General features: G+C 45.7%; 3 protein-coding genes across 3 annotated transcripts; all 3 read right to left on the bottom strand.

Moving 5' to 3' along the window:
- Nucleotides 1–7111: 7111 nt before the first annotated feature.
- Nucleotides 7112–67070, bottom strand: LOC146202796 (sushi, von Willebrand factor type A, EGF and pentraxin domain-containing protein 1-like). Its single transcript, XM_084602087.1, has 14 exons — nucleotides 66979–67070; nucleotides 64704–64907; nucleotides 61708–61881; nucleotides 53740–53943; nucleotides 50984–51157; nucleotides 48905–49108; nucleotides 47943–48116; nucleotides 44310–44483; nucleotides 35758–35961; nucleotides 33788–33961; nucleotides 29643–29816; nucleotides 26124–26321; nucleotides 25035–25278; nucleotides 7112–7294 (listed from the first exon to the last, which is right to left on the bottom strand). The coding sequence occupies exons 2-13, from the start codon at nucleotides 64885–64887 to the stop codon at nucleotides 25070–25072; spliced, it is 2247 nt and encodes a 748-aa protein (XP_084458213.1). The 5' UTR covers nucleotides 64888–64907; nucleotides 66979–67070; the 3' UTR covers nucleotides 7112–7294; nucleotides 25035–25069.
- A 1863-nt stretch (nucleotides 67071–68933) lies between these two features.
- Nucleotides 68934–90092, bottom strand: LOC146202795 (E-selectin-like). The gene is made up of 7 exons (XM_084602075.1): nucleotides 89909–90092; nucleotides 85807–85980; nucleotides 81917–82090; nucleotides 78152–78355; nucleotides 73674–73847; nucleotides 69132–69305; nucleotides 68934–68947 (listed from the first exon to the last, which is right to left on the bottom strand). The coding sequence occupies exons 1-7, from the start codon at nucleotides 90090–90092 to the stop codon at nucleotides 68934–68936; spliced, it is 1098 nt and encodes a 365-aa protein (XP_084458201.1).
- A 9289-nt stretch (nucleotides 90093–99381) lies between these two features.
- On the bottom strand, nucleotides 99382–118909 carry LOC146202794 (E-selectin-like). The gene is made up of 4 exons (XM_084602067.1): nucleotides 118762–118909; nucleotides 114972–115145; nucleotides 112086–112259; nucleotides 99382–99593 (listed from the first exon to the last, which is right to left on the bottom strand). The coding sequence occupies exons 1-4, from the start codon at nucleotides 118907–118909 to the stop codon at nucleotides 99382–99384; spliced, it is 708 nt and encodes a 235-aa protein (XP_084458193.1).
- Between the last annotated feature and the right edge of the window lie 2987 nt (nucleotides 118910–121896).

Below are 121896 nucleotides of genomic sequence, written 5' to 3'. Positions count from 1 at the left end.
AATCTGCGAGTGCTTGCCAAATGCACACCATCCCAATCTTATTCTTCTTGTTATTTCGTTTTCATGGTCCGGATCTGCGGTTACTACCTGTCCTAAGCAGACATATTCGCCTACTACTTCCAGTATTTCGCTACCTAATGTAAACTGCTGTTCCTTCCCGAGGCTGTTGAACATTACCTTAGTCTTCTGCATATTGATTTTCAAGCCTACCTTTCTACTTTTTCTGTCTAGGTCGTCAATCATTATTTGCAGTTCATCCCCCGAGTTGCTTAGCAAGGCAATGTCATCAGCAAATCGCAGATTACTGAGGTATTTTTCATCTACCCTTATCCCTACCAGCTCCCATTCCAAGTCTCTGAATACTTCCTCTAAACAAGCTGTGAATAGTACTGGGAAGATTGTGTCTCCTTGCCTAACACCTTTCTTTATGGGAATTTTGTTACTTTCTTTATGCAGAATTATGGTTGCTGTGCAGCCACTATATATATCTTCCAGCACTTTCACGTACGGGTCTTCTACCCCCTTATTTCGCAATGCCTGCATCACCGCCGAGGTTTCAACTGAGTCAAATGCTTTTTCGTAATCAATGAATGCTATGTATAAGGGCTGGTTATATTCCGAGCATTTTTCTGTCACCTGATTTATGGTATGGATATGATCGATAGTACCGAAACCCTGCTTGATCCTTTGCTTGATTGCAGTCTAAGGTTGTCCTGATTCTATTAGCAATTACCTTAGTAAATACCTTGTACGTAACAGACAGTAAGCTGATTGGTCTATAATTTTTAAGGTCCTTAGAGTCCCCTTTCTTGTGAATGAGGATAATGTTTGCATTCTTCCATGGTTCGGGTACCGTCGATGATACCAGGCACTGCGTATACAGGGTGGCCAGTTTTTCTAGCACGATATCCCCCCCGTCCTTCAGCAAATCTGTAGTTATCTGATCCTCTCCAGCTGATGTCCCCCTTTTCATAGTTTCTAGTGCTTTCTTGACCTCGTCCTTCGTCACTGGTGGAACGTCTGACTTTTTCCCTACCGCCAATCTCATTACGGTCCTGACTACTTTGGCTACTGTAGAGATCTGTATAGAACTCCTCGGCTACTTTCACTATCTTGTGCATATTAGTGATGACGTTGCCAGCCTTGTCCCTTATCGCATACATCTGGTTTTTGCCTATGCCCAATTTCTTCTTTACCGCTTTAAGGCTTCCCCCGTTCTTTACAGCATGCTCAATTTTCTCCATGTTATACTTGCTTATATCGGCCACCTTGCGCTTATTGATTAGCTTTGATATCTCGGCCAATTCGATCTGGTCTGTTGGATTGGAAGCTTTCATACTCTGGTGTTTCTTAATCAAATCTTTCGTCTCCTTAGACAGCTTGCCGGTATCCTCTCTAACTATCCTACCGCCTACTTCTACCGCGCACTCAGTAATGATATCTCTGAAATTATTGTTCCTTGCCTCTATGGTAATGTCGCCATCCTCAGTTAGAGCTGAATACCTATTCTGTAGCGAGACCCTGAACTCTTCTGCCCTCCTCCTCACCGCTAATTCGTTGATGGATTTCTTTCTTACTAATCTATTGCGTTCCTTCTTCAGATTTAGGCTAATTCGGGACCTAACCATCCTGTGGTCACTGCATTGCACTTTCCCGATTACCTCTACATCCTACAATATGGATCGAGTATCAACTGTCGTCGAGCTCGAGGAGGCTGCCGCTGGAAATAAAGATCCCGGGGGAGCTGGGCTCTTAACCCGCTCTTTGGAGGGGGGGGGGGAGGCTCCTTGAACGGGAGTGTCTGAATTGCCAGGAGACCTGGGAGTCATAGGGGGCAGTCTCAAGTAAGGCTGGAAACTCAGTGTGGTTAGAGGTCTCAGGTTGTTTTTGGTTCTGTGAGTCAACTGTGGTCGCGCGTGGGAGATGCTTTTTAGATTTTTGGGGTGACGGGGGAGGCTTCGCAGAAGAGGGAGGGGGCTCGGGTCTTTGAGGAAATGGGCGCGACTTCTTGTAACTGGGGGTGAGGGGTCCAAGAGAGGGGACGCGCCAGGTTTGCTTGAAGGAAGGTTATCAGATGGGTCCTATGGAGGAGGCATGAGGGGCGAGCCGATTGCGAGAGTCTCCGGGGACTTGGCGAGGGGGGTGATATCCTTGGAGGTGGAAGACTTAGCGAGAGGAACACTCAAGCCGAGCTACACATAAACTCTTCTTCCAATGGGAGGAGGTGGCCGCGCCGGCGATGCCTTCCAACTTTGGCCACTAGGGGCGCTGCTCATTGTAAAGGTGCCGTCGATGCCGTCGGCCGCCGGTGCGCCCTTGATTTGCCGTAGTTGCGCTGGCCATCCCTTGAGTGGTTCGAAGCGCTTTGGACGCGACTACGCTGTTCTTTTGTTTTAGTTTCTGTTTTTCTGTCGTTCTGTTTTTACCATTTGTATGAGGGAAATAAATTTGCAACGACTAATGATGGTAAAAATAAAGCACCAGGGCTGGGAAAAGACATTTCGTGCCCCTCTATCGGAGTGGCTACCGTTTGAATCAGGACAAGGTGTCTATGTTTGTTGTGCCATCGGACCCTGTGCAGCTTGCGGAGTGGAAGCGGCTGATTTAAATACCGAACCGCAAGTTGACTCTAACGTGTATGTATTGTCGGCGAAAAACATTTTGAGGAGAGCTACATCAGGAGAACGTTCAAAGTAACCGCTTCAACATTTCCGTCTTTACATATCACCACTCTGGGCGGGGATATAAATATCGAAAATGAGACCACGTCCGAGTGAGCTGGTGTGAGGGCAACCCCTACCCGCATCCTCCTAACCTCCTCTGCACGGGTGAGACCGCGGGGGAGGGACACCGCACACGGAGGGATAACAGCACGTATGCGGTGCCGGAGGTGTTCCTTTCTTGATAAAAGGAAGGTAGCGTCGTCCACATTAAGGAGCCGATCACAGAACGTGGGTGCTTATCCCTCGTGTGGGCCATTACAAAGTTTCGCCCTTACTTGTTTTGCCGCCCGTACTCCGTCATCACCGACCACCATGCCTTATGCTGGCTTTCTACGCTGAAGGACCCTACGGTCGCCTGGGTCGTTGGGCCCTCCGCCTTCAGGAATACACTTTTTCTGTCGTCCACAAGTCTGGCCGGCTGCACGCTGACGCCGATTGCCTGTCCTGCAACCCGGTAGATCCCCCACCTGCGAGCGAGTGCGACGATGACACATATGTGTTGGCCATCTCTGACCTTTCAAACATTCGCCATGAGCAGCGCTTAGATCCCAAGCTTTGCAGCATTATCAATCGCCTCAGCACTGATCACCTTGATGCTACCCGTGCTCCACAACGGCACCTTATACCGACGGAATATGCGACCAGATGGCGTCGAGCTTCTGCTCGTAGTCCCCGAACACCTGCGTACCACCGTTCTTCAACAGCTGCACGACGCACCTACAGCGGGTCATCTTGGCGTATCTCGTACGTACGACAGCGTCCGCCGCCGCTTCTTTTGGCCAGGCCTCTATCGCTCTGTTCGTCGTTACGTGGCTTCTTGTGACCGGTGTTAGCGACGGAAGAAGCCCTCGGCTATGCCTGCTGGATCTATGTAGCCGATCGACATCCCAGTAGACCTGTTTTCCCGAGTTGGCCTTGACCTCCTCGGGCCTTTCTCACTTTCTGCGTCGGGGAGTAAATGGATTGCGGTGGCCACGGATTATACTACGCGCTACGCTGTCACCCGAGCGATACCCACCAGCTGTGCAACTGACGCGGCTGCGTTTCTTCTCCACGACATCATCCTGCTCCATGGTGCTCCACGCCAGCTGCTCACTGACCGTGGCCGTTACTTTCTTGCTCGAGTAGTCAACAACATTCTTCGGTATACTGCTCCATTAGGCACTATTTTACCACCGCTTACCGTCCACAAACGAACGGCCTCACCGAACGCCTCAACCGCGCGCTCACGGACATGCTGTCAATGTATATGTCTCGGATGATCACCGTGCCTGGGATATTAATTTGCCGTTTGTAACATTCGCGTACAATTCCTTTCGTCACGACACAATGGGCTACCCACCGTTTTATCTTCTATACGGCCGCGACCCTCCCCTTCCTTTTGACAGCGTATTGCCTCCCATCGCTAACGCCATGGGCAGGACATGTTGTTCGAAGAGAGGATAACCGATGGTCGCTGAGGGTAACAAACTGGATTCCAAGGGAAGGAAAGCGTAGCAGGGGGCGGCAGAAAGTTAGGTGGGCGGATGAGATTAAGAAGTTCGCAGGGGTCAAGTGGATGCAGCTAGCACAGAACCGGGTTAAGTGGAGAAATATGGGAGAGGCCTTTGCCCTGCAGTGGGTATAATCAGGCTGATGATGATAATGATGCTAACGCCAGTTGCTACGTTCGTGACGCCATCTCCCGAGCTGACGCCCTCCCAAAATTCTCAAATACAGCGCTATGATTCTCGCCACCGGGATGTCCACTACTTTCCGGGCTCTCTCGTCTTGCCCTGGACTCCCACTCGTAAAGTTGGGCTGTGTGAGAAGCTCTTGCCACGCTACGCAGGACCCTACCGTGTTTTACGGCCAGTCACTCCTGTGACATACGAGGTCGCCCCTGCACATCCGCCGCGACAGTCCTCTATGCCACGCACCGAGATTGTTCATGTCGCCAGAATGAAGCCGTACTACCCCTGTAGAAGTTCGTCTTAGTGCGCTCCGGGACTGTGCTTTTCGTGGAGGGGGGGGGGGGGGGGGTAATGTGACATATATGCCCTGCATCGCTAGACGTTAAAGAAGACAACGATCAGCAACAGTGACACAGAATACGACAAAGTGGTAGCAACGTTTAGTGCTAGAAGAAGGTTGACGCTGCTGTGCTTCTGTGCTTTGTGTGCTTTGTCATCCTGCTCTAACCTTCGTGCACTAACCTTGCCACGTATCAATATACGTTGCCACGTTCAGTTGAGAGCACGTTCGAAAAACGATGTAGTGAAGAGATTGTATTGATACTTGGACCGCGGGAACGGCCTTCGTCTGAAGAAAAAAAAAGAAAATTTCGAACGTATATATATGCGATATTTGAAGTTTTTATAGATCCGATTAAGTATAGATGAATTAAAGCACGTTGAAAAGCGAAGCATTAGTCCTAAATTTGTATTCGTCACTGCAAGTTCTTATGCACCCTTTCTGTTTATAGTAGGACAGCATATCTAGCTATCAAGGTTACGCGCATGACAATGTAACATGCCCCTACAGCTGAACTCGGTGGAGGGTAAGTAGGCATGGCAACGCAGCAAGTAACGTAAAATTTAGCAATGGCCTTGAAGGATATGGACAGCAATGCATGGTATAACATTGCATTGAGGTCCCTCCTAAAAAAAATTAGAAGAGTTCAACGCTACTGAACCGTATATTGAGCGAAAGCATAGCTGCGGGTGACCGAGCATTCTTCTAATTCTTCTTCTTCTCCAGCCCACACATAAAGCCCCGCTTTAACCAAGCCGCATGAATGTGCCTTAGAGGCCTAGAAGGGTAACGAAATGCCAAGGTCCTGGCAGGCTGATTCTAACATAAGCGTCCCATGTGAAACGAGAGACCCAAGTTGGCAGCCCCTGCCAGCCCACATATAAAGCCCCTCTTTAACCAAGCCGTATGAACGTGCCTTATTGGACTGTATAGGAGTAACGTGAATGCCAGAATCCTGGCAGGTTGATTCTGACATAACCGTCCCATGTGAAACGAGACCCAAGTTGGCAGCTCCTGCCAGCTTGGGGTCGCCTACGGGGGCCGTATAAAGGTCAAAGGTGGTCACCGCCGGGCGATGCTGACGGCTCAAACTGTGAGCAGTATTTCTTTTGCAATAAAACCAGCACGCGTGGCATTCGCAGCAGCTGTCCTCTGGCAGGCTGCAGGTGATTGGAGAACTCCCGTCGCGCCAATGAGGCTCGTCGTCGGCGTAGACAAGACCATGTAGCTGTTATTGCCGAGAAACCGGTTGCCGGCTTGAGAACCGAAATGCTGCGGGAGAAGAAAAAGAGTATGGCGCTGGTAACAGAGCATAATTCACCTTGAAGCTTGGGAACTGCTGACTGAGACGAAATTCGGTTTTGAACGGCCGTGCTGGAACCAGAACGAGGAAGCGTATGAAGAGACAGCGCGAAGCAGCCGCCTACTCACGCGGTCTTCAACGACACCGAGACTTAGTATTGCCATTTTTTTCTTTTCATATTCACAACTTGGAGCATCTGAGTCACCGAATGACGAAGAAGTATATGTTGCATTCGCTGCTCTCGACGTAACGGCTGCTCACAATTACGACCCCAAAGTTTCTTGGCGAGCGCACAAGTTTAATTGCAAAATAATACTTGTTTTTTTTTTTTTTTGATCAGTTGACGCCCGCTTTTTCTTTACTCTCAGGGATTCAGACTTGTTAAAAAACGAAATGTGCTAAATTTCACGTATAGCAACGACAAACTTCTCTTCAAAATTACCCATTGCGCCACTTCTGCGCAGTGGACTCCTGAAAATGCGTCTCAATAAATAGTAATATTTTCTTGATTACTTTCTTTAGTTGCATAGTAAACAATGAAATCATAACGACAGTCGCGTTTCCTTCGGCATAATTTTCTCTGGACGTAATTGATGATACAATATAATGACTTCTTGATGATAATAATGCTTGTACTAATTAAAGTTAGTAAATGATAAATTTCATCAGCAGGGTTAAAAGTTCATAACAAAGAAGCAAGCCAAGAGGAAAACTTTAAAATGTTCACTTGCTACGAAATTGAAACAAATAGGCCCCAATAGTCATAGCTTTGAATGCAGATACTGCCGCATTTGGTATTGGCTAGCAAGCGCATAGATCGCATGCGGGTTAGAAGTGAACTGATCAATTGCTATGGAAAAGTGAATAAATTGTTCCATTCTTATCAGTGGCCTCATAATACTTGTAAACTCCTTTTCTACGGAGACATGCATTCGATCTTTACAAGAGCACTCAGACTGGATGCAGTCAAAATGTTCACAGATGCAGAGTTTTATTATTTTCCGTAAAACTGTAGGTATTGTATTAGTTTTACAGATTTGTCTAAAACAAAATGTAACTGAAAATTGTCGTTTAAGCGTTGCGCCCCCGCACAGCGCGCAGTGCCTCCGAACGGAAGAGTCGAAACAAAACGGCGCCGACGTGAGTCCTGTGTCCACCCTTGAAAACTGCAGTGGCCCAACGAGGCACTCTGGTACCGTCGGATTATGTGTCAAAGCGCGAGCGCTGCTGGCAAAGCGGACGAGTGGTCGTCCTCCTGAAAAAATAAAAAAAAAAAGTTTCCATATTTTCCTTTGTATGCCATTACTATTAGTGTACACATCTTTTTCTCAATACACGTGCGGAGCAGCCGTGAAAACTAGGGAACATGTGCAGTTGATCTGTTTATACGCAATTCGATTAGAAGCTTGCACAGATACCGAGGGCGTCTAGCTTGAATGGAGAAGTTGTGATAGCGGCGCAGGCCTTCTGGCAGCCGTATTGTTTGTCTTACTTTTGTTCTCTTTCATCATCATCATCATCATCATCATCATAATCATCATCATCATCACCAGCCTGATTATACCCACTGCAGGGCGAAGGCCTCTCCCATATTTCTCCACTTAACCCGGTTCTGTGCTAGCTGCATCCACTTGACCCCTGCGAACTTCTTAATCTCATCCGCAAACCTAACTTTCTGCCGCCCCCTGCTACGCTTTCCTTCCCTTGGAATCCAGTTTGTTACCCTCAGCGACCATCGGTTATCCTCTCTTCGCACTACATGTCCTGCCCATGTCCATTTCTTCTTAATTTCTACTAGAATGTCGGCAACTTGAGTTATTTCTCTGACCCACTCTGCACGCTTTCTATCTCTTAATGTTACCCCTACCATTTTTCGTTCCATAGCCCTCTGGATTGTCCTCAACTTAAGTAGAACTCTCTTGGTTAGCCTCCACGTTTCAGCCCCATAGGTGAGTACAGGCAAGATGCAACTGTTGTATACTTTCCTCTTGAGCGATACCGATAAGCTGCTAGTCATAATCTGCGAGTGCTTGCCAAATGCGCTCCATCCCAATCGTATTCTTGTTATTTCCTTTTCGTGGTCCGGATATGCGGTTACTACCTGTCCTAAGTAGGCATATTCGCCTACTACTTCCAGTATTTCGCTACCTAATGTAAACTGCTGCTCCTTCCCGAGGCTGTTGAAAATTACCTTAGTCTTCTGCATATTGATTTTCAAGCCTACCTTTTTTCTTTTCCTGTCTAGGTCATCAATCATTATTTGCAGTTCATCCCCCGAGTTGCTTAGCAAGGCAATGTCATCAGCAAATCGCAGATTACTGAGGTATTCTCCGTCTACCCTTATCCCTACCAGCTCCCATTCCAAGTATCTGAATACTTCCTCTAAACAAGCTGTGAATAGTACTGGGGAGATTGTGTCTCCTTGCCTAACACCTTTCTTTATGGGAATTTTGTTACTTTCTTTATGCAGAACTATGGTAGCTGTGCAGCCACTATATATATCTTCTAGCACTTTCACGTACAGCTCGTCTACCCCCTGATTTCGCAATGCCTGCATCACCGCCGAGGTTTCAACTGAGTCAAATGCTTTTTCGTAATCAATGAATGCTATGTACAAGGGCTGGTTATATTCCGAGCATTTTTCTATCACCTGATTGATGGTATTGATATGATCGATAGTAGAGTACCATTTCCGAAACCCTGCTTGATCCTTTGCTTGATTGCAGTCTGAGGTTGTCCTGATTCTATTAGCGATTACCTTAGTAAATACCTTATACGTAACAGATAGTAAGCTGATTGGTCTGTAATTTTTAATGTCCTTAGAGTCCCCTTTCTTGTGAATGAGGATAATGTTTGCATTCTTCCATGGTTCCGGTACCGTCGATGACACCAGGCACTGCGTATACAGGGTGGCCAGTTTTTCTAGCACGATATCCCCCCCGTCCTTCAGAAAATCTGTAGTTATCTGATCCTCTCCAGCTGATTTCCCCCTTTTCATAGTTTCTAGTGCTTTCTTGACCTCGTCCTTCGTCACTGGTGGAACGTCTGACTGTTTTTCCCTACCGCCAATCTCATTACGGTCCTGACTACTTTGGCTACTGTAGAGATCTGTATAGAACTCCTCGGCTACTTTGACTATCTTTTCCATATTAGTGATGACGTTGCCCGCCTTGTCCCTTATTGCATACATCTGGTTTTTGCCTACGCCCAATTTCTTCTTTACCGCTTTAAGGCTTCCCCCGTTCTTTACAGCATGCTCAATTTTCTCCATGTTATACTTGCTTATATCGGCCACCTTGCGCTTATTGATTAGCTTTGATATCTCGGCCAATTCGATCTGGTCTGTTGGATTGGAAGCTTTCATACTCTGGCGTTTCTTAAATCTTTCGTCTCCTTAGACAGCTTGCCGGTATCCTCTCTAACTATCCTACCGCCTACTTCTACCGCGCACTCAGTAATGATATCTCTGAAATTATTGTTCCTTGCCTCTAGGGTAACGTCGCCATCCTCAGTTAGAGCTGAAAACCTATTCTGTAGCGAGATCCTGAACTCTTCTGCCCTCCCCCTCACCGCTAATTCGTTGATGGGTTTCTTTCTGACTAATCTGTTGCGTTCTTTCTTCAGATTTAGGCTAATTCGGGACCTCACCATCCTGTGGTCACTGCATCGCACTTTCCCGATTACCTCTTCATCTTGCATAATGGCGGGGGTTGAACACATTATGTGAAGTCGATTTCATTTTTTGTCTCTCCGTTAGGACTTTTCCATGTCCATTTCCGGTTCTTCCGTTTGCTGAAGAAGGTATTCATGATTCGTAAGTTATTGCGCTCTGCAAACTCAACTAGTAACTCTCCCCTGCTATTCCTAGAACCAATGCCATAGTCACCTACTGCCTTGTCTCATGCCTGTTTTTTCCCTACCTTGGCATTGAAGTCGCCCATTAGCACAGTGTACTGCGTCTTTGCTCTTCGCATGCCGATTCTACATCTTCGTAGAAGCTTTCAACTGCCTGATCATCATAACTACATGTAGGTGCATAGACCTGTACAACCTTCAGTTTATATCGCTTATTAAGCCTAATAACGATGCCTGCCACACTCTCATTAATACTATAGAATTCATCTATATTACCCGCTATATACTTCTTGACAAGGAAACCTGCTCCTAGTTGTCGCCTCTCTGGTAAGCCTCGATAACACAGTACATGCCCATCCTTCAGTACAGTTGTAGGGCTCGTGGCGCGCCGCGTATTCGAAGGCCGCGCCACTTCCCAATGCTCCCTGCGCGCGTGCCTGTTTCCCTCTCCCCGCTCCCGCGGGGATAACCGGTCCCGCGCGAGGGGGCTATAAAAGAAGGCACGCGCCGCCGTCTAACGCTCTCTTGGTCTCTGGCTCCTTGGTCCCTGGCTCTTCGTTCCGGCGCTCTCAACGAGCCGCAGCCACCCGGACGACGACACCGACTTCGACGATCCCCGATCCCTGTGAGATTAAAGATGTTTATCATACGGCCCACTGTGTGTTTGTCGTGCGCATCCCTCGGGCAGAGGAATCGCCCACAACTGGCACCCAACTGGGGCTGAATTAGCACCCATGTGGACGATTTTTCTGCCAACGTGGCAGCGCACGGCAACACGACGGGCCGGTCCTTTGTATGTTAGGCGCGACGCCATTTTGAGTTTAGGGCTATCGTGTGTGCAGATGACACGGAGTGTAGTATAGTAGTGTTTGTACAGTGTTTTATTTTGTTTTGGGTTATGTGCGTGTTTGTTAGTGTCGGGCGGTTTGTGTTTTAATTTTTTTTGTGCATATGTTAGTTTTATGAAGTGTTTAGCCTTTATGACTAGCCTCTTGATGCGGGCTAGGTGGTAGTCGTGCGCGTTTAGGCTCCCGACCGGCCTTAGTTGTTGAGTGCAATGCCTCCGAGAAAAGACGTGCCAGATAGGGCCGCCGCTTCGGACGCCAGTGCGTCCGGAAGTGAGGTAAAGGACGCGGTAGAGTCTGTGCAGGTTACCGATGCGGCCGCCTTGATGAGGCAGATGAACGAGGTGCTGTCGGTGTTCACCCTTCAGCTCGGTTCGGTGGCTAGCGCCAACCAAGCCACAGCTGCGGCGGCAGTCTCGCGTCCGCGGATAAATGTAGAGGTTCCCTCCTTTTCCGGTTACACGGACGTAAAGTCAGTCCACGAGTTCCTGCAAGAACTCGAGGATTATCAGACGGCACTGGGTTCCCAGGACGACGTGGTGCTAGCGCAGGTAATCCCCGTGGCACTTGTTGAGAGCGCGGTGCGGTGGAGACGCTGCCAGCCGGCCTTCCAGTCGATGGCAGACTTCACAGATCGCTTCCGCGCCGAGTTCTTGCCGCCCGATTACGAACGCCGGATGCTTGAGGAGCTAGCGTTGCGCACACAGCACCCAGAGGAGAGCCTCCTCGAGTATGTACGCGCAATGCAGGAGCTCTACAAGAGGGCAGATCCCACGGCAACCGATGTTGAACAGGTCGCGCGCGTGATGAGGCAATGCCATCCGCGCTTCAAGCCGTATTTGCGGGGACGTGGTTTTGTAAACCTCGAGGCCCTAGCACAGGAAGCGGAGGTAGTACAGGCGGATTTACTCGCTGAATTGCGCTACCAGCCACCCCCAGGCCAGCCGAATCGCTAGAGCCGCGATGCGCCTGGGCCGGAGGCCAAGACTCCGTGCTGCGCGCCAGGGGCGCAGACGTAATGACGGTTGGGCAGGAAAGGCCAGCGGAAGGCTCCGATATTCCTCGCGCTCTTGACCCGTACGCGTTCGAGCAGCGGCGTCGAGCTGGGCTTGCCAGCGACGCCCGCATAGGCGCGGAGAGAGGGGAAATACGTCCCCAACCGCTTCGTGGAACGCGGCATCCCCCGACCGCGCGGCAGGTGAACGATCGGCTTTGCTGGAATTGCAACCAGCCGGGCCACGTGGCACGAGAGTGTCAAGCAAGGCGTACGCAGGGAAACGCGGACCACCGGCGGCCACAATTGGTAACACCAGCCTGTCGCCGTCGGCGGGAGAATTTCGTGGTAACCACGGCGGAAAATGGGAAATGTACTCCCACGCCGCGTCACCGGGCGACCGCCCCGGGGGCGCAGAGGCTTTTGTCCCCCTTGCCTGTAGAGCGCAAGGAATGTTGTCGCGCTCGAGCCCTTTTATGCTAGTGCGGTTGGTCAAAGCTACCCGGCACTCGTTGACACGGGCTCAACTCTGTCATTGGTCGGTGATGATGTTTTCGAGGCTTGCCGTAGATGTAACATCCGTGTCAAGCCAACAGAAACCCCTTTGAGCTTAGCAGCAGGGACAACAAAAGCAGAAGGAGCGGTGCGTCTGGTCCTGCGTTTTGACGGCAGGAAGCGGAGGCATCGCTTCGTCTATCTGCCCGGCTTAGCCATACCAGTTATTCTGGGAAGAGATTTTCTTTCGAGCGAAGGCATTGTGCTTGACATGGGGGAGAACGGCTATCGCTACAGCCCCTTCACCCCCCTCATTCCCTTTGTTAGCCCACCCAAACAGGAATGCGTCGCTGAGCGAGCGAGCGTTCACGCTTTTGTGGCAGAGGGCTCCCCCGCGACACTGAATGGTAGCCCATTAGAAGCAATTATCGCGTCCTTCTCGGGAACCGGTAGTCAGTGCCGAAGGCTCGTAGAAACTTTACTCCCGTTTTAACTACAACAACGGTGGCCTCACATGTTGTCCAAGAAGCTGCACGCCATGACCCGTACAATGTTCGTACCAGTTTTTCAAGGGACACCATCAAGAAACACAGACGGCAAGAACAAATTCCACGCATGAAAGACGAATGCCGTTTTTTCCTGTCTTCCGACAGAGTCTCCAGGCCATCAAAGAGACAGCACGGGCGTGAAGGTTGTAGCGATCGCGAAGAACCGCTCGCGCGTAACCTCCTGTATTTGTACCTCATGTAAATGTTTTCCACCACTTCCGAAACACCGCGCGCAGCGGAGGGCGAAGGGAACATGCGCTGGAGTTTTCCGCGTACCGCCAACGCCGCCTAGTGGCCGTCACGCCACTAGGTTGGTAGGACGGTTGAGACTGCCGTGGCTGGAGGAGCTGAAGAGTGGCTAATTTATCGCGAAACCAAATGCATGCTGCTGCGTTTAAAAGCGCCCCGTTACGATAAAAATTGCTCTGTATTCTATTCCATCGCAGTCGTACAAAAACACAGTGGCGGTAGAACTCAGCTGGATGAGTACGGAAGATTGTTGAGCTTCTCATTCGAGCGCTATTTATTACGCTTCAAAGCGTGGCTTCGCCTGCCGCAGCGTACATAGAGAGTTCTGTTTATTCGCTTTTAACATTTGCGCAATCTGATGAGAACCTGTTGCGAAGGGCGCCTTTTAGAGAGGGCGTGAGCTTGAGGTTCACACGCAAGAATCACATCGCGTTGAAGTTGAGCGATGCTCGTTCACTTGAGTGGAACCGATGCGAGATGGACGGCGGCAACTCGAAGTCTACAAAGGGCGAAAGTAAGTGGCATCCCGGCGTGCATATTGCGATCATCCATAGATGAAAAACTAAGAGAGTTAACCACCTAACTAAATACGCAGTATTTTGTCGGAAGTGCGAAAAGCCGGGTAATACCTTAACCGGTATGCTTTCAGACTTCTTGACGTAAACGATCGGCAGTTCATAATCGCACACATCACACCATTAAATGGTTCTGGCTGCACATTTTATTCTGCGCAAGGAAAAAAGCGTAGCAATTTTATTTCAAGTTCGCACTGATCTTTTTTTTTTGTATTAACCATCACCGATACTAACCCTATCTTTCGATGCAGTTCATACTCGGCTCTTAAGATAGAGAGCGCGAGGTTTGACCAATTAGATTTAACCCCACGCTCTCACATTGTAGGGTACCGATAATTTCCGCCCAACATTAAGCAACGGAACAATCGTGTCCACTTAACTATTTACAGTCCTAGCAATGTGAGCCTTTTAGACCGATGCTTCGTAGCGGATCTCGGTGTTATTTGCTTCGAAGAATGAACAAAATACACCTAAACCTATCAATTGCTAGTCGTTCGATTCATAGAGGCAAGTGTCGAAACACGACTCCAGGCCTTTGTTTCTCTACAGGTGCGTTCAACAGTAACGCCTTAAATAACGGTGCATTGCATTTCGCGACACATGAGGCACTTTTTTGGTCGACAAATTTTCTTATTATGAAGCTGTTAAATCATTACTGTTTCTCAAAATGGCAGTAAGTACTGCACGCGTTCACTGCGCTTAAAGCGCGCAGTATTTTCAAATCCTACCGAATGTTAATATAGCAGGGGAGGTCGTTCTATTTTGCTGTGATATATTTACCCTCTACGAGCGATACTTCAACGGAGGGGAATCTTAATGCTAAACGTGCGCACGTAATTCACAGTGCATGGACGCTCCACTTTGCAAGTGCCCCATAGCGAAAAAAAAAAAAAAGAAAGTCAGAACTCGCGAGAACCATTTCAAACCTGCGCGTCGCGACGTTATAGCTTCGATAATGCAGAGGCGGCGCGGCTCGTAGCCAAGTTGGCAGGCAGCTGAGGAGGTCCGGTTGCGCCTTGAAGTTAATCAAAAAGGAAGCTCCAAGTTCTTCAAAACATTAAATCTGCGATAAAAGCATTATGCACGAAATAGAGAGCTCATAATCCGCCGATAGGCGCAGCCACGGCACGCAGAGCGGCGTGATCCGTCCTACTATACGCTTGGTCATTTTGACACCAGGTGGCGTTGGGTGTCTGATTTTAGTAGGGTGCCTGGATGCTCTCTCTCGCCTCCGCATCCAGGCACCCTAGATTTTAGGCGCGCCTCCTGGCCAGCGCCGGGGCCCGATCCTCGAAATTCGCTTTCCACTGGCGGCGCCTTATTGTCTTTCTGATTGGCTCTGAAAAGAGTCACGTGCTTCAAACTTGTGGCGCGAAAACATCAGTTGAGGCAAGCACTTTTTGCAAGTACGTCAAAATGACGTAGCCGTGAAAATTGATTTTAACCGGAGCTATTCTTGTTGCCTGGACGACAAATACGAATGATTTTGGAGTGGAATTAAGCAAAGTTACTGATGGTGGTTTGGAGGACACTTACACTCGATTAATCAATGTGATGAAAATAATGGCATACTGGGAAGGAGCGGATGCTCAAATTTGATTGGCTGGAGCTATGTCACGTGAAACACGTGATACGCAAGCATATTTAGATTACGCCAAATTGACGCGTCATGACGTAACTTATGTGCCGCCATTACCGAAAATGCTGACGTTTGGCCGCCATAATTTCACCGAGTGGCAAGGTACCCGAATTATGCTAATGAGACAATGACGATAGGCAAGCTAATTTATGCTGCCGTTAGCCTACCGTAGTTTCTTATCTTGTTATTAAAAGTAAAAAGATAACTTTATAAACACCTTTATGGCTTTTTAAACGCAATAAAAAGGCAAAATATGGACGTGTATGAAATAAAGGACGCTTGAGACCATCTCTAATGGGGGCAGAAGCGTGCGGCCGCGTGGTAGCGCGAACTGCTTTCTTATCTCAAACCCTTTTCTTCCCATGGTAAGAAATCATTGGTTTGCGCGGTTATGATAACCCAGCAATGGCGGCAGCCAAGGAGGGAGGTACGCTAATGAGTGGTCTTCGTGCCGTTCATCGTCTGCAAGTGGTGATCGAAGATTTGCTGCAGCGGCTTTGGAAGCTCCGAGGCGAGAATCGCCCTACGCTCGGAGTGTTGAACTGTTGAGCTACTGGTGTTGCGGGTGCGATCGCCAGCGGTGAACGCCTCTGATGTTGGATGGCACGAAATGTATTCGTGCGGCCGAGCAACGAGCTCCGGGAATGTGTTGGGCTTCTGGATGGGTGTCGACCAGCAAGGCAACGCAATCAATCTGCTGGAAATGGTGCAGCACGTTGAGCATCACAGAGGAACCTGCAACGGTGACTGTTCATACAGCGTCATTCGCATTCAAGTTGTACGCAGGCGGGAAATGACTGAAGATTAAAGAAATAGTTGCAGGACGCATGCGGCGAATCCGATATTTTTTATCAGCATTTTGCATTGCTTTTAGATGCCTATTTCTACGACGCATAATTTTCTTCACCTTCTCTACACTGCACGAACTGAAAAAAAAAAAAAATGCTGAGTGTGCTCGTAGTTGTCAAGGTTTCTTGGTTAATGGTTTCGACGACCGAGAAAGGAAAAACAAGTGAAATCGCCTGATATAAGTCGTTCCTTAACTGCAAAAAAAAAAAAAAGTTAAACGTCACTCTAAAATTTTCGCCACCAAGCCGTCTTTATCTGTTACGGAAATTGTTCACTTAAGTATAGGTTTTGCACTGATCATTTCTTGCATTCGTAGTTTACACTTTACCGCAGCTTAGCTTGCAGCTTTGATGATTTTGAATGTTCCTGTGCCATGCGTGTTTGAAATTTTATCTGCATATAATTTAGGCACTAAACATTTGCAGGTGATCGTGTGGACCTTGTGCAGCCGTTGCAGCACTTCCGATCTGAGTCATCATGTGATGAGAAATCCTGGGGCCATATACAACATCATTAACCTCTCTGTTAGGCATGTATAATCTGGGAGGCCACGCCTTGTCCCTGGACGGCCACATGAGATGTGAAGTGCTATCCAGTTTGGACAGAAGCTCTTTTGAAGATCGTTACAGCTTGTAGTGTGTGCAGATCACATGACATTGACGCCACCTGCACATGGTAATCGCATCAGGAACATCAACAACGGGAGGACATGCAACATTTATATTAACTCGGACAGGAACAACTTGATCACCTGCACTTGAGATTTGCACTCGCTGTCATGATTTTGATATATGCCGCAAGTGATCAACGTGCACATTCTTACTGCTTCATGTTCGATAGCGTATTGCTGAAAAGCCGTCCAAGTATTAGTTTTTTCTGTGGTTTTGGGATATAACCATCTCTTTCGATGTACATTTTGTTGATAGCATATGCAAGAACCAAGTTCAGCTTTCTTTGGTGGTATAATGTTTTGTCTACCATTTGTAGACATACTGAGTGTATTCTTCTACAAGTGCTGTGGCCCTCGCTAAGAGCTGTCATTCTTTGTTGCATACTTTGCTTTTTTGTGTTCTGCATAAACTAAGTGTGCTTTTTATTAAGCGCTTCATGCCAATGAAACACAGGAAGGTACAAAAACGTTCTCCTTCTACCTCCAGAAGTGCCATTCTGAGTAGTACGTGCGTGCACCAATATTTCACAATTCACTTTGGTGTTTGTGGCAAGCAGGCAGTCTGCGATGTACTACTTCAGTGAGAATATTTGACATACGCGCACCCTGGTGGATGTTTCTGCAGTTGTTTAACATAGCAGAGTCCATTTCGTTACACCTATCTTGTGTGCTACTAGGGCAAGTTACACTTGCCCTAGTACGTGAGGTGCCCACTGTGCTTTTCCACGAACTGCAGAGTGAAGCGAGCTGTGCTTCTTTGTATTTGGTTGCCTTTATACTTGTTTTCTATTGCTTCTTTCATATGCTGAATGTAGATGAACAGCAATCAACTAGTTTTTCCAAGGATAATTTGTGCATCTATTTGGTGGTCATTGTTTTTCATTGTTGTATACACGAAAAATGAGGCCCCCGGCAACTTGTCGACCCATTTTGTCAATTTTAGATTCCACCTTTGCAAAATTTGCCATTTTAACTTTGCACTGCAATTACTGACGATTTTTGGTGATTTTAAGAAAGATCCCAGATAACCTGTTTAACCTCTGCATCATTTGTGTGGCTCGGCTATCAATGAACATTTTTGTATTCTTCAGTTTTTTTACAAAGGCAACTATTGACTTCTCTGTTTTGTTACTAGATGATATTGATGTACATGTGCACCCACTGGCAAAAGTTCTTGAAGGTGGCAAGAATGCATTCATTTTTTGTACGAGACAAATTGCTTGACATTTCATGCTACACTATGTACCCCATAGTCATAATAATGATGCACAAGCGCAGGAATGAAATAAAAACGTTTTGATAAGATTGTCCTTCATAAATTTTTGACTGCAGCTCTACAAAATGCTTCGCTCCTTTTGTGCATTGCAACATATCTTGTTCCATAAAATATCTCCATCCATGATAGCGTTGTGTGTAGACCTCCCATACCCCTATTATGAGACTGCTATCTGGGCCAGTTGCTTCTTGACACATTCTTGCTGCTGCCACATGCCCTCTGGCACTCACATTATTGTTAAAAGAGGGTTGGTAAAGCTCACATTTTCATGCTCTAAGCCACTGGAGCATGGCTTGATCACTCGAGATGTTTATCGAATGATTGCAGCTGTGTATAACTGCTTCATTATTTTGTTTTCTGTTAGTTGCTTTTGTAGCCTTATCTTCATTGTTCTTTGTGAGCTCTAAATCGAGAATTTTAAGGAAGAGGCATAAATTTTATGCCAGTCACTTTCATTTCATTAATGCAGAAGCACTTTCAAGGACACTTTTGTTTCATCATCACTTTTCGACATTTTGTACCGTTGTGCTAGTACTGAGTTGTATAACTATTTGCTCTCATAAGTGACAGCTGCACTAGTTTCACTTACACCTATCCTATTGTCACATTTGTTTTCTACGTTATCTAGTATCCCTATGCTTTCCTATTATATCAACTTCAGCAATCCTCTCAGCATTTAACTCACAGAATGTGTTCCATATTTTGCACGTCTGCTATGTGTACAGCTTAAATTGAACACCGCAATATATTCTTAAGGTTGCATTCAAAATATAACTTCCTGAAGGTACAATCCTATTGAACATAGTATATGTCATACTATCCATAAGTGAGCCATTCTTTTTCATGATGTATTGATCAATTTGTGAACAAAGCGATTTCATTTTATCTTGACCACATTCATCTGTTGTTTCTGTGGTACAGCCTCTGCCACAGCTGCATCTATAACTTGGCTGTTGGCACCATGGTCAAATGTCTTGTGAGCCAGCAGAGCCTAATGTAGCGTAGATGTTCAGCTATTGGCTTCTTGCTTTTTTTTTTTGATGCAGCAACGCTAAAGCCTCTCTTCTGCACAAAAAGCGACGTGAGTGGAAAATCTTGGGCACATTTCAGACAGGCGACATGGCCGAGTACTCAATGTGACGTCTTTGGCTTCACCTTCGAGATGAATGTGTGAGATGATAAACCTTGCAGGATCTTTGGGTAATAAGACAGGCAACCCTTAGGCCATGAAAACGCATCTGTACAGCTTGGTTAGGGTGGGCTTTATAGATATCTAGACAAGTGGTCTTGCATATAATTGGATAACTTACAGGTGTATGCTACTAATATGTATCATAGAATAAAGATAAGTGTTAGCAGTAGCAAAGTCGATTCACGCGAACGAGAGTCTGCATATAGGAGCCATAAAAGCTGTTGTGTCATAGCGGTAAATGCTGAGCTTGCGTGTCCCCACAATTGTTTTTACAGCATGAAGTTTTCAGGTGCTGTGCTGGTTTGCCTGATAGCCGTCACATTGAGTGACTTGCTGAAATAATGCTTAAGGCTTGTCTTCCTGAGACAAACATTTCTGCTTTTTGGTAGACTGCATAAAGGGAACATTCTAGGTGTGGCAGGCATTTATGCATAGATAAAATCATTCTTACACACACTATAACTACCTTTGCCCTGTCCATAACAGAATCAAGGAATACTTGCTCTGTCCCAGGTGCCGACTACCATTTAAATGACGTTGAGTTACATAATCTTTGATACTGGTAATACTGCGGAACGCATAGCATCCCTTGACTGTAGTTGCAGCCTAGTGGTTTGAGCATTTGGGGACCAATCCTCAGTGGTGTTGGGTACTCTTTGGTAAAACAGTGGGTGCTTGCTTTGCTGGTGCTGGGGTTATCTTGGGCCAAACACTTGGAGAATGGGTTTTTGACCCTATCTTGTGTTCCCTTGCTTTGTATAACTAATTTCTCTTCTTTGGTCTCCTAGGCAGTGCCACCTTTCAGATATGGCGATGAGCTGTACAAGTACAACAATACAGTAATTACTTGAATGAGTGACAGCCTTTCATTTTAGGCTGTGTATTGTAGAGTGTGGAGTGTTGTGAAGAAATTTTGTATTTTTTTTTGTATATTGTAATTTTCAGTTTTTCTTATAAGCAAGGCTTCATGTCAGGTGCATGCAAAAAAAATGCCAAAAAGTACCGAAAGCAAATGATACACCAATTGTTAGTCAACGACGAGCTGTTTAAAGCTACAGGGAATGTGTTACATGAGTAGGTCTTTTAAAGTGCGTATGTTTTGCCAAAATAAAGGACAGAAGCTATACTGCAACCTGTTGGAAAAACCATGCATACAAGACACACTAGCTGCAAATCATACGCTCATTTAAACAAGCCATCACGTTTAGTTTTCCAATGATATGCAATCAGAATATCGAAAAAGTAAATTCCATGCTTTATTCCCATATTTATGCCCGTATTCAGGTGAGGTTCATTTGAGCATGTTTTTGAGTCAGAGTGTAGAGAGTGGATGTCAGGCATTTGCACGTTGGACATGATGCATTGCTGGAAGAGCACACAGGGGATGGCAAAGCCAATACAAATCATCCAGTATTATCACCTGGCAATAATGAACCTTTGCCAAAAAATCCTGAGCACTACCCGATTGCATTGCTGTCTCTCCTAAAAATAATGTGCTGCAGGCCACATCAGCCTTGCAATTCATGCCTCTTTTTGTCTAATAGTGTCCCTGTGCATGCTTCTGCTTTTCTTTTTTGTTGCCGTTACTTTTTACTTACGGTGTCCTTAAAGTCACGCTTGTTTTCCCCTTTGGCTCCCTTGCTTCACTCAGAGACAGGTTCGGGCTTTGTGTAGCATGTGTACTGGTTAATGTGTGCATGAATGCTACATTCAATGATAATTGCTTCAAGAAAATGGTTTCCATACTGCATCTAGCTCATTGTAATTAGGCATCATATATCATATTCACTCTTCATGTCTGTTTCCTCACTTCCTGAGCGTCAAATAGTATATGTGAAGGCATTTCTCTCGCCGACCTATTCACCCTTCTCCCTCGGAGGAATCTTGCTGCACTGAAAGAAAGTGCCGGATGCTATTGCAAGTGCAAAACTGGTAAACAGTAGCAAAGGAACTAGGCTGTACCTGACAAATTTTGTGTCATTTGTGACATTGTGGTGTGATGTGTACCTGCATCAGACGAGCAGTGTTGCTACTTTTATAAAATGTGTTTTATGCAACATGCTCAGAAACCAAGGAGAATAATACCGACAGTATTTTTTTATTTTAACGAGGTAAATAATACATCTGCCACAACAGAGTGACACTCAGCATACAGCGTGCTATGTCTACTTAAGGGCACATTAAATGCCATCAGCGTGAAAGCTAACCTGTTGCTGCCAGTGGGCATCTGGCTACACTTTTTATTGAATTTTCATTGCTGCCAGAAAATCTTGCCTGCTTATTTTTGTGACGAAATTCGCAGTAACGTTTCCTGTGCGCCTGCGTGAAAACGTCCCCGTCGCGATGGCTCAATAATTATTATAGACGCTCGGCTCTCTGACCCCGCAGTATGTGCGTAGCCCAGCCACGACGATCGCATTTCGATGGAATTAACACGCTAAAGGTGGTCCGATGTCACGCAGGCTAAGATCGCCAGATATATGGCCTAATCGAGCTCTCCGCTATGCGTGTTTTCACTACGCCGCTCCACCGGGCCGATTTCCGCACGCTACGCCACTGAAGCCGACACGTAGCCGTAGCAGACTTGCTAACATGATGGAAACGGTGGGCTGCCGCAGGCAGTTTCCAACGGCAGTGATACCTTGAGAAGGCCAGCGTTGTCGTCGGACAGGTGTGTCTCTTCTCTAGTGACAACTGCAGCCCGAAAATCTGATGGGCGCTTCCAATTCTCAGTATTCGTAAACAAATTCTATATACACACTAGCTGAGAAGTGAATATGCAAAGCTCAATCCTGATACTCGCCGATTTCTCTGCGCGACTAAGTCCATAAATGAAACTTACGCACAGCTAGCCACATGCACGCATCTCAGGTAATGCATCGCTCACACTTGACGACCGGCTGTTTGTGGGGTTTGCGTCGAGTACCGCCGTTCGCTCAGCCTAGCTGCTGCTGGACGTCCGGCAGCGTGTGTACTAATGCACTGTGGTCGCAACGACCGTAGCTAATAGTACAGTACAGCAGCAACCTATACGTATCTCACTATCTCCTCAGCCTCGCCCTGCCGCGCGACGCGTATATGCAGCGTAAACACGGTTCTCACCGACCCTTCAGCTTCTCGGAATCGCAACGTTGGCATTTTTGTAATCGGCGCCAAGTAGCAGACGACGGCGTTATTTTTTGTAAATTTTTTCCTTGTTTTTTAAATTTCGTCATCAATTTCTGTGTACACGCATTTTAGCATCGCCTTAATTTACACGTCATGGGTACGTCACAACATGGCCGAAAAGGCGAATATCCAGGATCGGGCCCCCGGTTGCAAGGGTGAATAACCCAAAGGACTGCTCATTATCGCCGCGTTTCCCTCTTCCCTCGCCGAGCGCAACAGCGCACCGCTAGGCGTCGCAGAAACGATGCTCATTGGGCAAAAAAGGACAACAGGGAAAGTGCGATGAAATCGGCGGGCACAGACGACAGCCGAGGAGAGACAACAGCGAGCTGCGACAACGAGAAGACGTGAGGTAACCACCTTCGCGCTCTACTTGTTTGTTGTCGCCATCTTGCCCCGTCAACTTTCAGACCCCATCCAAACGGACAGGGTCGTCAGCGAGATCATCGCCAGCTGTTTTGGGAAGACCCAATCAACATCTGATCCCGGCAAAAAGTCATGTTCTGGGTTGGGTCGTATTTCCTATGACCACTTTGTAGTGAAAGCGGCTGTCCATGGTGTGCGATCGCGGGAGCTCGGAGTTTGCGGCCTAGATCTCAGAGGAGGCTCGACGGCCTAGTAAGAACCCGCACACAGTGAAGACGATAAAATGAGGTGTATAAGTGTTTAGGGTAACACTTGAATTAGACCGCCACAAATGAGAGCGTAGGCGGCTGATGATCCCGCTGCATTGTTCGGATACATCCGTTGGACTGGAACGGTTATGTAGGGACTCTTAAGAGCTAAAATTCATATAGCGTGTATATAGCTGTAGAATGCTTATCCCAGCTAAACCGCGCAATCCTCGGAGCCGGAGCTCAAATTTATCACAGAAATGGCATTTCGTCGTAAGCATTTTTTAATACTAAATATTGGTTTGGGGTACTTGCCTGATTCGACAAGAAGCCGGATGTTCCCATCGTATGCGGCAGTGGTGATGCAAGACGAGCCGCTGCCCCAGCGATAGCACCGGCATCGCCGCATACGATGGGAACATGAGACTTCGGGTCAAAGCAGGCAACTACTCCAAACTAATATTCGGTATTGAAAAATACTCACGATAAAATGCCATTCCTGTGAGAAATATGAGCTGCGAGGATTACGCGGTTTAGCTGGGAGAAACATTCTACGGCGCGCCTGTAATTGTCAACGCGCATTAGAATCTCCGGCTTCAAGTGCACTTAACGACAGGGATGTTAGCCGCTGCAAACACAGGCTCTGATCCAGGCAAAACTGCCCGAAGTGGGAAGGAGAGTTAGTTGGTCATTATAAATATCCTGTTCTACCCTGATAAATTTCCACTAGACATCGCAAGCCGGAATCAGTAACCAAGACCGAATTCAGTGGCAGCGTATACTGCTTGTTGCCATACTTTACACGCGATAGCGTTCAGTGCTGATCAACTTTTCCTCCTACGTTCAATGAGTCGGCGGCCTGAGTTGTTCATACTTCATTTTCCTTCAAGAGTGCCAGAGAACACTTTGCGAGGAAATTATATTAACTCTCTAAATTGCTATACTTGATCGTCATGAATATCTTAGACAAATAATACCCTTCAGAGGCATCAGGGACCCCACAGTCGTGCTCGAAAGTTGTTGAGCCCTTTCCACCGATGTTTGCGAGGTCCCACCCATATCGGCGTCATGCGCTTACGTGTATGGTTCGATAAATTGATAATGGTCAGATCGTTTTAGACGTAACACAGCTACAGTGGCCGCTATCATGCAGCGGCGGTGCCCCGGCGTGTCGGGTAATTCCCACGTACGTTGGCAGCCCGGTGGAATTAGGAAATGAGGAGCGGTGGCTTTCGAGCATGTAAAAAGTGACAAGAGGTGCAAGAAGAATGCACAAAGATGCTAAAATTAAAACTATGATTGCAGATAACTCAGCTTCACAACACTCAAATAACTATTCTTGCTGAAGTATACTCGTGAAGTGATTCCCACGCTTACCACACCTGCTATATATAGTGTCTCGGGGCTCCTCTAATAAACTGATAGGGCCACACCTGTCATACGCAAAGCATAAAATTTCGTTTCTGACAAATGAACGAGATGTGTTTTAATTTCGGATTCCTCTACTTCGTCTACAAATTGAAACACAAACATATGGTGTTCTGATGTTCTGGTAGTTTACTCATGGAGACTTAATGCGGCTGTCAGATCGCGGTGCACGAAATTATAAGTGGTAACATTCTTGTTAAACTTCGAATTTAAGTCCCCAATTGGCGGATACCTTTGATTATTTTCCGCATCTTTCTACATTACACAACAATAATCAATACTGAACTGAAGACTTCGTCGTCAGCGTTACCTTCAGTGCATTTTATTCTACAAGTGCTCCGTATTTTCATATAGAGAAACAGTACGCTTCCCCTGTAAACCAAATAGATCTCGTGTTTCTCCCGCCAGACGGAGGCAATCCCAAATTGAAAATAGAAATCACAGATGCTCCAGAACTGACCGCCAACCGTTATTTACGCTAAACGAAACCTAAACAAGGTTCACCTCTAGCGATCTTATTTTCACGATGTTGGAAACGTCAGCACAAAAGGTGGTGCAAAAAGAAATTAAAGAAAACTTAGCAATAAGTGTAGTGTACCGTCAACGCAGAAATTTGTCTCTGCCAAATTTCGGTCATTTATCCTCCACAGGAACGCATATTGGAAGTACTTTTTCGGACCAGCGGTCGCCCAAACAGGCGACCCTTTCGATATGGGGCTGCAACTCCATCCCGTTCTGAATGCAGGAGAGTGTGACGCTGTCGCCCAAGTCGTATGAGTTCTTGCGCCCTTCCACTCTGAGTCCACCCGGTCTAGTGTCAAAGTTCTCGCAGCCTTGAATGCCTGTGGGTGGAACGTCAAAAGTGGGATTAACAACAGACGTTTCAAGAGACTAATTCCCGATTAAGACATTTCCTGTTTATCGTATAAAACTGTAGGAAGCAGTCAAGGGTAAAATTGGAAAAAGTTACTACCATTTCTTAGATGCTGAAAAAGAAGCGAAACATCGAGGTTGCTCCTAAATAAATTTAAATAGGTTAACACATGGTTAAACCAATGGTCGAAAAAAAATTAGCCTCGCAGCCCTGTCCTTCTGGTGTTTCAAGCAGTTTGTACCTTCTTCTGCCTCTCGTGTTTTCTCTTCAGTTGTTGTCGCATGGTTACATATTTAGGATCTATATAGACTCCCCTTCACTGTAATACCTGTTTCGCGTTGTTTCGGCATTCTGCGCTCACACTTACTTCCTTGTCTTCCTCCCTGCCCCTCGCTGATGCAAGCGCCGTAGCATTGCTATGCGAGACGATCACAAAGAGATCTATTTTTGCACTTTGCAGAGCTAAAACTTACGGCTCCGTATACGCTGCACACAATACAGTAATCGAATGGGAACCTATTCTGGGCAGAATAAATCGCGTCGGCTGTAAGGGGCATAATGAAAAAAAAAAAAAAAAGGCATATCCTAAAGCTTGCCCTTGCGAGCAAAAAAAAAAGCAATAAAACGAACACACGTATCACCCGGTTTTAGTGCGTGTGTGCGCGCGCACTTTCGCGCGTTCTCTCTGCTTTTCTTCATGATTTTGTGTACGAGAAATTTAACGTCATTTTTCCAAAAAGCCTTTCTTTCCCATCGATGCCACAGCCCTACTCTCAGTGAGAGTGCGTGAAAAGTTCATTAGAAACGACTTACATTTTATATGCGACGGAATAGCCCAGGAGCCGTCCTCGAGGCAAGTTACTGAGTTCCCATTTCCGACCAAGGTAAGGTCTGGACCATCGCAAAACGCCTGCAAGGTCGTATTCTGGCGTACGTAGCCGGTGTTCGCACTGATGATTAGTCCAACAGGAGCCACGTCGGAGAACTGTTCCAATGAGCAACCGCGGCTCACTGTAACCGAACAAAATTATTCTCGTTACACTATAACTGCACTCTGTCATATAATAAAAGAGGTTCGTTTGGCAGATGTACAGCGCATTGCTATTTGCTAAACATTTTCTTGAAAGGGTGCATTCGCACAAACAGCTCAGCATAATCTATCTAGAAAGCACTTTTAAACGGCGTTGCAAAATATTTAGGCGGTCGTGCTAGGGAGGCCCTAGGTTTCTCCCGTAGTTCTCTTTTCCCATTTTTGTATTTCTTCTTTCAGGGCTTCTCGAGGCACTAGGTCTTAAGAGGAAGGAAACACACTCCGCATATGAAAAGGATGGAAATATGCAGCCATGAGGTATAGGACCTCCTTATGCATTTTGACTCATATTAAAACGTCCTATGTCTCAAAAAGCACTTTTGATTAATTAAATAGTAAATAATAATGAAGCAGTTGATTGATTGATTGATTGATTGATTGATTGATTGATTGATTGAGTTACCTATACGGGACTAGCACGCTGAGTTTTTGGCACGTAGATTCGAGCAAGGGATTGCCAACACGAACGATTTTTGTCGCATAGCAAATGTTGACCGGTTTTTTACGACACTGTCCTAATCAAGCGGGTCTTTTCCTGCCAATTTTACGCAGACGCTGCAGGAGTGATGTTTCTCTGCCTTGCAGCGAACTTCGCCGCTCGCAAGACGCAACTGATCCCGTACTATCATCTGTTATCGCCTTTAAAGCGAGAACTGTCAACCTTTCGAGACAAATTCGTAGCTTTCGTCGTTAACATCCGGTCAGGTAAGCGGTCATGTGATGATAAAAGTCAGCAGTGCTGCTCACGTGACCTGCGCTGATCGCGTGACTGTGCTTCCATTGTGATCGTTGCGGTAATCCAGCTTGGAAGCCATATCTTTAATTTTATCTAGGTTTTAGGCATTAGAAAAAGACAGCAGTCGTCCGGCGACACCTCACTCTGAGCTTCATATACTCAGCAGAGTTTAAACATTCGGAAATATTTCTCTGCAAACCTAGGTGCAGCATAAAAACTGTGTAAGAGCTCATGATATGCGCTAGCTCTTTCTTGTCGTGGAGGGGGTGGCGTTGAGGTGTGCTATATCAAGTGAGATAAATTTCACTATGGGCCAAATATTGCTAACAGGTATTCATATACACAGCGGGGCAAAAAAAAAAAATTATAGAATGCAATCTGCGTCAACCCGACCGAAGGCATGGCGGTCGGCTATGGTAACAGAGATGGTAACAGCGGGCTTACGCACTTAACGACACAGTTCTTTCGGCGTTTTGTTTTTGTAGTTTTACCTTTTATATTTGTATTCTAGTTCTGTTGTGCATACTTTGACTTTGTTATTTGCCCCTCCTCTCTCTACTGCACCAAAATTTTAAGGGTATAATATATAAATTAATAAATGACCAATTTTGTCAGCGATCATGTTCATCCTATCTAGAGTGAATGATGTACTCAAGCTAAAACAATAAAACATTCGCATCTCTAAGACGCCACTATTACTCTAGGCGACGCTTCGTTGCTTCCACCCCCATCCGTCGGTCACAGATACGTCCGAAGCGATGCGCATCAAGTATACAGAGTCGGTGATGGCTTCAGGCCGGACCGCAGTGCAATAGTTGGCTACATGTGGAAGCGTTTCGTCTGCTGCACCGCAAAGCAAATGACCTCACGTTTCGCTGCAAAGCGTGCTCGCTACGTTCGTGTCAGGAGCGCACCACAGCGTCCCTCCGCTGGCGGCTGACGTCCTGGCCCCGGCATTGCTGTGACAGTTCATCTTCGCAATAGCTGCTACCTCTTGACGTACGGCGCCAGAGTAGATTTATTTTAAGCTGAAAGCCTTAATTGGCTCATGCATGTCATGCGCAGATTGCGTCCGCAGGGATCGGCAACAGATAGATACCGAAAATATAACGCTCTTTTGTATCAAAATTGTGGCGCTACCGTTTTTTGTGCAGCGTTCAGGGTGACGTCATACCTTTTGCTTCCCATTTACCATCCATGTTCTGGTCAAGTAGGAAGCTAGTCTGCGACAGGAGCTCGAACCAACGACATATGTGCCCCTAATTTTATGCAATTAATTGTAATAGAGCTGCCCACCACAGAGTGAGACAGACAACCGCGTCTTTCATTTCCTCAAAAACAAAAAAAGTTTGATTTCGAGGAAGGCATAGTTTGCCAAACTCTGTGCCCTAGTATCTGAATGCTAAACCGTGAAACATAATCATGCTAAACAGTGTTTTAGCGCGTCTTAATCGGCTTAAGCGGAGGTAAATCCGGGCTACTTTTCCCGCTTCCGGGCACTCAGCCGCTCCCACTTGTCACACTTGTTCTGGAACCCTTGGGCTGGATGGCCAGTTGATGCGCACAGTTTTTGTCTTGCAATTTTCTTTCAAAATTGTGTACAACTAGTATAATGACATGCGCAGATCAGAAACGACAAGTCTAGTACTTGTCGTCCTTTTGCGTCCTTGTCGGCGTCTAAAACATTGCTACTAATACCAAATTGAAAAATGGAAATTGTAAGCTGTAAGCTGTAGGATTAAATCTCAGGCAGCGACTCTTGGTGTATGAGGGACGCCAAAGTGCAGGGCGCCGGATTCGTTTAGACAAACGTGGCGTCAAATAAATCCTAGATACCGTAAATTTCATTTAGTTCATTTTTTTCACCACCGTAATGAGAGCACAAAAAGAAGACAGCCATGTTAGCATTCATGACAGAAGCCTGCTATTCATATTTACTACAGCTCGTTATGTTGTAACGCCGCACGGTCCCTTTACTGCACACAATACACGTTCGAACTGTTTCCTGCTCAATTCACAGTGGAGCATTATCTTGAAGAATAATTTTCGTATTCAGAGCCGAAGCAAACACCGTCAAAATCGAGTTTTATTTGGATAAAATTTCAGTGCATCAGGTTGTGCAGCTAATTACATACAAAACATATATAACAGCTCGTACAGATCTATACGGGTTATCCGAATATAATAAACCTTCGCATTTTTCTTTGTTCGCTCGTGTGTGGATTGGTTTAGCTCATTTCGATAAAAATAAAGACATCATATGGCTAATCCCTATAGCCCCCCCCCCCCCCCCCCCACACACACACACACACACACACTATTGCTCTTGAATATCAAGAACCGTACACAGGCGCAGAAAACACACCTTTTGAAGGGAGGGCGGGTAAGTGTTGAAAGAATCGTGTTCTCAGGAAAACATATATTCAACTTCCTTCTCTAACGACGCGCTACCAGAAATTGGAACAGAGGTCTCGTGATTCAGCACGGATAAACATGCCACACCGACCTTCGCAGTGCGGACGCTCGCCGGTCCATCGGCCGTCGGCGTCGCAGGTACGGCTATTGTCGCCGACAAGCTTGAAACCAGGGTTGCACAAGTAGTCGGCCTTCGAGCCGACCACAGTCCCTTGAACTGTCACGACGCCGTTAGCGATGAAATTCGGGCGCCCACACTCCACGACTGCGGCAGAGAACGTAGCATGGATCAGAACTAAGGCACCAGGCTAGACGCGATTACATAATCAACATACAAAAAAAATGCATAAAACAATATTATGCTCACACCAGCGCAGAGATAAAGATACGTATAATGTGCCGTACTCATTGTCTACAAATGCGCGCACACATTTTCCTCGCGCATGTCACCTCATGTTGTTCAGGAGAAAATACAGCAAAAATGGCTTCAGATCCAAGCTTGTCTTCTCAAAATCGTGAGAATAAATGGATACAGCATTTCCAAAATAAGGGTAGCGTCCTTTTTTCGAGACGCCATTAGGCTCTGCTGCTTTTCGGACACTCGACACCAGCCCTATCGTGTGGTAAATGTTAGAGCCAGCCAGCATGTCGTCCCACTACATATACATAAAGCATACAGTAGTTTCTATGTTAGGCTTGTGGTGACATGGCCCCTATGATATGCTTCTGGCATAGTCTCCGCTGACGACACTCACAACCTTGAGGGAACATCTTGCAAAGTTTGGTTTAGCTTGTAGGGTGCAAGATCCTGCAGCTGAGAATATAACTATTGGTTTTAGAAGTCGGTGGTTTCCAATCTTCCGAGTGTAGTGTCTACATTTTTGTGCCCTTGCGCCTATTAGTAAACCCGCCTAAGTGACCGGCAGTTACGGAGAAGGCCTTGATAAAAATCAATGGTACTTGTTTCAGTTCTGTCTCTGGCTGGGAAGTTTGGTATGCGGGACAACCAGCGGCGGCATATGCGCCATTATTCCACGTCAAGAGGCTATGTGTCGGCGCCACTGACAGTCTGCACAATCCCTGTTTTCTCTTGGGAATGAAGCAATAGAGGTGATAGAACTTGCGAAAAGTTCTGTCCGCTAAAAGCTTCCGAAACAAGCCTCACACATATAACTTAACAAATTTTACACCCACCACTATCCATCGACTTACCCTGACACTAAGAAGTCTATGAAAAGGAATTTACTGAAATTGGTTTGGCTTATTGTATTTAACGTCCCAAAATGACTCGGGTTTTGAGAGATGCCGTAGTGAAGGGCTGCGGAAATTTTGACCCCTGGAGTTTTTTTAACGTCCACTGATATTGCACAGCAAAAGGGCGCTTTGCTTTTCGTGAAACGCGGCCACCAAGGCTGGGATTCGATCCTACATCCTCGGGCACAGCGATCGCCGCAACCACTGCAGCACCACGGCTGGTCTATCTGTTTAATAAATATAAAAACGCCCACGATCACCAAGAATTCCGTCAGGGCTCTGTGCAACGCAAGAATATTTAAGCTAGCTTCATAACAGAGAACATATCTGCAGCTGGAAATGGTGCTTTGTATGGGTTAAAAAAATATCTTCAGAAACCGCTTTGTGCCGAACAGTGAACAAAGGGAGGAGGAAAGAAAAGGGGCACGAAGGCGATGCTACTCTCAACTAAAAAGTTATATCGGATACAGATACAACGCATTCGAAACGTGAACCAAATTTGGGCAGAAAATGACGTAGACCACAAACACAGGCGCCATCACTGCGCCCGTTTGTTCTTGCATGCTAGATAAGCAAACGTTCTATGCACGTAATGAGCGGTCGGTGCATATCCCTATTTATTATCTTATTAGAGCAGAAGGGGACGGAGTAGATCTAGTGAGCTTATATTCCTTTAATTACACTCTTTCTTTTAACAGGAGCTCCCACCTTTTCAATAAGCCGCAAAGAATTGCTGTCGCGGCGATTTATGCTGAATTGGCTCTTTGATTGGTTGCTTTCGTTGTGTTATACACTCCATCCAGACAGGGATTTTATCTTTTCATTTGAAAGGTGTGTGTGATCTCTGCGGTACGCTATCATGTTGCCACGCCCATCCTAGGAATAGGCTATTGGTGGAACCGTAGTACAGCGGTCGCTTTCTCTCGTTGACTACAGAGATAGCTTGCGCGACGGTAATCATAGCCTTCGCTTTCATCTTTTGGATGTTAAAAAGTTCCACGATACCATGTACGGAGATCAGGGTACTTCGGTTAGGCTTGGAAAATACGTTATCTTTACGAGCAGATCAAAATATAAGGGGATTGTACTTTTTATTATTTGAATATTTATATACCTCTGTATCTTCTCTCTCACGTGTCTGCAAAATGGTATCCGTTCCTGGGGGGATGGACACATCACGTGGATAACGTCAAATCTTGCCATAATGACAATCGAAGCCATACATATGTTTTTACTGGTGAACGTTGTAACTGTAAAAGCGGGATGTCTTCCGCTAAAATCACTTAGAACGCAAGTGCGTCCTTCATTAAAGAACAGAGCGGCTTTCGCAATACGTGCACGGGTAAACGGAGCAGGACGATGGCTTCGCATTCTTCCCTCCTATTATTAAGGGCAGCTGCATGCATGGTAACCTGCGAGCTATCTCTCCGAAAAACTACTTTCTTCGTCGATGCCTCCGCAGGTTAGTGAAGATGTCCGCTTCTTAACTGCGGAAATAAAGGAATATTATGGATGCGAGAGTTGGGCTGTGGAAAAGGCTGACCGCCGAAGAATTGACGCGTTTGAATTGTGGTGCTGGCGAAGACCTGTGAGAGTTCCTTGGACTGCCAGAATATCAAATCAGTCCATATTGTCGACCATAAACCCTGACTGCTCATTGGAGGGTCAAATTCTAAAGTTAAAGCTCAGCTACTTTGTTCATCTGATGAGAAGAGAGGAGTCGCTGGAGAAAGATTTGATGTTGGGAAAAGTTGAGGGTCGCCGGAGAAGGAGTAGGCAGCGAACGCGATGGTTAGATGGCATCCTCGAGGCACTGCAGATGAAGTTATGTGATGTTAGGAAGATAGTGAGAGACCGGAAAGCGTGGCGTGACATGGTCCATAGGGTCACGAAGAGTCGGACACCACTGAACGACTGAACTGAACCGCAGCTAAGGCTCTTTCATATATGTGGGCAAGTGCATGCATGCATTCCGCCATATGATTAAGTTTAAACTGCCTCCTAATCATCCTAGTTTCTGGTAAATGATTGCAGCAAAGCCGCTATGGGAAAAGGTACTTTGTCGTTTGGGGATGCCATTCAGGCTGCCCTTAATCTGTTTCACAGCAGCGATCTTCGAAAATGCTTTGTAACGCCGCTGATGCTGTATCTCCCATGCAGTTCCCTACGTTGACCACCAACCATCAGTTGAGAAACCGTGGATATAAAAAGGGATGATCCCCCAAATGCCATGACCTCTGAAAAAAAAAAAAAAGCGTTGGGGGGGGAGGAAAAGCGCCTTTACATGTGATAATACCATCATACAAAGCTTTGTGAGCGAACAACGTTGACAAAGCAAGGATGATAACATCCTCGAACATCAATTTGGTTCGCTGCTATGGTGTTCAAATTGTTTTGCGCCTTCACAGCAACCGCATGCAACATAACTTCAAAACACTGATTCCACATGTCTAAAGCATACACAACGGCTCCTAGGCTTCGTGAAGTGCGGCCTGAAGATTTGTAACACGTGCAGAAATGTTATGCGGTTTCTGTTATTCTTTCGCGCCATTTCTTTACGTCGCAGCAGATAAGATAACTTGCAGCACTGCGCCGAAGCTCTCTTGGCTGAAAGCCCCCTTGTACTTTGTATTTTGTTATCTTTCTCCACAAAAATGAATACAGTTCTAATGCAGGGCAACAGCAGAAATTAAAAAAAGAAACAATCCTTTACGCCTGCCTGCCTTGGCCTTGCTGAATGTTGCCTTCTCTCATTCTCGTATCGTAACGGGCCTGTTCCCCTTCAATGTTCTGCAAAGCACTATATAATGTATAAAAGGTCTCGCACAAATCTTACATTTAAACGTACACCTTTTTCCTGACAATCGCGTTATTTACCGAGACACATGTAATTTTACTGATAATTTGGCTATTCATAACGGTCTGGCAAGGCGAGGAAGGGGAGTTTCGACCGCTTGGGAGACGATTAGATTGCCCACCGACCTTCGCAGTGTGGAGACTCTCCGGTCCATCGGCCGTCAGCGCCGCATGTGCGTCTCTTGTTGCCAACCAGCTTGAAACCGCGGTCGCACGAGAAGGCGGCCACTGAGCCAATCACCGTTCCGGAATGCCGTACACTGCCGTTAGCGATGTCTTGAAGGGCGCCGCATCGCACAACTGCGGCAAAGAACGTAGGTCGCCTGACGGTTGAGAACTAAAGCAGCATGAGGGGACACAGTTTTACACTTCACTCGAACCCCCCCCCCCCCTCCCGCCACAAATAAACTGAAATGTTACGAACTATTCAATAGTAACGCAGACAAAAATAATATCGCTTATATTAAAAAAAAAATTGGTAGAGGCACTTAAGACTCCTAACATAAGGGAATTCGAAAGCATCGCTCTTTATGCGACCGCTATTCCGCTCCCAATTTTTAGAAATTTATTAAAGTTCTTCCTTTTGTTTTGTCTGGGCGTCGGTTGCACATCACATCAGCCATATGCGGACCGTGTCGCCACAAAGCGACTAAAGTTTCTAACTTTGCACTGCCTGGAAGCAAGGCGTAGTCGAAGTGCATTCGAGGTTTCATCTGCCTTGATTTCACGCAGGGCTTCAGTGTGTCCATACCTGTGGTTATAAGTCAATGCCTAGGCGGAGGCACTTATTTTCTGAGCAGCATTAGACGATTACTACTGGTGTAGCATCAGCACGCATCCCAAACACACGTCAAAGTTATTTGCATCAATTCACGTCCCTAGTTCCCCTTCTATAACACGCCTGAACCAATAACCCTTCCTGGCCAATAAGTGTCGTCCACGCCTGGCGCTCGAAGGGCCAGAGTTCCAACCTCAATACCGGTGAATTTACTTTATTATACTACTACTATTTTCCGGCCGTCCCACTTACAGCCACTTTTTACCGTTAACCGAGTGTCAGCAACAACGCCAGATGAATGTTTGGGTAATTGGCCTAGTATTGCTTCCGCATATGTAATGGAGAACAGCTTGAAGCCTGGTCCCCTTAAACACCGCGCGAATTAAGAGATAAAAATGTTTTACCTGTGAGGAATTAAGCAAAGAGGAGAGTTTGTCTTCTTAGAAAAGGTTTATATTCGAATCTGCTGCTCATGCCATCTTTAAGTCACGTGTCTGACACTCACAGGCTAATACCTAGCGTTGGCATAACAAATGTATTTACAGAACGTTTTGATGAAGCACCGAGAAGAAAGGAGAAAAGAACAGGGACATGCCAACACAATGCTGTCATCAGTAAGGTCATCACTTTTAAAGCCTAAAATTGTATGAATTGAAAGCGCTGAGGAATGGTGCGCTCACACCATCACGATGCCTAACGCAAGCAAATCAGCAGGAAGTCATCGAAATATTTGCCGCATACAACCATGCTAATACAGCAAATACGGGTTTGCGTGGTAAGTTGCAATTTTTTCCCCCCACAATTTTTGCCCCTATGGCACCACGCTTTTCGTCGAAGTTTGCAATAGACCCGTTGATCACACTCTACCGCGTTGGCGTTATATGATTGTAATCTAAGACAGCGCATTGGCAGAAATACTGCGATATTTGTACAAATATACCTTTAATCCCAACTAAACGAAAAGACAGCGTTCCAAAGCGGCGAAGTTCAAAAGCTGCGATTAATGACCGGCACGGGTGGGTCTCCTGCCATCGTATCGCAGCGGGTACTAGCACGGAGCTGCATGATCTAGGTAGTCCCCCAAAGTATACTATATGCATATCTCTTCGGAATAGAAAGGATCAAAGGAATTGAGAAAAAAAAAAATGACTATGACATTATACCAAATGTCAAGTGCACAACATCTGCTTAGACATCAAGGTAAAACTTTTTCTATTGAACGCCGATTATGTAATGCTGAAATCAGAAAGCGTTATACTACACATGCTTACAGAGGTAGTCTTCTAAATGCTGAGCCGCTTTTTTATGCTCTACTTACGTTTGCAGGTCGGGGGCTCGAAGAGCCAAACTCCGGTTTCTTGGCAGATGCTAATGTCGGAGCCGACCAGATCAGTGTTCTCAGGGCAGATGTAACGCACCATTGTGCCACTGCGTTGACGTCCGGCGACAGGCGTCTCATCCACCATCACGATGCCTCCTCTTTCAGTGAACTGCACAAGCATCTCTTCCGGGCACCAGATTTCTGCAGGCCGAATGTAGACCACATCGTTTCACTTTTATATTGGTTAAATCTAATTATATTGCTTAAATTCAAATAAATACAATTCAATAGCCAATCTTCGGCTATGCTTGGAAGCTTTGAATTATGTCCTACTCCACTTTCGGTTTTCTATAGGAGATATGCACTGAGCCCCTGCTACCAGATGGCGCGAGCATCGTCCCACCTCATATGCCATGTCGAAAGTCACCGGTGGCATAGGCTCGCCCAGTGTCAGGTTCGCTGTCAGGTGCCCGCCGTATATTGGAAGTGATCCATAAAGTTCGATCAAGCTGTAAATATTTCCACACCCACTTTTCTTTGTGGAGCCCTTTATGCGCATGGAGAATTAATACAGTTGCTTAATTTGGGTGACAGAAGGTCGAGCAAAAAAAAAAAAATACTGTCACGCGCTCGCAGCATAAACAGCACACACAGAGAGCATGTTTTACAAATTTAGTATCGGCAACGTAGCTCTGCTTGAAATGCACATGACCCATGTAACCTAGGTTCGCAACAACGCGATGTGCAGCGATAACGCTTGATACAGTTGTAACACATCACTTGCAAGTCAAAGGAAGTGACAACATTGGCTAAGCGAACAGACACGTCGCAATTTGCTCACCTCTAAAAACGGCACGCCAGTCGACACCCTCACGTGCGTGTGGCTCTTAGCCTCGCTCGCTTGCCAAAAATAAAACACTTTCATGGCTTAGTACGTTTCAATTTCTTCACCTGTCGCAAAACCTAAGACCGCACTTCACAAGTCAGGCACCGATGTCGGGAAATTGAACGCGAAGCAGTGGTCTTGTAGTACGCGGCGCACCTCGGCGAAGTTAGCGCGGTCGTACGAGCCGATGCCTTCGCTAAGTCAAACATTTTGTCTAGACCGTCGTTTTTCTTGTTCCACGAGGTCCACGGGTGTATCCACTCGCTCGCATGGTTTTCGCTGGCGCACGCAGAAATTTCGTCACGTCAAGACACGAAAGGCGTACCCCACGGAACACAACGAGTTGATTACTGCGGCTCGGTGCGGCGCCCGCACGCACGACCACGCATATGGCGAATGCTGCACCGGCCGCTAGCGCCCCTAGCGGATGACGTCACGTGCATACTTCCTATAGGAATGAGAGCTTTGAGAAGCAACCTTTCAACGATCATAGTGCTCCCGTTATTAAGCATTCTGTGCTTTGCTAATAGGAAGTGGAATGGCATGAAGGTGAAAGGCGCTGGATACAAGTTTTTGTTTACATTGTGCTTCTTGAAGCGGTTGTAACACCAATTTTGGGGATTTAAAAGGATGCATCTATGTATAAGGTCATCCACGGCCACTTATCAACTTCTCCCTTGCGCAAATCTGTCCAAAAGCCAAAGAACGCGTGCGCTGGCCCGTTCAAACTGGAATCTGATCCCGTGACCGCCTTATTGACAACAATTAAAAGCAGTAGGGAGTTTAATTTCGCAAGTGTGATGAAAATGGCGACAAATTGGAACATTTGAACGAACAACTTAAATTTGCGTTACACAGTAACTCGGTTAAATATCCCCGTCGTGCGCTGCACCTACATTTATGTGAACGCGACCCGAATTTCGTTATATCTTTGCAGGGAGGGTGCATTTACAACTTTGAATTTGGCGCCCGTAACATTTGTACCCACCTTCGCAAGAATGTGGTGCCATGTCTTGCAGCTACATTAAAACGTGTTTGTAAACAGCAAGTAAAGATGATGTCGCAACGTTTTACAGCGGGATGAGTGAGTAGCTCTTATTTTCGAATGCCTCTTTGTAAACCGATACCTAATAGTCCTGCTGTTTATTGAAGTGAATGTGTCAATAAGGAAATGTAGATGTTTCATGCCACATTTCATTATCTCAGACATAAAAAAGTACTTCAGAGGACTTTCAAAGTTTCGCGTCCACATATTTGGGCATGGTGTCTTAATGCCGAAATTGTCAAAGTGGCGCATTCTGTCCGTGGCGCTCCGTTATTTTTTGAAAGAGCAGTATGGTAATGCGCTGATTACTTGCAGGTGTTCCAATCGTGCAGGTGTCAAGGTATACTATCCGAGGAAAACATGTATTCTTGCTTAATGATTTGTTGGAAAATACAAAAATGTCTCAATATTTTTATTCATGCACCAGCTTTGAGGCGTCCTGATCACATATGTGGACGCGAATGTTTTTTTAATTTAAACATTTTTGCATAATATTTTATATTTGAATTTTGCCTATTCTACTGATCGTGCATAGTGCAAAAAATATTTAATTTCAGAAAATTTAATTGGCGCCTGAAGGGGATATATAGTGCCATCTAGAGTTTATTTTCTTCCCTTGTCGAGAGAGTGAGAGAGAGAGCAGTTTTAAACAACCCTTATTCGCGGACCGAATCTCTCAGCGTGACGCCTGCGAGGCAAGCTTTCTACTGCTTAAGCTATAAACGCGCCAGCGTTTCGATATTCCCCCATCGCCTGCGGCTAGTGGCGCCGTAGAGTGGCGAAGCGCAACATGCCTGGGGGGAGAGAGGTGACATTCGGTCGAACCGAGTGCTTTCGGCGTGATTATACAGGCTGTTTCATTCATAAATTTCTGCAATTTTTAAAGAAAGTTTTGTGGTTGAGCCCCGGTTAAATCTAGTGTGTGGCTAAAGCTTGTACGCACGGCTACACTTAGTTATGCTCCTTATAGAAGAATCTATAGCCAACTTGGCCTAGTAGTTCTGAACGTTGACCTTTTCTTAGTAGCCTCTGTCCCTGGTAATGTCACTTGTATTTATTTTTTCTTAGAAATCAGCCTACTTCAAGAACACAAAGACAAAGCGAAATTATAATATAGTACTAACAGAGCAAATCCCTTGATCGTTTCGTATTGAAAGACTGTAACAACCGAAGTCGCCCTCTAGTGCCTGGAAAAGCTGCGCGCAACCCCTATGTTAAATAATAAAAAAAAAAAACTGCAGCAGATCTTATTTATGTACAAATCTAAATGACCCCATCCCACTGATGAGTGTTTCCTTTGTCAGCTCGATCCTCATAGGTTCGACTGTTTCGAGCGTGGTTTCATCAATTCCTTCTTCAGAACTGCTTTACGATCGACTACAGCCTACAGCAGATCATACAGCAGATTATAAGTTGTAGGAATAAATATCACATAGCGATGCTTGGAGCATGAGGGACGCCAGCGAGGAGGGATCTGGATTTTTTTCGACATACGTAACGTAGAATAAATTCATGATCCCGTACATTTCATCTAGTTTATTTATTTATTTAATATACTCTAAAGGCCCAGTAGGGCTTTACATAGGGGTGATATAATAATAATAATAATAATAATAATAATAATAATAATAATAATAATAATAATAATAATAATAATAATAATAATAATAATAATAATAATAATAATAATAATAATAATAATAATAATAATAATAATAATAATAATAATAATAATAATAATTTATTTCTCCTTTATTACAAGGAAAGGAAAGCAGCAGCCGCTAAAAAGCTGATTCGAAGAGCAGATCATTATCATTTATCATTAGTTGCAGCTGGTCCCCTGCTACTTAACAAGGCAATGTCATCAGCGAATCGCAGATTACTGAGATATTCTGCATCGACCTTGATGCCTAACTGCTCCATGCCTTTGAATGCACTCTGTAATCAAGATGTAATAGCACTGGGATCGTGCTATTACATCTTTGGGGAGATCGTGTCTCCTTGCCGAACACCTTTCATAATTAGAATTTTATCACACTTTCTTTTACAGAACCATGGTTGCCGTGCAGCCACTGTATATATATATATATATATATATATATATATATATATATATATATAGTGGCTGCACGGCAACCATAGTATATATATATATATATATATATATATATATATATATATATATATACAATGGTTGCCGTGCAGCCACTAAAACATATAAACATAAAAAAAAGACATATAAAAGTACCATCCCCAACGCTTTCCTTGGCCTCGCCGACTGTTGGCTTCTTTCCTTCATGTATTATAACGAGCACCCTCATTTCCCCTAAATTGATCTGCTTGTAGCTTATGGGGGTCTCGGTTCTGGCAGTCTTGAAGCCATAGGTAGCGTAAGAGGGTTCTAGCACAGCTTTCGCCCTCGCTCTTGAACACGTTCTACGTGACGCTGGCGGTAACAAAGGACGTTCTACGTCCGCCGCTATGGCTGAGGGCGGCGCTGGTGAACACTCTCAAGATTAGTATCAGTTCAGTTCAGGCGTTCAGTCGTGTCCGACTCTTCGTGACCCTATGGACCATGTCACGCCACGCTTTCCGGTCTCTCACTATCTTCTTAACATCACATAACTTCATCTGCAGTGCCTCGAGGATGCCATCTAACCATCGCGTTCGCTGCCTACCCCTTCTCCGGCGACCCTCAACCTTTCCCAACATCAAATCTTTCTCCAGCGACTCCTCTCTTCTCATCAGATGACCAAAGTAGCTGAGCTTTAACTTTAGAATTTGACCCTCCAATGAGCAGTCAGGGTTTATGGTCGACAATATCGACTGATTTGATCTTCTGGCAGTACAAGGAACTCTCAAGAGTCTTCGCCAGCACCACAATTCAAACGCGTCAATTCTTCGGCGGTCAGCCTTTTTCACAGTCCAACTCTCGCATCCATACATCACAACTGGAAAGACCATAGCACGAGTTATACGGATCTTGGTTGGCAGACTAATGTCTCTGCTCTTTACTAGGCGGTCAAGGCTAACCATTGCTCTCTTTCCCAGAAGCAGGCGTCTCCTAATTTCATGGCTGCAGTCTCCTTCCGAGGTAATCTTGGAGCCCAAGAACAGAAAATCTGTCACAGCTTCCACTTCTTGTCCATTGATGCTCCAGGACTTGATAGGGCAAGACGCCATGATCTTTGTCTTTTTAATGTTCAGTTTAAGCCCAAACTTCTCACTCTCTTCTTGTATGCGCAACAGAAGTCTCTTGAGTTCCACTTCACTTTCTGCCATTAAAGTGGCATCATCCGCATATCTAAGGTTGTTGATACGTTTTCCAGCAATCTTCACTCCAGCTGAAGACTCGTCCAGACCGGCCTTCCTCATGATGCACTCTGCATATAGGTTAAATAGACAGGGCGACAGTATGCAGCCTTGCCTCACCCCTTTCTCAATCGGAAACCAATCAGTAAGACCATGCCCAGTTCTGACTGTGGCCTCTTGCCCTTCATACAGGTTCCTGAGTAGACAGATGAGGTGAATTGGAACTCCCATCTCTTGGAGAGCTTGCCACAATCTGCTGTGATCTACGCAGTCAAACGCTTTCGCATAATCAATAAAGCAGAAGTAAATGGGTTTCTGGAACTCTCTTGCTTTTTCCATGATCCAGCGAAGGTTGACAATTTGATCTCTAGTTCCTCTGCCCTTGCGAAACCCAGCTTGCACGTCCGGAAGCTCCCGATCCACATACTGCTGCAGCCTACCTTGGAGGATTTTCAACATCACCTTGCTAGCGTGCGAAATAAGCGCGATCGTGCGGTAGTTGGAACAATCTTTGGCACTGCCTTTCTTCGGAATGGGGATGTAAACTGACTTCCTCCAATCCTGTGGCCACTGCAGGGTTGTCCAAATCTTCTGACATAATGTATGCAGAGTGTTAACAGCGTCGTGGTTGATGTTTTGAAGCAACTCAGCTGGAATACCATCAATTCCGCTAGCTTTGTTCTTAGCAAGGCTGGCTAAGGCCCATTCAACTTCACTCTTCAGGATGCCCGGCTCGAGATCAGTAATCACAACTTTCTTATGTTGGGTTTGCACATCCGGGACAGCATACAGACAGCATACAGCATACAGATTAGTATACAGACAGCATAAATACCCAAGCAAGTAGCAGGGGGGACAGCGGTCGATGTAGCTCAGTTGGAAGAGCACCGGACGCGATATTCGGAGGTCGTGGGTTCGGTTCCCACCATCGGCACGTTGTTTTTTCTTCTACTTTGTATTTAATTATCTTTCCCCTAAACAGGTTACCTTACTAATTTCTGTGATTACCTAAGCAAACATAAAAAAAGACATATAAAAGTACCATCCCCAACGCTTTCCTTGGCCTCGCCGACTGTTGGCTTCTTTCCTTCATGTATTATAACGAGCACCCTCATTTCCCCTTAATTGATCTGCTTGTAGCTTATGGGGGTCTCGGTTCTGGCAGTCTTGAAGCCATAGGTAGCGTAAGAGGGTTCTAGCACAGCTTTCGCCCTCGCTCTTGATCACGTTCTACGTGACGCTGGCGGTAACAAAGGAGTTCTACGTCCGCCGCTATGGCTGAGGGTGGCGCTGGTGAACACTCTCAAGATTAGTATACAGATAACATATATACCCAAGCAAGTAGCAGGGGGGACAGCGGCCGATGTAGCTCAGTTGGAAGAGCACCGGACGCGATATTCGGAGGTCGTGGGTTCGGTTCCCACCATCGGCACGTTGTTTTTTCTTCTACTTTGTGTTTAATTATCTTTCCCCTAAACAGATTACATTACTAATTTCTGTGATTATCTAAGCAAACATAAAAAAAAGACATATAAAAGTACCATCCCCAACGCTTTCCTTGGCCTCGCCGACTGTTGGCTTCTTTCCTTTATATATATATATATATATATATATATATATATATATATATAGATATAGTGGCTGCACGGCAACCATAGTTCTGTAAAAGAAAGTGATAAAATTCTTATTATGAAAGGTGTTCGGAAACCATAGTTCTGTAAAAGAAAGTGATAAAATTCTAATTATGAAAGGTGTTCGGCAAGGAGACACGATCTTCCCAGTGCTATTACATCTTGATTACAGAGTGTAATCAAAGGCATAGAGCGGTTAGGCATCAAGGTCGATGCAGAATATCTCAGTAATCTGCGATTCGCTGATGACATTGCCTTGTTAAGTAGCAGGGGACCAGCTGCAACTAATGATAAATGATATAGACAGGAGAAGCAGAAACGTAGGCCTAAAGGTTGATATGCAGAATTGCAAGGTAATGCTGAACAGCCTGAGAAAGGAATAGCGGTTTAAAATAGGTAACGAGGCATTGGAAGTGGTAGGCGAATATGTCTACTTAGGACAGTTCGGGACCGCAGATCCGAACCACGAAAGGGAAATAACTAGGAGAATAAGATTGCTATGGAGCGCATTTGAAAGGTGTTCAAACATTATGACTAGCAGCTTACTGGGATCACTCAAGAGGAAATGTATAGCAGTTGCATACTATACCGGTACTGACCTATGGTGCTGAAACATGGAGGTTAACGAAAAGGGATGGTTCTACTGAAGTTGAGGACAACGCAGAGTGCCATGGAACGGAAAATGGTAGGTGTAACTTTTAGCGATAGGAAGCAGAAGAGTGGGTGAGAGAAATGACTCCAGTTATTGACATTTTAGTCGAAATCAAGGAGAAGAAATGGGCATGGGCAAAACATGTATTTCGTATACAGGATAACCGATGGTCTCTACGAGTAGCCAATTGAATTCTATGGGAAGGTAAGCGTAGCAAGGGGCGGCAGAAAATTAGGTGCCTGGATGAGACTAAGAAATTCGCAGGGGTCAAGTGGATGCAGCTACCACAGGACCGGGTGCATTGGAGGAAAATGGGAGAGGCCTTCGCTCAGCAGACGGTATAGTCCAACTGATGACGATGATGATGATGATTTTACACGTACAGGGTTAGAAATGCAATCATTTATCTTCACTGATTGCAACCGATTAGTCAAGAACACAATGATCTATCTGGTCGTATTATCGTCAAGTTGCAAATTTTTAACTTTAACCAATGAACATTTGTGAGGAACGCGATCAAACGCTTTGGAAAAATCGGCAAAATAGCATCTGTAACGAGGGACATATGTAGCGCGTAGTACAGGTCAGCAATTATTTCAAATAACTGCCTTTGGCATCATCTTTTATAACGGAAACCATGCTAGTTTTCTTGAAGCCGATTATTTGAGTTTAAATGGTTCATAATCTGAGAAAGCAGGATGCGTTCAAATTGTTTGGAGCGCTGACATCGTATAGCACACGGACGCCACTTCGTTTTGCCTCTTAGCTCATTTAGAGAAAAAGAAAGAGACATCATATTGCTAATGCCTATAGCGCTATTGCTGTAGAATATCAAGCACCGTACACAGGCACAGAAAACACACCTCCCGAAGGAAGGGGGGGAAGGGGAGGGGGGAGAAGGTAAGTGTTGCAAGCATCGTGTTTTCAGTAAAAAATATATTCAACTTCTTTCTCAAAAGACGCGCTGCCAGAAAGTGGAACAGAGGTCTCGTGATTCCGCACGAATAAATATGCCACACCGACCTTCGCAGTGCGGACGCTCGCCGGTCCATCGGCCGTCGGTGTCGCAGGTACGGCTATTGTCGCCGACAAGCTTGAAACCAGGGTTGCACAAGTAGTCGGCCTTCGAGCCGAACACAGTCCCTCGAACTCGTACTACGCCATTAGCGATGCAATTCGGGCGCCGACACTCCACGACTGTGGTAGAGAAAATAGCATGAATGAGAACTAAGGCACCAGGCTCGCGCAAGTTCATATTCAACTCTAAAAAAAAAATACTAAAAATGCATAAAAAAAACGAAATCATGTTCACGCCGGCACAGAGATGTAGCTACGTATAATCTGCCGTACACATTGTCTAAGAATGCGCGCACACATTTTCCTCGTGCATTTAACCTCATGTTCAGGAGAAAATAAAGCACACATGGTTTCAGGTCCAACCTGCACTTGATTAAATCGTGAGAATGAATGAATGCAGCATTTCTTAAATAAACGGTAGCGTCCCTTTTCCAGGACGCAATAGGCTCCAACGTTAGCCGGACACCCAACACCAGCCCATTCCTGTGGTAAAGGTTGCAGCTGACCAACATGTCCTCCTTCTCTTTGCTTTGTCAGCAAATTTAAGATGACTTCTAGATTAGGATTGTGTTGACAGGCCCCTAAGATAGGCTACAGGCCTACTCTCTGTTGTCGATACTGAAAGCTTGAGGAAACATGTTGCTAATTTTGGTCTGCATGGTTTGTATAGTGTCAACATCCCGAAGCTAAGAATATAACTGTCGGTTATATAGAATGCGGTAGTATGCTATCTTCCGAGTGTGGTGTCTACCATTTTGTGCTTGTGCGCTTATGAGTAAACCCCCCTACGTGACTGGCAGTTGTGAAGAAGGTCGTGATAAATAACCAATGGTAATTTTTCAGCTCCGTCTCTGGCTGGGAACTTTGTATTCGAGACCACCAGCGGTGGCATACGCGCCATTATCCCCTGACAACAAGCTACGATTCGGTGTCAAGACAATCTGCGCCATCTATGTTTTTTCTTGAGAATCAAGCAATATAGGTAATAGAACTAGCGAGAAATTGAGTCCCTTAAATTTTCCGAAGCAAACCTCAAATATAACTTAACATATATTACACCCGCCACTATCCAGCGGTTCTCTCTGTCGCTAAGAGGACCATGAAAAGCTATTTACTACAATTGGTTTGGTCTATGGTGTTTAAGGTACCAAAGCGTCACAGGCTATGAGAGACGCCGTAGAGAAAGGCTCTGGATTTCCGACCACCTGCTGTTCTTCAACACGCACTGGCATCACACACACACGGATTTCTTGTTTTCGCCTACGTAGAAAACGGCCACCGCGGCCGGGATTCGATTCCGCATCATTGGGCATAGTAATCGAGCGCCGCAACCACTGCACCATGATGGCGGGTCTATCTATTTACTAAAATTAGAAAACGCACACGATCAGCAAGAATTCCATCAGTCCTCTCAGCAACGTAATCATATTTAAGCTAGCTTCATAGCACCAAACATCCGCGAATGAAAATGGTGCTTTGTTTGGGGTAAAAAATACCTTGAGAACCCCTTTGGTACTGAACAACGAACGAAGGGAGGAGGGAAGGAAAGGGGCATGAAGGCGATGCTACTCTGAACTAAAAATTTACATCGGGTACAGATAGAACGCATTCGAAATGTAAACCAAAATTTTACAGGAAATGACCTGAAAAGAAATGGATGCGCCATCACTCCGTGTGTTTGTTCTTGCCAGATAACCTAACGTTTTATGCACGTACTGAGCGGTCGGTGCATATCCCTATTTCACTACGGTCGCTTTCCCTCGTTGGCAACGAGGGAAAGCGCTCGTTTTCATCTTCAATTTCATCTTCTGGATGTTAAAAAGTCCACTACCGTGGGACTATCGTGGGCATGTACAGAGGTGAGGGTACCCTGGTTAGGCTTGGAAAATACGGTACCTTTTCGAGCACATCAAAATATATGGGCATTGTACTTTTTAATATATTAATGCTTTGTCATCATCATCGTCATCATCATGACTGTACTCACTGCAGAACGAAGGCCTCTTCCATATTCCTCCAATTAACCCGGTCCTGTGCTAGCTGCATCCACTTGACCGCTGCGAACTTCTTAACCTCATCCGCCCACCTACATTCCTGCCGCATCCTTCTACGCTCTCCTCCCCTTAGAATCCAATTTGTTACTCTAAGCGACCATTGATTATCCTCTCTTCGCACTACATGTCCTGCCCATGCCCATTTCTTCTCCTTGATTTCCACTAGAATGTCAGTAACTTGAGTTGCTTCCTACCTCTTCACGTTACTATGGTGCCATTTTTCGTTCCGTAGCCCTCTGGGTTGTCCTAAACTTAAGTAGAACTCTCTTGGTTAGCCTCCACGTTTCAGCCCCATAGGTGAGTACAGGTAAGATGCAACTGTTGTATACTTTCCTCTTGAGCGATACCGGTAAGCTGCTAGTCATCATCTGCGAGTGCTTGCCAAATGCGCTCCATCCCATCTTATTCTTCTTGTTATTTCCTTTTCATGGTCCGGATCTGCGGTTACTACCTGTCCTAAGTAGACATATTCACATACTACTTCCAGTGCTTCGCTACCTACCTTAAACCGCTGTTCCTTCCCGAGGCTATTGAACATTACCTTAGTCTTCACCACATTGATTTTCAAGCCTACCTTTCAACTTTTCCATTCTAGGTCCTCAGTCATGTTTTGCATTTGCAGTTCATCCCTTCTTCCCTCTATCTCCTATGTATCTCCTATGCATGTGTGTATCTACCTCCTATGTATCTTCTGTCTGACGTGTCTGCGAAATGATATTCGTATCTAGTGGGGGGGCGGGGGGGGGGGGGATGGACACGTGGATAACGTGAAAACTTACCTTAAGGACAATCGAAGACATACAAAATTTTATTGATAGAAATTGCTACTTTAAAAAGTGGCACATCTTCAAACGTAGCAAAAGAGCATTCAGGAGGTATTTACTCCGCCGAAATCGCTTCAGGAGTACAGTGCCCCCTTCATCAAAGAACAGGACTGGCTTCGCAATACGTCCACGGCAGAACGACGGCTTCGATGTATTTTGTCGCACTATAAAGTGCAGCTAAATGTATACGGTAACCTGTGGTTTGCATCTCTGGAAAAGTATTTCCTTCGTGAATGCCGCCGCTTGTTATTGAGGGGATTCCCTTCTAGACTGCGAGAAGAAGGTGATGTACCTCAGCGAAGGCTCCTTTTTATATGTGGCCAAGTGTATGCATTCATTCCGCCCATAGAATTGAGTATAAACTGCTCCCTAATCGTCATAGTTTCTGCTAAATGATTGCCTACTTGTTGGCCGTCAATAAATATAATTCATAGACAATACCGGCCCCCCAAAATTAACTGCAGGGTAACATTTGCAGTACAGCCAAAAATGCGCACACTCTCAGAGAAAAACTGGATATATGGGTAAAAAAACACCAAATAAATGCGCGCAGCTACTGCAGCGTCAGCAACCGCTGCCGTGTCGGCGCCTAGCCGTCGTGGAGAACTGCAGCGCCATCTCAGTAGCTAGGCGCAAAGTGCGGCCGCTTTCGGAGGCGCAGTTGCAAAACTGAAAATGATCTAAAACGATGGCCCACCCACCTTCACAGCGCGGAGACTCTCCGGTCCACCGGCCGTCGGCGCCGCATGTGCGTCTCTTGTCGCCAACCAGCTTGAAACCGCGGTCGCACGAGAAGACGGCCACCGAGCCAAGCACCGTTCCGGAATGCAGTACACTGCCGTTAGCGATGTCTTGAAAGGCACCGCATCCCACAACTGCGCCAAAGAACGTAGCTCGCCTGACGCCTGAGAACTAAAGCAGCAGGGGGGATACTGTTTGATATTTCACTCGACACCACAGTGCCCCTCCCCCCTTTCCTCCCACCACCAAAAATAAGCAGAAATGTTACAAAATATGGAATGGTAGAGCAGATAAAAACAAGATAAAATGGCCAAAACGGGTTATGCGCAGTGCATCATTTAAGCGCATACTCTTCTAATAAGAAGTTTTGCTGAAGATCGCTTACACTAAAAAACATTCGGTAGAGACACTTGACACTGCTCACACAACACCTTTCGCCGACGTTTGCGATAGAGATCACCCTGTACCGCTTTGGCGTTATGCGACTGCAATCTAAGACAGCGCATCGGCAGAAACGCTTCGATATTCGTGCAAATATTGTTTTAATCTCAACGAGACGAAAAGACAGCATTCAAAAGTTGCGAAGGTCAAAAACTGTTATTAATGACCGGCACGCGTGGGTCTCCTGCCCTCGCATCGTAGCGGTATACGAGCGGGAACCTCTATGATCTAGGCAGTTCCCCTAGGTATACTATATACATATCTCCTCGGAATAGAAAGGATCAAAAGAATTCAGAAGAAAAAAAAAATGATTCTTACAGCATACCATATGCCAAATACACAAAATCTCCTTAGACATCAAGGTCTAACATTTTCTGTAGCAGCGCACATTATATAATGCGAAATTCCGAAAGCGTTATACTACGCATGCTTACAGAGGTAGTCTCCTAAAGGCTGAGCCTCTGTTTTATGCTCTACTTACGTTTGCACGTCGGGGGCTCGAAGAGCCAAACTCCGTTTTCTTGGCAGATGCTTATGTCGAAGCCGACCAGGTGAGTGTTCTGGGGGCAGATGTAACGCACCTTTGTGCCCCTGCGTTGGCGCCCGACGACAGGCGTCTCGCCCACCACCACGATGCCTCCTCTCTCGGTGAAGTGCACAAACATCTCTTCCGGGCACCAAATTTCTGCGAACCGAATGTAGACAAGATCATTTCAGTATTATATAGCTTAAATTGAATGTGAAAATCCTCGCTGCTGCCAATCTTCGACTAAGCTCGGAAGCTTTGTATTATATTTTACTCCCCTTACTGTTTTTTATAGAAACAAGTTGTTTGAGAGGCAATCTTTCAACGCCTTATAGTGTGGCCCATTATTTAGCAATCTGTGCTTTTCATATTGGGCGTGGCATGGCACAAATATGAAAGCCGCTGGAAAAAAAGTTTGTGTTTACTCTGTATTTCTTGAAGCGGTTTTAACAGCAAATTTTGAGGATTTAAAAAGATGTAACTACGTATAAGATCACATACGTCTACCTATATACTTCACCCTTGCGCGAATTTGTCCAAAAGCAACAGAACGCAGGCGCTTGCCAGTGTAAACTGGAATCTTGCTTAAACAATAAACGCGAAAGTGTTTAGACGTAGTCCGTTGCCTCCAGCCAGTGGCGCCGTAGAGCGGCGAAGCGCAACATGCCTGTAGGGGGAAGATAGGTGCGGCATTCGGTCGAACCGAGAGCTATCGGAGTGATTATACAGGCTGTTCCTTCATGACATTCTGCAATTTCTTGGTTGAGCTCGGGTTAACCTAGTGTGTCGCGAAAGCTTGTACGCACGGTTACACTTAGTAAGGCTTTTTATAGAAGAATCTATAGCCAGCTTGGCCTAGTGGTTCAGAACGTTGATCTTTTCTTAGTAGCCTCTGTCCCTGGTAATGTCACTTTTATATCTATTTTTTCTTTAGAAATCAGCCAAATTAAGTAACACAAAAACCAAGTCTAGTTATAATGCAATAGCTGAGCAAATCCGTGCATTGTTTCAGTTTGAAAAACTGTGACAACGGAAGTCGCCCTATAATGCCACGAAAAACTGCGCCCAACGCCTATGTCAAATAAAAAAAAAACTTAGGCAGATTTCACATATGTACGAATCAAAATGAACCAGCCCACTCTTCAGTGTTTCCTTTGTCAGCTTGATCCTCGTAGCTTCGACTGCTTGAAGCCTGCTTTTATTTATTCCTTCCCGAGAACTGCTTTTCGATCGACTTCGTAGAATAAGAAGAGATCGGCGGAGAAACGAGCCAAAATAACGATAATACCTATGGGATAATATTAGCGCCATCGCCAAGGAAGCATGGAAACACATCTGCTACATCTAAATTTAACGCGCTCAGAGGGGTCACTTTCAATTTGCTTTCGTAATTTCTTATTGCTAGCAAAATAACAGGCGCACACAGGAAACGACAAAACTAGTGGCAGTCGTCGTTTTGTGTCCTTCGCTGCGTCGACCATACTGATGCTAACCCCAAATTTAAAAATGCGAATTGTAAGCTATAGAATTTAATCTCACACCAGGATGCTTGGAGCATGAGGGGAACCAGAGAGGAGTGCTCCGGATTAGTTTTAACAAACGCGACGAAGAATAAATTCATGATTCCGTACAATTCATCTACAGGTTTTCCCTCTGAATTTAATCCTAGCGCCAGCGGTAATAATCTGAGCGCCGACTGATATATATATATATATATATATATATATATATATGTGTGTGTGTGTGTGTGTGTGTGTGTGTGTGTGTGTGTGTGTGTGTGTGTGTGTGTGTGTGTGCGTGTGTGTGTGCGTGCGTGTGCTTGTGTGTGTGTGCGTGTGTGTGTGTGTGTGCGTGCGTGTGTGTGTGTGTGTGTCCAGCTCTTAAATTGTTAATGTACGCCTTATTGCTGCCGTTTGCGTTATGTACCTTCGCGCCACATATAAGTTCACTGATAATTTGAATATTCACAATGCTCTGGCAAGTCGAGGAATGGGAGCCTCGCCTGCTCATGCGAGGATTAGATTGCCCACCCACCTTCACAGCGCGGAGATTCACCGGTCCACCGCCCGTCCGCGCCGCATGTGCGTGTCTTGTTGCCAACCAGCTTGAAATCCTTGTCGCACGAGAAGACGGCCACCGAGCCAGACACCTTTCCGTAATGCCGTACACTTCCGTTAGCAATGTCTTGCAGGGCACCGCACTCCACAACTGCGTCAAAGAACATAGCTCGCCTGACGATCGAGAAATAAAACAGCAACGCACGCACACGCACAAACGCGCACGCACAAACGCGCACGCACGCACGCACGCACACACACACACACACACACACACACACACACACACACACACACACACACACACACACACACACACACACACACACACACACACACACACACACACACACACACACACACACACACACACACACACACACACACACACACACACACACACACACACACACACACACACACACACACACACACACACACACACACACACACACACACACACACACACACACACACACACACACACACACACACACACACACACACACACACACACACACACACACACACACACACACACACACACACACACACACACACACACACACACACACACACACACACACACACACACACACACACACACACACACACACACACACACACACACACACACACACACACACACACACACACACACACACACACACACACACACACACACACACACACACACACACACACACACACACACACACACACACACACACACACACACACACACACACACACACACACACACACACACACACACACACACACACACACACACACATGCACACACTAAAACAAAGAAACTTCAGTGGAGACACTTGAGGCTGCCTACTTAAGGAAATGCAAAAGCATTGTTCTTTATGCGGCCGCGATAAATTCATTAACGTTTTCCATTATGATGTGTCGGCGTGTTTGCTGCACGACGCACCGGCGATATGGGGACTGCGTCGCCGCAAAGCGACCAAAGTTTCCATACTTTGCACGGCCTAGTATCAAGGCGTAGTCGAAGTGGATTCGAGGTAGTGCAGAAAGCGGAATTTTAATTTGAACAAAACAAGCGTGCTCTGTGTACATATGTCCGCACCTGTACATACGTGTGGTCATCAGTCAATGCGCAGGCGGCACAACAGCGCATCTAAAAGCCGAACCTCAAAGCCGACACATTTATTTTATTCTATTACTTCTATTTTCCGGCCGTCCAATTTGCCGTCTTTTTTGGTTGGTTTGTGGGGTTTAACGTCCCAAAGCAACTCAGGCTATGAGAGACGCCGTAGTGGAGGACTCCGGAAATTTCGACCACCTGGGGTTCTTTAGCGTGCACTGACATCGCACAGCACACGGACGCCTTGCTTTTCGCCTCCACCGAAAAGCTGCCGCCGAGGCCAGGATTCGATCCCGCGTCCTTGGGAACAGTGGTCGAGCGTCGTAACCACTGCGCCACCCCGGCAGGTTGCCGTCTTTTTTAACGTAAGGCGAGTGTCAGCAATAACGCCAGATGTATTTTCGCGTAATTGGCCTAGTAATGCTACCGTTCATTTTGAAGGTAGCGCGAAAAACGAGGACCAAGAGTAGAAGGACAATGCTACCGTATTAGTAGTGGAGAACAGCTTGCAGCCTAGGCTGCTTAAACGCCGCGAAAATTAAGAAATAAAAATGGTTTACCATTGAGGAATCAAGTAAAGCGACCAGTTTCTCTTCTCAGAAAAGGTTTATATTCGAATCTGCTGCTCATGGTCGTTTTTCAGTCACGTGTCTGACACTCACAGGCTAATACCTAGCGCTGGCATAACAAATACATTTAGAGCCCACTTTGATACTACACCCAGAAGAACGAAGAAAAGAACAGGGACATACGAACACATTGTTGTCCTTAGTCAGGTATTCGTCACGTCTGGATGCAGCAGATGCAGCAGTGCCCAAGGAAAGGCAATCAAATATTGGTATGAAATGACAAAGAATTATAACGTGCGCGCCATCACCACTATTACTAATTCCACCGTCTGACCCCTATCCACCCCACCCTCCCCCATTCACTTTGAAGCCTAAAATTTTATAAATTAGCAGCGCTGGGCATGGTGCGCTCACACATCCGCGATCGCTAGTTGAAGAAAGTCAGCTGGAAGTCATGAATATATTCGTTGCATACAACCATGCTAATAGAACCAGCGTGGGCTTGTGCGGTAAGTTGCGATTTCTTTCCACTGTGGTTTTAGCTCCTATGACACCACACCTTTCGCCGACGTTTGGGCTGTTGGCCACATAGTACCACGTTGGCGTTATGCGACTGCAATCTAAGACAATGCATTTTCAGAAAGCGCTGCGATATTCGTACAGATATTGTTTTAATCCTAGAGCACGAAAAGACAGCATTCAAAATTGGCGAAGGTCAAAAACTGCTATTAATGACCGGCACGGGTGGGTCTCTTGCCATCGCATCGTAGTGGGTACGAGCGGGAAGCTGCATGATCTAGGCAGTTCCCCTAGGTATACTATATACATATCTCCTGGGAATAGAAAGGATCAAATTAATTAGCAAGAAAAAAATGATCATGACAGCATGCCATATGTCAAACACACAAAATCTGCTTAGACATCAAGGTGGAACGTTTTCTGTAGTAACGCAGATTAAATAATGCGGAGTTCAGAAAGCATATATTCCCCACATGCTTACAGAGGTAGTCTTCTAAATGCTGAGCCGCTGTTTTATGCTCTACTTACATTCGCAGGTCGGGGGCTCGAATAGCCAATCTTCGGTTTCTTGGCAGATGCTAATGTCGGAGCCGACCAGATAAGTGTTCTCAGGGCAGATGTAACGCACCATTGTGCCAGGGCGTTGGCGCCCGGTGACAGGCGTCTCGCCCACCACCACGATGCCTCCTGTCTTGGTGAACTGCACAAGCATCTCTTCCGGGCACCAAATTTCTGCGGACCGAATGTAGAACAGATCACTTCAATATTGTATTACTTGAATTGAATATGAAGGTCCCCGCTGCTGCCAATCAATCATGCTGGGAAGCTTCAATTCAAGCCCTACACCTTCTTCGGTTTTCTGTAGGAACGAGTGCTTTGACAGCCAACCTTCAACGACCCTCGTGGGGCCCATTATTTAATTATTCTGTGCTTTTCATATAGGTGTGGCATGGCATGAAGGTGAAAGCCGCCGGATAAATTTCTTGAAGCGGTTTTAACATCAAAATTTTAAGATTTAAAATGATGTAACTACGTATAAGGTCACATACGGCCACCTATCAGCTTCACCCTTGCGCAGATTTCTCCGAAAGCAAAAGAACCCGGGCGCTTACCCGTGTAAACTGGAATCTGAACAAGTGGCCGCTTTGTTGACAACAACGACAAAAAATTAAAAAAAAACTGCAGCGAGCACATTCTCGCAAGTGTGATGAAAAAGACGATAAAGTGGAATATTTGAACCAACTAAATAAATTTTTAGCATGCAGTATCTCACTTAAAATATCTAATGCCATCAGGAGCTTCATTTCGTCCCCTATCGTGAGCGAGCAGTTAAAAAAAAAAAAAGAACATTGCTCGGGTATCTAATCTTACAGCGTTGATTGAGGATTGCGAGGCGAGCTTTCTACTGCTTAAACAATAAACGCGAAAGTGTTTCGACGTAGTCCGTTGCCTCCAGCCAGTGGCGCCGTAGAGCGGCGAAGCGCAACATGCCTGGTGGGGGAAGATAGATGTGGCATTCGGTCGAACCAAGTGCTATCGGAGTGATTATACAGGCTGTTCCTTCATGGCTTTCTGCAATTTCTTGGTTGAGCTCCGGTTAACCTAGTGTGGCGCGAAAGCTTGTGCGCACGGTTACACTTAGTAATGCTCTTTATAGAAGAATCTATAGCCAGTTTTCCTAGTAGCTCAGAACGTTGACCTTTTTTTTAGCAGCCTCTGTCACTGGTAATGTCACATTTTTATTAATTTTTATCTTAGAAAGCAGTCAAATTAAGTAACACAAAAACCAAGTGAAGTTATAATGCAATAGCTGACCAAATCCGTGCATTGTTTCGCTTTGAAAAAGTGCAATAACGCAAGTCGCCCTATAATGCCAGGAAAAACTGCGCGCTACGCCAATGTTAAAAAGCAAAAACAAAACTGAGGCAGATTTCGTACACGTACTAATCAAAATGAACCGACCCACTCTTCAGTGTTTCCTTTGTCAGCTTGATCCTCGTAGCTTCGACTGCTTCGAGCCTGTTTTTATTTATTCCTTCTCTAGAACTGCTTTTCCATCGACTTCGTAGAATAAGAAGAGATCGGCGGAGAAACGAGCCATAACAACAATAATACCTACGGGATAATATTAGCGCCATCGCCAAGGAAGCATGAAAACACATCTGCTACATCTAAATTTAACGCGCTCAGAGGGGTCACTTTCAATTTGCTTTCGTAATTTCTTATTGCTAGCAAAATAAGGGGCGCACACAGGAAACGACAAGACTAGTGGACGTCGTCGTTTTGTGTCCTATGCTGAGTCGACCATATTGTTACTAACCCCAAATGTAAAAATGCGAATTACAAGCTATATAATTAAATCGCACACTGGGATAGTTGGAGCAATAGGGAAACCAGAGGAGCGCTCCGGATTTGTTTACACAAACGCGACGTCGAATAAATTCACGATTCCGTACATTTCATCTAGTTTATTTTTTCGCTACGGAGACAGTCATGTTAGAGCGGATGGAAGCCTTTGTAAGTCATGCTGAAATGTTACGCGGGTTCTTTTCTTTCGCGTCATTGCAAGTAGCAGCAGGTAAGATAGCTTACAGCGGAGCGCCAAAGCCCTCTTGTACTTTCTGTTTAGTTGGATGGATGGAAACAACTTTATTTAATAAAAAAAAAAGAAAATTATTCCAGGGTGGTCCCCTACTAGTCCAGGAGTCCACGGGATTTTGCTTCACATAGAGCCCGATCTACCAGCCATTCCGATTCCGTAAAAGTTAACTCCCGCCAAATGATTACAGTGCTAATTGAGGTTAACAGCTGCAGAAACTAAAATAGAAACAATCCTCTTTGCTTGCCATCCTCCATTCGCGTGCCGTAACTATATTGCCTGGAATATACTGGCTAGCGTGACGTGCGCCTGCGCTTCCCTATGGGCGAGGATGGCGCCTTTTGCAATGAAAGCCAATCGACAGCGACAGAGGGCGCTGCTTGTGCTGTATGTGGTAATTCCAGTGAAACAATTGACCATATTATACTCGAATGTAATGGTATCCATCCGGAAGTTGATGCAGGCGCAGTCACTGTTCCTGAAGCTCTGGGGTTTAGAGATACCAGTGGCCGGATGAATAAACCGGCGGTGGAAACTAGCAAAAAACGACTGGAAGATTGGTGGCTTAAAAGCAGAGAAGTGACATAACGTTAGTAATGTAGAAACAAAAATTTAATGAATAGAATGATGGTTTAGTTAACCAATCTAAATCAATAATTAAGATATAGGTAGAAAAATGAGCATGATAGCTACTGCTACCACCCCGTTTCAAAGGGGACGCTCCTATATTCCGTCCGTCCGTCCCACCGGAGCAGACGACGCGGTTTTCTGGCTTCAGAAGACGGCAGTCTGTTGGTGTTGTGCGTGCAGGTTAAACCTGCTTCTGCGCGTCTTTTTGTTCACCAAGGTGCAGTGGTGTATTTCCATTGCAGGTGCTTGCACATGCGAGTCGTTTCGCCCTTCTAGCTGCTCGGTAATGATTGCATCGGTTGTTTTTCGTGTTTTGTACGCGCGTTCTGTGCCCGCCTGTATCCCTTCTTTTTTCACTGTGTCGCCAATGTTGACGCGAGTTCCTGAGTGTTGGTTCTCCAGTGCCTCTCACTAAACTGCACATAAAAATGTCAGAGAAAGCGGCGGTGCACAAAGAAGACTTGCTTTTTTGGTAAACGGGGCTACCGCTAGAACAAGGTGCGTATTTCATATGTTTGCTGCGCCATCTGATGCTACGTATGCATTCTGCAGAATGGGAACGAAGCATCGATAGTAATGACGGAAGGTAAACGCCAACTGCTTTAGTTTGTGAGAAACACTTTTTAGTTATATTCACAAGGGTGGAAACTTGGGTGAGTCGGTAACGGTGCTCCATCACATGAGTGTGCTCCATGACATGGTAGCGGTACTCCATGACAAAATGAGGAAGGACAAGAAAATGTACATTATCAGGCGCTACATGCAGCACGTATGTTGTGTACCTTTTGTCTTTTTGCGCTACACACTCATGTCATATGGATGCAGTTATGTATTGAGGCATGTTTAACCGTAAGCAGCGCATTACCAACGAGCTTCCCCGCGATGAGCCGGCCGCGTTTCGAGCCTATATTGTGAATCTGAGAAAAAAAAATTCTTCAGCCTCTTCATTCAAAATATGGTGACTTTGGCAAAGCCCGGTGTGCAGTCACAGGCCGCGATGTTCCTTAAACCATATGCTGCTGTAAGTAAATGTTCCTCGTTTGTGCTCTGCTGTTCATGCAATTCTGTCCCATGCCTGTATTCTTTATTACAAATACATAAAAGGAATGTTGCGCGACTTTGTTTCTTGTGTTGTTCATATACAATATGGCTAGAGTGGGCGCGGCAGCATTGCCAAGATGCGGAATTCAAATCCGTTACTTTTTGTGATTCAGGTTTTGCTTGGATTGCTGCTGTCATCTTCTGGGCCCTGTTCAGAGACGAATGCGACAACATCCTACGCTTCCACGGAATTGTTCCGGCTACCTGAGATCTGGGAATATGACTGGCCCTTCCATCGCGCATCAGACGGTGACAGCGTCAACTCTAATCTCAGCAGCGCCAAGCTATCAGCAACGGTAGCATCACGGACGATGACTGTGACGTCAGTGGACTGCAATATAAGCGAGATCTTCGGCTGGGAACCCTTCAGTGGGCGCGGCAGCATTGCCAAGATGCGGAATTCAAATCCGTTACTTTTTGTGATTCAGGTGAGAAAACGCTTCGGCAAAACTTTTCGTAGCAACAACCTCTGCCTGCTCTTGCTGCCGTGCCCACTCCTGCAGTTTGCATGTTTTGTTAATATGTTGGTTTCTTTACGATCCCTCTTGTTACTGGCGGGGGACGTCGAGACTAACCCTGGTCCCTTAACCGAAACGCTTGAAGAGCAACTGAGAGCGATTGCGAAAGACATCCAGGAGATAAAGCAGCAGAAAACAGTGACCAACCAAAAACTAGGATCAATGGATAAAAAACTAAAAAAAATCGGCAAGATAGAAAAACAGGTCTTGGAATACGTGGAGAGGGTGGACAAACATGAGAAAATGGTTGTATCCTTGATTAAAACAGCTGACGAGCTAGATAATAGGAGCCGCAGGTTCAATCTCATTATTTATGGTGTTAAGGAGCAAGAGGATGAGACCTCCCCAAGGCCTGCAAGATGCTGTAGAGAAACTTTTCCAAGCAAAATTAGAAATTAAAACTGCAGGCTCTGAGAGGATCCATCGTCTTGGTCGAAAAGAAGCATCTGACGATTCAAAGCATCGGCCAGTTATCTTGAAATTATTTGACTACAGAGATAAAGCTAACATACTCGGAAACTGCACAAAGCTTAAACAAACTGGGTACTCAATTGGTGAAGACATTTCTCGGGGTGTACGAGAAGTTAGAAGGAAGCATTGGGAGCGAACGAAAGTAAACCGTGACCAAAAAGACAAGGTGTACCTGAATTACGATAAAATAAAGATAAAAAAAAACGCTTGTATAGATGGGACGAGGAGAGCAACGACATTGTTGAAGTTAAAAAAAAAAAGCCTGGACGTTGCTCCAACTCGAGTGACTCGAAGCCGCCGACACCCTTGACTGTCATTAATGTTAATGCGCGTAGCCTCGCGAACAAAGTTGAGGAGCTAGAGGCAGTTTTGATTGCCCTAAACCCTGATATAGTTTGCATTACGGAAACATGGCTACATGAGCCATGAAATTGTTCCACCTGGCTACACCATGGTTCGGAAAGACAGACTAACTAGAGGCGGTGTCGTCGCTGTGCTCCTGAGGCAAGGAATATGCTTTTCAGTAATGCCAGACGTTCCAGGCGTAGAAGCAGTTTGGTGTAAGATTCAGCTATGTCAGAGCTCTGTTGGTGCAGTATACAGACCCCCAAATGTAGATGTCTCCTATTTTCAGCCGCTTCTTGAGTACATGCAAAGATATATGCTTGGAAGCGCCATAATAATGGCAGGTGATTTTAACCTTCCAAACGTTAATTGGAACTTATTAAGCCCGTCCACGGTAACAAACAACATTCTAGTAAACTTCATGTTCATTTTAAATATAACACAAATTTAAATATAGCACAAATATACTCGTGTGCAGGGTGCTTCAAGCTCCGTTTTAGATCTTATTTTGTAAGCGATCATTTTCTGAAGGAAAAGGTTAGTGTGAATATTCTTGATGGCTTATCTGGTGATGATATGGTTTTTTGCACACTATCGTTTCCGGGAAGAATTTGCCAACGTGTGTCTGCAAAGAGTGTATATGCCTTTAACAAAGCAGATGATGCCGCTATCATGACACACCTTGCGCATGAGTACCTTGACTTTCATGAACTATGCACAGAAGGTTCCGCAGACATCAATGAAATATGGCTATAGTTGAAGGCGCATGCTATGCACTGCATGAGGCAGTTTGTCCCACAAATAAAAAAGAACACAAAAAGTCTCAATCCATGGATAACACGAGAACTGATTCACTTAAAACACAAAATTAAAAGGTTGAGAAAATTTAACAAATCAAGCCCGGTCTCAGACTTCTGCCAAAAGATTAATACTTTAAACAAAGAGCTAAAAGAAAAGACAAAAGAAGCAAAGCAGCGTTACTGCAGTACAACACTTAATCATTTTATAAAAGAATCGCCCCACAAATTCTGGCGCTATATTAGTGACAATGAAAATCGTCCAGACCCTTTGCCTCCTCTTGAAGAGAAAAAGCAGGCAGAATCGTTTAATGTATTTTTTCAATCCGTATTTACACCTGACAATGGTATTAGCCATCCCTTTCAGCAAGAAAACAGGAACCAATACGGCGTGATAGGTGCCCCGGTCGTAACCGAAGAGGGAGTATTATCAATGTAAGTGCAGCGGTCCTGACGGAATACCTAATGTCTTCTTCAAACGATATGCCGAACCTATGAGCAAGTACTTATGCCTTGTGTTCAATAAGTCTATCCGCGAGCGCTGCCTCCACATGGAATGGAAAGTTGCAAAAATAATACCAGTTCATAAATCAGGTGATAAGTCTTGCCAATCAAATTACAGACCCATTTCTCTTACTTCTACTTCCTGTAAACTGTTAGAACACGTTATACTAAAATCAATTACAGAGTTGATTGTGTCAAACAATATCCTTCGTCCTCACCAACACGGCTCAGGCGCGGCTTGTTTACTGTCACACAACTTGTCGAGATTTTACACGATTTTGCCAAAGCAATAAATGACCAAACACAAATAGATGCATTCTTTTTAGACTTCTCCAAGGCCTTCGATCGAGTGTGCCATGCTAAATTGTTACAGAAACTAAATTATATATTAGGGGATGGGCCTATAGTACAATGGATCGCCAACTATTTAACTAATCGTCGCCAGTTTGTGCAACTCGGTGACCCCATTTCAGATACTGTCCCGGTCCTTTCTCGTGTACCGCAGGGCTCTGTTCTAGCCACAATTCTGTTCCTTCTCTTTATTAATGACTTTGCCAACCAGACAAAATCCAAACTAAGGCTGTTCGCTGATGATTGCGTCCTGTACAGAGGAATAAAAAGCCGAGACGATCAAAGAATCTTAAACAATGATATAGCAAAGGTAGCTGAATGGTGTTCGGAATGGCAAATGGCCCTTACCTTTGACAAAACAGTTTCTCTGACTGTAACGACAAAGAAATCTAAACTGTTGGCTTCTGTCCTTCCATATATATATATATATATATATATATATATATATGAAGAGAAGAACAGTCGGCGAGTACTTTATCTTTTTTTTAATTTTTACTTCGATAATCACATGAATTAGCAATGTAATCTGTTTTAGGGGAATTATAATTAAACACAAAGTAGAAGAAAAAACAACGTACCGATGGTGGGAACCGAACCCACGACCTCCGAATATCGCGTCCGGTGCTCTTCCAACTGAGCTACATCGGCCGCTGTCCCCCCTGCTACTTTCTTGGGTATTAATGTTGTCTGTATACGAACCTTGAGAGTGTTCACCAGCGCCACCCTCAACCTCGTTATGGTTGAGGGTGGCGCTATATATATATATATATATATATATATATATATATATATATATATATATATATATATATATATATATATATATATATATATATATATATATATATATATATATATATATATATATGTGTATATATATATATATGTGTGTGTGTGTGTGTGTGTGTGTGTGTGTGTGTGTGTGTGTGTGTGTGTGTGTGTGTGTGTGTGTGTGTGTGTGTGTGTGTGTGTGTGTGTGTGTGTGTGTGTGTGTGTGTGTGTGTGTGTGTGTGTGTGTACCCAGCTCTTACATTTTTAACGTATGCCTTATTGCTGACGGTTGCGTTATTTACCGTGGCGCCCATTTAATTTTACTGATAATTTGAGTATTCACAACGGTCTGGCTGGTCGACGATTGGGGGCCTCACCTGCTTATGCAAGGATGAGATTGCCCACCCACCTTCACAGTGCGGAGATTCTCCGGTCCACCGGCCGTCGGCGCCGCATGTGCGTGTGTCGTTGCCAACCAGCTTGAAACCGCGGTCGCACGAGAAGGCGGCCACCGAGCCAGACATCTTTCCGTAATGCCGTACCCTGCCGTTGGCGATGTCTTGAAGGGCACCGCACCGCACAACTGTGGCAGAGAACGTACCTCGTCAAGGCCTGAGAACTAAAGCAGCAAGGGTGATATAGTTTCAAATCTCATTTCACTCCGCACTCTCCCTCCCCCCTTCCCTCCCGCCTCCAAAAGCAAGCAGAAATGTTACAAATTATGCAATGTAACACAGATGAAAATAAGGAAGAACGGCCAAGACGGTATGCAAATTGCGTCATTTAAGCTGGTATCCTTTTCTAACTGGAGGCTTTCGCTGAAAATCGCTTACACACACACACACACACACACACACACACACACACACACACACACACACACACACACACACACACACACACACACACACACACACACACACACACACACACACACACACACACACACACACACACACACACACACACACACACACACACACACACACACACACACACACACACACACACACACACACACACACACACACACACACACACACACACACACACACACACACACACACACACACACACACACACACACACACACACACACACACACACACACACACACACACACACACACACACACACACACACACACACACACACACACACACACACACACACACACACACACACACACACACACACACACACACACACACACACACACACACACACACACACACACACACACACACACACACACACACACACACACACACACACACACACACACACACACACACACACACACACACACACACACACACACACACACACACACACACACACACACACACACACACACACACACACACACACACACACACACACACACACACACACACACACACACACACACACACACACACACACACACACACACACACACACACACACACACACACACACACACACACACACACACACACACACACACACACACACACACACACACACACACACACACACACACACACACACACACACACACACACACACACACACACACACACACACACACACACACACACACACACACACACACACACACACACACACACACACACACACACACACACACACACACACACACACACACACACACACACACACACACACACACACACACACACACACACACACACACACACACACACACACACACACACACACACACACACACACACACACACACACACACACACACACACACACACACACACACACACACACACACACACACACACACCCAGGCACACGTACACACACACAGACACACAAACCCAGACACACACACACACACACACACACACGCACGCACACACACACACACACACACACACACACACACACACACACACACACACACACACACACACACACACACACACACACACACACACACACACACACACACACACACACACACACACACACACACACCTAGGCACCCGTACACAGAAGAAAATTCGGTGGAAACACTTCAGGCTGTTTACTTGTGGAAATGCAAAAGCATCGCTCTTTATGCGGCCGCGGTTCCGCGGCAAACGTTTATGAAGTCATTAAAGTTCTCCATTATGATGTGTCTGCAAGTTTATTGCACAACGCACCGGCGATATGGGGACCGCGTCGCCGCAAAGTGACCAGAGTTTCCGAATTTGCATGGCCTAGTCTCAAGGCGTAGTCGGAGTGTATTCGAGGTTTTATCTGCCTTTATTTCACGCAGTGTTTCAGAGCGTACCGGTGCGGACAGTAGTAACGGAGCACGCTTTTTTCTTCTACCATTTTTCGCGCATTTAATAAATCAAACTGGCAGTCGTGGTGTCTGCGAACCGGTAGTAGACGCCAGTGCCCATTCACTTGGACAAATATTGTTTTGTTATCTCCAGCGCAGAAGGTGGAATTTTAATTTGTACAAAAAGAAAAGCGTGCTCTGTTTACTTATGTCCGCACCTGTACATACCTGTGGTCATCAGTCAATGCGCAGGCGGCACAACAGCGCATCTAAAAGCCGAACCTCGAAGCCGACAAATTTATTTTATTATATTACTTCTATTTTCCGGCCGTCCAATTTGCAGCCTTTTTTAACGTAAGGCGAGTGTCAACAATAACGCCAGATGTATTTTCTTTTCGCGTAATTGGCCTAGTAATGCTTCCGTATTAGTAGCGGAGAACAGCTTGCAGCCTAGGCTGCTTAAACGCCGCGAAAATTAAGAAATAAAAATGGTTTTCCATTGAGGAATCAACTAAAGCGACCAGTTTCTCTTCTCAGAAAAGGTTTATATTCAAATCTGCTGCTCATGGTCGTTTTTCAGTCACGTGTCTGACACTCACAGGCTAATACCTAGCGCTGGCATAACAAATACATTTAGAGCCCACTTTGATACTACACCCAGAAGAACGAAGAAAAGAACAGGGACATACGAACACATTGTTGTCCTCAGTCAGGTATTCATCACGTCTGGATGAAGCACATGCAGCAGTGCCCAAACAAAGCCAATCAAATGTTGGCATTAAGTGACAAAGAATTATATTGTGCGCACCATCACCACAACTACTCATCCCACCGTCTACACCTATCCACCCAACCTTCCCCCATTCACTGGCACATGATTATGACAGCGTACCATATGCTAAATAGCGTCTCTCATAGCCTGAGTTGCTTTGGGACGTTAAACCCCACAAACCAAACCAAACCATATGCTAAATACACAAAATCTGCTTAGACATCGAGGTCAAACGTTTTCGGTTGTAACGCAGATTATATGAAGCGGAGTTCAGAAAGCACTCTACCACACATGCTTACAGAGGCAGTCTCCTAAATGCTGAACCGCTGTTTTATGCTCTACTTACGGTTGCAGGTCGGGGGCTCGAATAGCCAATCTCCGGTGTCTTGGCAGATGCTAATGTCGGAGCCGACCAGATCAGTGTTCTCAGGGCAGATGTAACGCACCGTTGTGCCACTGCGTTGGCGCCCGACGGCAGGCGTCTCGCCCACCACCACGATGCCTCCTCTCTCCGTGAATTGCACAAGCATCTCTTCCGGGCACCAAATTTCTGCAGACCGAATGTAGAATAGCTCATTTCAATATTATATTGCCTAAACTGAATGTGAAGGTCCCCACTGCTAGCAATCTTCGGCTGTGCTCAGAAGCTTTGATTTATAACCTACTCCTCTTTCGGTTTTCTACAGGAACGAGTGCTTTGAGAGGCAGCCTTTCAACAACCCTAGTGGGGCCCATTATTTAAGCATTCTGTACTTTTCTTATAGGTGTGACATGGCATGAATTTGAAAGCCGCTTTCTGTTTACACTGTATTTCTTAAAGGGATTGTACCACTAAATTGTGAGGATTCATAAAGATGTAACTATATATATGATTACCCACGGCCAACTATCAACTTCACCCTTGCACAAGTCCATCCAAAGGCAAGAGGACGTGGGCACTTGCCCCTGCAAGCGGGAGTCTGAACATGCGGCTTTTTTATTGACAAAAAAAAAAAAAAGAAAGAAAGAAAACAGAAAGAAACTGTAGGGAGCGCAATCCCGGAAGTGTGATAAAAATTGCGTAAAATTGGAATGTTTTAACCAACTACATAAAGTTTGGTATGCAGGAACTCATCTAAAATACCTTATGCTATCGGGAATTTCTTTTCTTCTCCTGTCGTGAGAGAGCAGTTGAAAACAACCCTGACTCGGGGACCGAATCTCTCAGCCTCGCTTAACGCCAGCGAGGCAAGAAAAAGTAAATGCTTGCGAAACTCCAGTAGAAGCCATGCGTGTCGACTCTGAGTGAAGATTTAGTTTCTTCATGCCCCCTGCGAAATGTGCGGCAAAGTAAAGATGTGCCGTTGTGACTTCACAAAAGCTCGCGTCATTACAGTGACGTACCATTGACAGGTAATTTGATTATTTTTTTTTACTTTTGGGCGAAAAGGAAGGCCGACGACGGCGGATGCAGAACGATGCTCAGATAAGGCTGAAAAATTGACACCGTAACTACTGTTCAGGTAACTTTACTTGACATGGATGTCTACAATCAAGTTTTGCGTTAAGTGAAATGTTATGGCATCCTTAACCTCCATATCATAACATCGTTCTGGCTCCATCGCATTTATCCTACTCTTTCGTCGCGCGTCATATAAACGCATTCTGGGGCTTATTTCTTCCGGCACGTTTCTGAACATAAAGGGCCTCCAAGTGAATTCGAGAAGCACAAAGATAAGAATCACATTTCTTGGGTAATTTCACTAAGGGAATAAATAGAAGTTGTGCTGCATCGAAAGCCAGGATTCCAACTGGAGTCCAAGATAAGGAAAGCGTAGCAAGAACGGCAGAAAGTTAGGTGGGCGGATGAGGTTAAGAAGTTCGCGGGGGTCAAGTGGATGCAGCTAGCACAGAACCGGGTTAAGTGGAGAAATATGGGAGAGGCCTTCGCCCTGCAGTGGGTATAGTCAGGCTGATGATGATGATGATGATGATGATGATGAAAGCCAGGCTTTATCAACACTTATCAACACACGATTACATACATAGACGTGTCACAATGGAAATCTTGAATTGTAGGAAGGCGACCACCCTTCATTCGTCTGCCATGGCCTTCATGTAATCCTCGTGATAACAAAATGACCTGAGCGTAGGTCTGCTAACGAGACGCGATTTTGCGGCCAAATACACATCAGTGTCAAAGAGCAACAACAACAACAAAAAAGGAACCTGATAACTGTAACGCTAGCTTCAGAACACCTAGCTATATGAGCTTAGCTAAGAAATTCAAACGGGGATTGTTACTACATACAAGTAAATGCGTCCGAGAGGTGAAAATACCCGCGACATCGATTCGTACCGTACAACTAAAATCTCGCCCTATTCGCGATTGCATTGATTTGCTCATGCTTCATTTGGCGCTGAGAAAAGTCAATGTGAGGCTAAAATTTTAAAACTTCAGCATTTAACATATCCATGAGATTGCTGCCACTGACAGAACGAACCTCCCTGCGATACCAGCTAAAGCACATTCAGCGAACGTTGTTGCGGTAATGCTACGCAGTAAGCAAAACACACCGGAAAGGGATGGACCGAAGGCTTTGCGCAATCTGCCACGCGTCTTGAGGGCAATAAAATCTCACCTTCAAAGTTCAATTAAAGCAGATGCAGTGAGACGCCGTTCGTGTAGACGTGTATCCGTAAAACAAGCCGCCACTTTTGCGACGTGCCTGGGAGGCCTTCGAGCGGTGACGCAGCATTGTCGCATCATCCGAAAATGCACACAGGCAGCTGCAATTAGTTCCTCAACGAGCGCGCACAGTCTTCGTCTTGCTGTAAAGCCCAACCATGACCAGCAGAACGAATTACTGACAGTTTGACACAGATAACCCAGTTTGCACGCAGGCGCTTGCAAAAGGCAGCATGCAACATTGGACCTTGAAATAAGGTCGATGACCCACTCACCCCGCGGGTAAAAAAAAAATTCGGTCCGAGCAACGTCCGAGCTTCGGGTAACTACGCAACGGATACTATATACCCGAGTAGGTCGCTGAAAACAAGTTAAATAATGTTGTCTGGTGTACCATGCTGGCACTCAGCAAGTGAAAAACGAAGTGTCCGGGTGGGTTGACGAAGACGACGTTGAGTGTGTAGTTGAGCGGTTAAGCGGGGCCCATCGATTCCGGAGTGGTGTTGCCCACTGGCATGTTATTGTAAATATTATTGTAATTATTATTCTTAATAATATTACTATTGTAAATATGGCACGTTTTTTCTTACGAAGGAAACGAAAACTGCATTCATTTCAGCTCGTGAATATTTATTTACTTTCCAGTTCCTTGGATGAATCTTATTTTTTGTGCTCTGATATTTTGCCGCACAGTTCGCAGAAGCCCGTTCCATTGTCCATCATCATTATCGAGTAGATGAGCTGCACACGATTTCTACCAAGTAGCGCGACCTGTTGCTTGACCTTGTAAATTTCTACTGCTTAAGCAAAAATTAGTTGTGGTTTAGCTGCGGTTAAACCGACGGCTAGCGAAAGCTAGGAAGCTATGACTCAACCCACTCTCCAGTGTTTTCTTTGTTAGCTTGATCCTCATAGCTTTGACTGCTTCCAAACCTGGTTTTATTTATTCCTTCTCCAAAACTGCTTTACGATAGACTTGATACAATATGAAGAGATGGGGAAAGATACCCCCCCCCCCCCCCCCCCGCCCTCAAAAAAAGAAACGATAAAAACTACGGGATCATTAGCGCCGTCGCCAAGGAAGATAGAAGCACGTCGGCTACCTTACACATTAAAGTGTTCAGCGAGGGTGCCTTGCAATTTGCTTCCAACATTATTCATTGCTAACAAAATAACAGGCGCATGTGGGAAACGACAAGACTAGCGGTCGCCACAGATTTGTGCCCTTGGTATTGCTACTAATCCCAAACTTAAAACCGCATATTGTGGGCTGTAGAATTAAATTTCACGAAGCGATGCTTCGAGCACGGTGGCTTGGAGAATCAGGAAAAAGAGAGAGGAGAGCTCAGGATGAGTTTAGACAAATGTGACGTCCGGTAAATTCATGATTCCGTACATTAATTCGTTTATTTTTTCGCTGAGGAAATGGCATTATTAAAAAGAAGACTGTCATGTTAGCGCTTCTGACGGGAGCTTGATAAACATATTTACTAGCTTGTTGTGTTGAAGCTCCATACCGTCCTTTTACTGCACACAATGAACTTTCGAACTGTTTTCTGCTCAATTCAAAGTGAAGCATTATCTTGAAAGTTTAGGCATAATTTATATATGCACAGCCGAAATAAACACCGTAGAAATTAAGTTTCTGGAGCATTTAATGCCGGGACAAAACCGAGTTTCAATCGAAAGTAGCCAGATCCTGAGTTCACATGCTGATATTGACATGATTTGTACAATTTTTCAGCGTATCAGGTTGCAATGTAACTTTCATATAAAGCGGAGCATATATATCACAGTTCGGATCGATATATGGGCTATGTGAATAAGACTCTTTCGCGTTTTCCTTTCTTCGCTTGAGTGTGGATGGGTTTAGCTCATTTCGAGAAAACGTCTTCCCAATACTTACGCCTAGAGCGCTGTTACTGCGGAATATTGAGCACCGCAGATAGCCACACAAAGCACACCCTGCTAGTTTGGTAAAACTGAACGTATCGTGTACTATATGCCTCAAAAAAACCTATATTCAGCTTCTTTCCCCAGAGACATGCTGCCAGAAATTGGAACAGGGGTCTCGTGATTCCTCACGTATAAATATGCCACACCAACCTTCGCAGTGTGGACGCTCGCCGGTCCATCGGCCGTCGGCACCGCAGGTACGACTACTGTCGCCGACAAGCTTGAAACCGGGGCTGCACGAGTAGTCGGCCTTTGAGTCGACCACAGTTCCTGGAACTACCACGACGCCGTTTGCGATGCCTTCCAGGCGCCCACACTCCACGACTGCGGCAGAGAACGTAGCATGGCTGAGAACTAAGGCACCAGGCTTGACGCAATTACATATGCAACACGCAAAAAAAGTAATAAATTCATAAAAAAAACGATATCATGCTCGCACCGGCGCAGAGATACAGCTACGTGTAGTTTGCAACTCACATTGTCTAAGAATGTGCGCACACATTTTCCTCGTGCACTTCACCATATGTTGTTCAGAGAAAAATACAGCAAAAATGGTTTCAGGTCCCACCTGGAGTTATCAAAATCGAGATAATGAATGAATACAGCATTTCTAAAAGGAAGGGTAGCGTCTCTTTTACAAGACGCATTTAGGCTCCACTGCTTTAAGACACTCAACACCAGCCATATCGCGTGGTATAGGTTGAAGCTGGCCAACATGCCCTCACTCCCTCTGCTTAGACATCAAGCATGAATTGATTTCTTTGTTAGGCTTGTGTTAGCATATATGCTTCATTCCATTATATGCCATTATATGTCATTATATGCTTCAGCCATTATATGCTTCAGGTTAGCCATTATATGCTTCAGGTCTGCTCTCTGCTGACGATACTGACACCTTGAGGGAACATCTTGCTAAGTTTGGTTCAGTTTGTAGGGTGCAAGATCCCGCAGCTCAGAATATAGCTATTGGTTTTAGAAGTCGGTGGTTTCCAATCTTCCCGGTGTAGTGTCTACATTTTTGTGCCCTTGCGCCTAGTAGTAAACCCGCCTAAGTGATCGGCAGTTACGGAGAAGGCCGTGATAAAAATCAATGGTACTTGTTTCTGTTCTGTCTCTGGCTGGGACACTTGGTATGCGGGACCACCAGCGACGGCTTATCGCGCCATTATTCCCTGTCAAGAGGCTATGTTTCGGTGCCATTGCGTATCTGCCCCATCCCTGTTTTCATCTGGGAATGAAACAATAGAGGTGATAGAACTTCCGAAAAGTTCCGTCCGCTAAAAGTTTCCGAAGCAAACCTCACACATATAACTTGAGAATTACCCACCACTATCCTTCGACTTAACCTGGCACTATGAAGTCTATGAAAAGGAATTTACTGAAGTTGGTTTGGTTTATTGTATTTAACGTCCCAAAGTGACTCAGGCTTTGAGAGATGTCGTAGTGAAGGGCTGCGGAAATTTCGACCACCTTGGGTTCTTTAACGTCCACTGATTTTGCAGAGCACACGGGCGCCGTGCATTTCGCCTCCATACAAAAGCGGCCACCATGGCTCGGGTTCGATCCTACATATCCTTGGGCACAGCGAGAGTCGCAACCACTGACGACTGGTCTCTCTATTTAATAAATTTGAAAACGCACACGATCACTTATAATGCCATCAGCCCTGTCTGCAATGCAAGAATATTCAAGCAAGCCTCATAATAGCGAACATATCGGCGACTGAAAATGGTATTTTGTGTGGGTTAAAAAATATTTTCACAAACCGCTTGGTGCCGGACAGTGAAGAATGGGAGGAGGGAAGAAAAGGGGGCATGAAACCAATGCTACTGTGAACTAAGAATTTATATCGGGTGCCGATACAATGCATTCGAAAAGCGAACCGTAATTTGGCAGAAAATGACCATGAAAAGAAACGCACGCGCCATGTTTAGGCGTGGTTGTTCTTGCCAGATAACCTAACGTTTTATGCACGTACTAAGCGATTGGTGCACATCTTTATTTACTACTTTATTAGCGCAGAAGGGGCCGGAGTGGATTTAGTGACCTAACCTTCCTTTAATATCTGCCTCATATTTGTTTTTGTTTGTATAATATGTTTCACCATTTTTGTACCCTATGCATTTTACATTCTTGATTTGCTTTGTACATATGATCATGTCATTGTGTGTTCCTTATATGCTCTATATACACTTCTCTGTTCTAACATATGCCCACCTGCAACAGTCCCGAATGGGATTAGCAGTATCTGTAAATAAATAAATAAATAAATAAATAAATAAATAAATAAATAAATAAATAAATAAATAAATAAATAAATAAATAAATAAATAAATAAATAAATAAATAAATAAATAAATAAATAAATAAATAAATAAATAAATAAATAAATAAATAAATAAATAAATAAATAAATAAATAAATAAATTACACTCTCGCTTTTAGCAGGAGCTCACACTTTCTCAAAAACCGGCAAAAAATTGCTGTTCCGGTGATTTATGCATAAATTGCTCTCAAATCGTTGGGGCTCTTTCTGTGGTATTGTTCACTTTATCCAGACAGGAATTTCGTGTTTTCATTTGAAAGGCGGGCGATCTCTTCTGTACTTTATCAAGCCGGCTGTAGGAATGGATTGTTGGCGGAACGACGGTACAACGGTCGCTTTCTCTCGTTGGCTACAAAGATAGCTTTCGTGAGGGTAATGTTATCCTTCGCTTTCATCTTTTGGATGTTAAAAAGTCCCATAATATCATGTACGAATATAGGGTACCCTGGTTAGGCTTGGAAAATGCGGCACCTCTTCAGGCAGATGGAAATATTTGGGCATTGTACTTTTTTATTATATAAACTTGTACTTTTTTATTATATACCTATTTATCTTCTCTGTCCCGTGTCTGCGAAATAATATCCGTCCTTGGGGGCATGGACACATCACGTGGATAGCGTCAAATATTCCCTTAATGTGATCGAAGGCATACATGTTTTTATTGGTGAATATTGTAGCTACAAAAATTGACACACCTTCAAACGTAGCAAAATAGATTTCAGGAGCTATTTACTCCGCCGAAATCGCTTCAAGATGTAGTGCCCCCTTGGAACAAAACGGCCTTCGAAATATACGTCCACAGGAAAACGGAGCAGGACGATGGCTCTTTTTCTTCCCTCGCACTATTAAGGGCAGCTACATGCCTGGTAGCCTTTGAGCTACGAGGAAAACTATTTATTCGTGAATGCCGCGCAAGGTAGTGAAGGGATTCCCTTCTTAACTGCGCGAAGAAGGTGATGTACATCAACAAAGGCTCTTTCTTATATGTGGGCGAGCGCATTCATGCATTCCGCCTATAGAATTGAGTCGAAATTGCCTCGTCGTTTCTGATATGTGATTGCAGCGATTCCGCTAAGTGAAAAGGTTCGCCGATGGGCTTCGGCATCGCCGTACGGGGATGCCGTTCACGCAGCCGTGAATCGCGTTCAGAGCAGTCATGTTCGAAAGCGCTTAGCAGCCACTACTTCTACTATCTCACCTATGAGCTATGGAAAAAAAAAAAATTTCCTTCTTGCATGTTAGTGAAGGGATCTCCTTCTTAACTGCGGAAAGAAGGTGATGTACATCAGCAATGGCTCTTGCTTATATGTGGGCTAGTTCATGCAAGCATTCCGCCCATAAGATTCAGTGTAGACTGCCTCCTTATCGTCGTAGTTTCTACTAAATTATTCCAGCGATGCCGCTAAGTAAAAAGGTTCTTCGCCGTTCGGAGATGCCGTTCACTCTGCCGTGAACCGGTTTCAAAGCAGCTATCTTCGAAAGCGCTTAGCAGACAATATACTGCTGCTATCTCTCTCATGCAGTTTCCTATTTTTCCCACCTAGCATTGGCTGGGGAGGCCGCGGATATAAAAAGAGGCAGATCGAGCCAAGACCGCAGAAAAAAAGCAAACAAACAAAAAAACAACATTGAGGATAAGGGGAAAGGGCCTCTAAATTTAGTGATACTATCGTGCAGATTTTCGTGACTATAAACGACGATGACAAAGCAATGGCGATAAAATCTTCTAACATCAATTTGCTTCGCTGCAATGGTGCTCATTTTGTTTTGCTCCCTTATAGGTGCCGCGTGGTACATAACTTCATAACACCGATTATTTAACTGGTCCTGTATTCAGCGACTTCTAGACTGCGAGAAGCGTTCAAGGGAGCGGCTGGAAGCCGCTTCCGGCGTTGTAAGTCGTGCTGAAATGTTACGCGGATTCTGTTTTTTTCCGCCATTTCTTTAAGTTGCAACAGGTATAGATAAGAAAACTTAAGTACTCCACCGAAAGCTCGTGTACTTTGTATTTATTTATCTTCCTGCCCAAAAATTATTACAGTTCTAAATTAGGCAACATCAAAAAACAAAAAAAAAAAAGCAATCTTCTACGCCTGCCTTATTGGCCACGTAGAATGTTGCCTATCATTCGCATACCGTAACGGGGCCACTTCCCCTTCAATGTTCTGCAAGGTCCTATGTAATGTATATACGTATAGGGTCTTGCCCAAATCTTCAATTTAGATGTAGACGTTTTTGGTGACGGTTGCTTTATTTACTGTGGCGCCACATAAACTTTTAGTGGTATTTTGGCTATTCACAACACTCGGATAAGTCGAGGAATGGGAACCTCGCTTGCTCGTGCAAGGATGAGATCGCCCACCCACCTTCACAGTGTGGAGATTCTCCGGTCCATTGGCCGTCAACGCCGCATGTGCGTGTCTTGTTGCCAACCAGCTTGAAACCGCGGTCGCACGAGAAGGCAGCCACCGCGCCAAACACCGTTCCGGAATGCCGCACACTGCCGTTAGCGATGTCTTGAAGGGCAGCGCACCCCACAACTGCGTCAAAGAAAGTAGCTTGCCTGATACGGTAAAAGGTAAAAGACTTGCGCAAAAAGTAGATCATCTTCATCTACTTTTTGCGCAAGTCTTTTACCTTTTGCTAATATGAACCAACTCGCCCAGAAGAAAGTACTTATTGGAGGGGTGATACAGTTTCACATCTCATTTGACCCCGCACTCCTCCTCCCCCTTCCCTCCCGCCACCAAAAGTAAGAAGAAATGTTACAAATTATGCAATGGTAATAGATACAAATATGATAAAATGGCAAAGACAGATTATGCGCAGTGCATTAATAAAGCGCATACCCTTTTTCTTCTTGACCATTTCGCTGGAGATCGCTTACACTAAGTAAAATTTCGGTAGTGACACTTGAGACTTATGGAAATGCAATAGCATCACTCTTTATGCGGCCGCTATTCTGCTTCAATTGTTTATAAATTCATTAAAGTTCTTCCTCATAATCTGTCGTTGTCTTTCTTGCACACGACAGCAGCTATATGCGGACCGTGTCGCGACAAAACAGCCATAGTTTCCGACTTTGCATAGCCTGGTAGCAAGGCGCAGACGAAGCGCATTCGAGGTTTCATCTCCTTGTATTTCACGAAGGGCTTCAGTGCCTCTATACGCACCGTGAAGGAGTAGTTCGGGCCGCGATGCGAGCGCCCCTCGCGGCGGGAAAGATTTTTGTAGTGATGCGTGCGCCCGGCCGCGCCGCGGAGACGAGGCGGATTTGCTGTGCGTGGGTCGCATTCACCGTTTGTTCTTTCTATTCGCGGAGTTCTATCACCACAAATAAATTGGTAAGTTGCAATCGCTGGTTTGCGGCGTTGCACACATTTTCACTGGCCTGATAAAATATTTTTTCACATCCCTAAGAAAGCTTTACGAAGCGACGCTAAGTTTAGATCACTGTTGTTCAACGAGCAGTGAGCTGGCAGTCATACCCGCATTTGCCGGGTCCAGATTTTCCTCGAAGCGTTTTTCCCAAAAGAGGACGCCATACCTTCGCCAGCGTTAGCGGACTTTCTCAACTCGTCAAAAAAGAAAAAGAAATTGGGTAAATAATAGGCATCTGCACTATCTTCATAGTGCCAATTTTCATTCCTTCCGCACGCATACTATATTTTTCTCGGCCTAATGTGATATTACGTCGTGTTTAATCTCTCTCCCAGCGATATGCTGTCACATAACATGCTTTCTATAGCATATGTCTGCATATTTCATGTTGTATGTCTTTGTGCGATTTTTTAGGTTAATTTCTGCAAACAGTCGTCTTATGGGGTGAGTGGCCGTTCGTCAGGTGTCGATACACATTTTTCCTGCTCTCTCCCGTTTTTCATTGCTTTTGTAATGCAAACCAAATGAAAATGTGTAAAAAAAAAAAAAAAAAAAAAAAAAAAACTTCCGTATAGGACGTCGAGGTGCCAGCGGTCCGGTTTGCCCTCCTCTGTCGATGTGATTCATAAAACCACTGGCTGCTACTCCATACTCTTTATTCGTTTAGCTGTTTTAATGACATCTGATATCTACTGAGCTGTTGAACATCGATTGATAAACTGTCTCTCATGCCATTCCTATCAATCGAGAGTAGTAGCATGGTTAATGTTACTTTTTTTTTACACATTAGTGGACGCTGTTTACAGATCTTACATTCATTACACGCCATCCTGCTCAAACAAACGGTCGAGCGGCCGGTGGCACCCTGTCAGCTTCCCCTGTAATAAATTAATTTTGCGGCAAAGGAATTGAGAGTACGGTTGAAAAGGCAATAAGTATTGTTACAAAACAAAACATCATTCTAGTTTGGATTTGAGGCAGGTCGTTCTTTCAACGAAAGAGAAAAGTGGTCATGCTACATCCCTACATGCCTGACAGAGAGGAAAACATGCATGTGTATTAGAACTCGCACATTGCTTGTTGTGCCTTGCTGTAATGAAATTTTTCATTCTCATAGCTGTGTCGATGTATCAACGACGCGTGCGCGAGCGCCGCGTGGACAGAGCTATCAGTGTGAATCTGCCATGCTTTCCTTTATCGTCGAAAAAGGCGGCAACCACATCAACAGAGAGACAGCTAAAGCTTTTCAAAAGTGTTCTGTGGCTTACAACTGCCTGCGACATTGTCAAGCCCCGGTAATCGTTCTTGAGATTTCAGGCTTTTGCTCTTGCTCATTTTTTTTTCAGGCTTTTTTCTGCTCTTCGGCCCCAGCTTCACTCCTTCCTGCTCTTCTTCCATACTCGTTCCATCCTTCTCCGCAACTCAATTCCTCCCTGATTTCTTTTTTTCTTTTTTTTTTCTTAGGCAACCCCGATTGGAGCTACCCAGACTGGCTTTGTGTGAAGCTGTACCCCACGTGGGAGAAGGGGTGGTCGCCACAATTTTTTTTTATTTTTGAACTATTTACCGTGTTTATGTATTTCCCCTCCCCTTGTTTTTTGCTCTGACTTTTTCAATTGCGCGCGCTTCTCGTTCTGTCGTCTTGCGTTTTTCGTGTTTTCAGCCTATAGGCATAAGCGCCCGAACGCAGCCAGGGCTCGTCCGTGTCTCTTTGTTTTGTGTCGTGTGGCTTCAGCACTGTTTATGCTTCGCTACATCACCCCAATTGGCCGAAATTGGCGCCATTTCGCAACACAAACCCCAATTACGTCCTCACGGCCGCCTCTTCAAGAGCGCACCCTGCCTAGGTGGCTGCGCAGGCCGCTACGAGAATTCTCCGGCGCCTTCTCGTGGCGCTGCCTGTTCGCCACGAGTGCTGCCACCTGGGATTCTGCACATGCCGATACCTACGATCATCAATCAATGCATAGGCGCTGACACTCCGCTTCTGGGTTATATTTGACAAATATTATTACTGCAACACCAGTACGCATCCAATACACACGCCAAAGTTATACGCAACACAATGCACCCCTACGTCCCTTTCTATAATACGCTTCAACCAATAACCCTTCGTGGCCTATGCGTATTGTGCGCGCCTGGTGCGCAGGGGCCAGCGTTCCAACCTCAAAGCAGAATTTTTTTTAATAACGTTGTTTATTGCTTCAGAACAATAAACATTATTTTATTCTAATATATTTTCCGGTCATCATACTTGCAGCCATTTTTAACGTTAGCATCGAATGTCAACAACGTTAGGTGACTTTCGCATAATAGGCCTAGTAATGCTTCCGCAGTAGTAATAGAAAGCCGCTGAAGCCTACTCTCCTCAAACACCGCCAGTATTAAGAAATAAAAATGGCTATACGTCTGAGGAATTAGGAAACCTGTGCAGTTTCTCTACTCAACAAGGTATATATCCGGCTCTGCTGCCCATGCCATCTTTCAGCCACGTGTCTTACACCCGCGTGAGAATACCTAGCACTGGCAAAGAAAACATATTGAGAGCCCGCTTTGATGCAACACCGAGAAGAAAGACGAAAAGAGCAGGAACATACAAACACAATGCTGCTATCAGCTATTTATTCATACGTCCGGATGTGCAGCACATGCAGCAGAGGCCAAGGATAGGCAATGAAATGTTGAAAAAAATAAATAAATCATGAATTATAACGAGCGCCCCATCACCGCTAATACTCATTCAACGGTCCGACTCCCCCCTCCCATTCACTTTACAACCTACAATTTTATCAATTCGCGGCACTGAGTTATGGTGTGCTCACTTGGCCACGATACTTTACTCAAGCAAATCAGCAAGAAGGTATCAAAAGATCCGCTGCGTATAACTATGCTAATAGAGCCAGTGCGGGCTTGTGCGGTAAGTTGCAATTTCTTTCCACCATGGATTTAGCCGCATGGCACCACACATTTCGCCGATGATTCCGATAGACCTATTGATCACACTCTACCGGATTGGTGTTAAGCGTCTGTAATCTAAGGCAGCGCATTTGCAGAAGGCGGTGCAATATTAGTACAAGTATCGTTTTAATCCTAACGAGACAAAAAGGCAGCTTTTCAAAGAGGTAAAATTAAAAAACTGCGATTAATGACCAGCACGGGTGGGTCTCTCGCCATCGCATCGTAGCGGGTTCGAGGGGGAAGATGCATGATTCAGACAATTCCTCTAAGTATACTATATAGCTGTCTTTTCGGAATCCATGGGATGAAGGGAATTAAGAAAAAAATAAAATAATTATGACATTATAACATGTTAAATACGCAAACGCCTCTTAGACATCAAGGTCACACGTTTTCTATGGTAACGCAGATTATGTAATGGGGAATTCAGAAAGCTGTATACTACACATGCTTACGGGTGTATACCTATATTAAAGGCTGAACCGCTATTTTATGCTCTGCTTACGTTTGCAGCTCGGGGGCTCGGAGAGCCATACTCCGGATTCTTGGCAGATGCTCATGTCGGAGCCAACCAGGTCAGTGTTCGGAGGGCAGATGAAACGCACCGTTGTTCCACTGCGTTGGCGCCCGACGACAGCCGCCTCGCCCACCGTCACGATGCCTCCTCTCTCGGTGAACTGCACAAGCATCTCTTCCGGGCACCAAATTTCTGCGGACGGAATGTAGACCAGATAATTTAATTATTATATTGCTTAATCCGAACGTGAAAGCCCCTGCTGCTGCCAATCTTCGACTATTTTCGAAAGCTTTGAATTATGCCATAGTCATGTTAAAACGGCGCACGTAAAAACCAAGAGTCCAAGACACAGAACTACACGGACAGGAGCACACTAACAACTGACGCGGGGTCAAGGAAACACCTCTCATTCAGTGAGAGGTGTTTCACTAAGTGAATCATTAGCAACTGGCCCAGCTTTCTATTTTGCTGAACTCAGTGTCGTACTCCCCATTCAGGTTTCTATAGGAACGAGCGCTTTCAGAGGCAGCCATTCAACGATCATAGTGTGGCCCGTTATTTAAACCTTCTGTGCTTTTCGTGGCATGGCATGAATGAAAACCGCCGGATAAAAGTGCATTTCTTAAAGCAGCTGTAACAGCAAATTTTCAGCGTTTAAAAAGATGTAAGTTTATGTAAAGTCACCCATTGCCATTTATCAACTCACCCTTGCACAAATTCGTCCAAAGGAAAAAGAACGCAGGCGCTAGCCCGTGCAAGCCGAAATCTGAAGACGTGGCCCCTTTATTGACAACAACAACAAAAACAAAAAGCAGTATGGAGTGCAATCTCTCAAGTGTGATGAAAATGATGAAAAAATGGAAGATCGAAACAACAACATAAATTTTTGGTATGCAGTAACTCAGTTAAAATATCCACTGCAGTCGTGAGTTTCTTTTCTTCCCCTGTCGTGAGAGAGCCATTGTAAACAACCCTTAGTTGGGGCTGAATCTCTCAGCGTCGCTTCACGCCTGCGAAGGAAGCTTTCTACTGCTTAAGTACCAAACGCGAACGCGTTTCGACGTGACCCGTCGCCTCCGGCCTGTGTCGCCGTAGAGCGGCGAAGCGCAGCATGGCTGATGGGGGAAGAGAGGTAACATTCGGTCGAACCGAGTGCTTTCGGAGTGATTACACAGGCTCTTTCATCGAAGGCTTTTTGCAATTCCGCTGCGGTTTCTGTGGTGTTACTTTTCGCCACCGACAAGTGTTACAGCTGACGCGGCCACCGCATAGCAACAGGCAGAACAGCGAGCGGTTCGGCCATTTCGGCGCCGTCCATCGGCCGTCCAACGCTTCCTGCCGCGGGCAAGTCTCGGCGTGATCTTGCCACGCGCCAAGAGTGTGTGCGTGCGTGTGTGTGCAAACGCTGGCCAAGCCAGGCGCTCGAGGGAGAGGGCGCCGCCCTCGCCCGTCTGCAGGAGGTCGACATGTGATCGCGCCACCTGCGATTTAGTCATCTTCTCTTGTCTGGACATGCAGGGCTCTCCGTTTCCCTGTGAACTGGCAAGCCTATAAAAAGCAGCGGCAGACTCCGTTGCGACAGAAACTACTTTGACGCGAAGTAGAGACGACGCTAGACACCAGCTGTGTGAGAGTGTCAGTATTCTCTCCGGGTCAGCTTCTCTGCCCGTTTCTCCATGATGTTGTAGTAAGTTTGCTCTGTTAGAAGACGCCTCGTCTTTGCTGGGACCGTTGATGCCGTCCGCCGAGCCACGGAGCCGCCAGGCCAACGCTATCGAGGGGCCGCGAGCCGCATGCAATAACTGGTGGCAGCGGTGCGATACTCAGGCGCGGAACCCCAAACCTAACAGTGGGTTACATCTGGTTAAACCTAGTGTGTCGCGAAAGCTTGTACGCACAGTTACACTTAGTAAAGGTCATTATAGAAGAGCCTATAGCCAGCTTGGCCTAGGAGCTCAGAACGCAGACCTTTTCTCAGTAGCCTCTGTCCCTAGTAATGTAAAGTTTTGCCTGTTTTCAGAAATCAGCCAAATTCAATAACACAAAATCAATGCAAAATTATAATGCACTAGCAGGACAAATCCATGGATCGTTTTGTTTTATAAAACTGTTACAACGAAAGTCGCCTTCTAATGTCTGGAAAAATTGTGCGCAACCCCTATGTAAATACAAAAATCTGAGGCAGATTAATTACATGTGCAAATCAAAATGACCCAACCCATTCTCTAGTTTCCTTTGTCAACTTGATCCTCATAGCTGTGACTGCTTCAAGCCTGGTGCTATTTATTCCTTCTTCAAAACTGCTTTACGATGGCCTTCATAGAATATGAAATGATCGGGGAAGGATACGCCCCCCCCCCTCTCGCAAAAAAAACAAACAAACAAAGACGATAATAACGACGGGATCGTTAGCACCATCGCCAAGGAGGAATGGAAGCACATCTGCGACCTCAAACATTAAAGTGTTCAGCGAGGGTGACTTGCAATTTGCTTCCGAAATTCTTTATTGCTAACAAAATAACAGGCGCACATAGGGAACGACACGACTAGTTGTCGCCATCGTTTTGTGTACTTGGCTGCGTCTCCCGTATTGCTACTAATATCAAATTTAAAACTGCATATTATATGCTGTAGAATTACATTTCACAAGAGCGATGCTTGGAGCATGGTATCTTGGAGCATCAGGGTAAAGAGAGATTAGGACTCACGATGAGTTTAGACAAACGTGCTGCCCAGTAAATTTATGATTCGGTACATTGCTGCTAGCGTATTTTTTCGCTGCGGAAATGGCATCATAAAAAGGACACTGTCATGTTAGCGCTTCTGACGGGAGCTGACTAAACACATTTACTAGCTTGTTGTGTTGAAGCTTCATACTGTCCCTCAGAGACATATTATTTTCCCTTACTTTTGGGTAGCCTCACCATAATATATGTCCCTTTACTGCACACAATGAAAGTTCGAACTGTTTCCTGCTCAAATCACAGTGAAACATTATATTGAAGCACGGTTTTTATACCAGACCTCAAATAAACACCGTAGAAATTAAGTTTCTGGAACAGTTAACGCCGGGTCAAAATCGAGTTTCAATCGAAAGTAGTCAAATCCTGAGTGCACATGCTGATATTGACATGATTATTTGCACAATACTTCAGGATATCAGGTTGCAAAGTAACTTTAACGTAAATCATAGCGTATATATCACAGTTCGGATCGATCTAAACGGGTTATCTGAATAAGAAACTTTCGCTTTTTCCTTTCTTCTCTGGTGTGTGGATGGGTTTAGCTCATTTTGAGAAGAAGTCTGCCTATTACTTACGCCTGCAGCGGTGTTGCTGCGAAATATCGAGCACAGTAAATAGCCACACAAAGCACACCCTGTGTGTGTGTGTGTGTGTGGGGGGGGGGGGGTAAAACTGAACGCATCATGTACTATGCCTCAGAAGAACATATTGTCACGTAGCCGTTTAGGCCCGTAACCAGAAGGTTGGTCTTTAATGGGGGGTTGATCGAGCAGGCACAGAACAGCAGGTCCAGAGCACCGAGAGACAGCAACCAACTTAGGCCTCTTTTAATCGAGCGCAACGGGGTCACTTCTTCAAGTCCGCGCACGAGAGTCTCGATGAGCAGCCGCCTAGCGGCTGATGTTGCACACGCTAGAATAGATTCAACTTCTTTCTCCAAAGATATGGTGTCAGAAATTGAAAAAAGGGGTCAATTCTGATTCTGCGAGGATACATATGCCACACCGACCATCGCATTGCGGTTGCTCGCCGGTCCATCGGCCGTCGGCGTCGCAGGTACGGCTACTGTCGCCGACAAGCTTGAAACCGGAGCAGCACGAGTAGTCGGCCTTGGAGCCGAACACAGTTCCTGGAACTACCACGACGCCACTTGCGATGCCTTCTAGGAGCCCACACTCCACGACTGCGGCAGAGAACGTTGAATGGATAAGAACTAAGGCACCAGGCTAGACGCGATTACATAATCAACATGCAAAAAATGCATAAAAAACGATATCATGCTGAGACCTGCGCACAGATGCAGCGACGTGTAATGTGCAGTATACATTGTCTATGAATGTGCGCACACATTTTCCTCATGCATTTCATCTCATGTTGTTCTGGGAAAGTACAACAAAAACATGGTTTCAGGCCCCATCTGCACTACTAAAAATCGTTAGAATGAATGAATACAGCATTTCGTAAATAAGAATAGCGTCCCTTTTACAAGAAGGCATAAGGCTCCACCGCCTTTCCCACACTCAACACCAGCCCTATCGTGTGGTAAAGGTTAGAGCTGGCCAACATGCCCTCACTCCCTCTGCTTAGACATCAAGCATATGTTGGTTTCTATGTTAGGCTTGTGTTAGCATAGCCCCCAATATATGTTTCAGGCCTGCTCCCTGCTGACGATACTGACACCTTGAAGGAACATCTTGCTATGTTTGGTTTAGTTTGTAGGGTGCAAGATCCCGCAGCTGAGAATATAACTATTGGTTTTAGAAGTCGGTGGTTTCCAATCTTCCGAGTGTAGTGTCTACATTTTTGTGCCCTTGCGCCTAGTAGTAAACCCGCCTAAGTGACCGGCAGTTACGGAGAAGGCTGTGATAAAAATCAATGGTGCTTGTTTCAGTTTTGTCTCTGGCTGGGACACTTGGTATGCGGGACCACCAGCGACGGCTTATCGCGCCATTATTCCCTGTCAAGAGGCTATGTTTCGGTGCCATTGCGTATCAGTCCCATCCCTGTTTTCTCTTGGGAATGAAACAATAGAGGTGATAGAACGAGCGAAAAGTTCTGTCCGCTAAAAGATTCCGAAGCAAACCTCACACATATAACTTGAGAATTACCCACCACTATCCTTCGACTTAACCTGGCACTATGAAGTCTATGAAAACGAATTTACTGAAGTTGGTTTGGTTTGTTGTATTTAACGTCCCAAAGTGACTCAGGCTTTGAGAGATGTCGTAGTGAAGGGCTGCGGAAATTTCGACCACCTTGGGTTCTTTAACGTCCACTGATTTTGCACAGCACACGGCCGCCTTGCATTTCGGCTCCATAGAAAAACGGCCACTGTGGCTGGGATTCGATCCTACTTCCTTGTGCACAGCGAGCGCCGCAACCACCGCAGCACCACGGCTTGTCTATCTATTTTATAAATATGAAAACACAACAGATCACTAAGAATGCCATCACTCCTGTCTGCAATGCAAGAGTTTTTAAGCAAGCTTCATTACAGAGAACATATGGTCGGCTGAAAATGGTATTTTGTGTGGGTTAAAAAATATTTTCACAAACCGCTTGGTGCCGAACAGTGAAGAATGGGAGGAGGAACAAAAAGGGGCACGAAGGCAATGCAACTGTGAACTAAGAATTTATATCGAGTGCCGATACAACGGTTTTGAAGAGTGAACCATAATTTGGCAGAAGATGACGATGAAAAGAAACGCACGCGCCATGTTTGGGCGTGGTTGTTCTTGCTCGATAACCTAACGTTTTATGCACGTACTAAGCGATCGGTGCACATCTTTATTTATTACTTTATTAGAGCAGAAGGGGACGGAGTGGATTTAGTGACCTAATATTCCTTTAATTATACTCTCGCTTTTAGCAGGGGCTCGCACCTTCTCAAAAAGGGGCAAATAATTGCTGTTCCGGTGATTTATGCATAAATTGCTCTCAAATCGTTGGGGCTCTTTCTGTGGTATTGTTCACTTTATCCAGACAGGAATTTCGTGTTTTCATTTGAAAGGCGGGCGATTTCTTCTGTACTTTATCAAGCCGGCTGTAGGAATGGACTGTTGGCGGAACGACGGTACAACGGTCGCTTTCTCTCGTTGGCTACAAAGATAGCTTTCGTGAGGGTAATCTTATCCTTCGCTTTCATCTTTTGGATGTTAAAAAGTCCCATAATATCATGTACGAATATAGGGTACCCTGGTTAGGCTTGGAAAATGCGGTACCTCTTCAGGCAGTTCAAAATATATGGGCATTGTACTTTCCTGTTTTATGAATATTTTATATACCTATTTATCTTCTCTCTCTCCCGTGTCTGCGAAACGATATCCGTCCTTGGGGGCATGGACACATCACGTGGATAGCGTCAAATATTCCCTTAATGTGATCGAAGGCATACATGCTTTTATTGGTGAATATTGTAGCTATAAAAAAATGACACACCTTCAAAAGTAGCAAAATAGATTTCAGGAGCTATTTACTCCGCCGAAATCGCTTCAAGATGTATAATGCCCCCTTGGAACAAAACGGCCTTCGAAATATTCGTCTACAGGAAAACGGAGCAGGACGATGGCTTTTTTTCTTCCCTCGCACTATTAAGGGCAGCTACATGCATGGTAGCCTATGAGCTATGAGGAAAACTATTCATTCGTGAATGCCGCGCATGTTAGTGAAGGGATCTCATTTTTACCTGCGCGAAGAAGGTGATGTACCTCAGCAAAGTCTCTTTCTTATATGTGGGCTAGTTCATGCATGCATGGACCAGCAAAAGCCTGGCCAAGCTTTTGCTGGTCCGTGCTCCCCCTCAATTTTTTATGTTTTTTTTTGTCAGTTCGAGGGGACGAATAAAATGGTAAAATGCATTCCCCCCATAGGATTCAGTATAAACAGCTTCCTTATCGTCGTCGGTCCAGCTAAATTACTGCAGCGATACCGCTAAGTGAAAAGGTACTTCGCCGTTCAGGGATTCTCAGCACAAACTACTGCCATCTCTCCCATGCAGTTTCCTATTTTTCCCACTTATAAATGGTTGGCAAAACCGCGGATATAAAAAGAGGCAGATCAAGAAAAGAACTCAGGAAAAACAAAAAACAAAATAAAGTGGGGATAAGAGGAAAGGGCCTCTAAATTTAGCAATACCATTGTAAAGAGTTTCGTCGTGACTGAACGATAATGACAAAGTAGTGGTGCTAACATCCGCTAACGTCAATTTGCTTCGTTGCAATCGTGCTCAAATTATTTTGCGCCCTCACAGTGTCCGCATGTAGCATAACTTCATAACACCGATATTTTAACTGGTCCTTTATACAGCGTCTTCTAGACTGAGCGAAGCGTGCACGGGAGCGGCTGGAAGCCGCTTCCGGCGTTGTATGTCGCTATGAGGTTTCTGTTACGGAGTTTACTTTTTTTTTTCCCGCCATTTCTTTACGCTGCAGCAGATATAGATAGCACAACTTAAGCACTGCGCCGAAATCTCTTGTACTTTGTATTTAGTTATCTTCCTCCCCAAAAATGATTCTAAATCAGGTCAACACCAAAAAAAAAAAAAGAAAAAAAAAAGCGATCTGCTACTTCTGCCTTATTGGCCACGCCGAATGTTGCCTATCATTTGCAACCGTGAAGGGGCCTCTTTCCCTTCAATGTTCTGCAAGGCGCTATATATAATATATATATATATATATATATATATATATATATATATATATATATATATATATATATATATATATATATATATATATATATATATATATATATATATATATAGGCCTTTTTGCTGACGATTGCTTTATTTACCGTGGCGCCACATATAATTTTACTGATAATTTGACTATTCACAATGCTCTGGCAAGTCGAGGAATGGGAGCCTCGCCTGCTCGTGCGAGGATTACGTTGCCCACCCACCTTCACAGCGCGGAGACTCTCCGGTCCACCGGCCGTCGGCGCCGCATGTGCGTGTGTCGTTGCCAACCAGCTTGAAACCGCGGTCGCACGAGAAGGCGGCTACATTGCCAAACGCCGTACCGGAATACCGTACACTGCCGTTGGCGATGTCTTGATGGGCAGCGCACCCCACAACTGCGTCAAGGAAAGTAGCTCGCCTGACGTCTGAGAACTAAAGTAGCAGGGTGCAGTTTCACATCTCATTTAACTCCCCACTCCCCCTCCCCCCTACCCTGCCGCCTCCAAAAGTAAGCAGCATTGTTACAAATTATACAATGGTCACGCAGATGATAATAAAAAAGAATGGCCAAGGATTATGCGCATTAGCATAAGCGCATATCCTTTTTATTCTTGACCATTTTGCTGGAGATCATTTACACTGAATAAAGTTTCAGTAGTGACACTTGAGACTTATTGAAAAGCAGAAGCATCACTGTTTATGCAGGCGCTATTCCGCTTCAGTTGTTTATAAATTCATTAAAGGGCTTCCTTATAATGTGTCTGTGTCTTTCTTGCCCACGACAGCAGCTATATGCAGACTCTGTCGCCACAAGTCGGGAGTAACTCGCGCCGCGATGCGAGCGCCCCTTGTGACGGGAAAGAGATTTTTGTAGTGGTCAGTGCGCACGGCCGCGCCGCGGAGACGCGGCGGATCTGCTGTTCGTTGGTCGCATTCACAGTTTGGTATTTCTATTCTCGGCATTCTATGATCACAAATGAATTCCAAAGTTGCAGTCGCTGGGTTTGCTGCGTTGCACACATTTTCACTCGCCTGATAAAATATTTTTTTCACATCCTGACGCCAAGTTCCAATCACTGCTGTTCAACGAGCAACGAGATGGCAGTCAAATGCGCATTTACCGCGTCCAGATTTTCCACAAACCGTTTTTGCCAAAAAAGAACGCATTACCTTTACCAGCGTTTGCAACTCGTAAAAAATAAAAAGAAATTAGGCAACTGACAGGCATCTGCACTATCTTCATGGTGCCAATTGGCATTCCTTCTGTATGTCTAGTATTTTTTGTTGGAGGAATATGATATTACCTCTTGTCTACTTTTTCTCCCAGCAATATGCTGTCGCATAACTTGTTTTCTATATTGTATGTTTCTGTGCATATTTCATATTGTATGTCTGTATGCGATTTTTGTAGGTTAATTTCTGCAAACATTCTTACGGAGTGGGTGGCTCTTAGTCAGGTGCTGATACACCTTTTGCGTGCTCTCTCTTGGTTTTATTTCTTCTGTAATGCAACCCAAACGAAAATATGTAAAAAAAAAACTTCCTTATCGAACGTCGAAGTATCAGCTGTCCGCTTCGTCCTACTCTGTAATGTGAGTCATAAAACCCCTGTCTGCCATTCCATACCTTTTATTCGTTTATTTGCGTTCCTGACATTTCGATGTCAACTTAGCTGTTGAACCTCCAATGATGCACTCTTTCTCATTCCATACTGCTCAATTGAGACTAGTAACATTGGTAAATGTTAGTTTTTTTTTTTACTTATTCGTGGCCGCTCTGAACAGATCTTGCATTCATTACACGCCACCCGAGTGGCTGGCTTCAACCTGTTACCTTCCCCAGTCCTATCTTAATTTTATGGCAGAGGAATTGAAAGTACGCTTGCAGAGGCATTAAGTATCGTTACAAAAAAAAAATGCACGATCAAGTCGTGATTTGAGGCAGGGCGTTCTGTAAACGAAAGACAGAAGTAGTCTAGCTACGACCCCTACATGCTCAACAGAGAGGAAAACATGCATGTGTATTAGAAACCACAGATCGCTTGTTGTGCCGTGCTGTAATGGAGTTTTCCATTCTCATAGCTGTGCGACTATATCCGCGACCGCGTGCGCGAGCACCGCGTGGACAGAGCGATCAGTGTTAATCTGCCATCCTTTCCTTTATCGTCGAGAAAAGTGGCAACCGCCTCACCAGAAAGACAGCTGAAGCTTTTCAAGTCTTCTGAGTAATATAACTGCCAAAGGCATAGTGAAGCTCCGGTAATCTTCTCGAGGCTTTTACTGTTCGTTTTTTTTTTTCACGCATTTTTCTCCTCTTAGGCTCCAGCTTCATTAATTCTTATTCTTCTCCCATACTCGTTCCATCCTCATCCGCCCTCAATTCCCCCCCCCCCCCCCCCGCCCCTCTGCGATTTTCTTAGTGGGAGAATGGTTGGTCGAAAACATTTTTTTTTTATTTTTTATCATTTTACCTTTTATTGCTTACCCCCCCCCCCCCCCTACCCCCCTTTCCCTTGTTTTTTGCTCGGCCTTTTCCAACTTCGCGCGCTTCTCCTTCTGTCGTCTTCAGTTTCTCGTTTGTCCAACCTTGAAATAAACGCCCAACAAGCAGCCAGGGCTCATCCGTGTCTCTCCGGCCTATGTCTTGTGGCTCCAGCATTGTTTATGCTTCGCTACATCACCATACTGGCCGAAATTGCTACCATTTCTCTGCGCAGTGCCCCATTACATTCCCAAGGATGTCTCTTTCAAGCGTGCGCCCGGCCTAGGCGGCCGCGCCGGCCACTACAAAAATCCTCCAGCACCGACTCGTGGCGCTGCCTGTTTGCCGCGAGTGCTGCCACCTGGGATTCTGCACGGTGCCCATACCTGCGATCATCAATCAATGCGTAGGCGCAGACACTTCGCTACTGGTTAATATTTGACAAATAATATTACTGTAACACGAGTACGCATCCAATACGCACGTCAAAGTTACACGCACCACAACGTATCCCTAAATTCTTTTCTATAATACGCTTGAACCAATAACCCTTCGCGGCCTATGCGTATCGTGCGCGTCTTGTGCGCAGAGGGCAGGATTGCAAACTCAAAACCCTAAAATACATTTGATTATATTACTTCTATTTTCCGGCTGTCATACAGACAGCCATTTTTAACGTTAACATCGTGTGTCAGCAACAACACCAGATGGACTTTCCCGTAATGGGCCTAGTACATTAGTAATGGAGGACAGCTGGAAGCCTATTCTGCTTAGACACTGCCAGTATTAATATATAAAAATGGCTGTACATTTGAGGAATCAAGCAAAGGGCAGTTTCTCTTCTCTGACAAGGTTTATATTTAGACCCTGCTGCCCATGTCCTCTTTCATTCACGTGTCTGACACTCGCGTGAGAATACCTAGCACTGGCACAGAAAATATATTGAGGGCCCGCTTTGATGCAACACCGAGAAGAACGAAGAAAAGAGCAGGGTCATACAAACATAATGCTGCCATCAGCTATTTTATTCATCGCGTCCGGATACGCAGCACATGCAGGAGTGGCCAAGGCAAGGCCATGAAATGTTGCTACGAAATAACCAAGAATTATAGAGTGCGCGCCATCACCGTTGATACTCATTCAACGATCCTCCCATCCCCCATACATTTTACAGCCTTATAATTTATGAATTAGCGGCACTGAGTTATGGCACGCTCACATGGCCACGATGCCTAACTCAAGCAAATCAGCTGGAAGCCATCAAAATATTCGCTGCATACAACCATGCTAATGGAGCCAGTGCTGGCTTGTGCGGTAAGTTGAAATTTTTTTTCCTCAATGGCTTTAGCCCCTTGTGACACCACCTTTCGCCGACGTTTGCGATACACCTGTTAATCACATTGTAACACGTTGGCGTTAAGCGTCTGCAATCTAAGACAGCTCATTCGCAGAAAGCGCGGCAATATTCGTACAAATATCGGTGACGAACATACAGCGTTTCAAAGAGGCAAAATTCAAAAACTGCTATTAATGACCAGCACGGGTGGGTCTCTCGCCATCGCATCGTAGCGGGTTGAGGCGGAAGATGCATGATCGAGACAGTTCCTCTAAGTCTACTATATAGCTGTCTTTTCGGAATCGGGATGAAAGGAATTAAGAACAAAAAAGTAGTTATGGCATATATAGCATGTCAAATATACAAACTCTGCTTAGATATCAAGGTCACACTTTTTATATGGTAACGCAGATTATGTAATGCGGAATTCAGAAAGCGTTACTACACATGCTTACGGGTGTATACCTATACTTAAAGGCTGAGCCGCTATGTTATGCTCTGCTTACGTTTGCAGGTCGGGGGCTTCGAGAGCCATACTCCGGATTCTTGGCAGATGCTAATGTCGGAGCCAACCAGGTGAGTGTTCGGAGGGCAGATGAAACGCACCGTTGTTCCACTGCGTTGGCGCCCGACGACAGCCGCCTCGCCCACCGTCACGATGCCTCCTCTCTCGGTGAACTTCACAAGCATCTCTTCCGGGCACCAAATTTCTGCGGACGGAATGTCGACCAGATCATAACAATATTATATTGCTTAAACTGAATGTGAAGGTCCCTGCTGCTGGCCATCTTCAACTATGCTAGCAAGGTTTGAATTATGTCGTCATTTTAAAACGGCGCACATAAAGACCAAGACACAGAAGAGAACTACACGGACAGGAGCGCACTAACAACTGATGCGTGGTCAAAGCGGCACCTCTCAGTCAGTGAGAGGTGATTAACTCAATGAGAGGTGTACATGGACCATTAGCAACTAGTCCTGCTTTCTGTTTTATATCGTAATCCGCTCTTGGTTTTCTGTATATAAGAATGAGGTCTTTGAGAGGCAATGTTTCAACGACCATAGTGTGGCCCGTTATTTAAGGATTCTGCGCCTTCCTAATACGGTGTATCATGGCGTGCATATGAAAGCCGCTGGATAAAAGTTTTAAATTTACACTGTATTTCTAAAGCGTTTGTAACAGCAAATTTCCAGCATTTAAAAAGATGTAACTATAATATAAGGTCACCCACGGCCACCTATCAACTTCACCCTTCCACAAATCCGTCCAAAGGAAAAAGAACGCAGGCGCTGGCACCTGCAAGCTGAAATCTGAAGACGTGGTCCCTTTATTGGCAACAACAACAAAACCAAAGACAAAAAATATGGAGCGCTATCTCGCAAGTGTGTTGAAAATGATGAAAAAATAGAACATTCGAACCAACTACAGACATTTTTGGCATGCAGTAACTTCGTTAAAATATCCAATGCCATCGTGAGTTTCTTTTTTTTTCCCCTGTCGTGAGAGAGCTATTGTAAACAACCCTTGGTTGGGGCCGAATCTCTCAGTGTCGCCTCACGCCTGCGAAGGAAGCTTTCTACCGCTTAAGTACCAAATGCGAACGCGTTTCGACGTAACCCGTCGCCACCGGCCAGTGGCGCCGTAGAGCGAGGAAGCGCAACATGCCTGATAGGGAAGAGAGGTGACATTCAGTCTTACCGAGTGCTTTCGGAATGATAACAGAGGCTTTCTGCAATTCTGCTGCGGTTTCTGTGGTTTTGCTCTGGTTAAACGTAGTATGTCGCGAAAGCTTGCACGCATGGTTACACTTAGTAAAGGTCATAGAAGAGTCTATATAACTAGCTTGGCCTAGGGGCTCAGAACGCAGACCTTTGCTCAGTAGCCTCTGTCAGTAGTAATGTAAATTTGTCTGGTTTTAGAAATCGGCCAAATTTAAGGACACAAAATCAAAATAAAATGATAATCCAAGAGCAGAGCAAATTCATGGATCGTTTCGTTTTATAGAACTGTAACCACAGAAGTCACCCTCTAATGCCTGGAAAAACTGCGCGCAATGCCTATCTTAAATAAAAAAAGGTGAGTCAGAACTATTTATGTATAATCAAAATGACCCAACTAACTCTCCAGTGGTTCCGTTGTCAGCTTGATCCTCGTAGATTTGGCTGCTTCGAACCTGGTCTTATTTGTTCCTTCTCCAAAACTGCTTTACGATCGACTTCATAGAATGTGAAGAGATCGGGGAAAATGACCCAACCCATTCTCTAGTTTCCTTTGTCAACTTCATCCTCATAGCTTTGACTGCTTCAAGCCTGGTGCTATTTATTCCTTCTTCAAAACTGCTTTACGATGGCCTTCATAGAATATGAAATGATCGGGGAAGGATACGCCCCCTCCCCCCCTCTCGCAAAAAAAACAAACAAAGACGATAATAACGACGGGATCGTTAGCACCATCGCCAAGGAGGCATGGAAGCACATCTGCGACCTCAAACATTAAAGTGTTCAGCGAGGGTGACTTGCAATTTGCTTCCGAAATTCTTTATTGCTAACAAAATAACAGGCGCACATAGGGAACGACACGACTAGTAGTCGCCATCGTTTTGTGTACTTGGCTGCGTCTCCCGTATTGCTACTAATATCAAATTTAAAACTGCATATTATATGCTGTAGAATTACATTTCACAAGAGCGATGCTTGGAGCATCAGGGTAAAGAGAGATTAGAACTCACGATGAGTTTAGACAAACGTGACGTCCATGAAATTCATGATTCCGTACAAAACTTCTAGTTTATTTTTTTCGCCGCGGAAATGGCATTATAAAAAGGAAACTGCCATGTTAGCACTTCTGACGGGAGCTTGCTAAACACATTTACTAGCTTGTTGCGTTGAAGCTCCATACGGTCGCTTTACTGCAAGCCCGTGATACCTAGTGGTATGAGCAGAGGAATTTTATTTTCTTTTACTTTTGGGCTGCCTCACCATGATGTATGTCGCTTTGCTGCACACAATGAACGTTCTGTTTTCTGCTCAAATCAGAGTGAAGCATTATCTAGAAAGTTGAAGCATGATTTTTATATCAGAGCGAAAATAAACACCGTAAAAATTAAGTTTATGGAACACTTAACGCCGGGTCAAAATATAGTTTCAATCAAAAGTAGCCAAAGCCTGAGTTCACATGCTGATATTGACATGATTATTTGCACAATATTTCAAGGTATCAGGTTGCTAAGTAACTTTCATGTAAATCATAGCATGTATATCACAATTCGGATCGATCTATACGGGTTATGTGAATAAGAAACTTTCCCTTTTTCTTTTCTTCGCTGGTGTGCGGATGGGTTTAACTGATTTCGAGGAAACGTCTTCTTATTACTTACACCTACAACGCTTTTTCTGTGGTATATTGAGCACCGTAAATAGGCACGCAAAGCACACCTTCCGGGGAGAGTAGAATTGAACATATCGTGTACTATGCCTCAAAAGAACATATATTCAACTTCTTTCTCCAGAGACATGCTGCCAGAAATTGTAACGGGGGTCTCGTGATTCCGCACGGATAAATATGCCACACCGACCTTCGCAGTGCGGACTCTCGCCGGTCCATCGGCCGTCGGCGTCGCAGGTGCGGCTGCTGTGGCCGACAAGCTTGAAACCGGGGTTGCACGAGTAGTCAGCCTTGGAGCCGAACGCAGTTCCTGGAACTACCACGACGCCGTTTGCGATGCCTTCCAGGCGCCCACACTGCACGACTGGGGCAGAGAACGTAGCATGGATAAGAACTAAGGCAACCAGGCTTAACGCGATCACATAATCAACAGGCAAAAAAAAAAATGCATAAAAAACGATATCATGGTCAGCCCGGCGCAGAGATGCAGCGACGTATAATGTGCAGTATATATTTTCTAGGAATGTGCGCACACATTTTCCTCATGCATTTCACCTGATGTTGTACAGGGGAAAATACAACAATAATGGTTTCAGGTCCCACCTGCACTTCTCAAAATCATGTGAATGAATGAATACAGCATTTTCTAAATAACAATAGCGTGCCCTTTTCAAGAAGCCATTAGGCTCCGCCGCGTCCCGAACACTCAACACCATCCAAATCGTGTGGTAAAAGTTACAGCTGACCAACATGCCCTCCCTCCCTCTGCTTAGACATCAAATCTAAGATGGTTTCTGTATTAGGCTTGTGTTCACATGACCTCTATGATATGCATCAGTTCTACTCTCTACTGTCGATACTGGACATTGTGGGAATATTTTAGTATGTTTGGTTTGGTTTGTAGGGTCCAACATCCCGAAACTATATTAGTATTGGTAATAGAATGCGGTGGTTTGCAATCTGGAGTGTGGTTTGTACATTTTTTTTTGCGCTTATGAGTAAACCCGGCTAAGTGGCCGGAAGTTGTGGAGAAGGTCGTGATGAATAATCAATGATACTTGTTTCAGCTTGGTTTCTTGCTGGGAAGCTCGGTATGTGCAAGCACCAGCGGCGTCATATGGGCCATTATTCCCTGTCAGTAGGGTCCGTTTCGGCGCCTAGACAATCTGTCCCATCCCTGTTTTGTCTTGGGACTAATGTAATAGAGATGAAAGAACTTGAGTAATGTTGTGTCCGCTAAACTTTTCAGAAGCCAACGTCATATATATCTTAATAAATATTTCATCTGCTACTATCCAGCGGCTCACCCTTTCATTAAAGATACCATGAAAAGCTATTTGTAAAATGAAAAAACGCAAACGAGCAATAGGAATTGATTCATCAGCCTTCTCCGCAAAGCAAGAATATTTAAGGTAGGTTCATAAAATCAAACATGTTGGCGACTGAGAATAGCGCTACTCCCCTCCCCCCTCAACTCAGTGCACGCCGGCACGCAAGGAAGAATGAAGAAATCAAGTCGCGGCGGCACGCCAGCCCGCCCCGTCCAGCCCGCGTCACTTGGGAGTGTCCCTTGAGGGGGCGCCATCAAAACGCCCAGTTGACGTCATCAGGAAGTGGATGTAGGTTGAGGGGTCTCCGGCTACGGGTGGTCGCCAAAAGCCCAATTTAAAAACTTTATATGAGTTATCAGCTCCACGCTGAGCTTTTAAATTCGACTGGAATACGCAGAAAAACCACCTATATGGATTTCATGCATTAAAGTATGACCTCAGTAACCATTGCAGGGTGCCTTTGAATCGGGTCTGATCGTCTTAAAGCTGAAACGCAAGTTAGGGTTAAAAATATCTTAAGAACCACTGCTGGGTGCAGACAAACGAACGAAGGGAGGAAGAAAAAAAGGAACACGAAGGCGATGCTACTCTCAACTAAGAATTTACATTGCATCGAGGTAGAACGCATTCGAAAAGCAAACCAAATTTTCGCAGGACATGAGAGAGAAATCAAACACATGCACCATCACCGCGCATATTTGCCAGATAACCTAACTTTTTATGCACGTAATGAGCTGTTGGTGCACATCTTTATTTATTATTTCATTAAAATGGAATGGGTAGGGGCGAAGCTAGCTAGCTCATCTAATGCGAACCTTCGTGAGCTAGAAACAAGACGTACAATAGCTATGCTCACTCTTTCACATCAGCTTTACCACGTTCCCATTTCTGACAACGTCCTAACCTCGCCGTCTCTCATCCCGTACCGGTCACTCCAAGTCAGTATACCTTCTGCATGCGCAAACATATTCGCTTTTTTCACTTACAGCAAAGGGCTGGAATGATCTGCCTGAAGAAATTGTACACTATTCCAGTTCGATAAAATTCAGGACTGCTTACAAAAACCTCTTTTAGTGAAGCCGCCCACCCCTCATATAAAACCCCTACAGGGGCATTTGAGTTATGAATAAATAAATACATATTTCTTTACTTATGCTCTCGCTTTTAACAGAAGCTCAAACCTTTTCAAAATGTGGGAAAGAATAGCAGTCCCAGCGATATATGCAGAAATGGGCTCAAATCCTTTGTGCTCATTGTGGTATCGTTCATTCCATCCGAACACGGATTTTTTTATCTTTTCGGTTAAAAAGATGTGCGATCTCTTCGGTACGTTATCAGGTCGATACGCCCACTGCAGGAATGGCCCTTTGTTGGAACGGCGGTACTGTGGTCGCTTCCCATCGTGTGCTGCGAGGATATCTTGCGCGTAGTTAATCTTAGCCTTTGCTTTCCTATCCTGGATGTGGTGAAAAAGACCCACGATAGCATGTACAGAGGTCAGGGTACCCTAGTTACGCTTGGCAAACAGGATACGTTTTGGGGCGCAACAAGATATATGCATATTGTGCGTTTTAATGTAGGAAAACCTTTATATACCTCTGTATCTTCCCTCTCACGTGTCTGAGAAAACATATCCGTCCGTGGGCGGATGGGTACCTCACGTGGATAACGTCAAAGCATACCTTAAAGACAATTGAAGAGATGCATGTATTTAAAAGCGATCATTGTAAACTGGAAGCATTGGCACACTTTCGAACGCAGCAAAACTTTCTTCAGGAGGTATTTACTCCGCCGAAATCCCTTCAGAAGGCAAGTGCCTCCTTCATCAAATAAACAGAACGGCCTTCTCAATACGTCCACGGGTACACGGAGCAGGACAATGGCTTCGCTTTCTTCCCTCGTACTATAAAGGACAGCTACATGCATGGTAACCTGTGAACTGCATCTCTGGAAAACTACTTTCTTCGTTAATGCCGCGGCATGTTAGTGAAGATGTCTCCTTCTTAACTGCCGAGATAAAGTGACGTACCTCATGAAAGGCCCTTTCTTATATGTGGATGCATGCATTTAGCCTATAGAATAGCGTCGAAACTGCCTCCTAATCGCCATAGTTTCTGCTAAGTGATTGCAGCGATACCGCTAAGTAGAAAGGTACTTCGCCGTTCGGGGATGTCGTTCACGCTGCCGTGCATCGGTTTTAAAGCAGCGATATATTGAAAACACTTAGCAGACGCCACTGCTGCTATATCTCCCATGCAGTTCCTTATCTTTTCCCTCTTAGCATCAGTTGGAGAAACCGCGGGTATAAAATGGGACTGAATGTGCCACGGCCGCTGGAAAGAAAACGCGATGGGGGTGACAAGAAAACCCCTTTAGGTGTAATAATACCATTGTGCGGAGTTTCGCGAGCGAACGACGATGACGAAACAAGGGTGATAACAACTTGCCTCGCTGCGGGGGCGCTTAAATTGCTTTGCGCCCAGACACAAGCCGCACGCAACATAACTTCATAACACCGATTGCTTAAGTAAATATCAATATATATCGTATATATCGTCGTATGTATATGTCGTTAGCATATATCTTCCTTCATACAGAGGCTCGTATACTGCGTGATGCGTGCACGGGAGCGGCTGGAAGCCATTTCCGGCTCTGTAATTCGTGCTGGAATGTTCCGCGATTTCTGTTCTTTCGTGCCATTTCTTTAAGTTGCAACAGAACAGCATTTCGCCAAAACCATATTGGCTGAAAGCCCCCTTGTACTTTGTATTTAGTTACCTTTCTCCCAAAAAATGATTACAGTTCTAATTCGGGTCAACAGTACAAATTAAGAAAGAAAACAATCCTCTACGCCTGCCTGCCTTGGCTTCGATCGCCGAATGTTGCCTTCTTTTATTCGCGTATCGTAACTGGACTCTTCCCCTTCAATGTTCTGCAAGGCCCTATATAAAATATAAAAGGTCTTGTCCAAATCTTACATTTAGACGTACTTCTTTTTCCTGAGGATCGCATTATTTACCGTGGCACATGTAATTTTACTGATAATTTGGCTATTTACAACGGTCTGGCAAGTCAAGGATTGGGAGCCTCGACCGTTTGTGCGAGGATGAGATCGCCCACCCACCTTCACAGTGCGGAGACTCTCCGGTCCACCGGCCGTCGGCGCCGCATGTGCGTGTCTTGTCGCCAACCAGCTTGAAACCGCGGTCGCACGAGAAGGCGGCCACCGCTCCAAACTCCGTTCCGGAATGCAGTACACTGCCGTTAGCGATGTCTTGAAGGGCACCGCATCCCACAACTGCGCCAAAGAACGTAGCTCGCCTGACGCCTGAGAACTAAAGCAGCAGGGGGGATACTGTTTGATATTTCACTCGACACCACACTGCCCCTCCCCCTTCCCTCCCACCACCAAAAATAAGCAGAAATGTTACAAAATATGAAATGGTACAGCACATACAAATAAGATAAAATGACCAAGAGGAATTATGCGCATCGCATCATTTAAGCGCATACCCTTCTTATAAGGAGTTTCGCTAAGACCGTTTTCACAAAAAAAAAAAAAAAAATGGTAGACACACTTGAGACTGCTCACTTGTGGAAATGCAGAAGCATGGCTTTTTATGCTGCGCTATTCCGCTGCAATTGTTTATAAATTCATTAAAGTTCTTCCTTATCACGTGTCTACGTGTTTGTTGCACACCGCACTTGCGATATGCGGATCATGTCGCCAAAAAGGGATCAATTGAAGATTCCGACTATGCACGGCTTAGTAGCAATGCGTAGTCTAAATGCATTCGAGGTTTCATCTCTCTTTACTTCATGCCGTGCTTCAGTGCTTCCAAACCTGTGGTCATCAATCAATGAGCAGGCGCCGCCACTTCGCTTCTGGGTTATATTTGACAAATATTACTACTGTAACATCAGTACGCATTCCACGACACACGTAGAAGTTATAAGCACCACAACGCGTCCTTAGATCCCCTTCTTATAACCCGCTTGAACCAATAACCCTTCCTGGCATATGCGTATCGTGCGCGCCTGGCACACAGAGGGCCAGGGTTCCAACCTCGAAGCCGACAAATTTATTTTATTCTATTAATTCTAATCTCCGGCCGTCTCATTTGCCGCCATTTTTAATGTTAGCATCAAATGTCAACATAACCAAGTGGTCTTTCGCGTAATGAGAATAGTAATGCTTCTGCATTAGTAATGGAGAAAAGCTAAGCCTGGTCCCCTTAAACACCGCGAGAATTAAGAAATAAAAATGGCTATGCATTTGAGGAATCAAGCAATGAGGGCAGTTTCTCTTCTCAGACAAGGTTTATATTCAACTCTGGTGCCCATGTCATCTTTAAGTCACTCTGACGCTCACAAGCTAATACCTAGGACTGGCATAGCCAATATATTTAGAGCCCGCTTCGATGCAACACCGAGAAGAATGAAGAAAAGAACAGGGACATGCGAACACAATGCTGTCATCAGCCCGACCGGATGTACCACATGCAACAGTGCCCAGAGAATGGTAGTCAAATGTTGGCACAAAATAATAAATCAGTATAACGTGCGCGCTATCACCACTATTACTCATTCAAACGTTAACCCCCCCCCCCCCCCCCCCCTTCACTTTTATGACCTAGAATTTTTTGAATTAGCAGCGCTGCGTTATGGTGCGCCCACACAACCACGATGACTACCTGAAGCAAATCAGCAGGAAGGCATCAAAATATTCGCTGCGTATAACCATGCTAATACAGGCAGTGCGGGCTTGTGCGGTAAGTTGGATTTTGTTTCCTCCACAGTTTTAGCCCTATGGCACCACACCTTTCGCCGATGTTTCCGATAGACCTGTTGATAACACTCTACCGAATTGGCGTTCAGCATCTGTAATCTAAGGCAGCTCATTTGCAGAAGGCGGTGCAATATTCGTCCAAGAATAATTTTAATTCCACATTCCAAAGCGGCAAAATTGAAAAACTGCGATTAATGACCGGCCCGAGTTGGTCACTTGCCATCGCATCGTAGCGGGTACCAGAGGGAATCTCCATGATATAGGCAGTTGCCTTAGGTATACGATATAGCTGTTTTTTTCGGAGTCGAGGAAAAAAAATTTAGAAGAAGAAAATAACAATTATGGGCAATATACAATGTGTCGAATACACAAATTCTGCTTAGACACCAATGTCAAAATGCGCAATTCAGAAAGCGTTATACTACACATGCTTACAGAGGTAGTCTCCTAAAGGCTACACCGCTATTACATGCTCTACTTACGTTTGCAGGTCGGGGGCTCGAAGAGCCAAACTCCGTTTTCTTGGCAGATGCTAATGTCGGAGCCGACCAGGTCGTTGTTCGGAGGGCAAATGTAACGCACCGTTGTGCCATTGCGTTGGGGCCCGAAGACAGGTTCCTCGTTCACCATCACGATGCCTCCTATCTCGTAGAACTTCACAATCATCTCTCCCGGGCACCGAATTTCTGCGCGCCGAATGTAGACCAGATCATTAGAATATTATATTGCTTAAACTGAATGGGAAGATCCGCGATGCTGCCAATCTTCGGTTCTCCTCGGAAGCTTTGAATTCTGCTCTAAGCCAATTTCGATTTTCTATAGGAAAGAGTGCTTTAAGAGGCAACCTTTCAACGAAACTAATGTGGGCTGTTATTTAAGCCTCCTGGGCTTTTCTAATACGCTTTGTTAAGGCCTGAATATGAAAACCACTGGATAAATATATCTGTTTCAACTATAATTCCTAAAGCAGTTGTAATACCAAATTTGTATTTGAACTATGTATAAGGTCACCCACGGCCCCCTACCAAACTCACCCTTGCGCAAATCCGTGCAAAAGCGAAAGAACGCGTGCTCTGGCCTGTGCAAGCCGGAATCTGAACACGCAATCGCTTTATTGACAATAACAACAACAACAACAACAACAACAACAACAACAACAACAACAACAACAAAAAGAAACTGTATGGAGCTTAATGCCGCAAGTGTGATGAAAATGACCGAAAAGTGGAAGATATCAACCAACAACATAAATGTTTGGTAGGCTGTAACTCAGTTAAAATATATAACGCCATCGTGACTTTCTTTTCTTTTTCTGTCGTACGAAAGTAGTTGTAAACAACTCTCACTAGGGGACCAAATCTCTCAGCATCGCTTGACGCCTGCGAGGCAAGCTTTCTACTGCTTAAGAAATATACGCGAAACAGTTTCGATGTACCCCATCGCCTCCGGCCGGTGGCGCCTGTAAAGAGGCGAAGCACAGCATGCCTGATGGAGGAAGAGAGGGGACATTCGGCCGAACTGAGTGCTAACGGAGTGGTTATGCACGCTGCAATTCTTAAGAAAAAATTCCCTTGGTTTAGTTTCGGTTAAACCTAGTGTGTCGCGAAAGCTTGTAGGTACAGTTACACGTAGTAAATCGTTTTATAGAACAATCTATAGCCAGTTTGGCCTAGTAGCTCAGAACGTTGACCTTTTGTTAGCAGCTTCTGTTTCTGGCAACGAAAAGTTCTTATTCATTTTTTTTAAAGAAATCAGGCAAATTCAAAAACATCAAAATTAAGTGAAAATATATTGTAATAGCGGAGCCAGTCCACGAATTGTTTTGTTTTGCAAAATTGTAACAGCGAAAGTCGCTCTCTAATTCCTGAAAAAGCTGTGCGCAACCCCTATGATGAATAAAAAAAAACTGAGCCAGATTTGATATATCTACGAATCAAGATTACCCCAATTCACTTTTCAATGTTTCCTTTGTCACCTTGATTCTCATAGCTTCGACTGTTGCGATTCTGGTTTTATTTCTTCCTTCTCCAGAACAGCTTTACGATCCACTTCTTAGAATATGAAGAGATCAGGGAAAGATACGCGACCAAAAGCGACAATAATGGCGGGATCATAAGCGCCGTCGCCAAGGAACCCCGAAAGCGTATCTGCTACATCAAATTTTAAAGTTTTCAGGCGGGAGTGACTTGAAATTTGCTTCCGAAATTCTTTATTGGCAGCACGGGAAATGACAACACTGTATTGGTGGTTGTTTTGAGTCCTTAGCTGCATCTAGAACATTGCTACTTATCCCAAATTTAATAATGTAAGTTGGAAGCTGTTGAATTAAATCTCACACAGCGATGCTTAGAGCATAAGGGAAGCCAGAGAGGAGGACTCTGGAATAATTTAGACAAACGTGACGAAGAATAAATTCATAATATCGTACATTTCATCAAGTTTACTTTTTCGTTGCGGAAACGGTATTACAAAAAGGAGACTGTCATGTTAGTGCTTCTGACAGAAGTCTTTCATTCACATTTACTAGCTTGTTATTTTAAAGATCGATACTGTTCCTTTACTGCACACAATGAAAATTCGAACTGTTTCCTGCTCCATTCATAGTGAAACAAAATCTTGAAGCATGATATTTATATCCAGAGCTCAAATAAGCCCCGTAGAAATTAAGTTTCTGGAACAGTTCTCGAACTTCGGGTCAAAATCGATTCATTAAGTACATGGGCTATCTTTACAAGCGAAATCAAGAAAAAAATTTGGGGATGAACCTGCAAAGAAGAAGCGCGCTGAAGAAACTTTGATTCACCGGGCGCAAGTATCCGGAGAAACTTGTACTGCGTATATCGAAGCCATCTTAAAGCTATGCAAGCTCGTCAATCCCACTATGCTTGAAGAAGACAAAGTTGGTCAGCTCCTGAAACGCAATAGCGGAAGACGTTTATAATTTTCTTATTAGCAAAGAGAACCTGAGGACTACCACTGATGTTATAAAGCATTGTAGAACATTTGAGGCTCTCCAGCTGCGACGAATTACACCTAAATTCGGAAGACTGGCCAATGTCACCTCTGTAGCCAGTGTTGAAGCCTGTCCTTCAGTTTCCATGGCTGATATGATACGAGAGATTGAACGCGAGGAATTGTCAAGATCTAGGGACGCCATCTGTAGTGAAGAATATGTGCGGCAGAGTTGTGCACCGCAGGCAAATGTTGCCGCCCTCTCCACTCCGTGGGTTCAACCTAGCGGCGCTTCGCATATGGACGATCAACGCAGCTGTACTCAACGTTATGACCACCAGCCGATGGAAAAGAGGCCCGCCTACTCTGAAAATGTGGTTCGTCAGCAGCGAGAGCCTCGCTACCACCAACGTCGTGACTTTGTTAGTGAGGACTCTTATGCTGATCGCTGGCGCCCTCAACCTGTGTGCTACAGGTGTGGCATTGCGGGGCATATCGCTAGATACTGCCGCCGCCGTTTTTCAACTGTCCAAGATTACCAACCCCACGCGAACATTCACGGACGGCTGCACACCGAACAACAGCGATCCCCGACTATGCCTACTGGGGACTCACACCATTCGACATATTTGCGGAATGCATCTCCTGCATCTGATCGTAGTGTGACGCCGCCATCCCAGCGCCCGCGAAGGTCACCTTCCCCTCGACGTCGTTCTTCCCGTACGCCTCAGGGAAACTAGGAGGCGCGGCCGATGGAGGTGAGGCCGCCGGCGAGTCGATGACGTCCATACCTCTACCCGTGTTTATATTAAAGAACAAATTGGAAATGTTTGTTGACGGTGTGAAAACAATGGCTCTTGTGGACACTGGTGCTACAGTATCTGTTATGAGTTTGAGTTTTAAGAACCGTTTAGGTAGAAAAATAATGTTCAGTGGTGACCGGAGTAGTTGTGGAGAGCCGAAGCGGGCGGACGCGCTTCACATGGGCTCCGCGAATTTTGGCTTTTTCGGCAGCCTGTCGATCTTGATTTCTTGGCTTTTGTGCTCAATCTACGGCAGAAGGGAAAAGGACCACGAGGATACCATTCTTTCGGCAAGTGGGACTTTATTTTGCCATTTTTTGACTTTGTTTGTTCGACGCAGCACGTAGCTGAGTTGAGCTTAACGGCGCTGAGCCTAAAATGGCCGACCGGGCCCACGGCGTCCCTACCGGGGGATCGTTTGCCGCTCGTGGTCATGCGAAAGCTGTGAATCATGGATATTGTGGAAGGAACCCCGATTACACCGGAGGAATTTTCGGAACCAGGACAATGGTTCACGAGCGAAGGAGGAAGGTACGTGCCGCTAGAGAAGAGCGGGCAGAAAACTGCGAAACAGCGAGCCCAGGAAAAGCAAGCACGCAGGAAAATGGCGGCCAAGTCGATCGAGCGTCAGCAGACGCGCATTCCAGATGGCGCCGAGAAAATTGTTCTCCGACCTCGTGGAGGCCTACTCAGGCTTACCAAATATGGAACAGCACATCTCACTGACATCATCAAAATGTCGGCGGGGATCAATCCACGCGAAGAGAAGGAAGATATAATAATTCCAAATATGAAGCAGCACTCCGTTCTGGTCATCACTACAAGTGCGGAGAGGAAGCTGAAGTGCGTGAGCGTGAAACCCCTCATGTTCGACGGTGAAAAAGTGGACACTTCTACCTACGTGGCCACCCCCGAGCATTGCGGCAAAGGAGTCATCCACAGGGTTCCGCTCGGATATTCTGTCGAAGAAATTCTATACCGCCTAGATCGCAAGGACAACCCCGAGATTCGAGGCGTTCGCAGGCTGGGCAAAGATTCCAAGTCGATCTTCATTTTCTTCAAGGAGAAAGAAGTGCCAAGATGGATTTATCTCAACGGGACGCCGCACAGGTGCCAGCTGTACCGCAAAAAATACGAAGTATGCGTCGCCTGTGGCCGACTCGGTCATCGCGAGGACGTGTGCCCGGATCCGACGAACGTCAAGTGCCGTGGCTGCGGCCTCGAGAACCCGTCAAGAGAACACAAATGTGAACCAACATGCCAGCTCTGCGGCAAAGGCCATGCACTAGGAGACCCCAAGTGTCGAGAACTTTTCCGCACTCCCTACGAAGTGAAGAAGCGACATTGGGAGAAGATGGAACATGCAGCGACGACTGGTGGGGGACATCAGAGTCGGAAAAGCGAACCGAAAGTAAAAGAAGACTTCGAATTCCGCGAGGACTCCTTCCCGATTCTGGAAACGAAACAAGGCAGACCACCGCCGCCGCCCAGAGACCGCTCCGATTTTGGTGCCAGGAGCCAGTCCAGGGGACGCTCAAGCTCAAGGGATACTGCCAACGCATGGAGACGAGGTAGGAGCAAGGAACGTAAGGGTGTGAGTTTTGCGGGCAAGGTCTCCCAGGAAAATAATCACAGGGGTAAACGAGGAAATTGAGAAATTAAAGCAAATGATCGAAAACTTAACGGGGATAGTCGAATCGCAGCGGTCCGAGATCCAAAACTTAAAGAAATCACGGAGGCAGGCAACACCTCCTCCGCAACAACCCATTAGACAAACGACCTCCCAAGCGGTACGTCAACAGCCGCAGGGACAGGATAAGATGGTCACAGAGCCGTCCCTCCCACCACCGGTGAAACGCAAAATTCAAGACACCGACCCTATTCAGGCTATGGAGAAAAGGATGGAAAATTTGGAAAGGTTAGATGCCAAGATGAGTGAATTTATGAATCATATCAACATCCAAATTCAAGCTGTCCTCGGGGCAGTTCGGAAACAGGCCGAGGAATGCCAAAGGTTAAGGAATGAGATGGCCGCCATAAACGGGTGGCAACAAAATATAGAACAGGTGGTCTCGCAACTGCAAAATGGCCAGGCGCGCAAATGAAAATCAGATCTGGCAGTGGAACTGTCGCGGCTTCCGGCGCAAGCGGCCGATTCTGCAACAGTACCTTTTGCTATTAGATGAGACTCCATTGGCAATTGCTCTCCAAGAAACCGAGGGGCCCGCAAAATTTTCGGGATATCAGGCATTTCATAGTGGCAGGGGAGAGAAATCCTCGGTCACAACACTCGTGAAAAGAAACATTGCAGCCATTGAACACGATCTAGAGTCGAGAGAGATCGAGAACGTGTTTGTAGAAGTTTTAACCGGAAAACAGAAAGAGCCTAGTCTATTCATTCTAAATTTATGCAGCTCACCCAGGCAAAGGAAGGTGAGGTTCAGAGCTCTGCTTCGCAAGGCCCTCAAAATTTCAAACAACCAGCCACTGTTGATAGTGGGGGACTTTAATGCACATCACCAGGAATGGGGGTACCCGCACCCGTGCCCAAAAGGTAGACAGCTGTGGGAGGATACGCATGACCTATGGCTCACTTTGCACACGGACCCCGAGAGCCCAACGAGGGTGGGCAATAGCGTCAGTAAGGATACATCCCCAGACCTAACATTCTCGAAAAACGTAAAAGGTCTAGAATGGCATAATTCGGATCAAAATTTTGGCAGCGACCACTACATAATTGTCTCCACACTGAGGAAAGGCGTTAAAACACGCCGGGCTCGCGCGCCAGCCGTCGTTGAGTAGGATGAATTTAGAGATATCAGGAGGGCTCAGGAACTAGAGCCCATCAGAAGCATCGAGGAATGGGCGACGGCGCTCAAATCGGACGTTAGAGAGGCAACAAAATTGCTCGAAGGTGATAACGCCCCGGAGATTGCGGACAGCCGTCTTCTGCATATGTGGGAAGCTAAGCAGAGCATGGAGCGTCGTCTCAAAAAGCAGAAATGGAACCGCAACCTCAGAAGAAGGATTGCGCTACATAATAAGGAAATCGAAGACTATACTTTCAAATTATGCGAACAAAATTGGGACAACAAGTGTGACGAAATTGAGCGGAGCATGAACCTCTCCAAGACGTGGAGCTTCCTCCGGCACTTGTTGGACCCAGACAACTCGAAGACGCAATCTGGTATAAGATTGGCAAAAGTGAGGCACGCTTTCGAAGGGAACGATGATGATTTCATGAACAAATTAATTGAGATGTATGAGGGGGAAACTTCACGAACCCCACTTCCTGACTATGGTGGAGCGCCTAATGAGGCGCTGGACGCTCCCATCACAGAAGCGGAAGTGAGGGCGGAGATTGTAAGACTTAAAACGAAGTCGGCTCCAGGCCCTGACGGAGTAACGAACAAAATGCTCAGGAACCTAGATGATGACTCCATTAGGTATCTAACGGAGTATATGCAGGAATACTGGGAAAAAGGCGAGCTCCCACAACAGTGGAAGACGGCAAGCATTATTTTAATACCGAAACCAGGGAAGCCTCCTCAACTAGCAAATTTACGACCAATTTCCTTAACCTCATGCGTGGGGAAATTGATGGAGCACGTCGTCCAGACCAGACTGATGAGTTTCATGGAGCAGGGTGATCTGTGGCCACATGAGATGGTCGGGTTCCGTCCTCACTTGTGTACGCAGGACGTCATGCTCCAAATCAAACATGACATAATAGACTCAAAGTCTAAAGATGCGAAAGCAATTTTGGGGCTCGACCTCACGAAGGCTTTCGACAACGTAAAACATGAGGCGGTCCTGGAAGGGCTGAACAAGATTAATGTAGGTACCAGGACATATCGGTACATCAGGGACTTTCTGACGGGTAGAACGGCCTGCATGAAGTTCCAGACGCTGGAATCCCCCGCAATAGAGCTAGGGAGTAAGGGTACGCCCCAGGGATCAGTGCTGTCCCCCCTACTCTTCAACGTGGCTATAAGGGAACTCCCCGAGCAATTGGCAAAGCTCGAAGGATTAAAATTTAGTATATATGCGGATGATATCACCCTTTGGGTCAACCGGGGAAGTGATTCGTGCGTCAAAAACCTGCTCCAAGCCGCCACCGACATTATAGTCGATTACGCGGCAGAGAGAGGCCTAGCGTGCTCGCCGCAGAAATCAGAATTGTTTATATACAATCCGAAGCACTTAAGGTGCAAGGCACCGTCGGAGATCAAAATTAAAGTGGCGGGTAACGAGGTACCAATAGTCGAGCAAATCAGAATCTTGGGCTTGATTCTCCAGTCACACGGACATAATGGCGAGACCATCAAGAGGCTGGAGAATCACGCGATGCAGACCCTGAGCCTAATTAGGCGGATGGCCAACAGAGGCCGAGGGTTAAAGGAAAAAAATTTGATGAAACTGATACAGGCCTACATCTTCAGCCGAGTGAGCTACGCAACGCCGTATCTAGATTTGAAAGTGGTGGAAAAAGAAAAAATTGAGTCACTAATGAGAAAATGCGTAAAAAGAGCGCTGGGACTGCCCATATGCACATCCACAGAGAGATTGATGGCTCTAGGGGTACACAACACATGGGCAGAACTTGCGGAAGCGGCGCGAACCTCTCAAATTGAGAGACTTAGCACCACGAAGACAGGAAGAGTCATTTTGACGAAAGTTGGAATAAATCCAGATAGGGGTCCCACGGTCAAGGTGGAGGTAGCTAGAGAAGTCAGACAAAATTTGGTGATTCCCCCGCTGCCAAAAAACATGCACCCGGAATATAACAAAGACAGGAGGAAAAAAACGAGCCGAAGCATTAGAAATTAGATTCGGCGAAATTTCGGAACATGAAGTGGCCTATTTAGACGCGGCGGGAGGTGGGCAGTTTCACGGTAGCAACGGTCGTCAGCGGCCGGAGCAATCCCGTGACAGCTGCCACTTTGCGCGGGCGGAGCATAGAAATAGCCGAGGAAACTGCGATCGCGTTAGCTTGCGTCGGAACGGAAGCGAAGTTTGTCATCAGTGACAGCAAAACTGCCATACAAAATTTTAGCAAGGGCAGGATCTCGCCCTTAGCAGCCAGAATCCTAGGCCAGAAAAAGTTGGATAGGAAAATTCAAATAATTTGGACTCCTGCGCACGAAGCCGTCCCCGGCAACGAGGCGGCCCACAAGCTGGCTCGAGATCTCTACCGCCGAGCCGCTACAGGGCCACTTGATGACCGAGGAAGCGGAGAGCGCTTGCTAAAATATGGGGAGATCACGCAGCACTACAGATTGGATCGTAGACTGGTACCCCCACCAGACCCGAAATTAAACAGCAGACAAGCAGTGGCGTGGAGGCGACTGCAAACTTATACATATCCGCACCCGGTTATGGCGAACCACATGTTCCCTGAGGCTAGGAGTGACAAGTGCAATCTTTGTGGGGCGAGAGGGACCCTCGACCACATAATATGGGAATGCCCGTATTCTCCCAGGAGGACGAACAATATAGGCTGTAGAGACACCTGGGAGACCCTGCTGCGCAGCTCGGACCCTGAGCTCCAGCTCCTACTCGTCCAACTGGCTGAAGAGGCTGCTGGGACCCAAGACCTCCCGGCCTGCCTCTGAGGCGGCGGCACCCGCCCCTTGACCTGCGTGTCGGGGGGTGGGTAGATCACCTTATCTGTTGGACATAAGTTTAGTCCATCCATCCATCAGTGGTGACCGTGCAGTGTTATTCCGTGGTGTCGGCGGTGAACCTTTAGTTCCTCTTGGTGTGTGTACTTCGGATGTTGTTATTGGCAGCCTCAAGTTTAGAGTAGAATTTGCAGTACTGCCTCGGTCAACGCATGATGTGATTCTTGGGATTGATTTTCTGCAAGAGTGTGGTGCAACTTTAGACTGTGGTACGGGAGAGATTGCTTTGAATCTTCACTACTTTCGGTTCTTGTGGATGACTCGACACCTGAATTTGGAGTATTTGCTGTGGAAGAAGACACAATTCTGCCAGAGTTATCTGCAGCATTCGTGTGGGTTTTCTCTATTCGCAACCAGTGCGAATCTTTTGAGGCTATAGTAGAACCTACGAGATTCACCTGCTCTAAGAAGAGTATCCTTGTGCCTCGTTGCGTCATTCCCGTGACTAGAGGCCGCACTGAGCTGTGAACAGTGAACCACTCCGAAGAGCCAACTGTGTTGCCTCGGGGCCTAAAACTCGCCCGTTTCGAGGAAGGCATATCCGGTTCCGTCGCGGCGTTAAACAGCTCTGTCACTGAACAGCAGGTGCGACCAGGCATGGAGACCAAAGTTACGGGTATGATTAGTAAGTCTCTTTCTACAACTGAGCGTCGTATTCTAGGGGAACTACTACTCAAACACATGACAGTGTCCGACTTTGCCAAGGATGACTCAATGCCACTGTCTACCAGTCGTATTCATCACACGATCAACACTGGGTCCGCACCTCCAATACGTCAGAAGCCCTATCGAGTCTCAGCAACTGAACGTAAGGTAATAGATGAGCAAGTTCAAGACATGCTAAAGCGCGGCATTATTCGAGAGTCCTGTAGTCCTTGGGCAGCTCCAGTTATCCTTGTTAGAAAGAAAGATGGCACATGGAGGTTTTGTGTTGACTACCGCGGTTTAAATGCAGTCACGAAGAAAGATGTCTACCCGCTTCCACGTATAGATGACGCAATTGACTGTCTGCACTCAGCTTCATACTTTTCTTCTATTGACTTGAGATCCGGTTACTGGCAAATCCCCATGCACATTGCAGATAAAGAAAAAACGGCATTCGTAACACCAGACGGACTTTATGAATTTAACGTTATGCCTTTTGGATTATGTAATGCACCTTCCACATTCGAGCGGTTCATGGATACAATTCTCCGTGGACTAAAGTGGCAAATTTGTTTATGTTATTTGGACGACGTTGTAATTTTTGGCAAAACCTTTAGTGAGCACAACAGCCGTCTGGATATCGTACTTAATTACATAGAATGAGCTGGTCTTGTACTGAATGCAAAGAAATGTCATTTTGGCGACCGTGAAACAATTGTCCTCGGTCACTTAGTTGACAAAGAAGGTGTTCGACCAGATCTGAAGAAAATTGAAGCTGTCAAAAGTTTTACCGTGCCCAAATCAGTAAAAGAGCTGCTGAGCTTTTTGGGGCTATGCTCGTACTTTCGACGTTTTATACCAAGGTTTGCAGATATCGTTTACCCACTTACGTGTCTACTGCATAAAAATGCACCATTCAATTGGAACAGCGAATATGACTCGGCTTTCCGTCATCTGAAGTTTCTTTTGACCTCGGGCCCAATCCTCCGCCACTTCTGCCCATCAGCTCCAATTGAAGTACACACTGACGCAAATGGTATGTATCGGCGCTGTACTTATACAACGCCATGGACGCGATCAGCACGTGATAGCGTATGCCAGCCGCTCGTTGAGAAAATGTAAAAGAAATTACACGGCTACGGAGCAAGAATGTCTCGCCATTGTTTTCGCTGTACAGCGCTTTCGTTCCTATCTGTACGGGAATGCTTTCACGATTGTGACTGACCACCATTCCCTTTGCTGGCTCGTGAGTCTTCGTGACCCCTGTGGGCGGCTCGCTTGATGGGCTTTACGCCTACAAGAGTTTAATTTTACTGTGGTGCATAAAAGCGGCCATAAACACTCAGATGCTGATTGTCTTTCGTGTTTGCTGCTTCAAACGACTGATAACGACTCAGACAATTTCGATGAATATTTGGCTCCAATTTCACAAACCGTCCCCGATCTCCGAGTTTTCCGAACCGAGCAACGCAAAGACAAAACATTAACTTCTCTGTTTGATTCCGCCAACGATCCTATGAAGAACACATTTAGCATTCGCGAAGGAGTGCTTTACAAGAAAAATTTAGCCTCTGGGGGAGCACGCATGCTTCTTGTTGCTCCGGAAAGCCTACGTATCACAGTTCTAGAAATGATGCATGATGACGGCACGTTTGGTCACCTGGGAGTGGCCCGAACACTCCACCGCACACAGCAGCGATTTTACTGGCCGAAGATGCGTTCAACGATCAAGCGATATGTAGCCAACTGTGTGCAATGCCAGCGCTTTAAGCTGTCGACTTCAAGCCCACATGGAAAACTGCAGCCAGTCACACCTCCAACAGCCCCGTTTGAGCAAGTTGGCATTGACCTTCTTGGACCTTTCCCACGGTCCTCTAAAGGAAACTGATGGATTCTTGTGTGCGTTGATTATTTAACTCGCTACTGTGAGACAGCCGCGATACCATCCGCTACTGCGTCTGCAGTATCAAATTTCTTACTTTGACTCGTCATTCTTCTGCATGGCCCTCCTGCAGTCATCATCAGTGACCGTGGACGCCAATTCACAGCGGACATTGTCGAAGAACTTCTTCGCCTCAGCGGCTGCAGTTTTCGCCCTCCACGCCATATCATCCCCAAACGAACGGTGTGGTAGAACGAACTAATAGGACGCTTACCACCATGTTGGCTATGTACGTCGCTGCAGACCATAAGGACTGAGATGGCGTTCTACCGTTCATTACTCATGCATATAACACAGCGCAACATGAGACAACAGGCTACAGTCCCTTCTACCTTCTCTATGCTCGCACGCCTCGCTGTGCCCTCGACACCATACTGCCATTTTTCATTCATGACGAACCTTCTCTTGCTACCACACTCTGCAGAGCTGAAGAAGCCCGCCAGCTGGCCAGAGTTCGAATTTTATCTTCACAAGAACGTTCTAAGAACCGCTACGATGCCCGACGCCAATAAGTTTCTTATGCTCCTGGTGACTATGTGTGGTTGTGGACACCTCTCCGTAAGCGTGGTGTTTGTCAAAAACAGCTGTCACACTACACCGGACCGTTTGTTGTGTTCGAACGCATCAGTGACCTACATTACGTCATAGTACGCATAACGGCGAATGGTCGACGGTCACGGCAGTCTCAGGTTGTGCATGTAGCCCGCCTCAAGCGATTTCATTCCAGAGGTTTTCTGTAACCCGCCCGACGGGCTTCGTCTGCGAGGAGGGAAATGTCACGCGTCTTCGTAGAACGTCGACGGAAGATGAAGAAGAACGGTCGGGTAGATCGGTGAAGAAGAAAGAAGAGCAAGGGCAGAGGACCGTTTGTACGCTTCGCCGCAGTCCTGTTTGGGCCGATCCCTGTAAATAAACCCCCCGTGCGTACAAAGCACGTAACAATATTACTAATGATTAGAGCGCTGTTACTGTAGAATATCGACCATCCTATGCAGGTGCAGAAAGCACACCCTGTGAGTGTGGTAAAACTGAACGTATTGTGTACTATATGCTTCAAAAGAACATATATTCAACTTCTTTCTCCAGAGACATGCTGCCAGAAATTGGAACAGAGGTCTCGTGATTCAGCACGGATAAACATGCCACACCAACCTTCGCAGTGCGGACGCTCGCTGGTCCATCGGCCGTCGGCGTCGCAGGTGCGGCTATTGTCGCCGACAAGCTTGAAACCGGGGTTGCACGAGTAGTCGGCCGTGGAGCCGAACACATGTCCTGGAACTACCACGACGCCGTTTGCTATTCCTTCCAGGCGCCCACACTTCACGACTGCGGCAGAGAACGTAGCATGGGTGAGAAATAAGGCACCAGGCTAGACGCGAGTTCATATTCAACTCGCAAAAAAATAATAACGCATAAAAACGATATCATGCTCAGACCTGCGCAAAGATGCGCGACGTATAATGTGCCGTATGCATTGTCTAAGAATGTGCGCACACATTTTCCTCCTGCGTTTCATCGTGTTTTGTGCAGGGAAAAATACAGCAAAAATGGTTTCAGATCTAAGATGTTCTTCTCATAATCGTGAGAATGAATGGATACAGCATTTCCAAAATAAAGTTAGGGTCCCTTTTCCAAGACGCCATTAGGCTCCGCTGCTTTTCGGACACTCGACACCAGCCCTATCGTGTGGTGGAAGGAGGAGGAGGAAAAAACTTTATTCGCAGAAGAATTCGAGGCACGCAGGCCTCCTGGGTCTCCGCACGACCCCACTCACGATCTAAACGTTCATATTATGTTTATCCATGACGTATGCGGCCCGGCTGACGACGATCTTCTGCCTGGCCGGGTCCGCTGATCGCAGTGAGGTCTCCCAGTCCTCCCAGGTTCGGAGAGGCACCGGCCCGGCGGGGGGAGGAGACGCAGGGCAGGATAAAAGAATGTGGGTAAGAGTGGCCTTGGGGTGGGAGCACAAAGTGCATATGGGGGATACCGGCTGAAATTTCGAAAGTAGAGCTGGTGTCGGTAGAGTTCGTGTCTGCAGACGACGCCAGATTGACTGCTCTCTGATAGTGAGGGATGGGTGGGGTGACGGATAGATGAGGCGCTCAGCGCGGGAGTTTGCGGTGAACTCAGCAAACGAGTGCATACGATCCTTCGAGAAATCCCCCATGAGGTCCGCCTGTGCCCGGTTTCTAGACCCTCGGGCTAAGGAGTCGGCAGCCTCGTTGCCGGGATTTCCCGAGTGCGCAGGCACCCAGATGAGCTCAATCCGTCGGGGGAGGTGGGAGGTGGGCATGTGCACCAAGTAAAGGTTAGAGCTGGCCAACATGTAGTCCCACTACATATACATCAAGCATAGAATGGAATTATGTTAGGCTTGGGCTGACATGGCTCCTATGATATGCTTTATGCCGAGTCTCTGCTGACGACACTCACAACCTTGAAGGAACACCTTGGAAAGTTTGGTTTAGTTTGTAGGGTGGAAGATCCCGAAGCTAAGAATGTAAGTATTGGTTTTAGAATTCGGTGGTTTCCAATCTTCTGAGTGTAGTGTCTACATTTTTGTGCCCTTGCGCCTAGTAGTAAACCCATCTAAGTGACCGGCAGTTATGGAGAAGGTCGTGATAAAAATCAATGGTACTTGTTTCAGCTCTGTCTCTGGCTGGAAAGCTTGGTATGCGGGACAACCAGCGGCGGCATATGCGCCATTATTCCATGCCACGAGGGTATGTTTCGGCGCCATTGACTATCTACCCCATCCCTGTCTTCTCTGGGGAATGAAGCAATAGAGGTGATAGAACTTGCGATAAGTTGTGTCCGCTAAAAGATTCCGAAGCAAACCTCACACATATAACTTGAGAAATACCCACCACTATCCTTCGACTTAACCTGGCACTATGAAGTCTATGAAAAGGAATTTACTGAAGTTGGTTTGGTTTATTGTATTTAACATCCCAAAGTGACTCAGGCTTTGAGTCACTTTGGGACTCAAAGCCATCGTCGTTTCTGATCATCGTTTTTCTGAACCAAAATCTTCGTCGTTTGTGATAAATGATTGCAGCGATTTCGGTAAGTGAAAAGCTTCGCCGTTGGGCTTCGGCATCGCCGTTCGGGAATGCCGTTCACGCAGCCGTGAATCGCGTTCAGAGCAGTCATGTTCGAAAGGGCTTAGCAGCCACTACTTCTACTGCATTTTCCTATTTTTTCCACTTAGCATTGGTTTAAGAGCCGCGGATATAAGAAGAGGCAGATCAAGCCGTAACCGCTAAATGAAAAAAAAAAAAAATAAAAAAAAACAAGCGGGTATAAGGTGAAAGGGTCTCTAAATTTAGTAATGCCACCATGCAGAGGTTCGTGACTGAATGACGATGACAAAGAAATGGTGATAATATCCTCCAACGTCAATTCGCTTCACTCCAATGACGCTCAAATTGTTGTGTGCCCTCATAGTTGCCGCATGCAGCATACCTTAATAAAACAGATTGCTTATGCTTAAAGCATAACTGGTCCTTTATGCCGCGGTTTCAAGGCTGCGTGAAGCGTGCACGGGAGCGGCTGGAAGCCGCTTCCGGCGTTGTAAGTCGGGCTCAAATGTTACGCGGTTTCTGTTGATGCCCGCCATTTCTTTAAGTCGCTGCAGATACAGATAGGACAACTTAAGCACTGCGCTGAAGGCTCTTGTACTTTGTATTGAGTTATCTTCCTGCTCAAAAATGAAACATCCCAAATTAAAAAAAAAAAAAAGAGGAAAGCAATATTCTATGCCTGCCTTATAGCCCAGCCGAATGTTGCCTATCATTCGCATACCGTAACGGGCCTCTTCACCTTGATAGTTCTGCAAGGCCCTATATATATATATATATATATATATATAGTCTTGCCCAAATCTCACATTTAGATGTAGGCTTTTTTGCTTACGATTGCGTTATTTACCGTGAGACATGTAATTTTACTGATAATTTGGCTATTTACAACGGTCTGGCAAGTCTAGGAATGGGAGCCTCACATACTTGTGCAAGGATGAGATCGCCCACCCACCTTCACAGTGCGGAGATTCTCCGGTCCACCGGCCGTCGGCGCCGCATGAGCGTCTCTTGTCGCCAACCAGCTTGAAACCGCGATCACACGAGAAGGCAGCCACCGAGCCAAATTTCTTTCCGGAATGCAGTACACTGCCGTTAGCGATGCCTTGCAGGACACCGCATCCCACAACTGCGCCAAAGAACGTAGCTTGCCTGACGCTTGAGAACTAAAGCAGCAGGGGTGATACAGTTTCACATCTCACTCGACTCCACACTTCCTCACCCCCATTCCCTCTGACCACCAAAAATAAGCAGAAATGTTACAAAATGTGAGTGGTAAAGCAGATAAAATTAAGATGAAATGGGCCAAGACGGAATATGCGCAGTGCATCAATTAAGCGTATATCCTTTTCCTTCTTGACCATTTAATTAGCTGCAGATCGCTGACACTAATAAATTTTGGTAGATACACTTGAGATTTATGGAAATGCTAAACATCGCTCTTTATGCGGCCGCCATTCCGCTTCAGGTGTTTACAAATTCATTAAGGTTCTTCCTTATAATATGCATACGAGCTTGTTGCACACTTCACCAGCGATATGCGGACCGTGTCGCCCAAGGCGGCGAAAATTTCAGACTTTCCACGGTCTGGTAGCAAGGCGTAGTCGAAGTGCATTCGAGGTTTCATCTGCCTTTATTACACGTAGGGCTTCAGTGCATGCATGGGCACCATGCAGAAGTAACTCGAGCCGCGATTCCAGCGCCTCTTGAGGCGGGAAGGAGATTTTTGTATTGGGGGGGGGGGGGGGGGGGGTGCGCCCGGCCGCGCCGCGGATGCGCGGCGGATCTGCTGTGCGTGGGTTCCATTCGCAGTTCGTTATTTCTGTTCGCGGCATTCCATGGTCACAAATGAATTGCTAAGTTGCAGTCGCAGAGCTGCTGAGTTGCATTTTCACTGGCCTGATAAAATAATTTTTCACATCGCCAAGTAAGCTTTACGAAGCGACGCTAAGTTTAGATCACTGTTGTTCAACGAGCAGTGAGCTGGCAGTCATACCCGCATTTGCCGGGTCCAGATTTTCCTCGAAGCGTTTTTCCCAAAAGAGGACACATTACCTTAAGCTGCGTTAGCAGTCTTTCTCAACTCGTCAAAAAAGAAAAAGAAATTGGACAATTAATAGGCGTCTGCACTATCTTCATGGAGCCAATAGGCATTCCTTCTGTACACATACTATTTTTTCCTCGGCTTAATGTGATATTACGTCCTCTTTAATCTGTCTCCCAACAATATGCTGTCGCATAACTTGTTTTCTATTACAAATTTCTGTGGGTAGTTTTTGTTGTATGTCTCTATGTTATTTTTTTTAGGTTAATTTCTGCAAACATTCGTCTTACGGGGTGGGTGGCCCTTCATCACGTGTCGATACACCTTTTGCCTGTTCTCTCCCGTTTTTCATTACTTTGGTAATGCAAACCAAATGAAAATGTATAAAAAAAAAACATTTCTTTCTCACGTCGAAGCCTCAGCTGTACGCTTTTCCCTCCTTTGTTGATGGTTCATAAAACCTCTGTCTGCCATTCCATACACTTTATTCATTTAGTTGTTTTAATGACATTTTGATGTCTACTGGGCTGTTGAACCTCGATTGATGAAGTGTTTCTCATTCCATACTGCTCAATCGAGAGTAGTAACATTGGTAAATGTTGCTTTCTTTTTTTTACACATTCATCGACGCTCTGAACAGATATTGCATTCATTACACGCCATCCTGCTCAAACAAGCGGTAGAGCGGCTGGCGGCACCCTGCTACCTCCCCTTTCCTAACTTAATTTTGCGGCAGAGGAATTGAAGGTACGGTTGAAGAGTCAATAAGTATTGTTACAAAAAAAAATAGCATTCAAGACGGGATTTGAGGCAGGGCATTCTTTCAACGAAAGAGAAAAGTGGCCATGCTACATCCCTACATGCCTGAAAGAGAGGAAAACATGCATGTGTATTAGAAACCGTATATCGCTTGTAGTGCCGTGCTGTAATGGAGTTGTCGATTCTCATAGCCGTGTCGCTATATCTAGTGACCTGGCGCGAGAGCACCGCGTGGACAGAGCGTTCAGTGTGAATCTGCCATCTTTTCCTTTATCGCCGAGAAGTGCCAACCGTCTAACCAAAATACAGCTAAAGCTTTTTAAAAGTATTCTGCGTAATACAGGTGCCTGCGGCATTGTCGGGCCTCGATAATCGTTCTGAAAAGGCTTTTCGCGTTGTTTATTTTTTTTTTCTTCAGGATTTGTTTCCTCTTCGGCTCTAGCTACATTCATTCCTATTCTTCTTCCATACTCTTTCCATCCTTCTCCACCCCTCAATTCCCCCCAGCTTTCTTTTTTTTTTTTCCTTTTCTAGTCTCTCGAGCGATCGACACTGGCTTTGTGTGAAGCTGTACCACACGTGGGAGAAGGGGTAGTCGCCACGCTTTTTTTGTAATTTTCAAAAATTTACCATGTTTTTGCACCCCCCCCCCCCCCCTCCCCTTGTTTTTCGCTCGGCCTTTTCCAACTCCGCGCGCTTCTCTTTCTGTCGTCTTCCATTTCTCGTGGTTTCAGCCTAGGCATAACGCCCGACAGGCAGCCAGGGCTCGTAAGTGTCTCTTCGTCTTGTGTCGTGCGGCTCCAGCAGTTTTTACGCTTCCCTAAATAACCCAACCTGGCCGAAATCGGTGCCATTTCGCTGCACAAACCACCATTACGTTCCCATGGCCGCCTCTTTCAAGAGCGCGCCCTGCCCAGGCGGCAGCGCTGGCAGCTACGAAAATCCCCCGGAACCCACTTGTGGCGCTGTTTGTTCGCCGCGAGTTCTGCCCCCTGGGTTTCCGCACGGTGCCTATACCTGTGCTCATCAATCAATGCGTAGGCTCAGACACTTTGCTTCTGGGTTATATTTGACAAATACTATTACTGAACATCAGTAGGCTTCCAATACACACGCCAAAGTTATACGCACCACAACGCATCCCTATAGGTCCCCTTCTGTAATACGCCCAATAACCCTTCCCGGCCTATGCGTATCTTGTGCGCCAGATGTGCAGGGGCCACAGTTTCAGCCTCAAAGAAGACAAATTAGTTTTATTATATTACTTCTTTTTTCAGGCCGTCATACTTACAGCCATTTTTAACGTTAGCATCGAGTGTCTACAACAACATCAGCTGGACTTTCGCGTAATGGGCCTAGTAATGCTTCCGCATTAGTAATGAAGAACGGCTTGAAGGCTAGACTGCTTAAACGCCGCCAGTATTTAGCCCCTATGACACCACACCTTTCGCCGACGTTTGCGATAGGCCTGTTGGTCACACTCTACCGGGTTGGGGTTAAGCGTCTGTAATCTAAGACAGCGCATTCACAGAAAGCGCTGCGATATTCGTACAAGTATCGTTTTAATCCCAACGAGACAAAACGACAGTGTTCCAAAGAGGCAAAAATCAAAAACAGCGATTAATGACCGGCACGGATGGGTCTCTCGCCATCGCATCGTAGTGGGTTTGAGGGGGAAGATGCGATGATTAATCCAGGCAGTTACCCTAAATATACTATATAGCTGTCTTTTCGGAATCCAATTGATGAAAGGAATCAAGAAGAAAGAAATAATTATGACATTATAACATGTCAAATATACAAACTCAACTTAGACATCAAGGTTACACTTTTTTTATGGTAATACAGATTTTGTAATGGGAATTCACAAAGCGTTATACTACACATGCTTAAGGGGGTATACTCTCCTAAAGGCTGGGCCGCTATTTTATGCTCTACTTACGTTTGCACGTCGGGGGCTCGTAGAGCCAATCTCCGCTTTCTTGGCAGGTGCTAATGTCGGAGCCGACCAAGTCAGTGTTCGGAGGACAGATGTAACGGACCGTTGTTCCACCGCGTTGGCGTCCGACAACAGCCGCCTCGCCCACCATCACGATGCCTCCTCTCTCGGTGAACTGCACAAGCCTCTCTTCCGGGCACCAAATTTCTGCGGACAGAATGTAGAGCAAATCATTTCATTATTATTTTGCTTAAACTGAATGTGACTGTCCCTGCTGCTGCCAATCTTCACCTATGCCAGGAAGCTTTCAATTATGTCGTAGTCATGTTAAAACGCCGCACATAAAAACCAAGACACAGAAGAGAACTTCACGGACAGGAGCGCACTAACAACTGATGCGGTTTAAATGTCCCGAAGCTAAGAATATAGGTGTTGGTTACAGAATGCGGTGATTTGCAATCTTCCGAGTTGGGTGTCTACAATTTTGTTCTTCTGCGCCTATTGGTACACCCGCCTAAATGACCGGCAGTTGAGGAGATCGTGATAAATAATCACTGGTGCTTGTTTCAGCTCTGTCTCTGGCATAGAAAGCATGGTATGCGTGACCACCAGCGGCGGCATACGCGCCATTATTCCCTGTCAAGAGAGGATGTTTCGGCGCCATTGTCAGTGTGCCTCACCCCTGTTTTTTTCTTGAGAATCAAGCAATATAGGTGATAGAACTAGCGAAAAGCTGTGTCCGCTAAGATGTTCTCCCCGAAGCAAACCTCACATATAACTTAACAAATTTTATACCCGCCACTATCCAGCGGCTCACTTTGTCACTAGGCGGACTATGAAAAGCCGTTTACTAAAATTGGTTTGGCATATGGTGTTTAACGTCCCAAAGCGACTCAGGCTATGAGAGATGCTGCAGTGACGGATACCAGAAATTTCGACCACTGATATTTTTAACGTGCACTGACATCGCACAGTACACGGGCGCCTGCGTGGCTTTTCATCTCCATTGGAAAGCGGCACCCGCGGCCCGAGTTTGGATCCCGCATCCTTGGCACATTAGCCGAGCGCTGCAACCACTGGAGCGCCACGACGGGTCTATCTATTTACTAAAATTGCAAAACGCACAAGATCAATAAGAATTCCGTCAGTCCTCTCTGCAACGCAAGAATGTTTAAGCTAGCCTGATAGCACCGAACATATCGGCGACTGAAAATGGTGCTTAGTGTGGGTTAAATACTATATTCAGAAACAGCTTGGTTCTGAATAGTAAACAAGGGAGGAGGAAAGAAAAGGGACAAGAAGCCGATGTTAATCTCAACTAAGAATTTATATCGGGTGCCGATACAACGCATTCGAAAAGCGAACCATAATTTGGCAGGAAATGACGATGAAAAAAAATGCATGCACCATCTTTGGGCGCGCTAGTTTTTGCCAGATAAACTAACGTTTTATGCGCGTACTAAGTGGTCGGTGCACATTCTTATTTATTACTTTCCTAAAAGAGAAGGGGCCGGAGTGGATATAGTGAGCTAATATTCCTTTAATTATATTCTAGGAGCCCACACCTCCTCAAAAAGCGACAAAGAATTGCAGTCCCACAGATTTATGCCTAAATGGCCTCTAATCGTTTGTGCTCGTTGTGGTATATTGTTCACTCCATCCAGAAGCGAGTTTATCTTTTCATCTGAAAAGCTTGCGATCTCTGTGGTGCAGTAAAAAAAGAAATTGTGAGCATGAACACGGCAAAGCTTGCCGCACAGTACAGGCAGCGCAGCCTATAGCGTGCCCTGGCAGTGCCTTCGCTAGCGGTACACGCGCCAAGGTACGCGCCGCTAAGGCTGTTATATGAGCGCATGCACTCCCTGCCAGCTCCCGCATGGTGTCTGCAACGCACTGTGCTATCAGATAACAAAGGCGCTGGCACGAAACAGCCTAGTCATTTTCCCATGCATTTGTAAAGCGATAATATGATCCGATAAAGAAAACACAGAAAATTAAGAGTTAGCACATCATAATTCTTGCAGCTGTGCACTCGGCATGTATAGCATACGTATTGGTGCGCCTTTGTTGAGCTATTCGCGCCGGGTTTCGTCGGTTAACAAAAGCAGATTGCACGCATAGGCGAAGCAACAGACCGCAGTGATGGAATGAAGTCAATACGCTCATTTAAAAGCCTTACTTGCTCGTATCTCGCACGCGTACTCACTGCCACTGCTCAATACGCTAGGCTGATTGCACAGCGTGGTATGCTTTGCCATATTCATGCTCCTAAATATTATGTCTGTACGTTTATCAGGCTGCCACGCCCACTATAGGAATGGACTATTGGAGGAACGGCGGTGTTTCGGTCGCTTTCGGTCGTTGCCTACCAGGATATAAGTTGCGCGATGTTAATCTTAGCCTTCGCCTTCCTCCACTGGAAAGTCCCAAGATAGCGTGTGCGGAGGTCAAGGTACCCTGGTCCACGCTTGGAAAATAGTGTACTTCTTGGGGCGCATTAAGATATATGCGCGACGGTCATTTTCATATAGGAATGCTTTATATACCTATGTATGTTCCTTATCCCGTGTTTGCGAAATGAGATCTGTCCTTGAGGGGATATGGACACATAACGTGGATTACGTTAAAACTTACCTTAACCAAAGTCGAATTCCATACATATCTTTACTGGCGAACGTTGTAACTGTGAAAAAATGGCACACCTTCAAACGTAGCAAATTTGCATTGAGGAGGTATTTACTCTGCCGAAATCGCTTCAAGAGTGAAATGCCCCCTTCAAGAACATAACAGCCTTCGCAATACGTCCATGGGTGAACGGATCAGGATGATAGTTTCGCTTTTGGTAACCTGTGAGCTGCATCTCTGGAAAATTACTTTCTTCGTCGATGCCGCCGCAGGTTAGTGAAAAGATCCCCTCCTTAACTGCTGAAAGTCATCTACCTCATCAAAGGCTCTTTATTATAGGTGGACAAGCGCATGCATACATTCCCATAGAATACATTCCCATACATGCCCAAGGAATTGAGTAGAAGCTTCCTCCTAATTGTCGCAGTTTCTGCTAAGTGATTGCAGCGATACCGCTAAGTTAAAAGGTACAGTCGTGAGCAAAAGTTGTATACAACACTCATCTAGTGACAG

This window comes from Amblyomma maculatum, chromosome 1 (assembly GCF_055883805.1).
Source record: "Amblyomma maculatum isolate TAMU_Amacu chromosome 1, ASM5588380v1, whole genome shotgun sequence".
NCBI lineage: Eukaryota > Metazoa > Arthropoda > Arachnida > Ixodida > Ixodidae > Amblyomma > Amblyomma maculatum.
Note: the sequence above shows the minus strand (reverse complement) of the source record. Positions and strands in the feature narration are given on the sequence as shown.

What these genes read in the sequence shown, in the direction of transcription:
- LOC146202796 (XM_084602087.1), bottom strand. Translation starts at nt 64,887, where the DNA reads ATGCTTGTGCAATTCACGGAGAGAGGAGGCATCGTGGTGGTGGGCGAG. An exon ending in CGAGCGTCCGCACTGCGAAG is followed by an intron (nt 26,322 to 29,642) that starts GTCGGTGTGGCA and finishes GTTCGGTTACAG; the next exon opens with TGAGCCGCGGTTGCTCATTG. An exon ending in TATTCCGTCGCATATAAAAT is followed by an intron (nt 25,279 to 26,123) that starts GTAAGTCGTTTC and finishes TTCCACCCACAG; the next exon opens with GCATTCAAGGCTGCGAGAAC.
- LOC146202795 (XM_084602075.1), bottom strand. Translation starts at nt 90,092, where the DNA reads ATGCTTGTGAAGTTCACCGAGAGAGGAGGCATCGTGACGGTGGGCGAG. An exon ending in GAAGCCCCCGACCTGCAAAC is followed by an intron (nt 85,981 to 89,908) that starts GTAAGCAGAGCA and finishes TCCTTGACGCAG; the next exon opens with TTGTGGGGTGCGCTGCCCAT. An exon ending in AGAATCTCCACACTGTGAAG is followed by an intron (nt 69,306 to 73,673) that starts GTGGGTGGGCGA and finishes TCTCTGCCGCAG; the next exon opens with TCGTGGAGTGTGGGCGCCTG.
- LOC146202794 (XM_084602067.1), bottom strand. Translation starts at nt 118,909, where the DNA reads ATGGTGGGCGAGGCGGCTGTTGTCGGACGCCAACGCGGTGGAACAACG. An exon ending in AGAATCTCCGCACTGTGAAG is followed by an intron (nt 112,260 to 114,971) that starts GTGGGTGGGCGA and finishes TCTCTGCCGCAG; the next exon opens with TCGTGAAGTGTGGGCGCCTG. An exon ending in CGAGCGTCCGCACTGCGAAG is followed by an intron (nt 99,594 to 112,085) that starts GTTGGTGTGGCA and finishes TTCGGCGCGCAG; the next exon opens with AAATTCGGTGCCCGGGAGAG.